This window comes from Dasypus novemcinctus, chromosome 25 (assembly GCF_030445035.2).
Source record: "Dasypus novemcinctus isolate mDasNov1 chromosome 25, mDasNov1.1.hap2, whole genome shotgun sequence".
NCBI classification, from domain to species: domain Eukaryota; kingdom Metazoa; phylum Chordata; class Mammalia; order Cingulata; family Dasypodidae; genus Dasypus; species Dasypus novemcinctus.
In genome coordinates, this window is record NC_080697.1 from 2,163,190 (window position 1) to 2,276,571 (window position 113,382).

Consider the following 113,382-nt stretch of genomic DNA (forward strand, 5'->3'; position numbering starts at 1 on the left):
CAGGGAGCGAGCGGGCGTCGGTCTCCACACGCGGGCGCTTTGGGAGGCACCGTTCTCTCCGGCACGCGGCGAGGTCGGCGCTTACCAGGGAAGGTGGGTCGACAGCAGCCTCTTAGAACAGGATCGGTCGACATTCAAGGGGAAGGAGTCTCTGCAGCACGTGAGCCCCCACGTCTGAGAGGTGGGCGACAGCAGGGACTCCGGGCAGACACCGGCCTCTGCACGTGGGTCTTGATGTGAGAAACTCCCTTGCCCTCGACACGGACATGCACTGGCGGGCCTCATGGCCCTGGGCTGCAGTGAGGCTTCTTTTTCAAATACGGAGGGCAAAAAACGGTATCAGCTACAAAAGCCTCTGCGTTCCTTGTCACCAGAGGACGCGTTCAAGAAAAGCTACTTGAAAATCGTACAAAATGCAAATAAAAGATACTGCTTCCTGTTTCCTAACTCGTGCCATGTTTACCAGTTTTCCGTGCAGGTTGCACCACGTGTGGTTACTGCTGCAGGAGAAGCGGGTGTGCGCGGTGCGCCCTGCTCCCCGCTCCCCGGGGGCCTGCAGGCGAGCTTTGCTGGGGTGGAATATTCTGAGCTCGGCGATTTCTGTTAGCTCTCATCTCGCCCCTCAGTTGAAAGAGCAGGAGATCCAGGCGGCAAAGCTCTGCTCCCGCTGGGGAGAGGGGCACAGCTCACCCCTTGGACGTGCGCCGGGCGCTCTCGGCGTCCCACGCGGAGCAGGTCAGCATTGCGGGGAGCCGGGCGGCGGCAGGGCCCTGTCCCGAGTCTCAGTGGCCGCCGGCTGTGCGCTGCTCCTGGGATGTCGGCCCTCAAGGGGCAGCCCCTGGACACGTCCTCACGTCAGGACAGATCGAGTCCAGCCGCAGCCCGAGCCTGGTGAGAGCATGGCGCAGCGGCGTGGAGGAGTGGGCGGGCCTGGCGGGCCCTGCCCTGGAGCCTGTCCGCTGTGTGGGCTTGAGCAGATAAAGGGGTGTCTTCTTCCTTGGGCCGTGCTCTGCGATCGGAGGGGCTGAGCGTAGAGCCCGTGTCCCGCGCCTGTGTCCCGCGTCACAGCAGCACAGCTCATGCCCCTACCTCCTGCCTGCAGGCATGAGACAGAACCCTTCCCATTTGGAGCGCATCTCACCAGGTGTCCTGCACACCTGCCTGATACCTTCTAGTCAGGAAGAAAAAGTAGGCCCAGCAGAGTGCATGTTTTGAGGCACCTTTGTTTAGAAGGCAGATCGCGCTTTGGTGTCGCAGCGGTCGGCTGGCGGGAGCCTCCTCACTGGCGTGGTGACAGCGCCACCCTCGGCCCGGAGCTCTGCAGGTGCTTCCCAGCCATTAGCTCCAGCGTGCGGGTTCAGGCTCACACCGGGAGGACAAAGGCCCCGAGTCACACCTGGTGCTCTGGCCTCCTGGTCATCGCCTCCCTGCGGCCTGAGCTGAGCCGCCCACGCCGGCGGTACCCGCAGGTGGGCACGGGCGCCCTAACGCCCCTCCTCTGACTGACAGTTTGCTTGGACAAACCTTTTTTTTCTGGAGCACAGCAGGCTCAGCCCAAGAACGCTTCATTCTCAGTAAAGGGATAACAATTTTGTATATCTGAGGAAATACACACACAAACCGATAAAGTTGTGTTTGAATTTACCTGGGGAAATTTGTAATTCTAACAAATGCCCAGACTTGGAAGCGCACCATTTCCCCCCTCTCGGCAGAGGGGCCTGCTGCAGAGGGCGGCTTGGGCTCATCTGGGCTTGGTGGGGGCCCCGGCGAGGGGACAGCTTGTGGCAGCTCTGCGGGGGGTCGCCCCGGGCAAGGCCAGGACTGGAGGCAGGTGGGGGAGCTGGGCACCCTGTGTATTGTCCACTGCAGATCTTGGCCATGAGGCTGGTCAGCATACTGGGGCGGGGAAGGGGTCCCGGACCCCCGAGGGCAGGGCCCAGCCCGTCCTGCTGGGAGCGAGCCTCTGATCTGGAGCGCCGGCCTGCGTCTGCCCCTGGAGTGTGTGCCATGTCCTCGGGCCGCGTGCAGCATCGCAGGGTGGGTTTGCTTTCCCATCCCGCCCCTGCTGCTCGCTAGCCGCATGGCCTTGGGCACGGTGCCCGCCCCTCTGGGCTCCCTGCGCCCCGTTGCCCTCCCACCACTGTGCGAGGATTAAATGCAGTGACGCGTCCCGTGCCTAGCAGGACACCGGGGACCCTCCTCGGGGCCGTCCTGAGCCCCGCCTGCCGGCGACGTCAACACCCGAGAGCTGTCGTGGCCATGGGCAGCAGCACTTGGGGTCTTCGCATGTGCCTCGCGGCTCCGGTAGTGACTGCACAGCCTCTTCCCCCGAGAAGGTCAGCATGACCTTGGCGTCTGGCCGACCTGGCCTTGGGCTGCTCTGATCTCAGTGTTACTTTTCATTCTGTTTCCAAAACACGTCGCCCTCTCCTCGTCACAGGCTGTGCTGACCACTGCCGGTTGTCTGTCCACCCCGCCTCCTGCCAGGCGAGCCCTGATCTTGGAGTGGCAATGCGCCCAGCTGAAAACTCAATTTCCCAGCCCCTTTGGAGTGTCGCTGGCCATAGAGTCCTGGCCAGGGTTTTGTAGGCAGAAGTCTGCCTTCCTGTGAGGAGGCTGTCCCTTTTCCGGCCAGGGATGTGGGATGCCGTAGCCGCCGTCGCGAAGGTGGAAGGCGTGTTGGCGCGATGCCGTGGGGCCTGGCAGTCTGCCTGAGACTTGGCACGCGCAGGTGGGGCCCTCTGGGCCGCCGTCGCGTTGCTCTGCCGATCCTGGCTGGTCCCTGCCTCCGCCAACCTGGACGAGCGCGTCGCGGCGTTTTCCGGGCGGGTCTGGCCTGTCCTGCCCTCGGCCCTGTTCCTTCCAGAGTGGCCTCCTCTGCACATCAGCCTGGCCTGCTTCCTAGGTATTCGTCACACGCAGGAGTGTTCACGCCGAGGACGAGGGGAGACCCTGCCCGGGGCCACTCCCAGCCCCCGGCCCCCGCCGCAGATGGCCTCGGGTTCCTCATGCCTGCTCCCACCTTGCCCATGCCCTGCCTCTCCCTTGTCTCGACCCGGGCGTTGTTTCTTTCTGACGCCTGCTCTGAGGGCCTCTTGGCGGTGAAGGCTGCGCAGCCTGGGAAATGCGAGAGTTGGCCCCGCCCGGCCCTGCCAGCAGGTGCTTCCCAAGGCAGAGCCCAGCTCCCTAGCGGGGACCCCACGGCTCGGCAGGGCTTATCCAAGGCTTGCTTGCATAAACGTCAACTTATCTGTTCTCAGGACGAAAGCTCGCCTGAGGTCTTGAGACAGCGGAGTGGTTCCCAGGTGGGCTCCAGCTCGTGGGTGATCTTAAACGTTGGCCTTAGGCTCTTGCGTCATCTTCACCACTTTTCTTTCTTACATCATGTGACGTGGCTGTGAGTTTTCTTCTTTATGCCACTAGTTTCCTTAATATAAGAAAATAAGAAAGGAACATAGTGTATTGACGCAATCAGGAGCTTTGGGTTTAAGTGCACCTGGAGTAAAACCTTAGCCTAACCACTTACTGGTTAGTGATCTTTGTTGCTTAATGTTTATGACTCTGTTTTCTCTTTAGTAAAATAAGGATTTTGGTGAAGATTAAATAAGATAATACATATTAATCCTAACTGCAATATTATTCTCTGATATTCTCTATATTATGCTCATCACTCTCTCCCTTTTTCGTGTTCTCCAGAGGCAATTGTTTCCAGTCTTTAAAGTCATTCTTTTGGTAATTATTTCCGTATTTCTAAATCGCATGTTTAGCTACTTCTCGACTTTGAGTTTGTCACGAGGAGTCTGATTCCATTTTATTGATGTTTGTGCCCTGATAGCTTTCAGGTGTTGCCCGTTCCTTCCCTGTGGGCCGGGCGAGCTCTCCTTAGGTGCCATGGGAGGCTTGGCCTCGCCGGTGCCTGCCTGCGTGCCCTGCTCCCCACCCACAGTAGAGCCATCCTCTTCCCTGGCCCTCTCGGGTTGATGACCGCTGGGGCACCTGCCCGGCTCTCCTGCCTCTCACGCCTTTGTGGTGTGGGCACCGTCAGGCTCCACATCGGAGCAGACTTTGGGGGTCTGTTTGCCTCTGCAGGTGACTGCACCAAGATTTCAGGTAATGTTGATTGACCTGCTGAGATGGAAGAGACGGTTTTGCTTTCTTTCTCATGTGCGCCGTTCTTCCCGTGAAGATGCGTGCGTCCCGCCCGCCGCCCTCCCGATGCTGCTGTTTGTGGGTTTTGCTGGCTCAATCCACGTGCACAGCAGTACGGCTGTGTAAACGCTTGGGGGAGCTGAGCTGGCGGAGAGTCGGGCACTTTTCTTCTGTGTAGCTTTTTGTTTTTCCTGAAATTAGTAATTGCTTATTTTTAAGTTATCACTATCTCGTGACCAGAAAAAGTGGAGAAGTGGTAAATTCTCATCTTGTTAGGAGGGGGTGGGGCAGGTGGAGGGGGTGGGGCAGGTGGAGGGGGTGGGGCAGGTGGAGGGGGTGGGGCAGGTGGAGGGGGAGGGCAGGTGGAGGGGGCAGGGCCCCCAGCTGCCTCCCCGCTACTTCCCAGCTTCAGGGCCGCCCTCAGGCCTGGGGGAGCCGAGCCACACCTGTGGATCGCTGCAGCTGTCTTCAGAGCTCTCACTTGCACTCTGCCTGCTGGAAAGCGCAGGCAGGTGAGCCCAACTGCAGCCCGCAGGGCTTGTCACCTGTTCTGCTGCAGGGACTTGGGCTCCTCTGCTGGCAACCTACTTTCAGAAATCAAGGTTGGTAGAATTTCATGGTTATAATTTTCCCTGAAAAAAGTTTATAAAAATTGCTTCTCATCATTGGTAAAAACTTAGAAAATATGAAAATTAGGAAGAAAAGTTTGTCCATAATCCTGTTTCCCCAGATACTGCCTGTTTCAGTGTATTTCCTTCCAGTCATTTTTCTATGCACCTTTAAAAAATTAATTATGTTAGGTGCTGAGTGATTTAATTTTCTATCTTTGCATATACTTTCTGTGCTTTCTGTTATTGTGTTGTAGTTTTGGCTATTTTAATGCCATTGGATATGTAGAAACTCTTTGCTAATATATCAACATTAGTGTGAATAAAGTGGGAAATGTTAATTTATTCTTGGAGAATAAATTCTTGGAGAACAAAGATTGGGTATTTTAGGTCATTAATTCTTTTTTTCCTACTCTTTGAAAATTAATTTGCCAATAGGAATATTGATTAATAAACTCTCCTGGCACTTATTTTGTGCAAGGTGCTGGGGAAACAAAGGGAGGGGTAAGGCAGGTTCCAGGGGTCCGTGAAATTTAACTCGTGTCAGTCAAATGGAAGACCAAGTGTGAACAGCCTCCTTGGTCATGCAGAGCTGATAACGTCCTCGCTTTAGAAGTCTCAACTTGCTATCTTGTTTTAGGTCACCGCCAGCTCTAGCAGAGGGAAAAAGTGCAGTAACAGGTCATTCTGACCTAGAACCAGCAAATCGCTTCCCGTTACAGCAGCAGACAAGGATGAATCACACCTGGGTGTGCCGTCCAGCCACGCGCTCTCACTCAGCTCTCGGGAGCCGGGGCGCTGGCTCGGCTTGTCGGGTCTGTGGGAGGAGGCAGGTGGGCAGGCGTCCCAGCCTCCGCCCTGGTGCGGGAAGGGGCTCCGCAGCGTGGGGCTGTGCCGCCTGCCGATGGCGGTGCCCGCCACTGGCCGAGCCCTCGTGCAGGCGTGGCCCTTGCACCTGCCCACTGCAGCCCCAGGTGCCAGGCTCGGTCTCGTTCTGCTCGTTCTGCCAACACTCCCAGGCTGGGAAGTTGTCCTGTGAGCACCACAGTACCAGGAACCCAGCAGAGGTTTGTTGAATGAATAACAGCCCCAGACGGGGAGACAGGAGGAGACACGAGCCAAGACGAGCCAAGAGCTGACCCCAGAAGGCAGGGGGGCTTTTCCCTGTCTGCTCATTTGGGAATTTTTAAGCAGATGGAGAAGAGGAGGGAATCTCAATCTAGGGAAATACCACAAGGCATGGCCGAGGGGATGTTTGACCAGCTCCTCCTGACGGCTTTGTGAGATGTGGGAGCACGGGCGTGCCGGCCACTGGTCTGAGTTCCTTTCCTGCACAATCGTCTCGAATCCTCACAAGGCCCCGCTGAAGCCAGCATCGCCATCTCCATTTGTGCAAGGAAATGGGAGCTGGAGTTTGGTGGCTGGGGGGGCCACGCGGCTGCAGGCTCGAAAGGCGTGGGGGCACCCAGGGTGTCTAGCGCCACGGTTCCCACTTTGCAGGAAACAACAGCCAGGAACAGGTATTGTGATATTTACGCTGGAATTTTATTTTATATTTGATGGAGGGGAGAAAAGGACGATGAATAGATGTATTTTATAACAACAAAACCCAACAGTCGCCCCTCCACAGGAAGTGTGTCCAGCTGAGTCAGAGCAGTGAGGAGCTCAGCAGGAGAGGAAGGCTTGGGAGTAGGAGAAACAACGGACCTGGGGTGCTTGGTGTGAAATTTAGTCGTGGTGACCAGTTATCAGAGGAACTCCTGAAAATGTGGTGTGTGTGCAGGAAAACAGATCTACAGGCAGTTCTGCTGTAATGCAACATCTGCGTTCTAAAAATCACCATGGAAAGCTGCACAATTAAGAACCACAGGATTTACAGGAAAAGTGGGATTAGGGGCATAACACTCAAAAACTTCATCAATCACACATTAAAAAAAAGATAAGACCCTAATAAAATAATAAACAAATAATAATAAATAATAAAAAGGGCAGCACTGTTGTGCACATGTAAAATGGCTAAGAAATCGGCAACGGACGTTCCCTCCAATTCCTCTCTGGCTTCCCAGTGCCTAGGGCATAAGTGACCCGTGATATGCTTGTTAAAGGAAAAAGGGAGCAGAACCAATTATTAACCCCCTTGCTGTCATCGTCAGGGGTTCCGAGACTGACACGGACCTCGAGCAGGCTGGACTGTGGGGGCCGCTGTGCTTTCACAGGCACGTGAAGAGCTGCATCGAGGAGCTCGGTGCCGTGATCTGTTCTCTTGTCCAGCTTCTTGGCTGTGTCCACTAAATCGGAGGTGTCGTGTTGCTCCTTTTGCCTAGGGCTCTTTGCATTTCATTTTCACTGTAAAATGAGAATGCTCCCTGCAAAGTGCTCCTGTGGAATATCGTGTATGGCCGCCCCGTGCCTGGCGTTGGGTCTACACTAGCAGTTCCTGCCCCATGCCGTTCTGCTGCCGTAGGGGAGGTGGGCACATGCACAGGGCACGAGCGTGCTGGGAGAGGAATGCAAGTGGAGTCGAGCAGGTGCCGCCGGAACGGCAGGAACGCAGAGGTTCCAGGCCAGGACCCGCACATGCTGGAGGAGATGCTCGAACCGGGTCTTGAAGGACGAGTAGGAGTTTGTGCTGTCACTGAGGTAGAAGGGCTTGCAGCACACAGAGCCGGTGGCACGGCAGGCTGTGGACAGAGCAGAAAGCCTGAGCATCCAGGCAGCTGGTGGCTGTGCCTGCCCTCGGAGCCTGTGCAGGGAGAGCTGCGTCTCCCAGGGTGACCTGAAAAAACCTCAGAGATGTTTTGTAAGAGCCGAGGCGGATTATTTGTTAACGGTGTCCGTCATGGTCTCCAAGACATTTTGTTGGCTGTAGAGACTTATGTGCTTTTGAAGTCACCACTTCTAGCCGCTGTAGTCAGAAAGGAAAAAGATTCCACGCCTCCCAGTCTCAGGTTCCAGGGCCTGGCTGCCCCGAGGTGGACGGGCGTGGCCACACGCAGCCGAGCAGGTGTCCAGGGTGTCGCCGGCAGACTGCAGTTTAGGAGGGCGCCCTCCACACACCCGCAGAGAACACGGGGCGCGCTTTCTCTGTCGGCACCCCCCTTTTTAGGAGGTACAGGAATTGAACCGGGACCTCCTCCGTGCAAAGCGAGCGCTCAACCCTGGGCTACGCCCGCTTCCCGCAAAAGCCTGTTTTGACGGTAAAGAGAACATTCCCAGGCGTGTGGCTCAGACCTGAGGATGGCGAGGCGCTCCTTGCTGTTTTCCCACCTTAAAATGGCACGTATCTCAGTGCATTTCCATAACGGTTTTGGATCTTTTCCTGTTGAACGTCATGCCAGTGCCATGAGGACGCCTGCCCAGCCCCCTTTACTCGTTTCAGTAATGAACCCACTGTGCGTGCGGCTTGCAGGCTGTGCCCGCCCCGCGCTGTGCTCTGGTGGGCACGGCCCTGGGAGGGTCTCCCGATGCCGCCCGCCCTGGCTCTGCTCCTGGGCAGGGAGGTGGTGGGAAGGTGCGACCGGCCTCCTGCGCCCTCGCCGTGCCCCGCGGTGTGGGCCCCGGGCCCCTGCGACGCATTTGAGGGGACGCTGCCTGAGGGCATCAGTCTTCCCGAGCGCTCCCCGCGGCCCCGAAGCAGCGGGCGGGGAGTTCGGAAGGACCCACGGTGAGCGCCGTCACGAGGCTGCCAGCCGGGGGTCTTGTCACAGGAGGGGTGGCCGTCCGAGCCCCCGGCACAGCCGCGCCATCTTCGGAGGCCAGGGGGAGGCCTGCCGGGGCAAGGGTGGGCGCGCGGGGGATGGGCTCCCGGAATTCCTTCTCGTCTCTCTCCTCAGTCAGCAAGGGCCGGGTCGGGTCCCGGGAGGACGCATCCCTAAGCTCCAGTCGCAGCAGGAACGTGCAGAAGCCCTGGCGGGAGGTGGTGTTGCGGGCAGCGCCGCGGTGGGGCAGTGCTTCCAAGGAGTGGAGGTCAGGAGGGGCGTGTGCGGCTTACGGGGCTGTTTCCTGCCGCGTGGTGGGTTGGGGTCAGCGCTGCGGGTTCTTCTTCACCCTTGTCGCCTCGTGGTCGTCGGGGCAGAACAGGCCGCCCTGCTGACCGCTTCCTCTCGCAAAGCCGGCTCTTCTCAGGACCCTTTTTCTCTGCGTGAGTGCATGTGGTTCCCAAGTACAAGAGCCTTCTACCGCGTGGACTGTGCACAGCGGGGCGGCCATGCTCCGGGGTGTTTGCCAGGTGCAGTGAGTGTGCAGCGTGGTGGGGGGGTTGATGTGGGAGGAGTGGGGTGAGGGGGGTGGGGGGCATAGGGGAACCTCATATATATATATTTTTTAAGATTTATTTATTTTATTTATTTCTCTCCTTTTCTCCCCCCCACCCCGGTTGTCTGTTCTCTGTGTCTATTTGCTGCGTGTTCTTTGTCCACTTCTATTGTTGTCAGTGGCCCGGGAATCTGTGTTTCTTTTTGCTGCATCATCTTGCTGTGTCAGCTCTCTCTGTGTGCAGCGCCATTCCTGGGCAGGCTGCACTTACTTTCGCACTAGGCGGCTCTCCTTATGGGGCGCACTCCTTGCGCGTGGGGCTCCCCTACGCGGGGGACACCCCTGTGTGGCAGGGCACTCCTTGCTCACATCAGCACTGTGCATGGCCCAGCTCCACACGGGTCAAGGAGGCCCGGGGTTTGAACCGCGGATCTCCCATGTGGTAGACAGACGCCCTAACCACTGGGCCAAGTCTGCTTCCCCCTCTTATATTTTTTGAATGCAACGTTTAAAAAATAAAGAGACGGTGGGGGAGAAAAAAAAAGAGATCCATTTTAACCGCGGTGTGGGACTGACGGACTGGTCCGAACCTGCGTGGAGAGCGTTCTGACATGGCAGCACACGGCACTGAGAAGGTAACACGAGCTCAGCCGTGTGGCGCATGCCAGCTGGTGCCAGGAGCCCACGATGGCGCCCGGCCTGAGAGGCGGCATGGCTGGGCCACCGGCCGTGTGGTGGCTGAGCCCCGGGCCCCTCCGGCGAGCTGGGCTGCCCGAGAGCAGCCTTTGTAAGGTCCGGCGCAGGGCGCGTGTGCCGGAGAGGCTGGTGCTGCCCTTTGCGCGCTGGGCACGGCACAGGCAGGCGTTGTGACGTGCGGGCAGCGGGTCTGCTCCACGCAGCTGCCCTGTCTTCCCGCCCGCAGTGGCATCGGAAGGGGCTGTGGGTCATTTGTGCAGGAGCGGATCGCTATGGCAACCCAGATGCCAGCGAGGCTTGGCGGTTTCTGGCTGCCGGGTGGGTGCTGGAGCGTATTCTAGTGGTTTCTTTGCCCCTGAAGATGGGCGGTGGCTTTTTCTGAGCGCTCGGCCCCCTCGGTTCTCGCCACGTGGGAGGTGCTCTGTTTACTGCTTTGTAGTTCCTGGGCAGCGAAGCGACTTCTCGGAAGGGGCTTCCTTGGCTTCCGTGAGCCGACGTTGGGGCCCCAGGGCAGGGCGCCTCATGGGCGATGAGTGGAGACGGCCCAGGGAGCTCGTCTTTCAGCAGCACCTGGGAAGTTTATGAGTTCCTGGGAGGGAACCGCGGAGAAATCTACATTAGAAGGCCCTGCTTCCTGCCAGGAGGCCTGCCAGAGCATTTATGGTGCCATTCTGTGGTGGCGCTGCGTTTATTGGCGTGTCGTATACGGGTTGAGGCTCCTGGCTTACTGAGTGCAGCGTCCATCCGTCCGTTCACCCTGTAGGATCTTCTCAGCAGGCTGCTGGAGCCTGAAGGTGGAAATGAGTCTGGAGAGAGCACCGCTGCCTTTCCTTAACCTGGGCTCGCCTGTAACGTCACCTGTGGGCTGAAGAATTCCTGCGGGAGGCTGGGAGAGGAAGGAGCGGGGTCTCTGCCGGCTCGGCTCTGGGCGGCGTTTGGGCATGCTCCGGTAAGACCTCGGGGTGTGGCTGGGTCTCTCTCCCGATTACGATCACAGTCCCGGGAGGGCAGGTCGGCAGGCCAGGCGTAGGGGAGCCCAGGAGGGACCAAACTGGAGGGAGAAGGGGGGCTGTCTGCTGGGAAGCGCCGAAAGGTTGTCTCTGGTGGGCTTGCCCCCGGCCCTCGCTCCAAGCCCGTCTCTTTTCTGCCGTGGTCACTTCTGGAGCACAGGGAGGTGGGCAGCAGGCCCGATCAGGCGTGGTAGGAAGGGCGGATAGGTGCTTGTTGGCCGACAGCGTGGCGGGCAGGGCTGCCTCTGCACGTCGGCTCAGCAGCTCCTCACACGACTGCTGCTCTCGTTTCGTGCTCTGCGAACCACCCCCAGCTTCCTGCTCTTTCCCAAGCTGGAGGTCAGCGAGACTTCTCCTTCCTCCCCATCCTCACACATCACCGGTCTTTGTGTCCATTTTTATTCTAAATATGTTGCAGTATTCTCGGGTAGGCCGTCCTTAGGAAGCCTAAGCAAGCTCCCAAATGCAGACCTGCTTAAAATCCCCTCGCGCTCTGCAGGGTGAATTCTAAACAGCTTAACGAGGCTTAGGGGGCTCCAGTCCGAACGGCCCCTGCTGCTGTCGTAGCCTCTGTCCCCCACATCGCCCCACGCTCTGGCACACGGAGCGACCTGGTCACACAGGGGTGTCACCACTGCCCTTCGGCCCAATGAGCCCATCTTCTTTCTAGTTAGCAAACCTGCCCTCGTCCGTCAAGTGTCACCTACTCCTTGACGCCTTTTGAGGTTGACCTGAGGTGGAATTTTCAGCTCCTGTTACTGGATTTTGTCTAGGTTCTTGACTATGCAGACATGAATTTAAAGAGCATGTCGGGTGAATTAGGCCAGTAATGTATTAAGGTAGAGAGGGACGAGAAATGGGAGAAAATAACAGATCATGGGTCCCAGGTAGAGAGAAAGGGGCTAAAAAGTGATAAAATGGACTGATTTACAGATTACAACTCCCCATTATAGATTATAAATGCCCAGCTTTTACTTGCGTGGCCTTCATGTCAGGGGAGAAGTGGTGAGAGCAGGGCACAGAAGGCAGGAACAGGTCCAAAGGCGAGAGTGCGAGTTCAGGCCTTGCACTTGCTTTCTGAACCATTAATTATTCCATCCCTTTGCTAATAGCAGGGGAGGAGTCCCAGCTGTTTGCTGTTTTGATTGATTACCCACCCATCAATCGCTCAGGGAATGCCCAATGATAAAGTCCTTGGGGAATGTCCAGGCTTCTCCTGGTTTCCTAGGAAGTCTTGTTCTGAATGACAGAACCTTGGGGAGGGTCCCCCAGCAGCCATCTTGGGGGTTTCTGATATCCATGTGGACTCTGCCAGGTTCCAGATCCATCTGTTGATTCCCTGTCTTACTAGCCGGCTTCATTCCCCTCAGTCTACACCTTTGGTCTTAAAGGGTGCTGAAGGGAGATGATCTTTCTTCTGTAGCTACTTCCTGCCGGTTAGGGGCAGTAGACTCTGTCCGACAAGGTGTAGAGCCCTCCTGCTCTTCTCTCTCGGTTGGAGGAAGATGGATCTGGCATCCTGGGGGAAGCTGGATGAAGTGTGTCTGTGGCTAACAAGATGTTGATTCTGGAAGAAATAGGCTTGATGAGAATGTTAAAAATATATGGTCCATAAGAGGACACTGGACCACAGAAGTAGAAAAAGCCAGATGCTTGCAAAGGCTGCATTTTCCCAAAGTTGGTGGGAAACACTATTTTCCCTTGAGTTATCTTATGCTGTTGGTTAATTCTAGGGAGAAATTGCAATAGGCAACAGGGTTAGGTATGAATTGCCAATCCCAGTTCCTATGGTAGAGGAGAGGAATGGGAAGAGGCATTGCCCTTTTCAGTTAAGCTACAGGAGATGAAAACAGACAAGATTTCTTAAAGGAAGTCTGGTTTGCCCTCCCCCTGTCAATAGGCATTTGGGCTCGAGTTGGAGGGAACAGCTGGCTTTGACATAGACACTACTTAGCTTTGTCTCTTGAAGAGGGATTTCAGGCCGTCCAGTGACTGGCACTCGAGCATCCTGCCAGGTGCTTCTGGTGAGCTGGCACTTTCCTGGGCCGCTGGCTTCACTCGGGATTAGTGCGCCAAGCTGGGAATTCCTTTAGCTTTTTTTCTTTTTTTAATCCTTTAACTTTAATAGCTGTGGGAGTGATCAGAATTACAGAGTAAAGTTCCTTCCATTTTGGCTCTAATTGAGAACGAGGCTTCTTTTCTTGCCAAGTTCTGATCGGAACCTGGTTTCCAGGGCCAGGCGAGGAAAGGTGGTCCATGGACCATCTCAAAGGGGCTAAGCTAAGTGGGTCCCAGCTCTGTTGCTGTTTCCCTTTGGTGGGAAGCGCCTAGCCCTGGCAGGACGGCGTGGGTCTGCCATCCTCCCTGGGGGTGAGTGGGGCAGGTTCTGGAAGAGGGGCAGGAGGGGGACCCGGGCTACACGCGTCTTCCACCTGGTGTGGGGTGAAGACTGCGAGGTCACCCCCAGGTTAATCTGGTGGCTTTTGTAAATTAAAGGGGCTGTTGGCCCCACTGCTCTCAGGCCATGTGGCTATTCCTTTATCTTGTAGACACGTTCGTTAACTAGTTAGAAAATGAAGTTTGCCAGGACTTTTAACATATTCAGTGTTTCTCTGCATATGGTCTAGAATAGAAAATATATCACCATAATCATCAGGCATGTATCTAGAGTAGGAGATACAGGTACAGCATTTAATAGTAATTAATGTACTACCCAATGCATAAGTTTCTCTTTGAGCTGCAATTAATAGATTTACGTTCTAGGGCAAACCCTGAGCTGGGGTGGTCTGGGTGGTGAGAGGGCAGGATCCTGGCAGCCTGGGATGAACATGAGAGCCAACAGCCACTTCCTGTGAGTGAGCGTGGCCTCCGACTCTCTGCGACCTTGGGAATGAACCCAGAGCCAGGGAAGCGGGGGGAAGCTCTGTTGTCACTGAGGAGACAGAAGAGGGAGCCAAGTGGAAGCTGAAGGCAGAATGAGGGCCGTGGGGCCTGTGTGAGCAGCACGTGCTCTGCAGAGGAGGAGCGGCTGCGCCTGGTCCGGGGATACTTATAGGTATGGCTTCCCTCTCTCTTTGGAGCAGAACAAATCAGGGAGTTCCGGTGCCCGCAGCAGGGACATCAGTTAATCAGCTTTCCAAGCAGGGCTGGGCAGTGGCCTCAGGCCCAACGTGATTTTACAGGCCTGGTGGTTTCTTCTGTACCTGAACGCTCTCACCACCTTCGACAGGTGTTGCTCCCTGGGGCCCCACAGTGTACCAGACGCCCTGGAGAATAAAGAGGCGGCAAGGAGAGTCCCAGCGGGCAAGGAGCTTCAAGTTCAGGGGGAGTGAGAGGAAGGGGGGCGAGATATTCAGAAATAACCTGGATTATTTCCACTAGAGCTGTGGTCAGCACCTGGAAATTAGCATTATAAGCAGCTAATTGCAGTTTAGAGAGGAAACTAGAGTTTATTACCATCTACTAATGCCGGCCACCTGCGCGTGCCGGCATTCGTCCTGCTCCGGCCTGGCAGGTGGGTTTTGTCACCCCCCTTTCACAGGGCCAGGGAGGGGGGCCGCCCGCCCGTCGGACCCCGGGGCGATTCCCAAGCATGTGCTTTTACCCCAAGAGGCAGATCATGAAGACTTCCCATGGCCCAATATGAAAAAAGTCGAAGTTGGTAAAGTGGCGGTCCTGGGACCTGGAGCCTGCGCGGTGCAGGCTTCGCGCTAAGCCTGGGGGTGGGGTTGGGGCGCTGCCGTGGGCGGCGGAGGCTGAGAGCGCCAAGCCTGCCAGCCGCGCCGCCCCGCTGACCCATCAGAGGCAGCGCAGGGGCGAGGCAGGAAGAGGAGGGTGGTCCAGCACCCAGACGTTAGTGGGCGCCCACGAAACTTTTAAGATAAATGCGTTTTCTGCCTTTGGGCCAACCTTTTGATATTCTATTTAAAAAAAAAAGGGATAGGGGAGAAAAAGCCACTTCAAGGGAAGGCCAAAGCCAGACATTCTTCTTTGAATGGACGGAGTCGACTCACCTCCGGGTGGGGTGGGCCTGGCCTGGCGGGCGCTCGGCCGGGTGCGGGGTCTTCAGCAGCGTTCTGGGAGTGCTCTCCTTTTTCTCCTTGTCCCTTTAAACGGGCCTCTTCGTTTACCGAGTGTTTACTTCCCCGTTTCGGCAGCTCCCTTCGGTTCAACGCCCTGTTTCTAAATCCACGTGCTCTGACCGTGGCTGGGCAGGTGAACCTCACTTTAAAAAGACAACTTCAAGAGTTTTTTTGATGTCCCTGCTATACAGAAAGCAAAGATTTTTGTGTTGTGGGCCGTGATGGGAAATTCTAAAATTGTTCAAAGTGTGTAATCTTGGACAGGCACCCGACCCTGCCCAGCCTGTGTCCTAAAGGGAGAGCTGGGCCATTCCCGCCTCCCGTCTCTGGGCTGAAGTGAGGGTGGAGTGAAATGGCGAGCACCAACCACCAGGAAGAGAGCAGTGGCCCCAGCAGGTGGGTAAGCCGCGTTTGCTGCTTAGCAGGCGCTTGAGGTTTGTGTTGCTTGAAGAAAATAATAATGACATGAAAACAGTGAAAGGTTCTAAATCCCAGACTCAGTACCTCCACGTGCAAACAAGGGTGATCACACTTCTGCCACAGGGCTGTTAGAAAATTTCTTGAGACAAAGTAGATGCTAAGCAAATACTGATTTTCTTTTTCTTCCATGGAACTCAAACAGGTTTTCTTTCTCTCGGTACACACATATACACCTGTGTCTATGTTTATTGATTTATCAGTTATACATATGGACCATGGTATGTACTATGTTTACTTTGCAGAACATGTGCTGAAAAATAATGGAAACGATTAGCTGAAACAGACATGAACAGAAGGTTTGGCACCTTCCTTTTGTGCTCGTGCTGGAGACGGTGCTGTACAGTTTAGGGAGTCTCCAGCACTGTTGGTGGGTCTGTGGGTGTAGGAGAGATCTTCTGGGAGCAGTTAAGGATTTCCTCGGCCTGCAGTCAGCAGACACGCTCTGCTGGGGAGGATGGCCTCGGTTTGGTATCTACATGCCCCACCTCTCAGGTGGCCTTCAGCTCTGCCCGGACGGCTGGAGCAACGCCTTAGCCCTGCTCAACCGGGCAGTGTCACGTCACTGCTGGAAAGGCCCTAGAAGGCAGTGCCAGTACAGATTTATAACCTTGAGTGTGCTGGAGAGGTTCGTATTTTGCTAGTTTTGATTTCCTAACTCCACTTTTCTTGGCACCACTTTGGAGAATGGCTTTCAATTCCAGAGCAGCCACCAGCTGTGTGCCTTCAGACAGCTTCCCCAAACTTTCTGAGCCTTAGTGTCTTCGTTTGTAAAGTAGGGATGAAAGTAGAATGAAAATTACCAGGTAGAGTCGCTGCTGCCACTGTTGAATTAGATAATGTGTGTGAAGGTGCTTACCTGGTGTGCTTCCTCGACATTAGTCTCTAGCCCACCATGATTTTCCAATTACTAGTCTACTGAGATTCTGTAAAATGGTGGTTCTCTTTTCATGTCTGCATTTCAGTTATTTTTAAATGCATGTTCAGTTTTCAGTAAATAGGAATATGCATGTAGTCTAAACAATTAAATAATATTGCAGGCTTTGAAATGAAGCCAGCAGTCTCTTCCCACCCAATCCCCCACCAGTTTTTAACACTTTAGTTTCCCACCCCCAAATTTAGCTCGGTATTTACAAATAATACCTTTGCGCTGGAGTTTCTTGTTGCTGTTGTTTTTTTTAAGACATTCTCTTCGTTCTTACAGTGGAATATGAGAGTTTAGCTTTCTTACGCCTCTTTTCTCGTACCCGGCACAGCCTCACGTGTGTGCACACACACGCATCCCCAGCCTTTCAGTCGATGGGCACGCCAGCTCTGCTGAAGCAGAACTCACGTGGACTTACAGCATCCTATAATTCTGTATTCTTGTACAACTCTTTATTTTTCCTGGAGATATTAATTGTCTCATTTTTTTGTTGACTTAACATTTTTATGAACTTATCACTTGTTCACCCAATATTCTTACAGAACTTGTTAAAACTGCTCTTACTGTAGTTGGACACTAAGGTGACCGGCCTGGTGCGTTGTTGTCTTGGAGCCATCCTGCTTGGCTGTGGGTCCCCTCGCTCTTGCCACCATCGCTCCAAGATGCCATTCTCATCTCCCCTGTCCCGGGACCCATCCCTAGAGCATGAGGGGAAAGTACAGGAGAATGTCAGCTAACGCGTGTGACAGGACAAGAGAATTAAATCCTCCATATTTCTCCTCCTCATAAAAATGACGAAGGCAAGAATCATCGTGGCTAAACCGCTGAGGTAAACCACTGAGGCAGCGGCTCTGGGGAAGCTTGGCCCTGGGCCAGAGCAGCGCCGCAGGCTGGTCATTGTCGCCTAGAATTACGGGTAGGAAGTAGTTTCCTTCAGAATTGTGAAGGCATTATTTCATCATCTTCCAGTTTCCGGTATGGCTGTTGAGAAATCCAGAGTCATAGCCTGATTATTTTTCTCTCCAGATTGTAAATGGTTTGTTTGTTTTATTTTCTTTCTGGAAGTTCTTGAGATTCTCTCTTTATCCCTGGTGTTTTAAAATTTCATGGTTGATGTCGTTTTTCCTTTATTGTGCTGGGCACATGGTCTGTCATTTTAATCTGGAAATTTATGTCCTTCAGTACTGGAAAATTTTGTACATTGCTTCTTTGGAAACGTCATCACCTTCTTTTAAAAATTGTACCCTTTTCCTGGAACTTCTGTTGGACTTCATGGATTGATGCTTTAATTTTCTTAACTTTTTAAATCCTTTGTGTTTTCTTAACGGTCATTACCCCTTTTGTACTATGACCTCAACTTTGTTTTCCAGCCCTCTTTGTGAAATTTAAATTTGTTATTTAAACACTTTATAAGTTCATTCTTGTTTTCTGAATGTTTATTTTTTATACCACCCTGTTCTTGGTTTTTGGGTACACTATCCATCCTCCAAAACTCTAATGGGAATTTTTCTCTTCCAGTTTTTGTTTGCTCTCCTTTATCTGTTTGATTCCTTTTGACTCTAGCCTTTTGCTGGTGAGGCACAAAAGTTGCTCGAAAGTAATGTAGATGCCGTTTGACAACCATCGCGACCCACAGAGCTGATTCCATGTGGAGCTGTTAGGGTGGGGTAACCCCGATTTTTAATATCTGTCCATTCTTAAGCCTGTCATCATTGGGGGACACAAATAGGGAAGGGGTCTGGGGGGTGTTTCATCATCCAGTGTGGGCAGCTTCCAGTTAGTGTCCTTGTTTTCGTCCTGCACCTTCACCTGCTGTCAGCTGGGTCTCAGAGTCCTTATCCTCTCTGATTTATTTTCCCAGAGTAAACTTCTCGACTTCGGCAGAGGCAGGGAAGGGGGCAATGGTCGCCCACCTCCTGGTTCAGCGCCTCGGCCCAGCCTCCCGTGCTCCACCCGCTCTTCACCCTGGCCCCAGCGGTCCCTGCCGCCTCCTGTCCCTAAGCTTTTTGTGCGTTTGTCTGGCTCTGCTCCTTAGATGCCTTACCCCAAGGAGGGCTGGGCTTTCCATCTTGCTCTTGTAGAGTCTTTGCCACTTCTGCTTTGCATCTCATAAATTTTTGTTGGCATGGCTTGCTTGCTGTTATTTTCTCTCCTGTGTTTGTGTGTTTATATCTGTTTATTACTTTGCTGTCGTGTAGGTAGGGTTTTGGAGGCAGGAGAGATAATGCATGTATTTTCCTCTGCTGCATTTCACCAGATGCCTCCTCTCCTTTTGTCCTTTTCACCCTCACTGCAGCCCCTTCCCTGTACTTACTCTAACTGGGTGTCAGCTCACCTCAGAATCCTGCTCACTCCAATCCCGTCCTCTAAATGACAGCTGCATTTACAGGGGCTGTGGGAGGAGAAGGGGTTGACGGCTCAGCCCCCCCGGCGCTTGTCTGGAATAGTCCACCGGCAGCTCCACACTCAGCCAGGTGGTCCTCCTTGACCTGGCCGAGTCCTTAGGCACTTCTGGGCCAGACGCGGCAGAAGGTCAGTACTGGTTCTGGGTTTGAGCTGACCTGGAGCAGCGTGAGTCGACTTGGTGAAGGAGACCCCCAGGTCGGCTCCTGTGAGGCCTGCGCAGCCTCCGCCGCCTGGTCAGGGCCTTCAGCGCCCGCGTCTCACTCCTTGGGCAAGCGGACCTCTGGGGGCCGGGCTGAAGCGCCGTGCGGCCGTGCTCCCTGCTGCTCTGGGTCGTCACCCCAGCTCTACCCGACACCCCTCCTCGAGTAACTTGCCTGAAACGTCAGCTCGGTCATCGCAGGCTCCCAGCCTCTGTTGCTTAGTGAAGAAGCCGTGCCTGATTTCCACGCTCCCTTTGTGTTCACGGCTCCGTCACTGCGTCGTCTTGGGAGCTGTTTCCCACTAGTCAGGTGAACGCGTTGTCTTCCCCTCAGGTGTGTCTGTGTCCTCAGCTTCCATCCCTTTGAGCCTCCCTGAGCACCTCTCGGGTGCTGTCCCAGGAGATTAGCCGGAAGGATCCTGCCCTCCTATTCAGACCCCTGAGGGTCCAGCCCCTCTGACCACCCAGTCCCACCTCCACCCAGTGGTGTAGCACCGTGGTTTTCAGTACTTCTCGCTGTCATTTATTACAGGAAATGATTATCTTTTCATGTGAAAGTCTGGATTAAGCTAAAAGTTAAAGACCGTGTACCAAAGGCAGGTGCGCTGTGAGGCGCGTTCATGCTCTGGCTCGTTCACTCTCGTAACCACCACTCACGCTCTGCAGAGCTGCGCTGCCGGTTTTGTGGCTGAGAACAGTGGACCGGGTGAGGAGCTCTGCGTCTGGGACGCACCTGCTCCTTCCGTCCTGCCGCAGCCAGGCCACCTGCGCGTTAAGACGGAGGCCACCGGTGGCGTCCCTCTGCTCCAGGCCCTGCGGGGAGGAGCCTCGTGCGCCCGCGCGGGCAGAGCCAGGCCGGGCTCCGGGCCGCAGCATGGGCTGAGGTCGGCCGCGGGGGTCCCGGAGCCCGGGCCTGCCTCGCGGCGGCAGGAGCACGGCGGACGGCTGGGGCGTGGGGCAGAGCCGGGTCGGGGACGGCAGGCGCAGCCAAGGCGGCTGTCGAGGCCTCGGCCACGGGCACTGGGCGGCGTTGGCTCCTGACCCCCAGGCCCCCTTCGTCTGTGTCCCCTGTCGACTCGTGAGCCGCGGGCCGCGCTCTGAGACACACCGTGCTGTGGGGATTCCACGCTGTTTGGGGCTCTAGGAAGCGCAGCAGGGCGCAGCATTTAAAGACCGCCCTCGAGGGTCCCCCGGTTCTTATTTCTAGGCCTTCACTTGCAGTCACGACGTCAAGTGCGTCAGTGAAGAGCTGTGCGCTTTCTCTTGTTCTTCGCTTATAGACATTAAAACTCCAGTGCTGGAAAATAGAACTTCCGTTTTTTGAACGGGAAGCTTTCTAATGCCACCGCCGCCTCTTCCCGCTCTCTTGCTTGCCGTCCTCACCCTCAGCTTCCCTCTTCCTTCAGGCTCCTCACCGGCTCCAGGGCTCCGTCGCTTTCTTGAAGACGCTGCTGTGCCCACCTCCTCGACCCCGACCCCTGAGGCCTGACCTGCCGCCTGGTGAGTCTCGGGGAGGGCAGGGCTGTGGGGCGAGGATCTAGGCGCCCCGTCGTTGTCGTTGCTCATCGAGCCCGATTCAGCTCCCGTAAAATGGGCCCGGCCTAAAGGTCCTTTCTGCACGCGTCAGCCCTTCAGACCAAGCTGCCCAGAAAGGGCGTTGGCGCTGTTGCTTGGCGACGGCTCTAAACGGGCCACCCTCGGCGAGGCTGACGCAGGCCCCGCGCTGAGGCAGGTCCAGGGGTGGCGGCTGGACCGTGGCGCCTGCCCGGCAGCCGGCGCCTTGGAGCCCGTCCTTTCCTGGAGCAGTCGTCCCTCTGGCCGCTCCCAGCTGTGACAGGCTGGTCAGGGCCAGGCGGGGGCCTTCAAGGGTGTCCCCCACTTTTAGGTGGAGGAGGACGGCCGAGCCTCACAACAGCGGCAGAAAACCAAGTGCGACTGCGTCGCTCGTGAGTTCCCTCCTGCGGGCGGGGCACGGCCTGGGGCTCAGCCCCGCAGCCCCAGAGCCCGGCGCCTTCAGCGCATCTCGGCACCGGTGCGCGGGCCGCCATTCCATGGTGGTTTCTGTGCCGGCATCTTGGCACGATTTAAAAAACCAAATACTGCTTTAAAGACCAGCAGGAGGGCAGACGAGAACTAGACAAAGAGGTAGACACACTGAATAATCCGATCTCTCTTGTCCTTCATGCCTTGATCAGAGTTTGGACATTTCTTTTTTTATATGTATCTGTAGAAATCCATCAGGTGTCCATCACAAAGAGACCTTTAACCAACTTAAGAAGAGCTTTTATAGGACACCGTCTCAACTATGATCCAGTAAAAACAGAAATAAATACGATAATGCTCACCACCACCCTCAGCTGTGACTGTTTAGAAATTAAACATACACTCCTAGATGATTACTGGATCAAAGAAGGATTTAAAACGGAGGTTAGAAACTGCCTGGAAAGAAATGAAAAGGAAAATACTTTATCCTAAACCTATGGGCCTTGGCAAAAGAGGGCGCAGAGGAAAATGTGTGACCCGCAACGGTGGTGACATTAAGGAGGGGAGAGGAAAAATAAAGGCGATGAAGGAATCATTTAAAAAAGTTTGGAGAAATACAACACATTAAACCAAAAGAAAGCAGAAAGAGGAAAATATGCCTAAATTTAATGAAGTAGGAAACAAACCAAAATGTCAGGAAGGTATATAAATTTAATTTAGTCTTGGGGGAAGACTAAAATAGAAATTTAAAATATGTATCATCAGAGAGAAATGTTTGAGCAAATCTCGGCACTTCCATTTGGTGGAATATTATGCAGCCGTTAGCATTGTCCTAAAGTATTTGTAAGGTTGGGGTGATGGAAAAGTCTTGGGAATGGACAGTGGCGATGGTAGCACGACATTGTGAGTGTCGTTGGCAGCGCTGAAGTGTATCCTTAAAAGTAGATAAAGTGGGAAATTATGTGTTGTATATTGTTACCACAATGAAGAAAGGATCTGTAAGAGAGTTGAGTGAAATGCTTATGTCAAGTGGAAAAACAGAATAAAAACCTGTATTATAATACGATCTCAACCGCGGACGTGAATGCAATCTCCCGCCCTCTCCTCTTCCCAAGTCCTGAAGAGACTTGAGCCTGGAAAGAGTGTCACAATACCACGGCGGGAGTGACGTAACGGTACACGCGCCAACACGGGTGAGCTTGAAAACATCACGCTAAGGGGAAGAAGCCAGTCACTTAGGCCACACCTTGTACGAGTCCATTTATAAGAAACGCCCAGAACGGGCAAATCTGTGGGGACAGAAGCAGATCAGCGACTGCCTGGTGCTGCGCTGATGAAAACACCCGAAAATGGTGGCGGCCGCAGAGCTCTGTGGGCCCCCTGAGGCCCCCTGCCTGTGAACGTGTCTAAATGAAGCTGCTTCAGACTAAGTCTGTGGTTCTCCTCTTGCTTGCCACCTCTTCTGTAATTTCCAGATTTTCTACTTGTAAATTATGCATTGCCTTTATATGGAAACCTAAAGTAAAAAACACCTCAAAGGAAAGATGTTAACTGGCCTTTGAAGGAAAAGGCAATGATAATAAACAATTGTTAGCCTACCTTCCGGGGTGACAGGAGGCTGACGCCAGCGACCATGAGCTGGAGGGCGGCTGAGCCTTCAGGGACGTCCAGGAAGAGCTCGGGGCTTCCTCTGCCGCTGTGGAACTCGCCCGGCATTTGGCCGGGGCTCTCCTGGACAGGCGCACGTCCCCGCTAAGCACTCGGTCCCTGAAAACCGAGTCTAATAAATATTCCTAAAGGCGCCGGGCTCCTGTCCACGTGCTGGAGCTGGAAGCCCTGGCCCGCCCACTTCCCGGCGGTGCCCACCTCCCGGCCTGTCCACCCCCCAGTGGTGCCCCTCCCTGGTGGTGCCCGCCTCCTGGTCCGCCCACCCCCCACGGTGCCCACCTCCCAGCGGTGTTCCCCTCCCGGCCTGCCCCCCTCCTGGCCTGCCAACCCCCCACAGTGCCCACCTCCCAGCAGTGTCCCCCTCCCGGCCCGCCCACCTCCTGGTCCGCCCACCCCCTACAGTGTCCACCTCCTGGCGGTGCCCACGCCCTGGCGGTGCCCGCTGGACCTGCCCTCTGGGCAGTGTCTGGCTTTCTGCCCTCAGCCCCGTGTGTGCAGCGAGTTCTTTTAACTGAAACTGAAGTGCCCTTCTGAACAGAGGCATCCGCCCGCAGGTTTGAAGATGGGAAACTCCTACGCTGGACAGCTGAAGAGCACCCGGTTCGAGGAGGTGCTGCACAGCTCCATCGAGGCGTCGCTGCGCTCCAGCAGCCTGGCGCCCAGGCCCGTCTTCTCCCAGCTGTACCTGGAGGCCGAGCAGCAGCTCTCCGCCCTGGAAGGTAGGGCACGCGCCTTTCTCTTACTGTGCCGCAGAGCTTGGGGTGGTTTCCTCTTCTGCACCGTGCGGAAGAGAATTATTAGAGAAAGGAAATTGCACGTGCATTCTTACTAGGCTAAAATTAAAATAAGTTTCAGGAGTGCAAAGAGCCTTAAAGTTGCAAGGAAGGGAATTATTCATTGAGCAAATAGGGAGGAAGGAGGAGGCTGCGCTAGGCTGTTCTGATTGCTGGTGAGCCTCCTTGTTGCTTAGACTTTTGCCACAGATTTGCCATTTTCACTGGGCGAGCACTGTCGGCTGGCCTGAGCACACCACAGCTCTTGTGACCCACGTCCATGGCCAGATCTTGGCGATGCCGTCTTGGTAGTTTCTCCTCGTGAGATTGGCAGTATTGAGGAGCACATTTTAAAATGTGCCAAGAATAAAAAAATGAATTATTCTCAAGCATGGGGGCGACTTTAGGGCTTAATTATCTAAGAAATAAAGTAATTATTTTTAAACCATTAGTTTGTATTTTTTATATTTGTGTATTTTTAGGTCAAAAGTAATTCCATGACCAACCGTAGAATTAGTTACTGTTATTGAGGTTTTCTAAGTTTGTCTTTCACTTGCAGTTTACCTGTGGTGTTCACTTAGTTATTGCAGTGAAAGAGGGTTTAAAATGAATTGATTAATTAAATAAGAAAGTGTGCAGTGTGCCATGGTCACAATGTGTGTGTGACTGTGTGTGACTGTACACGTGTGTGTGACATGTTTGTGTGTATATGACCATGGACATGTGTTTGTGTAGGCCTACTTACACATGTGTATGATGATCATGTGTGTATGACCATGCAGGAACACGCACACATGTGTATACCACTGTGTGAATGTGTGTGACTGTATGTGTATGCATGTTTGTGTATATGACCATGTGTGAATGTATGTATGTGCCGATGACTGTATGTTACTTGTGTGTATGTGTATGACTGAATGTGTGCGTGTGTGTATGACTGTGCACACATGTGTGCATGACTGCATGCGCGTAAGACTATATGGCTGAGTTTGTATGTGTTTGTGTGTATATGACTTACGTGTGTGTATGACTGCACACGTGTGTATGACTGTTACTTGTATGTCTGTCTATATGAACGTGCATGTGTGTATATGGCTGTACTTGTGCATGTGTGTGCATATATGATGGTGTGAGTGTGCACATGTGTTTGTACATGGCGTACATGTGTGAATGCGTGTTTGTACACAGCTGTACGTGTGTGCGCATGCATGTTTGTACACGGCCGTACGTGTGTGTGTGCCAGGGGCTCTGGGCCTGGGGTGGCCACACACGAGGAGGAGGAGGCTTGGGCGCTGCCGGGCTGCCTGGTTGGCGTGGTCGGTGCCCTGAAGGCCTGGCCAGGCCAGGGCTGAGGGCTGCTCTGGCCGTGCGCAGTGGGCCTGGGACCAGCCTCCCCCGGGGGCCCGGGTTCTCTGGCAGCCGCACTGGCCGTCGTGTGCTGGGCGTGGGGGGAGACGGTCGCAGGCTGGTGTGGGCTCACTGCAGGCGGGAGGCCGAACGAAAGGCGTCCTTAAGCCCCGCAGACGCAGAGCGTCGGTGCCGGTGACAGCTCAGTGACAGCCGCTGCAGAGTAATCCTGGAGGACTTTTGAGGGGCACTCGGAGCCCGCCGAGAGCTTCGCCTCCATGAGCTAAAGCCGTGGAATCCCTGGATTTGGGAAGGTCGAGAGGGGTTTGGGTGGCGTAGGTGCTGCAACGCGGAGGGCTGTGTGCTGGGCGCTGGGGCCCAGAGCGGGAAGGGACAGGCGTGAGGGTGCTTCCGCGGAGGCCCTGGGGCCTGGGCGGCTGGCCGGCCGCTGCCCGCAGCTTGTGCGGCCTTCGCAGGGCGTGAACACAGTGCCGCTCGCTCAAGGCTCTCACCTGTCCAGCAGGTGCGGCAGAGGTGCACGGAGACTGCTTTTTAGTGGGGACGCAGGTAGGCTGGGCTGGGGGCTGTCCCGTGCGCCCTGTGTCAGCCGGAGCCGCTTCCTGGTCTGAGAAGCTGTCTGTGTGTCTGTCAGGCCTCCTGCCTCAGGCAGTCTTTCCTCGGTGGTGGCACTCAGGCTGGTTTCGGGCAGCTGCTGCTGCTCGGGCCTTACATGCTGTGGGTCGTGAGGCTGCGTCGTGGGCTTCGCACTTCACGCTTTGAATTTGGGGTTGTACAGCCTCCTTCTAGGGTAAAAGAAAACCTTTCGTTTTTAATTTATTTTGTTTTTTTAATTAAAAACGACCCAAAGAGCAAAACAAATGCCAGCCAGAATTTCGGGATAGATGTTTATTCCACAGCATGTGGGTAGATCCTCCTGCGTGTTAGATGCTGGTCAAGAGGGGCCCGGAGGGGCTAGAGCCAGAAGCCCCCGAGTCCACTGGTTTTTACGGGGAGCCCTGGGGACGCGCGCCTGCCTCTGCCCTCGCCTGGTGCGTCCAGCGCGACCTTTGGCCTTGAGCCCCATGGGCTGTCTGGGCTCTGAGCGCTTCCTCTTTTACTCCGTCTGGGACCCGGGATGCTGGGAGCTGCTCGCTCTAGTTTCCCAGGGGTTTTCTTCCCCTCTCACTCGCGTCTCTACCACCCCCTTCTGATCCCGGGGGTGCTGGCTGAGGGACCCCAAGGCCTGCCCCCCCTGGCTGGCCCCTGGGTTCGTGCTACTGAACGCGCCACGCTGTGGTTCGCGGCAGGAAGCAGCGCCTGCCGCGTCCCCGTGCTCCCTGGTCGTCTTCCTGTGCCTGTGTGTGCCCACTCAGGAGGACGGGACACCGAGGCCCTGCCTTGGGCCATGCCGCCGTGTGTGTGCCCACGCCAGCTTGAGCTTGTCAGCTCCTCTTTTCTCCCGTGGTGCCTTTAAAATGGCCATAGCAGCCAAGAAAAGCCACCGGGCAAGTCGTGTTCCCAGCACTGGTTAAATCCTGTCTGGAATATTCTGTGTAATTCTGAGGGCCGTGTTTTCCCATTACGTCACAACTCGAAGTGACCTTGGAGTTCAACTGGACTAACCGTCCCATTTTAGGGATGCAGGATGTGAGGCGGGAGACGCGTGGTAACTGGCTGCACAGGCGCCCCAGGTCTGACCTCGTCCCACTGCCCACGCGTCCACCACCAGGCCTAAAACCCCACTGCCCACTGGGGGGAGGGGAGAGAAGGGCGGCTGCGAAATGAGCGTGGAAAGAGGAGACGGAGGATCAGAACGCCCCCCGCCCGGCTGCTGGACGTGAGCGCGGTCATAACTGGAGAGATGGGGTTGGGGGCTGTGTGTTAAATGGCATCTAAAGTTAGGTAAGTTGAGAACGGCCACTGCACGCCGTTAACAGAGGCTGGCGGCTTTGAAACGTCGCTCCAGGAACCCCCTTTCCCACCCGTGCTGGGGAGCGAGTGCCCCTTGCGCGCTCCGTGTGGCAAGCCTCGCCTGGCTCTGCGCTGTCAGCGTCGCGGGGAGCACAGGGACGGGCAGACGCTCGAAGCTGGCTTTAAGCCGTGGCGGCGGCTGCGCGCAGGGCGGCAGGGTTTCCTCGTGCCATGCGCCCGCAGCACCGTTTCGCCTTTGAGGAGCTCCCTGAGGTGCCCCTGGTCTGGCCGGCTCAGAAGGCCTGGCCGCGGCTCTTGGGGACAGGCTCGGGTTTGTTTCTAGCGGGGCCGGCAGGCGTTTCCCCTGGCGGGGTCGACGCTCTCTTCGGGGCTCTGAGCGGCGCAGTGCTGTCTTCCGGACGGGGCAGTGCGGCACAGTGGTGGCGTCCATGGGCACGAGCGGTGTGGGCTGTCGCCGGACCTCGGGCCCCGCTTTCCTTACCTGTGAATGGTCTATTTATCATGCACGGCACGTCGCACACGGGGTCTCCCGGTGCTTTGCTCTCGGTGCTCGTCCACGCGGCTCGTGCCCGGGCGTGTGCGCAGATACGCGGCTGCTGCATAGGGAGGGCCCGGGAGGGAGCCTGTCTGCACGTGGCCTCGGGCGACACTCGAGCCGGCGTGCCTCAGTTTCCCTCCAGTAGAGGAAGTGTGCAGGGCCCGCCTGCGGTGTTTTCGTGGGGTCGAGACACCATTAAATCGCTGATGCGCCGTGTCCTGTGGAAACGGAAGTGGAACTGCCCTGCTCATCGCTCGCCTTCCTACGTCTAGCTGGTCGCCGAGGAGACAACGAGGAAGAAGAGGAAGAGGGGGATGGGGGCTTGGAGCCCAGCAGCCCCCCTACCCCCTTCCAGACGCAGCCCGCGCCCCCCGGATGCTGCACCGCTGACGGTAAGCCCCGGGTCTCGGCTCAGCGTGGGCGGGCCTGGGAGCCGCGCTCTGGTCCGCTGGGTGCTTGAGCCCAGAACTCCCCTCTCCAGCGCCGACCCGCGGGCGCAGCGGGTGTACCCTGCCTGCTGCTGGCCCTGCGCCGCCGCCGAACCGGCCAATTTGCTTGCAGGCACCGAGGCTCGGAGGCCCGGCATGGTGGCCACTGGGCTCGTGCGGGTGTGGGTGCTGCCCGCAGACGCGCAGCTCCAACAGCCGCCCTGCCTGTCCGCGCTCCCGGCAGCGGGCGGGTGTGGCTTAGTGACCTGAAAGAACCACTGCGCCTGTTCTGGAAATAGGAAAGGCCCAAGAGCCCAGCTCCAGGGGGCTGTGCTGGGGGGTTGGCGGGCGAGGCACGTGGGCACCGAGGAGAAGCTCCAGTCAGGCGGTCAGGGAAGGCTTCCTGGAGGAGGTGGTCCCTTAGCTGGGTTTTGAGGATTAGTAGGAGTTAGCCAGGAGGGTGTGCGAGGTTTGGGGGAAGCTGAGGAGCTCCAGGGAGAGGAAGTAGCTCCTTGAAGTTAGTGAAGGCAGGGGCTGCGGGCAGCAGGGCAGGGCCGAGACGGGCTGACTGGCCTGAGCGTGATGGCCAGCGGGGGTGGGTGCTGAGTAGGGGTGGGGGTGCTGGCCGGGAGGTGGTGCTGGGCAGGGGTGGGGGTGCTGGCCGGGGCGGGGGGTGCTGGGCGGGGGTGCCGGCCGGGGCGGGGGTTTTGCTGGCCAGCAGGGCAGACAGGATGCTGGGTGGGTAGGGGTACTGGGTGTGAAGGTGCTGGCTGGTGGGGTTGCTGGCTGATGGAGGGTGCTGGCCGGGGGGGGAGTGTTGGGCAGGGGTGCCGGCCAGGGTTGGGGGGGTGTTTGCTGGCCAGCAGGGCAGGGAGGGTGCTGGGTGGGTAGGGGTGCTGGGCGTGGAGGTGCTGGCTGATGGGGGGTGCTGGACGGGGCGGGGGTGAATTCGGGTGCTGCCCGGGGATGCCCTGGGCAGCGGCGAGCGCTGTGAGGCACGCCTGCCCTCCTGGCTGGGTCGAGGCCTTGGGAGACCCCCGGCTCCCGTGACTGCCCACGCCAAGGGGCGGGGCCAGGCTGGGCGTCGGGGCTCACCTGCCCGGGCTCTCGTCCTCGGCTCCGCTGAGCCTCCTGGGGCGGCGCCGCGTTCCCCAGCCCCGCAGGCTGCCCAGCTCGGCCTCTGTCCTCGCTGCTCTCCCCGCCGCGTCCCTCCCGAGGGCGAGTCCGCCGAGGGGCCGAGGGGCCTTCAGGTGGGCACGCCCGCCGGGGTAGCTGGGATGGAGGCGCTGCGCCCCCCCAGGCCCTCAGCTGTCACCGCTCCCCTCCCCAGGACAGCCACCGAGGCCTCTTCAGATCCTCAACCTTTGCCCGTTTCCCATTCGTGTAAAACACTCGATGCGAAAATAGCAAATTGCTTGTAGCTCCTTAAGGATTTATGGGATGTGCGTTTTAAATTTCCCATTATTTATACTTTTTTCCTGTTGCACGGAGTTTGTACATTAATAAATACTGTGTGGCGACACCTGTAGCCATGAAATAATTAAGATTCTTAAATATCAGGATTAATTTTAAGGTAAAGCCACATCTAGAGGCGACGCTTGTCCCTGACGGCACCTGCTTGCTTCCGCCCTGTCCTGTGAACATCACTTACCTGTGTGTGCGTGACCCCTCACCTGTGTCCTGTCACCCGTGCATGTTCCATCACTCACCTGTACGTGTCCCGTCCTCTTACCTGTGCGTGTTCTGTCCCTTTACCTGCGTGTGTCCCATCACTCATCTGTGCATTTCCTGTCACTTGTGCTTGTCCTGTCACTCACCTGTGCATGTCCTGTCACCTGTGTGTGTCCTGTCACCTGTGCGTGTCCTGTCACTCACCTGTGCATATCCCATCACTCACCTGTGTGTGTCCTGTCACCAATGCATGGCCTGTCACCTGTGCATGTCCCGTCACTCACTTGTGCATGCCCTGTCGCCTTTGTGTGTCCTGTCACTCACCTGTGTCCCATCACCTGTGCGTGCCCCATTACTCACCTGTGCATGTCCCATCACCTGTGCGTGTCCCATCACTCACCTGTGCATGTCCTGTCACCTGTGCATGTCCTGTCACTCACCTGTGCATGATCCATTACCTGTGCATGTCCTGTCACCTGTGCTTTACGCTGTCACTCACCTGTGTGTGTCCTGTCACCTGTGCGTGTCCTGTTACTTGTGTGTGTCCTGTCACCTGTGTCTCTCACCTGTGTGTGTCCGGTCACCTGTGCTTACCTGTCACTCAACCTGTGTGTGTCCTGTCACCTGTGCATGTCCTGTTACTTGTGTGTATCCTGTCACCTGTGTCTCTCACCTGTGTGTGTCCTGTGACTTGTGTGTCTCGTCACCTGTGTGTGTCCTGTGACCTATGTGTCTCGTCACCTGTGTGTGTCCTGTGACCTGTGTGTGTCCCATCACTCACCTGTGTGTCCTGTCACCTGAGCATGTCCTGTCACTCACCTGTGTGTGTCTTGTCATCTGTGCGTGTCCCATCACTAACCTGTGCATGTCCCGTCACCTGTGCACGTCCCATCACCTGTAGGTGTCCCGTCACTCACCTGTGCATGTCCTGTCTGCTCCCCTAGGGTTCTGCCAGGCGGGGAAGGACCTGCGTCTCGCCTCCATCTCCAGCGAGCACCTCGACGTCCCCGCGGGCTTCGTCCTCGTGGGGGCCAAGGCGCCCAGCCTGCCAGACCACCTGCTGGTGTGCGCTGTCGACAGAAGGTTCCTGCCGGACGACTCTGGCCACAGCGCCCTCCTTGGTGAGTCCCACGTCGTGCCCGTCCGGTGGCAGCGGCCTCTGCGCAGGTGCCACACAGCCTGTCGGTCTTTCTCAGAAGAGCCATCTGTGGATGGGACGCAAACGAGACGACTTTGAAATGCACCTGCCTTCCTGCAGCGCCCTCCTTCAGTGCCATTTTTCACACGTTTACTCACTTAGCCTTCCCAAGCGCCGCCCTGCATCCAGAAGGGAGCGCCAGGCCGTGTTGATGGGGCTCCCACCTTCTCCTTGCTCCTGGGCAGTGGGGACCCCTGCAGGTGGGGGCGTGACAGTGCAGTGGGCCTTGGCTCTTTCAAGGCCTCTGCTCCTGGGCACTGTCCGTTCCCCCAGCCCGGGCCGCGTTGCTCCGACACTTCCAGAACTCCTGCTGCGTGCTCAGCTCGCTCCTCCGTGGTGGGCAGAGCCCAGGCTGCGGTTGTGCGTCCACAGCCTCCGTGTGGCCCTGACTTTGAGCGCGGCGCCACCTGAGCTCTGCTCCCAGCGCGTCCTGCCCTGCGGTGCAGACCCTGCGTCAGGAGGAGTCTGCACCGCAGAGTGCGTTCGCGGGCGTTTGTGGAAGAATGTTAGTTAGGAAAAGCCGCAGGTTCTTCTGCAGCTGCCGTGCGTACACGCTTAAACTTCCAGCGCAATTGCCCCCGCAGCTGAGGAGGCACGTTCGTTCCAGTGGTGTTTGTTCTGCGTTTTATGGTCTGAGGGGAGAAGAGGGAGCAGGTGGGGTGACCCACAGGTGAAAAACAAATGATCCTGCCAGGGGCAGTGGGCAGATGCCCCGGGGGACCCCGAAGCCAGGCAGGTGCCGACCCGAGGTGCGAGCACCCCGGTTATGAGGGCGACAGAGAAACAGCATCTGCCAACCTCTCTTGAGGGCTTCTCGGGGCTTGGACTTAGTGCCACAGGCTTCAAGGCGAGCACAGCCCAGGCCGTTCCCTCCACAGGTGCCCGATGCAGCCCAGCCTGGCCGGCCCCTCGAGGCCGCGCACTGTCAACCGTGCTGAGAAGCCGGCGCCCCGCGGGTGTCGGGTTGAACGGGGCCGGGACTTGTCTGAACTCTAAGACTTTTCACTGTCAAGGAATTGCAAGGGCCATGAGTCCCGGAGGTTTTGTATTCTGCAGCGTGGAGACAAGAATCTTTGTGCTCTGTCCTGTAGCCTGGTAACGGCTGTAGCTGCTCAGGCGCAGAGGAAGTGGCACGTTGGTTAATTGCTCTCCCAGAGCGTCTGAAATGGGTAACAGGAGCTGGCTCCGCTTTCTTCTTTTAAAATAACCTCATGCCTCAGCGTGCACACAACACTGTTTACTGTGTAGGTTTCCTGCAATTAACCCTGATAGCCGCACCAGGCAGGCGTCCCGCCCTCCCACCCCAGCCCTTCCGTGGCCCCAGCCCCTTTTAATGGCCTATAAAATGATAAAACGGAGGCTGTGGAATATCTTGGGGAAACAGGGGTTTTAAACCACTCCTACAACTTACAATCAAAGGAGTCTTGCTTTAGTGCTTGAATCAATGGAAAGATTTTGTCTGCAAAAGCTTAGGTTAAAATTTAGGCATGTTTCCAGTTTTTGACAGCAATTTATCTAATAAGCAGATACACAGAGAAAAAACTGTATCTATTTTTTAAACTGAACTGAATGTTCAGTTTTCTTGGGAGTCCATAGCTCTTTTTATTCAGCAGGCAAACAGTTGCCTGTAGTCCTGGGTTGAGAGCCAGCCTTGAGCTCAGCCTTGGGGCCTAAAACCAAGTAGGGGAGCGGCTGTGGCTCAAGTGGGTGAGACGTCCCGGGTTTGGTCTCCTAAAAAATCAAATAACGAGCAAAACACACAAGAAAACCAACTCAGAGGAGCCAAGATGGCTCAGTGGTTGAGCGCCAGCTTCCCACATACGAGGTCCTGGGTTCAATCCCCGACGCCAGTAACTGAAAAATCAAAACAAGACAAAAACCAAGTAGGAGGAGCCCTGCTCTCGGGGAGCTCCCTGGCGGGCCGTGGCAAGCACGGCCGAGACCTGCAAGACCACTGTGCAGCCAGAAGCCTCGTGGGGACACGCGGGCAGCAGCTCTCAGCGGTGGGGGAGGGGTTGGGGTTGGGCCCCAAGTAGTGAGTGGGCTTTTGCCACTTGAAGGAAAACAACTGCAGCCGTAAAAACACTAAAAGCAGCTAACGTTTGCTGAACACAACCACGTGCCAGAAACGGCTCTTAGTAACCCAGCAAGATGGGCATGTTACCATCCAGGGTTTAGGGTTTGAAGAAGCAGAGGCAGAGAAGGCCTTGTTCAAGGTCGCCCGGCCCTGTTCAAGGTCGCCCGGCCCTGGATCGCCTGGCCCTGTTCAAGGTCGCCCGGCCCTGTCGCCCAGTCCTGGATTTCCCGGCACTGCTGAAGGTTGCTCAGCCCTGTTCAGGGTCACCTGGCCCTGTTCAAGGTCACCCAGCCCTGGATTGCCTGGCCCTGTTCAAGGTCGCCTGGCCCTGTTCAAGGTCGCTCGGCCTGCAGGTGGCAGGACTTGAGGCAAGAGGTTGGCGTGCACCCCAGGTCCCGCCGTCCAGGAGCCCGGGCTGAGCTGAGCCGAGCTCCGGGTAAGGCTGGCATGGCCTTGGCTGCTTGGCAAGCCCCGTGAAGGGCTGCAGTGCCCAGGACAGGAGAGGCTGGCGCAGAGCTGGCCTTCTGTCTGTCCCTGCCTTGGCAGTCAACACATGGCCAGTCTTGAGGACACCCTGCCGCTCCCCCTCTGGGATTACTTTGAAGCAAATCCCGACGTGGTGCCGTTTCCTCTGTGTATGTCAGTGTGCATCTTTACAAGATGAGGACTTCTTGTTGGAAACTGTAAACCATTATCTGCCTTCTCCCTTACGCTACCAAGTGCCAGGAAGGTCCTGACTTCCCTGGACCCCCAGTTGCCTCCAGGGACACAGGGGCGGCCCGCCGGCTCTCCAGGGGCGGGTGGGAGGGACACGGCGGTCAGAGCTGCAGGGCTGCCTTCTGGCTGGGTCAAGTCCACGCCCCTGCCCAGGAGGTCTCCCTGAGCACACCGGTCGAAACGCAGGCCCACGCCAGCGACGCCGGCAGCCACGATGCGGGGAGGCCGGAGCGAGTCTGCAGGCGATGTGCGTGTGGGGGTGAGCTGGGTGCTCGTCCGCCTCACTGGCCTGTTCGGGGGCCCCGAGTGCGGGCCGTGGAGGAGGTGTCCTTGTCCAGCCCTCAGGGCCTGGCTTAGTTCCCAGCAGATACTCGTCGAGAGCCGAGCGTGCTTTTGCTCAAAACGTGCTGGTCCAACTCGAGTTTCTTCCTGGAGGATGGACGGCTCAGCTGCCTGTGTGGCGCGGCCCGGGGCCTGGTCCTCGGGGCGCTGGACCCCAGGAGGGCCCTGGACGGAGGCCGCTGGCCGAGCCCCCTAGGGCTCCGGGTCAGGAGGGGAGGGCCGGGCCTGGTGGGCTTCCAGAGCCATCCCGGAGGATGCCTGCATGGGGACCCCTTCCCAACGGAAGGGGCCGGAATAGAAGCCGCGCCTCAGGGACCCCCCACGAGCCCAAAGGAAGCCACTTGCGGTGCTTCAAAGAAGGGTCATTTCCTGTTGGCCTGGGAAGGGTCCCTTTTAGGGTCTGGGCCACTTCCCCCATGCACGGCACGGGAGCCGCCTTCTCGGCCAGCCCCGTCCCCCGCCCCACTGCGCGCCTCTCTGACACGGCTCACGCTGCTTGGAGGCGGGAACGCGGGATGGCACCGCCCAGCGGGGAGGACGCGCTGCCCGCGCCTGCGCCTCCAGGCTGCCTTTCGTGAGCGGCTGGTGTCCAGCCCTGGCACCTCGTCTGCTGTGCCCGGGGCCAGGCTCCCTCCGTGCCCCCTGTGACGTCCACGGGCATCGCGGGGTTTAAACAAGTACTGGCTTGTGGCACGCGTGCGGGATAGCGGTCGACGAGTCGACAGCTGAGAGAAGCAAAGCTGAGAAGGAACCTGCTGGAGGCACGTGCCCCATGAGCCGGGGACAGGCCCGGTCTGCCTGGCTGCGGTGAGGGGAAGGGGCTGCTGCAGCGAGGGGAAGGGGCTGCCGTGGCAGGACCCTCTTCCAACGGGCGGGGCCGCCTTGCTCAGGCTAGCGCGAGCGCGCGCGTTCGCCCGCTCAGCCCTGCTGCCTGCCTGCCGGGCGGCCGTGGGTTTCTGTGAGGGACGGATTCTTGTGGAATGTTCTCCGGGGCGGCACTGGAGGAGCCCTGGCTCTTCATGCCTGACAGGAACCTGAGGCCTGAGAGTGCAGCCGTCTTCTAGAGAAAGCCTCCTTTATCCTCTCTCCTGAAAACGTTAACTTTCCAGTAACTTCTTGGGAAGTTGGGATTACCTCACACATTTAGCTGAGGTGGTTGCGGCCACTGTCCTCTGTCTCCCGTGGCCATTCTCCCCACAGTCACATGGTTTCCTCAGTGGCCCCTGGCCATTCTCTCCAGGGCCACCTCTCAGAAGAGCAGCCAATTTTCTACCAAAAATTCTTGCTGAAGCAGGAGAACCGTTCACTGGCTCCCTCCGTCTCCCTGTACGCTTCCTCGCTGGTTCCAGACTCCACAGGGCAGCTTCTTCACTGTCTGTAGCTCTGACTCTGCTGAGGGAAGCTTCTGGAACACAACGCGGGCCCACAGCCCACGCTTCTCTGTGGAGAAAGGCCTGCCGCTGTTCAGCTCTTTCTGGAAATGACAGAAACCAGTCTTTGCGTCCTGGGCCTTGCGCTTCTCCTCTTTCATCCATCTCGCCCGCAGTCCCGTCCAGCGGTGCTCGTTTCAAGGCTCAGGTCGGGGCGAGTGAAGAGACGCGAGTGCTGGGTTATTACGTCGCAGCGATGCCGAGACCTCGCCTTGCGCGGCGTCTCCTCTTGGTGCTGAGTGTGTGCGGTGCAGTTCGTGGTCGTCTGATCGTGGTCTTTGAAGCGCGGGGCTCGCTCTGGGGTACAGCTGGACTCCCGGTGCCCGGCTCGAGGCGGACGACGCAGGGCTGCCCTGAGGGGCCTAAGCAGCCCGGGAGCTGGTGAGGAGCGTCCAGCCTGGGCGGGGAGGACTGCGGGAGCCGGCATTTGTGAGGGGCGCTGAGGCGGCACGGCCCGTTAGGAGCGGGCAGGAGCCGGGGGCTCGGAGGCCAGCGGGGCAGGGGCAGGGGTGGCGGGAGGGCCTTGGCCGAGCCTGGGCGCCCTCCTGCCCTCGGCCTGTCCCACGGCCTGGACGGCTCGGTCTCTGGCTTCAAAGCTCCCGGGGAGGTTTGCGGGCGATGTGAAGCCCCCGTGCCCACACGAAGCTCCGTGTGTCCTTCCAAACGCCGGTGAAGAGGTGCGCTTTCCGTTCCTTGGAACCGCAGGCTGGCCCTGGCCCGAGGAAGGGGGATTCTGGAAGGCTGATAGTCCTGTGCCGTTTGGTGGCCGGGCCGAGCGGTGTTTGCTTATTTCTAAGGCCTTGTGAGGAATAGTAACTTGGAGAATCTGGTAGGTGTCTGTGTGTAAATGTTTTGTTTCTCTGTGGGGATTTTCTGTCCTTTGTTAACAAAGTTACTTTTTAAAGTTTTTTCTATTTTTTAGTTTTTCCTCCTCTTTCTCCACCCTCCCCCACTGTTTTTGCTGTGTCCATTCACTGTGTGATCTTCTATGTCTGTTTCTTTTTTATCTTCTCATCATTCTCCTCTAGGATTCACCGGGATTCGATCCTGGGAACCTCTGATGTGGAGAGAGGTTCCCTGTCGCTTGTGCCGCCTCCGTTTCTGGTTCTGTTGTGTCGCGCCTTGACTCTCTGCTGTGTCTCTCTCTTGTTGTGCCACCATCTTGCTGCGTCGCTCACCGCGTGGGCACCCCTTTACCAGCAGGCCCCGGGGATCGAACCCACATCCTCCCGTACGGTAGACGGAAGTCCAGTGGCTCGAGCCACATCTGCTTCCGCCAAGTGACCTTACATAGCGGCCTGGACCGCGGGGATGCTCTCCTAAAAGTAGCGCCCACGCGGTCACGTGAGCCTCGGGTCCCAGTCGAGTGACCTCTGCAGCCCTGTCGGCCAGAGCCTGGTGGACTGGACCAGCGTCCACGTCCTTTAGCTCCCGTCCCCAGCGGGGTTTTAAACACGCCCCTAGGAAAGCTGAATTCCTCAAGCTCGCTTGGGCCCGCGGGTTTTGTGACATCTGGGCCCTTCTGTGGACGCCGTGGCCCACTGAATCCCTCAACCAGCGTACGAGGCGGGCACTCCCGCTGCGTGGTCCCGGCTGCCGCGCAGGACGTGCAGGGCGAGCCCGGCGACTCGTCCCCGCGAAGGGCGCTGCAGGTAGTCGGCCCCGCCTGGTCTGTTTCAGCCGGGTACAGCTGGAACGTTCTGCTCTGTTCCTCCGCCAGGTTTCTCTGGGAATTGTGTTGGCTGTGGAAAGAGAGGCTTCTCGTACTTCACAGAGTTTTCCAGTCACATCAATCTTAAGCTGAGCACCCAGCCCAAGAAGCAGAAGCACCTCAAGTATTACCTGGTCCGCAGTGCACAAGGGACTCTGGCTAAAGGACCTTCGATTTGCTGGAGAGGCTCAGGTGAGCTGCTCGGCGCTGGAGGAGGGCGTGGGTGTGCGGCTCTTTGCCGTGGCTCTGGGGGAGAAACCTCTAGAGCGGGCGGACGAGATTACGAGCGCCGTCTTCCACGGAGGGTGTTTAGTGTAGAGGGACAGGCTAATCGGATGGGGTGTTTCAGAGTACAGAGGCCACGCTGTATGATCTAGAAAAGAAAGCTGAACAAGAGTCTCCTGATACGACGGAGACCCTGTGCTGTGCCTCCTTGAGCACGTGTTCCGACCCTGCTCTCCGGGGGGCGATTTCGTCCCGGGGCCCTGGAGTGTGTGGCGCTGTGGGTGGTTTCCACAGGGGTGGTGTGGGCACAGGGCCACCTCCAGTGGGCAGGTGGTTTCCACAGGGGCGGTGTGGGCACAGGGCCACCTCCAGTGGGCAGAAGCCAGGGATGCTGACCCCCAGGCCCAGGCCAGCTGCACAACAGAGCACGGACGGTGCAGAAGGGCCAGCTCCACACTGGTCCAGCAGGGTCCACTGCTGCCTGCTCTTCTCTCTCGTTCTCTCCTGGCTGCGGGCAGCTTGGAGGGGAGGATGGCAGCGGTCAGCAAAGCCAAACCCGGAAGCCCCCAGGCCGCCCGGGGCCGTGTCCTTGTGAATCCGCCCTGCCCGCCCTCGTCTCCTTTGGTTGATTCCTGGGCCTTGGAGCTCTGCTCTGTCCCGCCCGGAGCAGGAGGCGGCGGCCCGTGTGCAGTGGCGCTGGCTTCCTCAGCCCTGCTCGGCCCGGCGCCTCCTCCTCCTTCCTCCAGCATCGGCTGCCCGTGAAGCGCCTACTGTGTGCTGGCCACTCGCGGGGCCCCGGCTGTGATGAGCCTTGCTGGCTGGTGGGGCCTGAGCGGGGCTGTCGGCCGAGGATGACGCGCACAGCAGGGGCGGCTGTTGGCTATTCCTTTGCTTGGGTGCTGGCCTCTAGTCTCTCCTGGGATGGAGTGACTCCCTGTCAGAGGCTCCTGTTTGCTCCCGCTGCTGGCCAATGGGGGACGCGGGCTCGGACCGTGGGCACAGCGCAGGCGCGCTCCTTCCCCGGCTCTCCTGAAGAGCGCGCTCCAGCCCTGGTGGTCTTCCTCGCCGCCGCTGCGCAGCGCTCAGGATGCTTCTTGCCCCCTAGAGCTCAGGAGCCGGCTGACCTCTGCCGCCACTTGCTCCGGCCCCCTCTTGCAGCCCCTCGACAGCTCCGGGCCTCCAGCCACCTCCGCCAGCGAGCCGGGGCCTGGGGCGAACGCGAGCGCGCCGACGGGCCCACAGGCAGGTGAGGAGGCGGGAAGCGCCAGGAGTGCCGCTGCGTGACCGCGCGGCACGCGCCCTTTCCGTGAACGGAGGGCGGGCTTTATGGGCTCCTTGACGCCACGCTCCACCTGGCGTGTGTAGCAGTTTCCAGCACACTGTGTTGTGTAATTAATCTGGAAGTTTCTTCCAATTCCTCTTCGACTCTCAGGGCTAGCCCCTGTGCGCCCCCAGTTCTGAGCACAGAGCTCGCTCTGTACGGAGGCCACGTCGGTGTCTGCTCGGACTTGCAGAGCCCTGCCCCATGCCTGCCTCCCCTGCTCTCTTCCCACAACCTGCGAGCAGGTTGTTTCCTCCCTTTACCGACTGGGAACCTCACTGATAAGTGGCATCAGGCGCCTCTGATTCCCAGGACGATGCACTGGGCACTTGGCCGCTGGGCCTGGCACGGTGGTAGCGGCGGCTGCCACTCTCGTCTGCCAAGGCACTTGGCCCGGTGTGTTGACAGCTCCTGTGCTGGGAGCAGGTGCCTGGCCATCGCGCCTCCTTCCCGTGGTTTTCCGTGGTCCTCGCTGCTGAACCTGGGACTCTGCCAGCCTGGTGACCAGGAGACCCCTGCTTTCCTGGGGGGAACAACGGGGTGCAAGTTCCTTTGCTGGCACCTTCTGGAGAGTGATTTGGGACAACTCTTTAAACTATTGAAACCTCTGCTTCCTCATCTGTAATGTCGGGGGAAAAACATTTTCTGTCTATTGCAGGATGGTGGTGAGAATTAAATAAGATGCATTCTACTGCCTTCTACTGCCAGGCACGCGCTACACACTTTATTTCCATTTACTTGTATAAGATGACGATGATAGCAAATGCTCAGAGTGCCTTCTACTGCCAGGCACGCGCTATGCACTTACTTCCATTTACTCGCATACTTTTCAAGGTGTTGCCCTGAGTTGGTGCTGTCATGAAATCCTTTTGGTGGATGAGAAAATCACGGCCCGGGGGTCTTGGTAGGACCACAAGGGGCAGGCAGCCGGCCTCAGAGCCACGCTCAGCCCTCACCCCCATGCTACCTCGCCTCTGGGGAAACGAGCTGATCTCGATGCCAGAGCGGCTTCCAGATGAACCCCCGAGCAGAACCTGTGGTCGCCCCCAAAGTGTCCCCAGGCCGGGCACGCTCAGCGCCTGGGGCCCTCTGACCTCGGTGGCTGGAGACGAGGCAGCGTCTTGGCACGATGTGGAACGGTCTGCTCTGGCAGTCGAGGCAACATAGGGCGGCAGAGCCTTGGGCGGTCCTGCCCTCTGGCCGTCCACCCGGGCTGGTCAGCGCAGGCCTGTGCACACCCGTACGTGCTTTCTCCATGGGCAGAACTCGGCCAAAATCACCGTGCCCACTGCAGGAATCAGGAGACCCAGTGGGACCGTCAGTGAAGACTCCTCTGTAAAAATGGGAGAAAACTGATTTCCTGCTTGCTCGGTTGCGGAGCCTTGCCGTGAATGAACCCTGCTCTCTCCCTTCCCTGCTCGCAGGACTGGCCTCAGATCACCCCTCGCTAACAGCGGCGAGCACGGCTGTTTCCAATGCCAGAGAGTCCCCGAAGCATGTCCAGTTGCTGAATAACAGTCTGTCGGCTCCCCCGGGGCCCTCAGCACTTGGCAGTAAGTACAGGGAGACCAGCCGGGCCTGCACCTCTCGGCCCTCGTGCTAGAGGAGACGCGGGGCCTCCTGGAGCCCGCTGCTGTGCCGGCGCATCAGCCGGGCCGCTGGGCCTCCCAAGCGGGGCCTCGGGCTGGCGGGTGCCACGGGGGAGCCGTGGCTTCTTCAGGAGGCAGGTGGGCCCATAAGCACCTCATCGTGGCCATGCGCTGGGGGCTGCAGTGCTTTGGGAAGAGCACCGGCTCTCATGTCCTGGGGCTCTCGGGCAGTACATCTGGCCAAGGGCCTCGTCTGCAGATGAGGACTCTGCTCCAGGGCTAAGGGCTCAGATGGCACCGAGCATCTGATGGACATGGAGGTGGCAGCTGCCCGAAAGGAACTCGTCTCAGCTCGTCACTGGGGGCTGCCCCGTGGGGGAGGGCTCTTCGGGGGAGCCGGGGATGAGCTGCAGCTTACAAGGCGCAGCGGCAGGGGGGCGGGGAGGACACCGGCGGGAAGCGTGGGTGAGAGCGCCAGGCGCCTTCTGTCGAGAGCAGAGGGCGCAGCTGGAGAAACTCATCAGGAAAGCGCAGTGTTGGCGAGGCCGAGGGGCCCCTGCCCAGCCCCGCCTGCCCCCGCAGGCTCCCACCACCGCCCTTGTGTCCACAGTGCAGTGGAGTGTTAGGACTAAGCCAGCGGGTCATCTAGGCCAGGCGGTTTTCAGGGAGGAAGCCGCTGTCCGAGCAGGCCTGGGGGCTTCTCCTCCATCCACCGCGCCATTAGGACCTCCCTCCGAATGCTCCCTTAGTTGAAGCTCAGGCTGCACCCCTCAGCCTGGGGCCCAACCTTGGTGGCCAGAGCACAGTGGCTGCTCGCGGGCGCCCTCTGGCCCCGTGTCGGGTTTCTCCCTCCGGGTCTTGTCCTGCGGGGATGGTGGTGGGAGCCGGCGCCCTCGTTTGCTCCAGCAGCGGGGATTGGAGGGGGGGCTCGTGCCCTGGGCTGGGCCCTCAGCAGGCCGGGGTCCTCCGGGAGCTTCCTCGCCGTGCTCCCTGGGGGCCGTGGGGGTGTGCTCTCCCCCAGGCCCGGCTGGTGGGCTCACTCTGCTGATTCTGCAGAGACTTCTGTCCCCGCTGCACAGCGGCCCCAGGCGCGCGGTGCCAGGAGGATAGTGGTGGGGACGTGAAATGCCCGCTGTATTAGTCAGCCAAAGGGTGCTGATGCAAAATACCAGGAATTGGCTGGTTTTTATGAAGGGCATTTATTTGGGGTAGGAGCCTACAGATATCAGGCCATAAAGCATAAGTTACTTCTCTCACCAAAGTCTACTTTCATATGTTGGAGCAAGATGGCTGCTGACATGTGTGAGGGTTCAGGCTTCCTGGGTTCCTCCCTTCCAGAATCTTGCTTCTCTCTGGGTTCAGGGGTCCTCTCTTCCCAGCACTTTCTTCTTTCCGGGCTCAGGGTTCCCCTCTTCCTGGGGCTGGCTTCTCTTTCCTCTGCATGCTGACTTCCTGGGGCTCCAGCTTAAGGCTTCAGCATCAAACTCCAACATCAGAAACCTTCAACTCTGTCCTTATTTTTTGAGTTTTAATTTAAAAGTTTTATTACTCGTAATGAATTATAAAACTTTGATAGTTAAATTGTACTATCATTTGAGGCATTCTTAATATTTATGTAAACTTGAAACTTTGCAAACTTGTGTTTTCTGTTCTTCAATTATGAGCAAAATTATGAAGAGGTCTAAAATATTTATAAATTAAAACCCAACTGGGTTAGAAATGAAATATAAAGAGAGCTGGGCTGTAAGAGCATGGGTGGTTTTTAGTTCATGTTTGGGGTATGAAAGCAATTTAGCTTATCTCACAAGAAACAAAAGCAGGTGCTGTAGTAAAGCTGAACCATGAAAAGCCCCGTCAATTATTTTTAGCATGCCTCTTATTTTTCTATCTTCTGGTTTCTTGTCTTCTGTTCCTGAGTCTTGAACAGGTAACCACTTGAGGGGATGTCGGCAATAGATGGGCCATGGAGGAAGTGTCAGCAAACATGAAAAAGCAAATCCAGCCATAACTGTATAGACAGTCCATCCGAACTGTTTGGCCACGTACCCATAGATAAATCCAACTATTGCGGAAAAAAAGAATAATTCCCTGAAACATCTGTTCAGCTAGCTTCTGGCCCTTGTAATCCATTTGCTTGGGCAGAGAGCCCAGCTGCTCCAGCATGACTGGCCACAGGGACGGGTGGCACAGGTCAAGAAGCGGGCTGGGGGCGAGGGCGGTTGCGTTTCAGAGAGAGTCGGGGCCGCAGTCTGGGCGTGCAGGCTGTCCGACTGGCCTGCCGTGCCGGGGAGTTCGATGGCTGTGGCCCTGGAAGCGGATGTCCCTGACGGGCTCAGCCAGTCTGTGGCCCCGCCCCGTGCCATCTTTAGCTGACGTGCGCCTTGGGAGTTGGATACAGTCCGGCGGGCTGCCGCCAGGGACTGATGGCGGCACAGCTGCGGCTGGGTTGAGGCATTGCGCGCCCGTGACGACCTCGTAGCTAGTGCCATTGGATGTCGGAAGCTGTGACCCGCAGCTTCCCAACTCCAACTCTGTCCTTTTCCGTGCCTTTTATCTGTGAGTCCTCTCCCATTATGGGGTGAGGACTCAACACCCTAATGACGTGGCCCAATCAAAGCCCTAATCATAACTTAGTCGCGCCCAGGTACAGAGCAGATTACAAACATAATCCAATACCTATTTTCGGAATTCATAACCATATCAAACTGCTACACGCCACCCTCTGAATTCCAAAAAGACATTACAATATTCAAAAAAACCTTAAATCAGCAACAATACAAGTACTAAATCATATCACAATCAATTTAAAGAAATACAGTTGGTCTTGAGGCAAAGTCTTGTCTGCTATAGACTTCTTTTTTAAAAAATTTTTTAAAGATTTGTTTTTATTTATCTCCCCTTCCCAGCGCCCACTCCAATTGTCTGCTCTCTGTGTCCATTTGCTGTGTGTTCTTCTGTGTCCGCTTGTATTCTTGTCAGTGGCACCCAGAATCTGTGTCACGTTTTATTGCGTCATCTTGCTGCATCAGCTCTCCATGTATGCAGTGCCACTCCTGGGCAGGCTGCACTTTTTCACGCTGGGTGGCTCTCCTTATGGGGCACACTCCTTGCACGTGGGGTTCCCCTATACGGGGGACACCCCTGTGTGGCAGAGCACTCTTTGTGCGCATCAGCGCTGTGCTTGGGCCAGTTTATCACACCGGTCAGGAGGCCCTGGGTTTGAACCTTGAACCTCGCATGTGGTAGGTGCACGCCCTATCCATTGGGCCAGGTCCTCTTCCCTGCTATAGACTTCTGAAACTTACAAAACAATTTATCTGTTTCTAATACACAAATGGACAAAGGATAAATATTTTCATTATAATAAGGAAAAATTGGGAGGGAAACATGGGTCACAGGTACTGTACAGTTCAGCAAAGCAGAGCATCCTCCATTCCATTTCAGTCTGAGAGTCATTCTTAACATGATGGTTTCTTCTCCTGGTGCCTTATGGGAACCCACCCTTTCCACTGCTTGCCCATTGGTCATTTTCTTGGTTCCACCATCATCAAGCATTGGGGTGTCCACCAAGCTCCAGACCCCACCCTCCAAAGTGTTGGGTGATTGCTACACTTTACTCAATCTTTGGGTTAGAGTCTTAACCCCCCTCGTACAGTGACGTGAAGACAACATTCCCCCTAACCTTTGGCATACAGGATCAACCCTCTCAGAGCAATGAGTTGACCGCCTGGCCTTCCCTAATCCATGGGGGATAAGTCCACCCATCTCAGATTTGTAGGGTGTTGACCTTCACCGCCCTAATCTTTGGGGAATGTGCTCCACCCTCTCTGTACCCTGGAGCAGCAAAACTCTCCCAGAACATCAGACAGGAACATCCACCCTCTTCACTGCTGGGGCAAACTCACCCCCTCTGTACACATGGGTGGGGTTCCTCTCTCGGCCCACGGTGATGTCCTAATTCCAGATCTCAGCTTCCATGGTTTTCCTCTTAAAGCTGTTTCTCCTTCAATCTCTCCTTTTCATGTCCCTTTTATTCCAGTCTGATAGTAGTTTTGTTTATACAGCTCTCTCAAAAACCTTGTTGGTTTGGCACACTGGAAGCAGGGGTCCAAGCCATCAGACAGTAAGACTTTCCACAAGTCCTTCCTAGATAACTGCATCTTCCATCCTGATTTACAAGTTCCAAGTTTAGTTAAGTCCTCCAGTGGGGCACTCTCATCTGGGAGCTTGATTTCCAGAGGCTTAGAATTTCTAGAATCAGTTTCTGTTTTCTTTGTGCCGGACAATTCAGTCCTCAGTAGATCTCTCTCATCTAGCAGTTTGCTATAAGCTGCAAGCAGAAGCCAAGCCGCGTTCTCCAGTTTCCTTTGGAAATTTCTTCAGCGAAATGCCCAAGCTTGCCATTTTCAAATTCTGCCTTCCATAAAACCCCAGAAGTTAATCTAGCTAAGTTCTCTGCAACTTTAAAACATGGATTGCCTTTTCTCCAGTTTCCAGTCATAGTTTCATCATTTACTTCTAAAGCATCATAAAAAGGCTCTTTAGCACCCATATTGCTTTCAATAGTCTCTTCAAAGCACTGTAGGTCTTTTCCATCAAGCATCTCACAGATCCTCCAAAAAATACCCCTTACCTATTTATAAAACCATTCCAGCATTTTGGTAATTGCAACAGTACTTTCCCACTCATCAGTACCAAATTCTGTGTTAGTCAGCCAAAGGGGTGCTAATGCAAAATACCAGAAATTGGTTGGTTTTTATAAAGGGTATTTATTTGGGGTAGGAGCCTACAGATACCAGGCCATAAAGCATAAGTTACTTCCCTCATCAAAGTCTATATTTTCACGTGTTGGGGCAAGATGGCTGCCGACGTCTGCGAGGGTTCAGGCTTCCTGGGCTCCTCTTTACCCAGGGTCTTGCTTCTTCCTGGGCTCAGCATTCTTCTTTTCCTGGGGCTTGCTTCTCTTTCCTCTGTGAGCTTACTTTCTGGGGCTCCAGCTTAAGGCTTCAGCATCAAATACCAACATCAAAAACCCTCAACTCTGTCCTTTGCCATGACTTTTCCCTCGCCCTAATGATATGGCCCAATCAAAGCCCTAATCATCACTCAGTCATGCTCAGGTACAGACCAGATTACAAACATAATCCAGTATCTATTTTTGGGATTCATAACCATATCAAACTGTTAAACCCACGGTGAGTGGCTACAAGAGAAAGAATCTCTGTGCCCAATGCCCAGGAGTACCCAGCACCAAGAGCTTCTACCAGAAGCGTTGGGCACAGGCGCCAGCAACAGCTCCAGGGACATGGCTTTGGGGTGGCATCATGGACTGAGAGTCCCCTTAGGAGCACTTCGGGTTGGTGCCCCAGAGTGAGGGAACCTCTGCTCCTTCTGGTTCTCGTGGTGAGACCCCACTCCCCCATTCTCTTTGGCATTGGACGTCATCTTTGAGAGGAGCTGGCAATTTGGGGAGCTCTTTTGGCCCTGGAGGTGGGTGTTTTGGAGAGCTGCAGGCCTGCCCTAAAGGGAGATCGTGCCAGCAGTGGCTCCACTTGCGGCTGCTCACCTGCCTAGTGTGTGTAGGAGGTGAAATGCTTTTGCGTTGCCTTTGAGAGGCTCGAAAGCAGTAATCCTGACTGCACCGCGCTGAAGCGCCCCTGGGGAGCTTGTCGGTAATGGGGTTTTCTGTCGGGCTGGAGAGGATGGTTCTCTGAGCCTCTGGCAGGCCTGCTCGGGTCAATCCTGGCCGTGCGAGCTTTGCTGGAACCTTCGAGACGAGCAGCGTGCCTGGGCACATACGTGCTGAATGCTGGGCAGGCAAACGCGTGTTCACGCTACCTGGTTGAGATGCAGAGCTCTAAACGGGGGGAACTGTCAGACCGGCCAAAACTAGATGTGGCAACTACTGCTGTTTAGAATAACCCAAACATGTGGTCCGTTGTGAGCAGCCTGTTGTCGGCACGGGCGGTGGTGCCAGCCTCTGTCCTGGAGCTTGGCATCTGCAAAGCTCCCTCGCGGTCCGGGTGGTGCTCAGCGCTGCCCTCAGCTGTGAAGCTGGGGTGGTGCCTTCGCGTGTCACTGCTGCCTGCAGAAACCTGTCTCCCTTCCAACTCCTAGAAAATATCTTGGAACTTTTCGATCCCGATGGTAATGGTGATGTGGGGAACGGTGGCTGCCATTTATTGGGCCCAGACTTGGGCTTGGTGCTCGCTCAGTGTTCTCTTCAGTCCTGATTTCAGGATCGGTTTTATTATCCCCTGTTAAAGGTGAAGGCACTAAGGCCCAGGGATGTAAAGACAGAAGCTCTTACAGCTGGACAGCTGTTTCTATGCCTAGACGTGTGTATTAGTCAGCCAAAGGGGTGCTGATGCAAAACACCAGAAATTGGTTGGTTTTTATAGAGGGTATTTATATTTGGGGTAGGAGCTCACAGATACCAGGCCAGAAAGCATAAGTTACTTCCCTCACCAGAGTCTATTTTCATGTGTTGGAGCAAGACGGCTGCCAACATCTGTGAGGGTTCAGGCTTCCTGGGTTCCTCCCTTCCAGGGTCTTGCTTCTCTCTGGATTCAGGGTTCCTCTCTTCCCAGCACTTGCTTCTTTCCGAGCTCAGGGTTCCTCTCTTCCTGGGACGTGCTTCTCTTTCCTCTGTGGGCTGACTTCCCAGGGCTCCAGCTTAAGTCTGTAGCATCTAACTCCAACATCAAGAGCCCCCAACCCCGTCCTTTGCCATGCCTTTTATCTGTGAGTCCCCACCCACCTAGGGGACTAATCATAACTGAATCATGCCCAGATCAGATTACAAGCATAATCCAATATTTCTTTTTGGAATTCATCAATTATGTCAAACTGCTACAATGTGTCTGGATACCTAGAGCACACTGCAAAGCTGTGGTTTAACGCAGGGAAGCGTTCTCTGTTTTAGGAAGTTTCACTGATGTTCGCTCTGGTGGCAGCCTAATGCACTCTGGTGTTGTCTAGGTATCTTACCAAACTCCGGGCCCCCCAAGAAGCGCCACAAAGGCTGGTCTCCCGAATCGCCGTCAGCCACAGATGGCGGCCACGCCCAGGGTGGTGGGAGCAGAGCCACGTGCGGTGAGTGAGTCAGGGCCCACGGCGCAGTGCTGGCGGGCTGGGCGGGCTGGGCGGGCTGCGCTGGCGCAGAGGGCGGTGGGCGGTGGGCCGTGGGCCTGTGTTAGACGACAGGCTCCTTCTCTGCGCGGCTCCGTGGCAAGGCAGCCGGCCTGAGCTCCTGCTCCTTGGGGATCCAACGAGGGGCGCTGCTGGGGGGCTGGGCCGGCCTGCCGGGGTGGCCCATTCGTGGCATCACACTAACGCTCTCGGCGTGCTCCTAGAAGGGGCATGCGTGTCGTCCTGTGTGCCCCAGGCCAGCCTAGCAGGACCCGCCTCGGCCACCTTCCCTGCTGCGGCCCCCGGAGAGCCAGTGTCGGTTCCCGACAACCTCCTGAGGATCTGCCGGGCGAAGCCCGTGATCTTTAAAGGCAAGTGCTGCCACGGGCGGGGGGGCGGGAGGCAGCATGCCCTGAGAGGGCCTCTGACCCCCGGGGCAGCGGTCAGCGGAGCAGAGTGGTCAGCCGGGCCCGAGCAAGCGCCCGGGCCGGCAGGCCGCAGCCTCCCCGGGAGGTTCTGAGGCTCTGTGCGCGGCCCCTCCAGCACTGTCCCGTGGCCTCAGGGCGAGCCCCCAGCCCCGGGCGAGGGGCAGCAGCACAGCCTGGCGGCCTGGGCACGGCTCCCGCTGCAGCCTCCACTCGGCCTCTGGCTGCCCTTAGCGCTGGATCCACAGCGGGCAGGGCTGGAGGCGCAGGGGCGCAGTGCGCAGGGACGCACTCTGAGGGCCGGGCACCACGGAGGGGACCCGCCTGAGGGCCGGGGGCTGGGGGCGGGGGAGGCGGAGAGGCAGCTGCTGGCCAGACGGGAGGAGCTGGGTGCTGGGCTCTCCAAGAGGCCAGTCCCCAAGCGGGCGGGACCCGGCACAGGGGCAGGGCTGGTGTGAGGGGCGGCGGGCTGGGCGGGCCGTGCACACCCGCTCCCACACACCCACACTTTACCACCCCCCACCCCCCAGCACACCCACTCACCCTCACAGTCACACCCACCTTTGCACCCTCCCACCCATACTCACACCCGCGTTCACACGGCCATCGCTGGCCTGGGTGGGCCCCGAGAACCTGGTTCTAGGAAGGCAGTGAGAGGACAGGACGCTGGGTGGGGGCACGGGGGGGCAGGGTGCCGGCGGCAGGTGGGCGCAGGCGCGGGCAGGAGCGGACAGGAGGCGCTGGGTCCCCACACCTGCTCGGAGCGGGGCAGTGGGCAGCCGAGGCTTCGCTGAAGATCTGGGCTCAGAGCCGCTCCTCTCTGCAGCCCGGCGCCCTCTGCTCCCACCCCCCCATTTAGCCCGGTCCCTGGAGGGTGCTCACGACCCCTGGCTGGAGCCAACCCCTGAGCGCCCGGCTCAGCCAGGGCTCCTCCCCGGAAGCCCTTGGCTGCCTTTCGCTGGCCGGCACGGCCGCCTGGCAGTACAGTGACGGCCACGCCCTTCTCCCCTGCCCCCCAGCGGTGCCTCGTGTGAGCCGGGGCGGCGCTCCCCGTTCTGGTCCCCACACCTGCAGAGCCACGGTGACCCCCGAGCTGCTTAGGGGTGTGGGTTCCCGGGCCGCCCAGAGCGGGAGCCGGCCACACGCCCACACCAGGGGCCGCAGACCAGCAGGGGAGCCTTCAGCCGCCGTGGGCCGCTGCGCGCACGTTTGGAAGTATGTCCTTGACCGCAGCTGGCCTGGCCTCCTGACTTAGTGCAGGGCCTGGGGGGGCCTGCGGGTGTGTTTAGGGGCACGCGGGCCGCCTCGTGTCCCAGGTGCTACATGTGCATTAGACACGTTCGGTGCTCTCAGCAGCCCCGTGCGGCTTTGAGACTGCGGCTGAGAGGAGCTCGGCCTCCTGCTTGGTGCTGCGTGGCTGGAGAACGGGAGCGGCCCGGCCCTGTGCCCCAGGAGCGCGTCTTCTCACTCTGAGTTTGCTAAAGCTTTGCCGAGAGCTTGCAGTTTTCTGGCGTCTACACGGCGATTTATTTTCCTAACTCAGCTCGTTAGAGGTCTGTTGGGTTCAGGACAGGACAAAACATGGACCCCGCTGCTGGGAGAGGGGCGGCCAGTGCTGGCAAGGACCTGGAAGGTGCCACGGCGCTCCCCGTCAGCGCCGGGATTGTAATGCCCACAGCGGCGTTGTCCTTCAGCAGGTCACTCCCCGGAGGGTGTTGGCTTCCTGCCTGCGGAGGTGGCGCCAAGTGAGCCAGCGAGGGCTCCGCTGCGTCCCTGCTGCTCCGGGGTGGCGGGAGGCCGCGCGGCGGGGGGGCTGGGAAGCAGGACTGGCCGTCGCGGCTGAAAGGGCCCTGCCTCGGCCTGGCCTCGCGCAAGGCCTGCGCCAGCGGCCGCCGACCTCCTTCCCAGGCCACGGGAACTTCCCCTACCTCTGCGGGAACCTGAGCGACGTGGTCGTGAGCCCCCTCCTGCACGCCTGCTACCAGAACTCGCAGCCCGTCTCCAGGGCGCACGAGCAGAGCGGGCTGCCCTCCGCCCTGCCCCTCTCCGAGGAGACGCAGCTGCTCCTGACCGTCTACTACCTCGTCCAGCTGGGTGAGTCCAGGGGCCGGGAGGAGCGCGGCAGGTGGTGCGGGCCGCGCGCGCTGGGCAGAGCCGTGGACCCATGCTGGCTGCTCGTGGGCCCGCTTTGAGGTCACCAGGAAGCTACCGTGGTGGTCACCTGAGGGCTGACAAGGCTCAAAGCAGGTCGGATGTCCAGAGGATACTTCTAGAACATTCTACCTACTAGTCTAAGCACCAAAACGGGTCAGGCAATAAAACAAGGGCCCTGCCCTCAGGGAGATCATAAGCCAGTGGAGGTGGACACAGTAAACAGACAGGAAAGCAGGGGAAAGTGGGCTGTGTGGGGTGGTTCAGGGTCGTCAGGGAAGGTCTCTAGGAGGTGACACCTGCGTGGGGAGGGGGAGCCTGTGAGGACCCAGGAAGGGCAGTGGGTAAGGGCCACGAAGGAGGAGGACAAGGAGGGGCTGGGGGGGGGCAGGGAGGGGCTGGGGTTGGGGGACGGGGAGGGGCTGGGGTGGGGGAGGACCCTTGGAATATCCCAGCAGGGCCGTTTTGAGGCCCTGGCTGCTGGGTGACTGAGCTTGCAGGGCTGCAGGGCTGCTGCCAGCAGGGCCGTGGGTGGCTCCTGGCCCCGTGGAGGGCTCGGGATGTGGCCCGAGGGTGCTACTGCAGGGGTGCCTGTGGGGCGGTGAGGAAGAGGAGCCGAGGCTCTGGCCTGAGCAGCCAGCTGGACGGCAGAGCCCGGGGCGAGCCAGCGTTCTGCCTTGGTTCCCAGCTGGGGCCACGTGGGGTCATCCGTGCACCTGGAGCCCCGGGGAGAGGCCGAGGCGCTCCCGTGAGCCCGGAGCACGGGTGTGGGGGGAGGTGGCACGGCGGTGAGGCCAGGTGCGGTCACCTGGCTCGGAGCCCTGGGGACACGTCCACACTCGGAGATCAGGAGCGCCGAGCGGGGCAGCGGGCATGCAGGGTGCGGGAGCCGGGGCCCCTCCGAGCCCCTCGTGCTGCCCGGCTCGCCCTGGCGTCCACCCCCAGTCCGTTAGCGAGTCCCCGGATCCCCCTCCATACTCTCTCCCCCCTGTTGCCCGTTCTCCACGTCTGTTAAAACGTGGGCCTGGCCACGTGAGAACTGCGGCTCCTGCCCCTGCCCCCTCCTTCCAGCGTGGCCGCGCCCGCTCGGCGCTCCTGATCTCCGAGCTCCTGATTCTGTGCTTGCTGCTCCTCCGTTTGCCGGACACTCGTCCCTGGCCACCTGTCACCTACCCAGGCCTCCTCCTGGGACTGTTCCTGCCTGGAAACCAATTTCATCCCGTGTTTGTTGTTCTCGTCGGATGTAAGCGCCACGGGACCAGGGGATGGGGCCAGCCTTGCTCCCTCCACGCGTGTCTGACGGCGTCTGAGCAGGGTAGACAGTCGTGTTGAACTCACGGGTAAATGCTGGCCCAGAAGCCGGCGAGAAAACTGCGGGAGAGGGAGTGGTCAGCGGTCAGCGTGGCTGAGAGGCTGAGTGGGGGGGACTACTGAGCCTCAGAAGTGATGGCGGCGTTGGTGAGCGGCGCGGCATGCCGCCGAGAGCGACGTGCGGGCCTTGCCGGCCGTGGTTCTGGGAGGAGCCGTGGGCCCTGCCACCACCCGGCAGGCAGGACGCTGCACCCTTCCTCTACAGACAGGGCCCTGGACGGTCCAGCACCTCAGGCCGCACTGCCAGGCAGGGGAGGGGGTGAGCCTGTGTGTGAGTCTGAGCCTGATGCGCGCCCACTTACGAACCGTGGACGTGTGGACACTCAGTCTCAGGTACTGGCAGATAGATCCGTCGCGTTGTGCTTTTATCAGTTGAAATGAACCATCACGGCCCAGGTGGTAGTAATCGGAAAGCTGGCATGGCCCCGCACCCTTCACATGCCAAAACCGGCATGCTGTACCCTCAGGGAGCCATCCTGGTCCTCCGTAAGCCGGCTCTGCGCCCTGGGCTAAGGGCAGAGCGCTGCTCAGGAAGGCGGCGCCGTACCAGTGTTTGTAAAGCTTCCGGAGGCTGCAGGAAGGGCCCGTGGAGACAGCACCCAGGAAGTGGAGGTGCCTCCCAGGACGGGACCAAAGCTGAGGTCGCAGGTGCTCGCGGCGGCGCAGGACTTAGTGCAGCCGTGCTTCTGCCAGGAGAGAGCAGGGCTGGTCTCGCGCTGACCTGCCGTCGCGCTGCGGGCGTCGGGGGTGTAGGACGCGCCTTCGGGTACGCTGCCGCCCTCCTCCGGCGCGAGCCGCTGCTGAGCCCCTGCCACGTGTCGTTCCAGCGGCCCGACCAGGTGCCCCAGATGGAGGACCTGGAGCGGATCTTCGTGCGCTCCTGGCACGAGTCGCACCTGACCGAGACACGGCAGTATCAGCCCGCGCTGCCGCCCTTGGTGCCCGTGCCGCCCGTGACCTCTGCGCAGCTCCCGTGGCTGGCCGGCCTGGCTGCCAGCTCCTGCGACGACAGCGTGCGCATCATTGAGTGCGCCCACTCGCTGGCCGAGGGCCTGTCCCAGATGTTCCGGCTGCTCGTCGAGGGCCAGCTGGCCCAGACCAACTACGTGGTCATCATCTGCGCCTGCAGGAGCGCGGCCCTCGACTCGTGCATCGCGGTCACAGGTGAGTGTCGCGCCTCTCGCCGCCGCGGCTGCGCGCGCTTCTGCGTGCGCCGGCCTGAGTCTGAGGGCAGCCCACTTCAGCGTGGAGCCTGGGGTCTGGTGCCAGCCGTCCAGCCCGTGCTCAGTACTCGAGAGGCCGTTCCTCCTGCAAGTGCGAAGCCAGCGCTCCCGTTTCTCCCATGGGGAGACCGGGGTCCCATTTGGAGCCTAACGAGACCTGGTTGGAGACCCGGCTCACCGTGCGCCCGGTGCTCTGCAAGCCGGAGTTCGGCAGTGACCCCATCGGGACGGGAGGTGCCGAGGGGACTGGCTCGTTACTTACGAGGCCTGTAACGGGGAGGAAGGACCGTCACACGTCACCAGGTCCCGCTCTCCCAGCTCTCACGTTCTCCTGGGGGGCAGAGTAGCATATCTGGTGGCAAGCGCCTCGAGGAAGCGGAGCTCAGGGTGGGGGGACGGGAATTTCAGCAAGGGGTGCTGCTCTCTCAGGGCCAGGGGGCACCCCCAACGAGGCGGGGGCCCGAGGCACGGGCACGCGGGGCTCCTGGGCCACGCAGGCGCGAGCCCTCGCGTGTCGGAGGCTGCAGCGGAGGCGGGGCTGTGCGGGCCCTCGAGGGACGGGCGAGGGACGCCCTCGGAGGCACACGCAGAGCCTTGCTGGAGGATCGCCCTGTTCGTGTGCGGCACGCGGAGAGGACCCGAGCTCGGAGGCCGCGGACGAGCCCGGCGTGGTGCTGGTGGGGACTGGGGCGGGTGCGGAGCCACGGAGGCGGCCGGTCCTGGGTATGCTGGGAAGTCACGGCCGCCAGCCGTGGACCGTGGAGTGTGAGGGAGAAGAGGAGAGGGCTGGGGTGTCTGTAGTGTGAAGAGCACCGGGGGACGCGGTGTTTAATTCTTATTTTTAGTTACTTGTGTGGGATGGCGGTGGACGTCCTGGTGGAAGCAAGAGCTCCATTCGAGGGCTTGGCCTAACTTCTAGACATCCCTGTGACAATAGGAGGAGGCAACTGGGTATAAAATCTGAAGTTTAGGGCAGAGGTTGGGTCTAAAGAACTTGGGAGCAATCAGCATTTGTGGGTTTTTAGAGCAGCAGTGGTGCCGTCTCCCAGCCTCTAAGTTTAGAGAGAGGAGACCGAGGACAAATCTGACATATTCTGACTTTGCTTTAGGAAGAGGCGGGAAAGCAGTGAGGAGAAGTAGATGGTACTCGGGCGGCTGAAGGGAGGATGCGGTTGGAGACGGGGTGACCCGCGGGCTGGACGCTCTGTCAGATTAACTGAGCTGAGCACGGAAAACTGGCTCCGTGGCCGTCAGGACTGTCGTGAGCTGATGCAGTCCGGGGTGGGGTGGGGATGCAGCTTGAGGGACTCGAGAGAACGAGCGAGGGCAGTGGTTTTTAGGAGGCTGGAGAAACGAGATAATAATTGGAGGGGGAAAGGGATCAGGGATTTTTGGTTTGTTTTTTTAAGTTTGGGGGGTACAAAGTTGGCAATGATGCAATAGAGAGCAATAGCCGCTACAGGAGGGGAGGGCTAGGCTGGGTGGCAGCCCACAGGTGGAGGCTGGCTTAGCCTGGCACACAGGTGTTCATCCGTGTGACAGCCCACATGGGGCTGGCTTAGCCTGGCACGCAGGCGTCCTCCGTGTCAATCGCAGAGTGGCAGTGTCTGAGCCCAGACCCAGCTGGGCGCGTCGTCTGCTGGGGCGGGAGATGGAACTTCTGTCCTGGCTGTGCCTTTGCCGCTGGTGAATGAAGCAGCAACGTCATTCAGGGGTGAGCAAGGCAGGCAAGGTGCTGGAGGCTTGAGGAGCAGAGAGGAGTGTGGAGTGATTACCTGCAAGAGTGGGAGTCAGTTGGCCGTCGTTAGTCGGCCTCAGAGTTGATGAGCTCGGGGGTGTGGGTTTGTGGGAGATGAGTCGGCGTTGTTGGGGTGTTTCCAGCCACCTCTGGAGCTGGGGTCAGGCGCTGAGTGCAGAGCAGGGTTGGAGCTTGGCAGTGAGAGCAGTTGCCAGCAGGATGCTGGGTTGACAATCGATGGGCCTAGAATCTTAGTCGAGAGGTGGGCAGTGCAGACAGGGAAAGAGTGAAGGCAAGGAAAGGTCCAGAAGCTTCTGCAGATTGAGAGGGGCAGAGTCCTTCGTAGAGCGGGGTCAGAGGTGGCTGGAGAGGGTTTCCATCGTGGCAAAGGGGCGGTGGTTGGCAGAGGGAGCGGACACGCTTCCTGGAAGAGGCTGTGTGCGTTGAGCGGCTTTTACGTGCCAGGATCCTCGGTCACACTGGCTCGTCATCCTGCACATCGGCCTCACCAATCTGTCCTTTCAGAGCAATGTGATGCCTAATTCCCAGCTTTCCCTGAGTTAGAGAGAAACGACATGCAGTGTTGCTCCATCTTGAAGAGGAGTGGGGTTGTGCTGTGTGCTCCAGCAGGGAGCAGCCTGCAGCCTTGGAGACTGCTGCGTGCAGTGAGCAGGGCACGCATGTGCAGAGAGGAGCACCCAGGTCCCCGGGGGCCAGTGGGGGCAGGAGTGGGTGCAGAGCTTGTTTGGGGGGTGGAGGCACCTGTAATTAGCACCGTTGAATTATACATTCCGAAAGGGATAAAAAGGGCAGTTCAGGCTGTGTTTAAGGTACCACACTTATCCATAGAGCTTACAACCCAAAGGGTGAACCCTGACGTAAACAGTGGGCTAAAACTTGTAGCCTAATTGTAATAGTATTGCTTCATGAATTATAACAGAGTAACCACACCTAATAAATGCTAGCAGGGAAAACAGGGGGGGCACACAGGACCCTACTTTCTGCAGGATGTTTCCTTAAACCTACCTATCATCTAATAACAAAGAAAAGAAAATGAGGAAGTGCTTAAGTCCAGCGTTTTCTTGATTATATAGTCATGGATAAAAGCAAATTTCTCAACTGGTACAGGACTGTTAGCCAAGATTTTAAAACATTTATCCTAACATTTAAGTTTAGTGTAGGGCCTGTATAAATTTCAGAGATGTTTTGGTTAGCCCGTAAACTCATGTTTTTTTACATGTTTTAAAAAAAGACACCACAGGTGCTGCATATCTTAAACCTGAAATTTCTGAATCTGTTTGGTTACTTGAAAAGTGCACATTGTTACCAGGCAGCATCCAGTTGCCTCTTAGTGTCCTCGATTCTGATCTGCTCCGCTCTTTAATAATCCGTTGCCTTGATCTGAGTCGCACATTGGGTGACAGGAGCATCTTGCTAAGCATTCGACAAGCATGACCTGATTTCATCCCGTGCAGGTCTGTGCTCCAGCGAGGACCTGGGCTCGGGTTAAGAGGCCCGTCCAGAGCTCCTGGCCAGTGGGGACAGGCCCCCAGGGCCAGCGCTGGCTGCCCTCGAGGGCCTTCTGGTCCCAGCTGTACAGTCAGAGTGGGCGCCGCACTTCCTCCTTCAGCAAGACCCCGTTTCTCGCCCTGCGTGTCCAGGCTTGAAGGCAGACCCTGCTGTCCAGGAGCCCACGGTGACCTGAGCGGCTTCCCGCGCAGTGAAGCCACCGTGTGTTTTCCAGGGAAATACCAAGCCCGGATTCTGTCTGAGAGCCTCCTCAGCCCAGCGGAGTACCAGCAGGAGGTGGACCACGAACTGGCCGCCGGGAAGGTGGGCGCCCTGGGGGCCTTCTTCAGCACCCTCTGTCCAGGTGGGTTTGAGGCGAGGCAGGCGCCTGTGCGGTCACGAGGCCATGGCGGCTGGATGCTCGTCTCCAAGCCACCCTCCCCGCGGAGGCCGAGCCTGAGCCCAGGGCTCCTAGTCCAGGGAGGTCGAGTCCAGGGGGGCTGAGTCCAGGGGGGCTGAGCCCAGCGGGGCCAAGTCCAGGGGGCTGAGTTCAGGAACCCTGAGTCGGGGGGGCCAAGTCCAGGGGGGCTGAGTCCAGGGGGCTGAGCCTAGGGCCCTGAGTCCAGGGGGCCGAGTCTAGGGGGGCTGAGCCCGGGGGAGCTGAGTCCAGGGGGCCGAGTCCAGGGGGGCCCAGTCCAGGGACCCTGAGTCCAGGGGGGCTGAGCCTGGGGGGTCGAGTCCAGGGGGCTGAGTCCAGGGGGCCGAGTCCAGGGGGACTGAGTCCAGGGGGCTGAGTCCAGGGGGCTGAGTTCAGGGACCCTGAGTCCGGGGGGACTGAGTCCAGGGAGCCGAGTCCAGGGGGCTGAGCCCAGGGCCCCGAGTCCAGGGGGCTGAGTCCAGGGACCCTGAGTCCAGGGGGGCTGAGCCCGGGGGGGCCGAGTCCGGGGGGCCGAGCCCGGGGGGGCCGAGTCCGGGGGGCCGAGTCCAGGGGGGCTGAATCCAGGGGTCTGAGCCCAGGGCCCCGAGTCCAGGGGGGCGAGTCCAGGGCCCCGAGTCCAGGGGGCTGAGTCCAGGGGGCCGAGTCCAGGGGGACCAAGTCCAGGGGGCCGAGTCCAGGAGGGCTGAGTCCAGGGGGCCGAGTCCAAGGGGGCCGAGTCCAGGGGGCCGAGTCCAGGAGGGCTGAGTCTGGAGGCCCCGCTCTGTATGGCACTCACGGGCCACAGGCTGCTACTGCTGTCCCTTCCTGCTCTGGCTGCAGTGTCCTCATGATGGCCCTGGGGCCCAGGAGCACCCCCCGCGCCCTGCTCCTTGCCACCACTGGACGCGGCGTCCTGGAGAGCGTCTTCCCCTCCGTGCTGGCTGCTCGCCCTGGCACGCTCCTCCCTCAGGAGCCCTCGGCCCTTCCCTCGGCCCCTTCCTCAGCCCCTCCCCTGTCCCCTCCCTTGGCCTCCCCTCGGATCCCCCTCGGGCCCTCCCCTCCACCCGCAGCAGCCCGCCTCTCCTTCAGTTCTACGTCCGGGACGGCGCCCACCCTCGCCCCTGGAGGGGTCTCTCCACTCCCAGCCCCAGTTCCCGACCGCCTGCCTTAACGGGCGCCTGCGGACCCACGTTTCCGCTTCTCTGTTTTGGGTAGAGGGCGACATTGACGTCCTGCTGGACCGATTTTATCAGGAGCACCAAGACCGTGCTTCTTCCTCACCTGCTGCCTCCTCCGGCCCTGTCCCGGCCTCCGCAGATGTCCACCAGCCGCCAGCGTGCACGGGTGAGTAGGGGGCGTGGGCAGCGCCAGGGACACCCGTGCCCAGGGCGGCGATGCCAGAAACACCACAGGGAAGGCCTGTCCTCGGCCACCTGCTTGGTCTCCAGTGCGGACCAGCTCTGTCCGCCTGGACGTGCGTCTGCTCTGCCCGGTGGGTGCTCCTAGGCCGGTGTCCGGCCCGGAAGTGCTCGGTCGAAGGTGCTGTCCCTGCCAGGTCCCTGGAGAGGCGTGGAGCCCCCTGCCCCGAGCAGCTGCTCTCCCCCAGCCTCAGCGCCGCCTCCGTGGGACCCCGACCTCGTGCCGCCAGGCAGAGGGTCCCTGCCGCCCCCGCACCCGGAGGGCTTCGTCTGTACTCTTAGCAGTAAATGAGACGCTGGCCACCGGCACGGCTTAGTGGACGCTGGGCTGCTGTCCATTCCTGGCCCCTCCGGGCTATGCTCCCGGGCCGTGGCACTGGGGCTCGAGCAAGGCTGCTGGGCAGGGCCGCCGGGTAGGCTTGGCGTCCCCACCGTGCTCTGCCTGGCTCATCGCCTCGCGCTCTGCTTCCAGCGCGCAGCCCATGGCCGCAGCCCGCCCGGCCCTTCCAGCTCGCCGTGGCCCAGAAGCTCCTCTCCCACGTGTGCTCCATCGCGGACTCCAGCACCCAGAATCTGGACCTGGGGTCCTTCGAGAAGGTCGACTTTCTGATCTGCACGCCCCCCTCGGAAGTGGCCTTCCAGCAGACCCTGTGGCACGTCCGGCATTCTGGTACGAGGCCTGTGATCTGTCTAAATTCGTGTTTTGAGCTTAACGCCGCTCTCTGCTTCTGCAGTGGACAGGCCAGCCTGTTACCCTGTTTCACAGCTCGTGAGATGGACACTTGGTGGTGACTTGCCCAAACTCTTCTAAGAACTGTGACCTGAAACTGGACGTGTCACTGTCTGGCTTCACCTTACATTTTTCCTGTCCGTCCCAGGGATTGCTGCTTAAACGTGAAACCCACAGAGCCAGCGTGCTAGGAGAAACCAGGGGAGCGGCCTGAGGCCGGGGGCGTTTTCCTTTCTCTCAGTTGTGTCCCACCCGGACGCGGGGTCTGCGCAAGCCAGCGTTGCCAGTGCCCACGGGCGGGCCGGCGTGTGTGCGGCCGAGTGCCTGCCTCTGAGCGGCACGTGGAGGGAGAATGAAGAGCTGGCGGCGGGCTCGAGGGCCGCTGTGCCTTTCTCTTTGCAGGCGTGTTGCTGGAGCTTGGCCTGGCGCAGGAGCAGGTATCGAGGCGGAGAGCGGAACGGTACGTCCTGAAGCTGGACGCGGCGGCGCAGGCCAAGGCCCAGGCCTTCCTGCAGAGCGCCTTCGAGAACCCGCAGACGCTGTTCGTGCTGATCCACGACCACGCGCACTGGGACCTCGTGAGGTCAGATGCCCTGGCCGGGCCCGGGTCGCCCTCTCCGACGGCTGGGGTTCGTGGAGGCGCGTCCAGCGGGAAGGGCCGGCCCGGCATTTGTGGGCGGGATGCGGGTCAGAGTCGGAGCTGGAGTCCGTCTCAGGCATCGTCAAGGGCGTCCTCAGAACTTCAGCAACGGGTGGTGGCAGTGGGGGCCCGGGGGCGGCGGGTGGCAGGGCGTGGGCGAGCGCAAGTCCGCGTCCTGGCTACGCAGAGCTCGGGGTCCGCAACGTGTCCTCGCCGTGGCCACTAAGGAGCTGTCCTTCCTTGGGGGGATTTGACTTGACCCGTGACGATGATTGTAAACCTAGAGGATTTCGGGCAGGCTGGGCCGCGGGCCGCTGGCGGAGGAGGCGGCGGCTTTGGCTTCTCACAGATTGGAGGTCTTAGGGTGCCCAGGCCCTCAGGGGTGCCTGGCGGAGTCCACGGACGGCTCGGGCCTTCGAGCACCCTGAAATGACACAGAAAGCCATGCCATGGCCATTCAGTTTGGGTGGGTTTCTGGGGGGGCCAAGCCTACTTTTTCAACACTACAGGAGAGAGCGGGGCTGTGCGGGCTGGCGGGACCCCTGCCTGGGGGCCGCCCCTGCCTTCAGCACTGCCCGTTAATGTGGCGCAGGCTTCACGGGGCGCCCCATCCCCCCAGCAGGGATCCAGGACAAGAACCCGAGGGGAGTAGTGGGCGCCTGGGAAGGGCCCTGCCCGCGCCCCGCACGGCCCTCTGGGAGTCCTGCCCGCCGGCCACATCTGGGCAGACACGAGCCTCAGCACGTCCCTGGTGGTGCCCGAAGTGCGGTCGTTCCGGGAGGGGCGTGGATGCGTGGCCGCCCGGGTGCTGCGCTCACTGCGCCGCCATTGTCCTCTTCCTCGCAGTGCTGCTCACGACCTCTGCCCCGCGAGCGCGGCCCCCAGGGGGCTGGTGCACAGCCTGCTCACCTGCAGGGAGCTGCGGGAGGCGCCCAACGTGCTGGTGCTCCACGTGACCGCCTTCCCCTACGCGCTGCAGACGCAGCGCAGCCTCATAAGCCCGTACAACGAGGTCCACTGGCCTGCCTCCTACCACGGCGTGAGTGCCCCTCGCCAGCCCGGGGACGTGGCGTCGCGGGGTCTGGACCGGCCGCCGGCGGGAGCCGGGCCTCCAGCGCCGTGCGTCTGCTCCAGCGCGGGTAGAGCCGACCTTCCCGCCTTCCCCAGCCCTCCCAGCAGCTTTGTTCTCCACACACGTCCTGCCACTGGCAGGTTTTATCTTAGTCGATCACCTGCCGTTTCCTGGTCATAATAGAAGGCCAGAACGAATCTGGTGTTTGGAGAATTCTGGGTGGTTGAATTCTAGCTAGTTGCCTAAGTAATAGTCAAATGTGAAGTATCTTGCTGAACGCGGGGACTTTGGAGTTCCTCGGGGTCGTTAACCACCCGGCCCTGGCCCCCAGGCTGTGGGTTCAGATCCTGCGCGCCGCGCTTAGCACAAGCCAGGCTGTGCTCCAGGTGCTCCATCCTGTTCACAAATGGAGAAAATGAGGGGAGGGATGGTCAGGGCACTGGGCGGAGACCGCCGGAGAGTCTTGGGCCAGCGCCAGTCCTCACGCCTGGCCACGCCTGGCCGCTGCGCTCTGGGCACGCCGGGGCCTCTGTGGGTGCACAGCCTGCCCCAGCTGTGCTGTGCTCTGAGGTCCGAGACGCTCTGATTTTATGTCGGTAGAGTAAAAGTGATTAGACAAATTTTAATGGCAACTGAAAGCAGGAGTGTGGATTTCTATATTTCTAAAACCAGCTCAAAATTATGGAAAGAAGCAATTTTCACAATGAAAGTTGCAATATGAAAATAGAATAAGGCTGATTTTCTCCTTGGTGAGAACATTGGGCCCAATCGAATGGAAAACTCTAGACTAAGGGGGTGTGTCGGCCTTCAAGTGTGTAAAAAGCGGTTCAAGGTGCTGCATGTTGGTGAGATTCAGGCCAGCAGACGCCCAGCAGGCCTGGCACGTGCACCTGCTGGCCGCGGGACGGTGTGTCACGGCTGCTCTCTGTTGCAGGAAGTGGACCTGTACCACGACGAGAAGTACTTTGGGCTGGCAGAGTTCATCGACTCCACCCTCGCAGGACACAGCCTCCCGTTGCTCAGATACGACAGCACCTTCGAGGCCATGGTCACTGCCTTAGGGAAAAGGTACACGTCTCTCTCTGCAGCACTAAAAATGCTCGGGAGCGTCGAGTCCGGCTGCAGGCGTGCATCCAGCCAGCCAATTCCGGGAGCAGAGCTCCCCGCTCTCCCGCCTCAGCAGGGGCTCAGGGTTTGTTTCTTGTCCTGTGCCTGTTTCACTTTGGGTCAGTGATACCTTTTCACACTGATGCTCCAGAAGCGTAGAGATTCGAGTGGCCGCTGGGCCGGGATGTGGGATGATGAGCTAAGGATCAAGGGCAGTAAGAGCTCAAAGTGTATAAAGGCGTGATGATCAGAGTTGGCCTCTTTTTCAAACTTCTTCCAAATATCCTGAGTGCTTATTTGTGCCACACACTGTTGCAAGACCCCACATTCCTTATCTAATTTGGTCCTCGCAACCACCCTGAATTGGTTGCTGTTATTATCCCCGTTTGCATATGAGGAAACCGAGGCATGGACAAGCCCCGTGACCTTCAGGCCACGTCCAGCAAGCAGCAGGCCTGGGTGGCCCCAGAAGCGGTCTCCCTCCTGTGCGCTGGATCCTGGCGCTGCCACGGGCAGATGAGGAGACCGAGGCTCGGGCTAACAGAGCGTGTCCACAGTTCAGACGTTGTGAAGACCGGCCAAGTCTCAGAGACGAAGGCAACGGGTGGCTGCCACTGCCCCTCATGGCCCTTTGTTTTCCTCCCTTGCAAAGAGATTAGTTAGATGTGATTCTCAAGCTTTGTTCCAAAGAAACTGCTTGGGCTGGACGCTCATGTTGTTCTGTGGTCAAATATGGTTGAGAAATGCCAAATTTATTTTATTATTATTATTTTTTAAAGATTTATTTATTTATTTCTCTCCCCTTCTTCCCAGCCCCCCACCCTGATTGTCTGTTCTCTGTGTCTATTTGTTGCATCTTCTTTGTCCGCTTCTGTTGTTGTCAGCGGCACGGGAATCTGTATTTCTCTTTGTTGCATCACCTTGTTGTCAGATCTCCATGTCTGCAGCGCCATTCTTGGGCAGGCTGCACTTTCTTTCGCACTGGGCGGCTCTCCTTACGGGGCGCAATCCTTGTGTGTGGGGCTCCCCTACGCGGGGACACCCCTGCGTGGCAGGGCACTCCTTGTGCGCATCAGCATTGCATGTGGGCCAGTTCCACACGGGTCAAGGAGGCCCGGGGTTTGAACCGCGGACCTCCCATGTTGTAGATGGACGCCCTAACCACTGGGCCAAGTCTGCCGCCAGAAATGGCACATTTAAAGAAAGGATTTACTGTGGGGGCTCTCACAGTGGACCTGGGGCTGCTGAGCCACCAGGAGAAGGCCCTGCCGCCCCATGGACCACGCGCGCCGTCCTCGGTCAGGGTGTCGTGGAGCGTCTCATGGGACCAATGTCCTCCAAAGCGCCTTGGAGGAGCCCACTCGGGACCCCGGGGTTCGCTGGTGCTGGAGGGTGGGGGCTCCTGAGCCGTTCTCCTCCTCGACCCGGCAGCTGGGCCCCCAGTCCTGCCGAGTGAGGACCTCTGGACCGAGGGGGCCGCATCGGCTTCCTCTGCTTCTGCACCCGGCTCCCAGCCTCACCGTGAGCAGCTGCAGCTCCCCGTGTCGATGCGGGCTGAGTGCACTGCGTTTGCTGCCTTATGGGTTGGTCACAGCTGCTGCGCGCCCTCCGTGTAGACGGGGGCTGGGCTGAGCCACTGCGTTTGTGCCTTATGGGTCGGTCACAGCTGCTGCGCGTCCTCCATGTGGACGGGGGCTGAGCACGCTGCGTTTGCTGCCTTTTGGGACAGTCACAGCTGCTGTGCGCCCTCCGTGTAGACAGGGGCTGAGCCACTGCGTTTGCTGCCTTGTGGGGTCCTCACGAGAACACAGAAGGGAGGTGATGTTGCTCCTCTTTCGCAGATGAAGAGGCTGAGACTGAAGAGGTCAGGCCTCTTGCCGGAGGCCCTGAGTTTATAGTGACGTGGACCCAGCCTGGGCAACAACCCCAAGACTGAATGACGCTAAGCTGTGCAGCCCGCGGTGTGCAGCTGGGGAGCCCAGTCCCCGCCCCGGGCCTGGGACAGCCTGGCCCTGGCCCTTGCTGGTTCTGACCTTGGACAAGTCAGGTGACCTCTCTGAGCCCTTCTGCGCTCACTTAGGAGGGTCGTGAGGTGATGGGTGTGGCTGCAGCAAGACCCTCCCCCGGCCTGGAGCCCGGGCAGTTCCTGTGGGGATAAGAACCCCTGCTGTGTGGGACTAACTGGGGTGCCCCACGTAAAGCCTACGAGCAGCCCGGGCACCCCGTGCTGAGCGGTAGCGGCTCCCGTCGTCCTCACCGGCACCCGTCGTCCTCACCGGCTCCCGCCCTCCTCACCAGCACCCATCCTCATCTGCTGCTAAACTTACACGTGCTGGGAAGTGACCTTTTATATTTCTTTGACCTACAAGAGACTGTCCAGTCGTGGACGCTGAGGCTGGAGAGTCCTGGGCACTCCAGGGGTCGCTCCGTGAGACGCCCCGACTTAGGACAGCAGGGTCTGGGGTGCAGCGTCACTGCGGCAGCCTGGACCCCCAGGGGTGAGCGTGTTTCACTGGACCACGCAGCCCTTTAGGAACCTCTGTCTGGACAGTAATTTGGAACAGGAGGAAATAAAGGGACAATCACATGAGGGTCCCGCTTCTCGCCACCACGGGCACGGCCGGATTGCAGATTCACTTGTGCTGCAGGTGCTCAGTGGGTGCGCGTCCGTGACTTAAAAATGAGAGTTAGTGTTGGATGACTCCCATTTTTTTTCTGGGATGTTCGCTCTCTGCTTTTCCTTTAGAGCCTTGGAGGAGGGCCCAGCTCTCTGCTGCGCCAAGCCTGGTGCCGTCCTGGGCCTGACGTACAGTTTGGGGCACCCCATGCTTGTCTTTCCTTTGGGTAGCACCCAAATGCTCGGTTGTAATGAGGCTCGACTGGCACACGGGACACTGCACGTGAAGCTTTCAGTTTGATGAGTTTTGATATACACCCCTGAAATGTTTACCACCATCAAGATAATGAGCAAAGGTTTCCTCCTGTCGTTCCTCTCACTAGAGATTAATTTGCATTTTGTAGAGCTTTAGATAAGTGGAATTATACAGTACATATTCTTTCATGTCTGGCTTCTTGCACTCAGAATAGTTATTTTGAGATTCATCCGCTTTGTGTCCTGTATCATTACTTTTCCTGCTTTACCTTTTTTTTAATTGATTGGCCAGTGGGCATTTAAGTTGTTTTGCAGCTTTGGGAGATTGCAGATAACATGTTTGTTCAGACTTTGTGAAAATACATGCCTTCATTTCTCTTGAGTATCGTGTAGTGGAAGGGCTTATGTGGTGGTATATGTTTAACTTTTTAATAAACTGCCAAGCAGCTTTCCAGAGTATTTGTATCTTTTTACGTTCCCACCAGCAGTGTATGAAAATTCCCTTACTCCACATCCTCACCAGCACTTGGCACGGTCAGTGTTCACGACTTCCTTTCTTCTTACGGCTGCGGGACATTCCATCATGTGTGTGCATCACAGTTTGTTTATCCATTCGTCAGTTGATGGAGACCTGGGTTGTTTCCATCTTTGGCAATTGTGAAGAATGCCGCTGGGAACATTGGTATGCAGGTGTCAGTTCGTGTCACTGCTCTCAGTTCTTCTGGGTATAGACCCAGTAGTGGTATTGCAGGGTCACGCGGCAAGTCTGTATTCAACTTCCTTAGGAACTGCCAACAGTCCTCCACAGTGGCTAGACGATTCTGCATTCCCACCAGCAGTGGATAAGTGTTCCTCTCTCTCCACAGCCTCTCCAACATTTGTAGTTCTCTGTCTTTTTAATAGTGGCCATTCTGATAGGTGTGAAATGATATCTCATTGTAGTTTTGATTTGCATTTCCCTAATCATTAGTGAGGTTGAGCATTTTTTCATGTTTTATTGCCATTTGTATTGCTTCTTTGGACAATTGTCTATTCAAGTCTTTTGTGCATTTTCTAATCTGGTAGTTTCCCTTTTTATTGTTGAATTGTAGTATCTCTTTATATATCATGGATTTGTGATTTCCAAATATTTTCTGCCATTGAGTTGGCTGCCTTTTCACCCTTTTGACAAAGTTCTTTGAGGTGCAAAAGTGTTTAATTTTGAGGAGGTCCCATTTTATCTTTTTTTTTTTCTTTTTTTGCTTATGCCTTGGGTGTAAGGTACAAGAAACTACTGCAGAGACTTCCGGGAAGAGGTGGGCTTAGAAAGACACAACACTCTCTTCTCCCAGAGAAACAGCTGAGGACACGCAGAAATGCCTGGAAAAAAATCTTCCAGGGTTTAGGACACCAGGCGAAGGCTGGACACTGCCCAGAGGAGAGGGACAAAGGAGGGGACTCAGAAGGACAGAACTGTGGGCTGAGACCAGCGGCTGCTCTGCCGGCACCCACCCCACACTAGACACTTCCGAACTGTCAGCCTCTGGACCTGTGGCTACAGACAAAGGGGGCTCCAGGGACCCACCACCCCAGGAAAGGGGAGAGAGGGACACAGCCTGAGGCTGACTCAGCTTCTGGCCCACAGATCAGGTCTGCTCTGTCCCAGGAGCCCTTCCGGGCCAGGTTGGGCCGGGCCATGTTTGCCTTGGAGCCAGCGAGGGGCTGCGGGTACAGGACCCTCCAAGCTCCTCCTCTACTAATGGGGACTGATTGTTGAGAACGCAGAAGGGAGGGAAATCACTGCCTACCCTGGAAAAGGGAGGGGTGGCCAGCAAAGGTTCAGAACAGCCTGAGAAGGTGAGAATTTCGAGGCTCTTGGCCTCCAGGCAGGGAGCTCTGGCACATTATCTGTCCGTGTTGCTGCGAACGCAGTAGGACTAGGCTTTCAGCTGAGAACCGCCGAAGTCCGCCGTCTGCTGGCAGACCAAGGAAGTGCACCTTAGGAAATTAAAAGTAAGTGAGAGGCTTTTTCCAGCCTTCGCAGCCCCCCTCCCCTAGGCCCTTAGAAGTGGGTCTGCACCCACGACTGGGCCCAAGGCCCAGATCTGAGCAGCTAACAGGGGCAATCCTAAAGACCCAGGACAGGTGGAACCAAGAATCCAAGGACAGCAGAGGAACACAGCCTCCTGCCACTAAAACCCTCCGAGAGAGAGACTGAGCAGCAGAGTAAACGCACGATCCTAATCAGATGCCTAGGCATCAGCAAAAAATTACAAGCCATACTAAGAAAATGGAAGAAATGGCCCAAGCAAAGGAATATATCAAAGCCCCAGAGAATACACAGGATTTGAGAAAACTAAGCAATGAGATGATAAAAAATTTCCAAAATCAAGTTGAGTTAAACACAGTATGAGTGATGAGATAAAGGACATCAAGAAGACACTGAGAAAACTCGAAGAAGAATTTGAAAACCTGAATAAAAAAGTAACTGGGCTCGTGGTAATGAAAAGACATGATAGGTGAGATTAAAAACATTAGAGGGAAGCAGACATGGCTCAAGCAGTTGGGTGCCCGCCTACCACCTGAGAGGTCCTGGGCTTGGTTCCCAGTGCCTCTTAAAGGCGATGAGCAAGACAGTGAGCTGATGAGTCGGGTTGGCGTGGTGAACTGGCATAGCAAGCTGACCCAACAAGATGACTCAGCAAGATGGTGCAATCAAGAGACACAGCGATGAAACACAATGAGAGACACAACAAGCAGGGAGGGAGATGGCTCAAATGATTTGGTGTCTTCCTCACACATGGCAGGTCTCGGGTGTGGTTCCTGGTGCCTTTTGAAAAGAAGACAAACAGCGAGCAGACAGCGGTCACAAAATAATGAGTGGTTGGGAGAAATAAATAAAGTCTTAAAAAAAAAACACCCCAAACCCAAAAACAAAACAAAAAAACACATTAGAGGCATACAACAGCAGACTTGAAATGATAGAAGAATTAAGTGATACAGAAGACAGAACAGCTGAAATTGAAGAGAGAAAAGATCAAAGAGAGAAGGGAATGGAAAAAGTAGAGCAGGGGCTCAGGGAGTTGAACGACAGCACGAACACAGCGACATGCGTGTTGTGGGAGTCCCAGAAGGAGGAGAGAAGGGGAAGGGGCAGGAAGGGTATCTGAGGAAATAATGACTGAAAATTTCGAACTTACGTGTCCAAGAATCGCATTGTATCCCAATCAGAATAAAAGTGTATAGAACTGCTCCAGGGAAACGGACTTTGGCCCAGTGGTTAGGGCGTCCGTCTACCACATGGGAGGTCCATGGTTCAAGCCCCGGCCTCCTTGACCCCTGTGGAGCTGGCCATGCGCAGTGCTGATGCGCGCAAGGAGTGCCGTGCCACGCAGGGGTGTCCCCCGCGTAGGGGAGCCCCACACGCAAGGAGTGCGCCCATAAGGAGAGCCGCCCAGCGCGAAGGAGGGAGCAGCCTGCCGAGGAATGGCACCGCCCACACTTCCCGTGCCGCTGACGACAACAGAGGCGGACAAAAGAAAACAAGACGCAGCAAAAAGACACAGAAAACAGACAACCAGGGGAGGGGAGGGGAATTAAATAAATAAATAAATAAATCTTTAAAAAAAAAAAAAAAAAAGAACTGCTCCAAGAGTTATACTATTCAGAAAGTCAAACATCAAAGATAAAGAGAAAATTCTCAGAGCAGCAAGGGAGAAGCAAACCATCACATTTAAGGGACGTCCAGTAAGACTGCATGGATTTCTCATCAGAAACCATGGAGGCAAGAAGACAGTGTACGATACAGTTAGGAAACTGAGCAAGAAAAACTCTCAGCCGGGAACTCTTTATCCAAAAAATGGTCCTTCAATTATGAAAAAAATTTTTTTAAAGATGTATTTTGTTTATCTTCCCCGCTTGTTGTTTGCACTCGCTGTCTGCTCTCTGTGCTCGTTCCTCGTGTGCTCTCTGTATCTGCTCTTCTTTATTTTAGGAGTCACCAGGAACTGCACCAGGACTGCCCATGTGGCAGGTGGGTACAACTGCTTGAGCCACATCTGCTTCCCTGAAGGTGAGTTTTAAATATTCACAAACAGATGTGGCTCAAGTGATTGAGCACTTGCTTTCCATGTGTGAGGTCCTGGGTTCTATTCCTGGTATCTCCTAAAAACAAAACAAATGAAAAAACAAATTCTCACTGGGGAGCGGATGTGCCTCAGTGGTTGAGTACCTGCTTCCCATGTACAAGGTTCCAAGTTTAATCCCCAGACCTCCTAAAAAAAAAAAAATATATATATATATATATATATATATATATATATGCTTTTTTCACAAACTGAAACTAAAGAGAGTTTTAAAAAGTAATCCACCTTTGCAAGAAATATTAAAGGAAGCCTTAAAAAGCCCAAAAGAAAAAGACAGGAGAGTGTGGCTTGGAGGAGCGTATAGAAGACAGAATAGAGAAAGGATAACTAAAAGAGTAAAAAGGCAGACAAGAATAAGATATGACATGTGAAAACCAAAGAGTAAAATGGTGGAAGTAAGTAATGCATTTACCGTAATATTATTGAATATGAATAGATTAAACTTACCAGTCAAAAGATACAGGCTGACTGATAACATGGATGAATCTTGAAGACATTATGCTAGTGAAATAAGCCAGACACAAAAGGACAAATATTGCATGGTCTCACTAATATAAACTAAATACGAAGAATAAATGCGTGCAGTTAAAACCTCGAGTATAGGTTTTTGTTATTTTTTTTAAAGATTTATTTATTTATTTAATTCCCCCCCTCCCCCGGTTGTCTGTTCTCTGTGTCTTTTTGCTGCATCTTGTTTCTTTGTCCGCTTCTGTTGTTGTCAGTGGCACGGAAAGTGTGGTCGGTGCCATTCCTGGGCAGGCTGCACTTTTCTTTCGCGCTGGGCGGCTCTTCTTTACGGGTGCACTCCTTGCGCGTGGGGCTCCCCTACGCGGGGGACACCCCTGTGTGGCACGCACTCCTTGTGCACATCAGCACTGCGCATGGGCCAGCTCCACACGGGTCAAGGAGGCCTGGGGTTTGAACCACGGACCTCCCATGTGGTAGACGGACGCCCTAACCACTGGGCCAAGTCCATTTCCCTAGGTTTTTTGGAGATAAGAGAAAGTCTGTGAAGGAGTACTGATGCTTAATATATGTAAAAGTTTTAATTAACTTGACTGTAAAAGTGTGGAAATGGATAGCGTTGATAGTAACACATTATAGTGAGTAGCAGGTAGTTTATAAATGAGGTTGAGGATGAAAAGAGTAGTCTAGGGATGTAAATGTCAATTGAAAGAAAGCTAGAGAATTATCTAGGGACTGGATAACACAGTGAACCCAGAGGTGGGTAAGAATTGTGGTTAATAGTACAAATGCAAGAAAGTCCTGTAAACTAGAACGGATGTACATCACTATTGCAAGTGGTGGGAATGTGGAGAAGCATGGGAAAAAGACAATTAATGTAACCTATGGACTGTAGTTAACTTCAATACAATGATATTCTTGCATCAATGCCAAAGATTTACTGTGTTAATAATAGGGCAGTATAGAGAAAATATGCCAAATGTATGCTATGGAGCATAGTTGTCTGATGATATTATCTCATAGTTTATAACAAATGTTCCTCAATGGTGGCATGTGTTGGTGAAGGGATGTTGTATGGGAAGTATACACATGTACACACGATTGTTCTGTAATGAAAATATATTCAGAAAAAGATACGGGCTGACAGAATGGATAAAAAACATGAGCCATCCATATGCTACTTGCAAGAGACTCACCTTAGACCCAGGAATACAAACTGGGAGAAAGTGAAATGTTGGGAAAAAAATACTTTATGTAAATAGTAACCAAAAAAAGAGTAAGGGTTGCTATACTTATATTGGACAAAACAGGCTTTAAATGAAAAAACGTTATGAGATACAGAAGGCCATTATATATTAATAAAAGGGACAATCTACCAGGAAGAAATAATAGTCAATAAATATCTATGTACCTAACCAGGGTGCCCCAAAATATGTGAGGCAAACTCTGGCAAAACTGAAGGGAAAAACAGGCCTCTTTACAATAATAGTTGGAGAATTCAACACCCCACTCACATCATTAGGTAGCAACTAGACACAAGATCAACAAGGAAACAGAACTTGAACAATATGATAAATGAGCTAGACCTAACATATATATGTAGAATGTATCCCCCAGACTCAGTGGGTTATACATTCTTCTCAAGTGCCTGTGGATCTTTCTCCAGGATAGACCATATGTTAGTCACAGTGCAGCTCTCAGTAAATATAAAAAGATGGAAATTATGCAAATTATACAAAGCACCTTCTCAGATCATAATGGAATGAAACTGGAAATAAGTAATAGACAGGAAAGAGGTAAATTTGCAAATAAACAACACACTCCTAAATAATCAGTGGGTCAAAGAAGAAATTGCAAGTGAAATCAGTAGATATATTGAGACAAATGAAAACGAGAGCACAACTTATCAAGACTTATGGGATACAACAAAGGCAGTCTTGAGGGGAAAATATATAGTTCTAAATGCCTATATTATAAAAGAAGAAAGAGCTAAAATCAAAGATCTAACTCAGCAACTGGAGAAATTAGAAAAAGAACAGCAAACCGTTCCCAAAGCAAGCAGAAGGAAAGGAATAAAAGAGAAGAAGTAAAAGAGATTGAGAATAACAACAACAACAAAACATAGAGAAAATCAACAAAACTGAAACCTGCTTCTTTGAGAAGATCAATTAAATTGAAAACCCCTGGTTAGACTAACAAAGAAAAAAAGAGAAAAAACTGACCCCACAAAAATAAACAGGATCATAAGAGGATATTATGAGAGACTGTAGGCAAACAAACTAGACAACCTAGATGAAATGGACAAATTCTTAAAAATGCACAGCCTACACTTACACTACAAGATATGCAAGTACTTAACAAACCAATCACATTTAAAGATCTTGAATCAGTCATCAAAAGTCTCAACAAAGAGAAGTCCAGGACCAGATGACTTCACAGGTGAATTCTACCAAGCATTTCAAGAAGAATCAATACCAATCCTATTTTAGCTCTTCCCAAAAAATTGAAGAGGAAGGAAAATTACCCATTTTATGAAGCCAAATTTACTCTAATACCAAAGCCAGTAAGGACATTGCAAGAAAAGTTAATTACAAGTCTCTCTAATGAACATAGATGCAAAAATTCTCAACAGAATACTAGCAGATAGAATCCAACAGCATATTAAAAGACATCAAGACCAAGTGGGATTTATTTCTAGTGTACAAGGGTCATTCAACACAAGAAAAATCAATTTAATATACCACATTAACAAATTGAAGGAAAAAAAACCCATGATTATCTTGATCAATGCAGAGAAAGCATTTAACAAAATCCAGCATTCTTTCTTGAAAAAACACTTCAAAAGACAGGAACTGAAAGAAAATTCCTCACTATGATAAAAGGCATATATGAAAAACCCACAGCCAACATTGTACTCAATGGGAAAGTGTTGAAAGCTTTCCTTCTAAGATCAGGAACAAGACAAGGATACCCGCTGTCACCATTGTTAGTCAAGACATCTGTAGCAGTTTGGTATTCTATATGAATTCCCAAACTAGATTTTGGATTATGGATTATGTTTAAATTGGTCTGTTCCTCTGGGTACATTAGATTTTATTGGATTCAGAGTTTTCACTCTTACTTGACTAAATTATAATTAAGGCTTTGATTGGGTCACATCAGTAGGCATTGTGTCCCTGCCCCCTTGTGGGCAGGACTCACAGAGGAAACAACAAGCCAGAGGAGTTTTGATGCTGGAGCCCCAGGAAGTAAATACACAGAGACGCAGGTATATGAGGAAAGAGAGAAGGCTCCATTAGACACAGCAGAGGCCTGGGAGAGAGATGAACCATTCTCCCGATAGTTTACAGCTGGCCTTGTGGAGACGGTAGAGGAGCTGAGCCCAGAGAGGAACGAGCCTTCTCCCAGCCTACAGCTGATACTGGAAGAAGCTGGGACCATGGAGACTTAAGAGGAAGCCTGAACTATTGCAGATGTTAGCAACTTGCTCCAACACATGGCAACAGACTTTGGTGAGGGAAGTAACTTACTCTTCTTTATGACCTGGTAACTATACGCTTCTACCCCAAATAAATGCCCTTTATAAAAGCCAACAGATTTCTGGTATTTTGCATCAGCACCCTTTTGACTAAATAATACCGCATCCAAAAAGGAAAAGGGGAAGTAAAACTCTCACTATTTGCAGATGACATGATCCTATATTTAGAAAATGCCAAAATGTCTATGACAAAACTACTTGAGCTAATGAGTTAATCAAAATGGCAGTATACAAGATCAACATGCAAAAACAAGTAATGTTTCTGTATACTAATAATTCAAAATATATAGTAATCAAAGTTACAACAGCCTACTTTACACAAATAGAAAAGGCAATTTCCAAATTCATTCGGAAGGAAAAGTGTACCTAAATAGCCAAAAGCATTCTAAGAAAGAAGAGCGACATGGGAGGAATTTCACTGCCTGACCTTGAAACACATTATAAAGCTATAGCGGTCAAAACAGCATCATATTGGCATAAAGATAGACACAGCGATGAGTGGAAGAGAATTAATAGTACAGAAATAAATCCTCATCTCTATGGCCAATTGGTTTTGACACACCTACCAAGTTCATGTTGATGGGAAAAACAGTTTCTTCAACAAATGATGCTGGGAGAACTGGATATCCATAACCAAAGGACTGAAAGAGGACCCTTATCTCACTCCCTATACAAGAATCAACTCAAAATGAATCAAAGACCTAAATATAAAAGTCAGGACCATAAAACTACTAGAAGAAAATTTAGGGATACATCTTAAAGACCTTGTGACAGGTTGTGGTTTCTTGTACCTTATACCCTAAGCACATGCAAAAAAAGAAAAATTAGATAAATGGGACTTCCTCAAATTTAAACACTTTTGCACCTCCAAGGACTTTGTCAAAAGGGTGAAAAGGCAGCTGCTTCAATGGGAGAAAATATTTGGCAGTCACATATCTGATAAGGGTTGAATATCTATGATATATAAAGAGATCATACAACTCAACACTGAAAAGACAAACGACCTGGTCAAAAAATGGGCAAAGGACTTGAATAGACAGTTGTCCATGGAAGAAATACAAATGGCAAAGAAACACATGAAAAAACTTTCAGCACCACTAGTGATTAAGGAAATGCAAAAGAGCTACAATGAGGTATCATTTCACATGTATCAGAATGGTCACTATTTAAAAAGGCAGAGAGCTACAAGTGCTGGAGAGGCTGTGGGGAGATAGGAACACTATCCACTGTTGGTGGGAATGTAGAATGGTACAGCCACTGTGGAGGACTGTTGGCAGTTCCTAAGGAAGTTGAATATAGACTTGCCACGTGAGCCTGCAATACCACTACTGGGAATATACTCAGAAGAACTGAGAGCAGTGACTGGACAGATATCTGCACACCGATGTTCAGAGCGGTGTTATTCATAATTGCCAAAAGTTAGAAACAACCCAGGTGTCCATCAACCAATGAATGGATAAACAAACTGTGGTGTATTCATACAATGGAATGTTATGCAGCTGTAAGAAGAAAGGGAGTTGTGAAGCATATGACAACAGAGATGAACCTGGAGGATATTATGTTGAGTGAAGCAAGCCAGACACAAAAGGACAAAAGCTGTAGGATTGTGTTTATGAAATAAATATATTGTGTAATCTCATGGACTTAGTAACTTGAACATGAGTCACCAGAAAATAGAATGCATGTAGAAAATGGAAAGTTGAGGGTTAACTTGTACAGAATTGGCAAAAAAGATGTGTGTTAAGTTTTGGAAATGAGTGTAAAAGGTGAAAAAGCACACCATAATGTCTGTAAGGAGCAGTACTATTATGTGTGTATGGCAGTGGGTTAAAGGGGAAGGCTAAGGTCATATCTGTTATTAAAAGGAAAGCTAAAAAGTGTAACATCGAACATATAGCATATTGAAACCACATATGGAATATAATTGTGGGTAAAATTGCGTATATAAGACTGTTTTTCTTTGAATAAGTGTATGTTAATACTACAAAGTGTTAATACCAGACCAAAAACACATTATGCTCAGTGAAAGAAAGCAAACACAATATAGAATATATTGTATGATTCCATTTATATAAAATGTAAATATAAATCATTTATAAAGATGAAATTAGATGAGTGATTACATAGGGCTGGGGAAGGACTGCTAAGGAGTGTAGAGATTTTTGTTTTGGAAATGAAATTGTTCTAAAATTCTTTGTGGTATTGAATGCACAACATTGTGACTATACTAAAAGCTAGTGATTATACACTTTGGATAGGTCATATGATATGTGATTATATTTCGGTAAAACTGCTTAATAAATAATTGTGCAAGAATAGCGAGAAATAGTAGCTATGTATAGCACAGGAAACAGATTGAGAGGTAAAGAATTTTCTTGTTTCTTATTATTGAAATAATGATAATGCTAATAATTATTGAAGTAATGAATGCATATCTACGTGATCATACCAAATGCCATTGAGTATGTACTTTGGATGAATTGTGTGTTTTATTAATGTGTATCAATAAAATTGATTTGTGGAAAAAACCAAAACTACCTACCTTACCACATGATCTTGAAGATGTTTTCCTACATTTTCTTCAGGAGTTTTATGGTTGTTTATATTTAAGTCCTTGATACATTTTGAGTTAATTTTTGCATAAGGTATGAGTTAGGGTCCTCTTTCTTTCTTTTGAATATGGCTAACCAGTTCTCCCAGCACCATTTGTTGAATAGACTGTTCTGGCCCAGCTGGGTAGGCTGACAGCCTTGTCAAAATTCACTTAACAGTAGATGTAGGGTCAATTTATGAGTTCTCAATTTGGTTCTATTGGTCATTGTGTCAGGAAGTGAGAGTTCTCCAACTTTGTTCTTCTTTTAAAGACATTTTTGGCTATTCTGGGTCCCTTCCACTTCCAAATAAATTTGATAATTGGCTTATTGATTTCTGCAAAAAAACTGTTGGGATTTTTTTTTAAGTTCATGAAGTTTTATTTATTTTTTCATAAATGTAATTTTATTTTCAAATATTTATTTGTAAAAGATACATAGATCACACAAAATGTTACATTAAAAATATAGGCGGTTCCCATATACCCCACTCCCTATACCCCCCACTTTTCCCACATCAACAACTTCTTTCATTACTATGACACGTTCATTGCATTTGATGAATAAATTTTGGAGCACTGCTGCACAGCATGGATTATAGTTTGTGTTGTAGTTTACACTCTCTGCCATGGAAGGATATATAATGTCCTGCATCTGTCCCTGCAACATCATTTGGGACAACTCCAAGTCCTGAAAATGCCCCCGTATCACACCTCTTCTTCCTTCTCCCTGCCCTCAGCAACTCCTGGGGCCACTGTGTCCACATCAAAGATATAATTTCTTCCATTGCTAGAGTCACAATAATTCTGTAGTAGAATACCAGTAAGTCCACTCTAATCCATATTTTATTCCTCCATTCTGAGGACCTTGGGGTGGTGATGCCCACTCCACCTCCCAGTTGAGAGGGGCCTTCAGTCCCACACGGCTGGTGGATGGGGCTCTCGTGCCCACAGCTAGACTCTCGGTTCCTTGGTGTGGTTGTCCACCCTCACCTCCCTGTCCGCAACCTGGATACGTCCACTGTGGAGAGCAGGTGCTGCAACACCACTGAGGCTCAGGCCCAGCTGGCACAGGGACGGCCCAGAGAGTCAAGTCTCCTGGGCGTGCACCAACCCCAGCACCAGACTGCTGGGATTGTGTTGGATCTGTAAATCGTTTGTGTAGAATTGACATCTTAATGATACTTAACTTCAATCTATGAATGTGGAATGTCTTTCCATTTATTTAAGTCTTTGTCAGTTTCTTTTTGCAATGTTTTGTAGTTTTCTGAATATAGGTCCTTTATGTCCTCAGTTTATTCCTAAATATCGACTCTTTTAGTTGCTATTATAAATGGAAATTTTTCTGATTTCCTCCTCAATTGCACATCAGTAGTATATAGACAGGATATTGATTTTTGCGTATTAATCTTGTGTTCTGCCGCTGCTGAACTCATCTATAGCTTCTCGTAGCTTTCTTGTAGGGTTTTCAGGATTTTCTAGATATAGGATCATATCATCAGTGAATAGTGAAGGTTTTACTTCTTCCTTTCCTATTTGGGTGCCTTTTATTTCTTTATGTAGCCTAATTGCTCTAGCTGGAACTTCTAGCACAATATTGAATGTTAATTGACGTGCTAATTTTTGATTGGCTGCCCATGCTGGACTTTCACTTTGCGTGTCTGCAGATGTCCTTGAGCCTTGTCCTGGGATATGCCAAGGTTGCTTGGAAACAGCTGATCTTCCAGGTCTTGTTTTGTGGCCTGCTAGGCTTGCTGGCGCAGATTCAGCGGAGGCAGTCCTTGTGCTCATCTGCGATGCTCGGTGGACTCTGGTTTCCAGGGCTGTGCCCAGCCCGGGGGTCTCGGCCTCACCGACTCGGGCTCTCCATGGGCTCTTTCCCTGGCCCGCGCTTGTTTCCTCGCATGGGAGGCCGCCCCCGCCCAGCTCTCGGGTTCCCAGGCTCAGCAGCGCCCGCCTCCTGCACGCCGCCCTGCAAATGCGAGCTGTCTGTCGCGACTCCCAGCGTCTCCCCTTGACTTTGGGTGGCTCCGGCCCCACGTGGGTTCCCGCTTCCTGAGCACAGACCAGGAGCTTGTGTGCAGCAGTCAGGAGCACGCCTGGTTTCTTCTGTCCCTCAGGGTCACCGAGCCGGTGCCTGGGGTCCTGAAATGCTGCTGCTCCTTATTTGGCCCGTTTTTCAGTTGTTTCAGACACAGGGTGTAGCAGTTTGATATAATTGATTATTTCCAAAAAGAAATATTGGCTTATGCTTGTAATCTGATCTGTACTGGGCATGACTGAGTTATGATTAGGGCGTTGAGTCCCCGCCCCTTGGTGGGTGAGGACGCACAGATAAAAGGCATGGCAGAGGACAGAGTTGAGGGCTTCTGATGTTGGAGTTTTGTTGTTGGAGTTTGATGCTAAGGACTTAAGCTGGAGACCTGGGAAGTCAGCATGCAGAGGAAAGAGAAGCCAGCCCCAGGAAAAGAGGAACCCTGAATGCAGAGAAAAGCAAGCCCCAGGAACCCAGGAAGCCTGAGCCCTCGCAGACGTCAGCAGCCGTCTTGCTCCAACACATGAAAATAGACTTTGATGAGGGAAGTAACTTATGCTTTCTGGCCTGGTATCTGTAAGCTTCTACCCCAAACAAATACCCTTCATAAAAACCAACCAATTTCTGGTATTTTGCATCAGCACCTTTGGCTGACTAACGGGGTAGAAGTTAGTCAGATTTACCGCACACAGGGTAAATCTGGTATTTGATGTACCAGTTCTATTGCCTTGACCTGAAGGGGAAACCCCTGCCTGTTGTCCGAGCAGGGCTCGGTGTGGCATTGCCCACCGTAAGGAGATGCTGAGTGGACACAGCTGGCTCGAGACGTGTGCACCTGGCGGGAAGGGGCGCTCGCTTCAGCCGGGCAGGGTCCTGCCCTCTTTACCTTGCCCAGCGTGTCAGGAGGCTCAGCCGGGCAGTGCTTCGAGGAAGGGAGCCCCACCCCTCCCCGGCATTGTTTGGCCAGTGCCCCGGCCGGGCAGGCCATCCTGAGGGTGGCAGATGGTTTTGGAACCAGCTTCGCCGTTGTCTGTGTGGGTTAAGACCTGCCTTCTCTCTGCTCCAAAAAGCCACTGAGTTGGGGGCTCATTCCTCTAAGTAAAGTACAAGAGCATCACGTACAAACTGCACCTCAATTTTTTATCCCTGGGGCAGTGCACAGTGGCCTGAGCTTTCCAGTGTGCTTGGGGTCTGCTTCTGGCTCGCGGGTCGGAGGCGGTCAGCAGGGCACGTGGCTGTGGGCGCTGGGCCGTGTCGGCGCCGAGGCACGGGCCTCCTCCAGCGGCAGGCTCGGCTTCTGGAGCAAATCCTCGGGTTTGTGGTTTGTCCAGATGTAATCTACCTGTCAGATTCAATCTTGTTGGTTCATTCCAATGGCGCGCTATACCTGATGGAGCGCAGTGCTGTGCCCCGGCCGACCCCACGTCGTGGCCGCGGGGGCTCCTGTCCTGATTTGACTGTTGACAGTCCTGTTTTACTTGGAACTTTGGGCAAACACCCAAGGAAATACGAAGTACCCTGCCCAGGGACTAAACAGGCCTTTAATTTTATTCAGTCCCTGACAAACAGCTGTTGAGCAGCTGCTCCTGCCCAGCCTGCGTTTGCTTCCTCCCTGGGAAGGACCAGCGGTTTATGCCCTGACTTCCCTGGAGGAAAGGACCCAGGCTGCGGGCAGCTGACCCCGAGGTGCAGGACAGCTGCCCGCTGCGTCCCGGGTGCGCCCCGCCACGCCCACGCCCTCTCTGTTGCAGGTTCCCCCGCCTGCACAGCGCGGTGCTGCGGACCTGCGCCCTCGTGCAGCACTACGCGGCCGCCCTGATGGCGGCGCGCGGCCTGGCGCACATGAAGAGCCACACGTCCGTGGAGACGCTGGAGATCGCCCAGAGCCTCCTCAGCTCCGCGCAGCGGGGCCGCTGCGGCCACGGGCTCATGGTGCTGCTGCGTGTGCCCTGCCCGCCGCTGGCGGCCGTGGCCTTCGAGCGCCTGTGCCACGTGCGGGAGCGGCTGGCGCTGGAGCGGCACTTCGAGATCGTCCTGGGCGACCCCGGCTCCGGCATCGCCGTCGGGCAGCACTTCGCCAGGCGGCTCCAGGTGGGCCCACGGGCCTCAGGCTGCGCACCCGCCCGCAGGCCGCCGCTGGCTGCTCACGAAGGGGCACGCCCCGGCCCGTGCCCCCGAGGTCCCCCTCACGCTGTCCCACGCCTGCGGTGGGCGCGCTCCTCGGGCGCCTTCCCCCTCGTTGGCCTCTGGCTTCCTGCCTCCCTGGGGAGCCCCCCGCCTTCCGCGGCTGGTCGGGGCCCCTGGGCTGCCTGTCCCCGGGTGGGAGGGCGGGGACCGCTGCGTGCTCAGCGCCCCAGCCTGGCAAGGGCCCGTTCTCACCGGGCACAGGCGCAGCAAAGCGCAGAAAGGGGAGGGGGGGCGCTGGGGAGACGCGATGCAGGACGGCGCGGCCGACCCGGGACGCGAGGGCGCCGCCGCCTAGGGTGCTGGGGTGACGGTGTTCGCTGGCGTCCGAGGTGGCCGGCAGGCCCGGGGCTGGGGCCGCAGGCGCAGGGGCAGGGGAGGTGACGCTCTCCTGTGGGCACAGGGCCCTGACCTGGCAGGCCCCCCAGGCGGGCCGGCGGGCAGCGGGCGTCTGACGGTTTCCCTTTTTGTCGCTCTGCAGACGTGGCAGAAGATTGACGACGCGGAGTGGAGACCCCAGACCTACCTGGAGCTGGAGGGGCTGCCCTGCATCCTCATCGCCAGCGGGATGGGCCTGTGCGGGGCGTCCCTGCCCAGGTGGGGGGTCTGCATGGGAGCGGGGTGCTGGGGGTCGGAGCGGGTGGGGGTGGGGTACCAGGGGTCAGGGCTGGTGTGGGGGTCAGGACACCTGGGGGTTAGTACGGGTTGGGGTGGGGTGCCGGGGATTGGGGCACTGGGGTTTGGGGTGGGTGGGGGTCGGGGAACCCAGGAGTCAGGGCAGGTGGGGGTCGGGTGTTCAGGGGTCGGGGGGTCCGGGGATTGGGGCAAATGGGGCTCAGGGCCCCTGGGGGTCAGGGTGCCTGGGGGTCGGGGTGGGTGGAGGTGGGGTGCTGGGAGTCAGGACGGTTGGGGGTCAGGGTGCCCAGGGGTCGGGGTGGGGGTGGGGGTCAGTGTGCTTGGGGGCCTGGGGCGCTGGGGGTCAGGGTGGGTGGGGGTTGTGGCACTCGGGGTTGCACCGGGTGCCCTGGGAGCCGCTTCCCCTGTAGCTGCTGTGGACCGTGATTTCCAGCAGGTGGTGGTGAAACGGGGGGACAGGGCCCTGCCTCCTTCAGGAAGACACCTCTGGGGTGGGGGCTGCTGCAGGCCCTGGGCGGCGCCCCGTGGGTGCCCCCTGCCCCGGAGCTGCGGCTCTCCCCGTGGCTGCGCCGTGCCCTGCGGCAGTGGGAGCGTTGTGTCTGACGGCCGGGTGCGCTGCTCCTTCCCCAGGTCCCTGCGGTACTGTGACCTGCGCCTCATCAGCGCCTCCTGCTGGGAGAGGACGGCCCTGGAGCAGGAGCTCGGGCTGGCGGCGCACTTCGTGAGTAACCAGGTAGCCCCGGAGAAGGGGGCCGCGGGCGAGACCCCGGAAAGTGACCCCGGAAAGCTGAGCAGCACCGACAACGAAGACGAGGAGGTGGGGGCGGAAGGTGAGCCTGGCCCAGTGCCCTGCCTGGTGCAGGCTGACTGCGCGCAGGAGCTTGGGCAGCTGCCCGCAGGGAGGGGCACCGCCCTGAAGTCAGGCACGGGGTCTGTGGCGGGAGGAGGTGGCACGCCCGGGCCTTCCCAGCCGTGGGTCCTTGGGGCTCGTTGGGTCGTTGAGTCTCTGGGAGTGAGACCCGTGCGCGCGCCTGCTCTACGTGCGTCCTCTCAACCTGCGCCGTCCCTTACGGGGATTCACAAAAACAGGCCGAAGTCGGCAGAGTGCTGATGTTGGACACCGAATCGTCCAGGGCTCGTGGGTCAGGGCAGGGCGGGCGCTCGGCTGTGGCCACAGGGCGGCTGGCACCACAGAAGCCGGCCACGCAGGCAGGAAGTGCTCACGAAGGCGCGTGGGCCGGCGCCCGTAGGGCAGGCCCCTCCCGGCCCCGCCACCCCGTGAAGCTCGACTAGGCTTGGGGTTAGGTTGGGGTTGGGGTGGGGGCCAGGCTCGCCCCAGGGATGCCCCCTTGCTCCAGCGAAGTGACCGCAGAGGCTCCAGGCCCCGGCACTGCGGGACGGGCCCCCCCTCAGTGTTTCTGGCTTCCTCTCGTGCTCCGCTCTGCTGCCTGGTCCCTCCCGACCCCGCCTGTGCTCCCAGGACCCTCCTCTGCTGCCCGTCCCGGCCCTCCCCCCCCCTCTAGATGCGGAGTCCCCTGGAGTCTCTTTCACCTCTGGGCTGCGCAGGTGCTGCGCCATGTTGGGGTGCTCTTTCCTCTGCCCTCTACAAGGGCCCCCCAGCCTCGTTGCCCCCTTGGGCCTCAGTCTCCCCCCCCTGGCCTCGGTCTCCCTCCCCCCTCCGGCCTCGGTCTCCCTCCCCCTGGCCTCGGTCTCCCCCGCTGGCCTCGGTCCCCCCCCTTGGCCTCGGTCTCCCCCCCTGGCCTCAGTCCTCCCCCCTGGCCTCGGTCCCCCTCCCCCTCAGCCTCGGTCCCCCTCCCCCTCGGCCTCGGTCTCCCTCCCCCGGCCTCGGTCTCCCTCCCCCTTCCAGCCTCGGTCCCCCCCTCCAGCCTCGGTCCCCATCCCCCCGGCCTCGGTCCGCCCCCCCGGCCTCAGTCTCCCCCTGCCCCGGCCTCGGTCTTCCTCCCCCCGGCCTCAGTCTTCCCCCCCACCCCCGGCCTTGGTCCCCCCAGCCTCCATCTCCCCGGCCTTGGCCCCCCCAGGTCTCGAGGGTCCGGGCCCCTGCTCGCCCTGTCGGCTGGAGCTCTGCCTGGGGCTCGCGGCACCTGCTCGTCTGCACGGGGTGAAGCTGCACCGCGGCACCCGCCGGCTCGCGCCGCGCTCGCTCGCTTCTGAGGCCCGAGGTGGCGGCGAGCCGAGAGAGGCCATCAAAGGCGCCGCGGTGCCCGCTGGTGCTTGGAAACAGGCTGTGCCTCGAGGAGAGGTGCGCCGCGGAGAGGGAGGGTCCCGCTGCGCGGCTCGGCGCCTCGTCTCTCCTGAAGCGCCCAGCAGGTCCCCAGGCGCAGGATGGCGCAGCCGGGAGCTTCTAGGCGCCCGAGGGCAGGAGGAACGCAGAGAGGGCTTGATTCGCACCCGAGCTGGAAAGAGAAGGAACTGTGGAATGACCGGACTTGCAGGGAGTTGAGGTTTTTTGCCACCAGGAGCCGAGAGCCTGAAGGCTCGTTGCCCGCGCGCCGCCCCGTCCCCTGGGCAGGAGCTGCCGACGGCGCTGCTCTCGGCTCCCCCCGGCGGGCGCTGAGGCCCCCAAACCCGAGCTGCGCCGTGGCCGGGGCAGGAGCCGTGGCTGAAATGCCCCACGCAGCCCCGAGGGCGCCTGGCCCCTGCCCTCGTCCACCGGGAGCCCCTTTATTCTCGGGGGCCACTGCAAAAGGGTGGGACGCGGGCCTGGCCCAGGAGCCCCTGCCCTCAGGCGGGAGGCACTGCAGTTGCCGACGCGTCCCGGGCTGCAGGGCCTGCCTCGGCCGCCCAGTGCCTGCCTCGAGGGGCGGAGGAGGCGCCACGGCGAGGGCCGTGCTGGCCCGGGGGCCGTGTGCTCCGGGGACCCTGCCGCGGAGGAGGGGGCGTCCGTGGCTGCTGCTGTCCCCGTGAGCCGAGCGAGGCGCTGCAGCCTCGGGGCCGCTGTCGGCCAGAAGAGCTGCTGCGGCGTGGACCTGGGCAGGGCCTGGAGGAAGCTCGGCTCGGGGCGCAGGGCCCGGCAGGAAAGCGCCGCTGCCACCAGGTGCTCGGGCCCCAGACAGCCCAGAGAGCCTGGACGCGAAGAAGCCGGCCAGCGGGCGCGTGTGTCTGCGCCGCCCGTGTGCCGCGAGCCTCGGGCCTCTAAGGCAGCCGGTGGAGATACCGCGTCCTGGTCGCTCTTGGCCTCGTGCGGTCTCTGCCCTGCTGCGCACTCGAGCACTGGCCCTGGAGTCCTCCTCCTGCACCCGCCTGCTTGCCCCGAGGCAGCCCCCCAGTGGGGTGGCTGGACAAGGGCGGCCGCGGTGGCAGGACAGCCTGTGCCGCGAGGCCTGCTGGGAAGGAGCGCGGGGACCCGGGGTTGAGGTGAAGGTGCAGCCCCGCCTGCGCTGTCCATGATGCCGCGTGGGCGCAGCCCTGTGAGCGGCACGCAGGCGATGGGTGGGGGGCCAGCTGCTCCGTGGGGCGGCCCTGCCCCCACTCCCTGCAAGGCCACCCCGACCTCGAGGGCTGCGCGTCCACCTTGGCACAGGCGGGGGCTTTGCCGAGGAACCGGCGCAGCCGCCCGTCCCACGGGAAGCCCACGCTGGAAGAGGGTGCGTCGCGGGGCCTCCGTGCTCGGGGAGGGGTGAAGCCTTGCGCGGGGCGTAGTTCACGCGTGCTGGAGGGGAGCCTTGCGGGAGGGCTCCAGGAGCCGGCTGCTCACCGGGCGCGTCTCTCCCCAGGCGCGGCGCTCCGCGGCGAGTCCACGGCCGGGCCCACGGCCGCTGCCCACGCACCCCCACCCGGCAGCCCCGCCCCTCCAGAGAAGACGCGACGCCGTGCGGGTCGGGGCCTGCAGCCGGCCCCCCGGCCCGACTCCCGCCTCGGGACGAGCCAGGCCAGCGTCTCGGCCTCGGCCACCTCGTCCTCGGGCCCCTCCTCCACGGTGCCCACTGCCGGCGCGTCCGCCCTGCAGGCGCCCCCGTGCCCCGTGGCCGAGGCCTGCAGGCAGCCCCCAGTCGTCTTCCTGCCCAAGCTGGTGTACGACCTGGTCACGTCCACGGACAGTAGCGGCCTGCCCAAGGCCGCCTCGCTCCTGCCCGCCCACTCGGTCACGTGGACCAGCTCCTTCCGCCCCCTGCCCAGCAAGACAATGACGTCCACGGAGCAGTCCCTCTACTACCGGCAGTGGACGGTGCCACGGCCCAGCCACGTGGACTACGGCAACCGCTCCGAGGGCCACATGGGCAGCTTCCACCCCCGGAGGCTCCTGCTCAGTGGACCCCCCCAGGTGTGTGCTGCTGCCGGGCGGCTGCCCCACAAGCCCACTCTTCCTTGGCCGCTCCTGATCACGCCCAGAGGGCAGCCTGTGGACTGAAAACAGCCCCTGACCCGCTTTCTTTTCTTTTTTTTTTAAAGATTTATTTATTTATTTAATTCTCCCCCTTCCCCCGGTTTTCTGTTCTCTGTGTCTATTTTGCTGCGTCTTGTTTCTTTGTCGGCTTCTGTTGTCGTCAGTGGCACGGGAAGTGTGTGTGGCGCCATTCCTGGGCAGGCTGCACTTTCTTTCGCGCTGGGCGGCTCTCCTTACGGGGCGCACTCCTTGCACGTGGGGCTACCCTACGCGGGGGACACCCCTGCGTGGCAGGGCACTCCTTGAGCGCATCAGCACTGCGCATGGGCCAGTTCCACACGCCTGACCCGCTTTCTACATTTCCACAGTATGATCTGCTGTAGCAGCGGTGGCTTCTGTGGTCTGACCCGATCTTCTATAATGGTTGGGTGGCTTCTGTGGTCTGACCCAATCTTCCGTAGTGGCTGGTGGCTTCCGTGGCCTGACCTCAGACTCCCCCCTGGTGTAATGTGGGGCATGGACTGGAAGCTCCTGCATGGGGCACCTGCCCCTCCAGGCTGTGGTTCTGTTTCCCACGTTATTTCCTTGGGTCTTCGCAGAACCCGTGAGGTTTGCACATGACTACCCAGTTGAAACAGGATGCCCAGTTCTGGGTTGGAAGATTCTGTTGACTCAAAGGGAGGCAGGAGGCCTGTTTCCTCATCCCAGCCCTTCCCCAACTCATTGGGCTTCCCTGACAAAGAAAGACCACCTTTACCTGTCAAAACAGCAAAACTCTAAAAGGCTGCACGGGTCAAGGGTCTGAGAATGAGGGGAGAGGTGTGGCCAGCTCGCCTCGGCCTCATGGGGGGTGCTGTGAGGAGGTGGCCCCAGGGCCAGGTTGTGACTCCAGCCTCACCTGATACCGTGGCGAGCTACCAGCCTTCTTTGCGCAGAGTCCTCCTCTTAGAATGGAGGAGACGACAGTGCCGCTGTCAAGGAAGTGTCGTGAGCGTTACACGAGGGACAGTGGCAGAGCAGGGGAGGACTGACCTGCTGGCATCCCATCACGGACGCGACCAGCTCATGTCCAGGGCAACCGTCCACATGCACAAAGACGTGTGTGGACAAGATGGCTCATTTTGGTACTATTGACTTAAATTTCGTTGATAAAGCTTTGATTGACCAAATTTGAGCACAGCCGTGTCATGGAATTCAGCTGTAGAAAGTTTTAGGCAGTGACCTTTCTAAGATACCAAATGAAAAAAAATCAATGTATGTAGTGTAATGTCAGGTAAAAAACACATCATTGGGGATGCATCTGTGTGAAAATGCCTTGACGGTCTCTGACGTGGCAGCCACTGAATCGTGTCCTATGTAGGGAGTGGGATTTGGGGGACAAGGGGGGAGGAAGGTGATAACTTCCCACCTCGTTGTCCATCTGTATTGCTTTGGCTTCATAAATAAGCATATCTTAGTTTTTATAATTAAAAAAGTAGGAAAAAGGAAAATGTTTTTCCAAAGGCACTCTATCCCTTATATTATTGCGTTATCAATCTTGAAAATGTTTGCTGGTGCAGTAAGTGAGGGAGTCTGTCTGTGTCGTATTGGTAAAGCTGAACCTATTTTTCCACATTTACTGGTCATTGGCACTTCTTTTTCACTTTTGTCGTCGTTGTTGTTTGTTTTCCATCTCTAGATGTTATACATGTTAAGCCTTTGTCTGTTAACACGTGTTGCAAATATTTCCTGGCACTCCCCCACCTCTGCCCTTGTCTAGCTTATTTTTCTTTTTAAAGTGAGTTATTTTCGTCCAGCCACATTTGCTGAATTCTGACTACGAACCAGGCATTTGGGCCAAGGACTTGGAAAGTGCATTCCTGGAGCCATCGGGTGGGGGTGGCAGGTCCGGGTGAGCCCTGGTGCCTTTTTAACCCCACGTGGCCAAGACCAAACGGAGGTCAAGTCCCGGCCTGATATGGCTGGGGGAGCCGGGGACACCAAGAAACCAGAACGAGGAGCGGGGGGAGAACAGGGGCGTTTTTGTTTCTACTGCAGCCGTCAGTGGGGAGCACTGACATGCTGATTTTTCTGTCTTGTACAGTGAATTCTGAACTCTTACTATAGACGTGTCAATACAAGAACAGAGGTTATGCAACTATGCAAGACGTTTAAGGCGTTATTACATTTACAGTGCCTGGTCCTTTTTCAGTCAGCAAGCTTTCTTGAACTCGTGATCAGGTCCTCTTTCTAACGGCTTAAAGAGTGTGGCCGGTTAAGATCTGAAGACCGCCTGCAGGCTCGCGAGCCGTCCCGCAGTGCGTCCGCTCGCCTGCGCGTTTCCAGCGCCGCTTCCCTCCGGTGCCCGTGTCCTCTGGGCCCTCGTTTGAGTGGAACGAGGGCTCCAGGGCGCTGGAGGGCGAAGCCTGGCCAGCCTTCCGGTGCCCAGCGCGTGGGCGAGGCTCGCTGACGCCGTTCCTGCCTCCGCGTCCTTCCAGGTCGGGAAGACGGGCGCGTACCTGCAGTTCCTCAGCATCTTGTCCAGGATGCTGGTCCGGCTGACGGAAGTGGACGTTTACGATGAAGAGGAGATCAACACCCGTGAGTGCCCTCGTGGGGTCGTCCTTACTCCCAAGCGGCTCACCTTGCACCCCTCACGTCCCGGGTGGGTGTCTCAGATTAACAATTGGTAATGCCTCTTTATGTGCACATTTTGCTCTGTATCAGGCCCGTACCTGGGATAAAACTGCTAATGCTGAGAACAACTGCAGTTTACTGAGGACTGTCTGTGTGTTAAGCATTGAGCTAGATACTTTACATAAATTACCAAATTTTATTTTCTATGTAACACCGTGAGCTAGATAATGAATTTCTATTTTCCTGATATGTGATATGCTCAAGGGTCCAGCTGGGAGGTGATGGAGCTGGGATTATACCAGCTTTGATGATGCCCCTAGAGTTCATCAGCAGAGATTTCTCCCCCTTTGGAATTTATTTCCCATCCAAGCAGCTGAGCTCATAGCTCAGTATCTCGGGGCAAAGCAGAAATAAATGCTCTGTGGAGAAAAGCCTTTTCCCCTTGTTCACTGAGCAGCACCAATCTCTTTAAGGAATGACGTGGGTAGGGGATTCTCTCTGAACTGCTGTTTCATGCTGATGGTAGACCACACTCCATCTCCTCTCCATACGCCCCTCCCAGTGGCTCATAAACGTCGTCTGGCAAACAAGGCTGCTGCTTTGGGAATGAAAATTTGTTTATGCAGTTCTGTCTTTGTTGTTGGAGAAAGGGTGCCAAGGAGCTTAGAGGCCCTGAGCTTGTGGCTGAGTTTGGAGGAAAGTTGGAACCACGGAAGCCAATCCAACTTTTTTTTTTTTTTTAAAGATTTATTTTTATTTTATTTAATTCCCCTCCCCTCCCCCGGTTGTCTGTTTTCTGTGTCTATTTGCTGCGTCTTGTTTCTTTGTCCGCTTCTGTTGTCGTCAGCGGCACGGGAAGTGTGGGCGGCGCCATTCCTCGGCAGGCTGCTCCCTCCTTCGCACTGGGCGGCTCTCCTTATGGGTGCACTCCTTGCGCGTGGGGCTCCCCTACGCTGGGGACACCCCTGTGTAGCACGGCACTCCCTGCGCGCATCAGCACTGCACATGGGGCAGCTCCACACGGGTCAAGGAGGCCCGGGGCTTGAACCGCGGACCTCCCATGTGGTAGACGGACGCCCTAACCACTGGGCCAAAGTCCGTTTCCCCAACTTTTTTTTTTAAGTCAGAAAATTGAGAGTTCTCAAATACCTCCTCTGTTATTAACACATTAGTTGCAATTGACGGAAGGACGTCATTATAGTAGCACTATTAACTGTAGTCTGTGGTTTGCATTAGGGTCCACTGTGTCGTACAGGTTTTTGTAAACTTTTAGTCAGATAACACACATCTAACCTAGTTTCCTCCTGCATTTACCGAGCACCAAGACTAGACCAAGCGTAACGTAACGGATGCAGAGCCGATGGAATATTGGGGGCTGCGGACGCTGCATTCGAAGTCCGAGCCGTCCGAAGGCTCTTGAGGCGGTGGTGGGAGGGGGCGTGGAGACATCAGAGGCAGGACGGAGGGCCCGGAGGCGCGGGCACGGCTGAGGGCGCGGGTGCGGGAGGGCTGTGGGCCCGGGGGGTCCTGGGAGCAGGTGAAGTGGGTGGGCGCAGCGAGGAGCAGCCGTCCTGCAGGAGGTGGAGGGCAAGGTCCGCCAACGGCCGCGAGCTCCCCTCGCCTCCGCAGAGGAACGCTGAAGGTGGGGTGTGAGCCAGGAGCCTCGGGGGGCCCTGGGGCTTCCGGGAAGCCACGGGCTTGCTGGCGATCCCAAGCCTGAGCACTCTCACGCGCTCTGGGGTCCACCCCTGTGTCCCTGTCAACCTCGTAGACCTCCGAGAGGAGTCGGACTGGCAGTATGTCCAGCTCGGCGACCCCTGGCCGGACCTGGAGCTGTTCAAGAAGATGCCTTTCGATTACATCATCCACGACCCCAAGTACGAGGACGCCAGCATCATCTGCTCCCACCTGCGCAGCGTGAAGAGCGAAGGTCAGGCGTTCCGGCTCGCAGAGCAGGCAGGAGCAGCCCCCTAGAGGGATGGGCTGAACTCTGTTGTCCTCACGTGTGATTATTCAGGGACGTCCAGTATAGAGCTGGGAGTGCCGACTCGGTACAAGGGAGGACGCCCCGGCACTGCCGAGGGGCTGGGCTCGGTGAGGGGGCCTCCTCGGTTAAGGCGCATCGGAGGTGCCCAGGGGCTTTTATGAGTCTGGAGTCCACACAGTTCAGTCTTCTTTCCCCGGGGATCGCTGGTTCTCAGTGCGGGTGATGCTTTAGGGCCACCCTCAGCAAACTTTGGTTATTATCAGCCAGGGCGATTATAAACGGAGCAGCAAAGCTCGGTAAATACCACATGAGAGAAACATGTCAGGGGTCTCCATTTGAACCAATCATCTCACCTTTATTGCCTGGAAAAGAGCACGTTCATCCGAGTGTCCTTTTGTAGTCCGGACTAGGCTTTAGTGTTGAAGTCTTAATCCTGCTGAGTCGTTTGGAAAACGGGGGCGCTTTGTCCGCACGACCGTGTTGGTGGTGAGGTTGGCCCTCCGGTTACGCTGCCTGTAGCGGCTGGTGCCGTGTTTGACGACCCGCTCTCAGCAGTGGCCAGACGCACCGTGTCCTGCCCTGTGCACTGTCTCCTCCTCAGCGATGGCACGTGACCTTGGGAGGACTGGCCGCATTGCCGGGGCCTGGTGGTGGACAGGCGCTGAGCCCACCACGGAACCTTCCGGCATTTCGGCAGGCGGTGCCCAGGCAGGGCGTGGTGCCTGCTCTAACAGTTAACAGGCTGGGGCTTCTGTGCAGACAGGGAGGCGGCCCGCAAGGCAGAGGACCCTCGCGTGCGGCGGCAGACTGCGCGGATGAGGCTGTCCAAGTACGCGGCGTACGACACCTACCACCACTGCGGGCAGTGCCGCCAGTACATGGGCTTCCACCCCCGCTACCAGGTAGGCAGCCCCCTGCCCTGCCGCGGGCGCGTCTGCTCACACCCCGGCCCCCAGCCCTGCCGCGGGCGCGTCTGCTCACACCCCGGCCCCCCGCGCCTGCCGAGGGCGCGTCTGCTCACGCCCCGGCCCCCCGCCCCTGCCGAGGGCGCGTCTGCTCACGCCCCGGCCCCAGCCCCTGCCGAGGGCGCGTCTGCTCACACCCCGGCCCCCCGCCCCTGCCGAGGGCGCGTCTGCTCACGCCCCAGCCCCCAGCCCCCAGCCCCTGCCGAGGGCGCGTCTGCTCACGCCCCGGCCCCAGCCCCTGCCGAGGGCGCGTCTGCTCACACCCCGGCCCCAGCCCCTGCCGAGGGCACGTCTGCTCACACCCCGGCCCCAGCCCCTGCCGAGGGCGCGTCTGCTCACACCCCGGCCCCCCGCCCCTGCCGAGGGCACGTCTGCTCACACCCCGGCCCCAGCCCCTGCCGAGGGCGCGTCTGCTCACACCCCGGCCCCCCGCCCCTGCCGAGGGCACGTCTGCTCACACCCCGGCCCCCAGCCCCTGCCGAGGGCGCGTCTGCTCACGCCCCGGCCCCAGCCCCTGCCGAGGGCGCGTCTGCTCACGCCCCGGCCCCCAGCCCCTGCCGAGGGCGCGTCTGCTCACGCCCCGGCCCCAGCCCCTGCCGAGGGCGCGTCTGCTCACACCCCGGCCCCCAGCCCCTGCCGAGGGCGCGTCTGCTCACGCCCCGGCCCCAGCCCCTGCCGAGGGCGCGTCTGCTCACACCCCGGCCCCCCGCCCCTGCCGAGGGCGCGTCTGCTCACGCCCCAGCCCCCAGCCCCCAGCCCCTGCCGAGGGCGCGTCTGCTCACGCCCCAGCCCCCAGCCCCCAGCCCCTGCCGAGGGCGCGTCTGCTCACACCCCGGCCCCCAGCCCCTGCCGAGGGCGCGTCTGCTCACGCCCCGGCCCCAGCCCCTGCCGAGGGCGCGTCTGCTCACACCCCGGCCCCCCGCCCCTGCCGAGGGCGCGTCTGCTCACGCCCCAGCCCCCAGCCCCCAGCCCCCAGCCCCTGCCGAGGGCGCGTCTGCTCACGCCCCGGCCCCCCGCCCCTGCCGAGGGCGCGTCTGCTCACGCCCCAGCCCCCAGCCCCCAGCCCCTGCCGAGGGCGCGTCTGCTCACGCCCCGGCCCCAGCCCCTGCCGAGGGCGCGTCTGCTCACACCCCGGCCCCCAGCCCCTGCCGAGGGCGCGTCTGCTCACGCCCCGGCCCCAGCCCCTGCCGAGGGCGCGTCTGCTCACACCCCGGCCCCCCGCCCCTGCCGAGGGCGCGTCTGCTCACGCCCCGGCCCCAGCCCCTGCCGAGGGCGCGTCTGCTCACACCCCGGCCCCCCGCCCCTGCCGAGGGCGCGTCTGCTCACGCCCCAGCCCCCAGCCCCCAGCCCCCAGCCCCTGCCGAGGGCGCGTCTGCTCACGCCCCGGCCCCCCGCCCCTGCCGAGGGCGCGTCTGCTCACGCCCCAGCCCCCAGCCCCCAGCCCCTGCCGAGGGCGCGTCTGCTCACGCCCCGGCCCCAGCCCCTGCCGAGGGCGCGTCTGCTCACACCCCGGCCCCCAGCCCCTGCCGAGGGCGCGTCTGCTCACGCCCCAGCTCCCCCCCCAGCCCCTGCTGAGGGCGCGGCTGCTCATACCCAGGCCCCCCGTGTCTCAGTGCGTCTGTCCAGGAGGCGGGAAGCCCTGGCTCCTGGCGCGCTCGGTTCCTTCCGCTGTTGTGGAAATTACTGCCCTCGGTAGACAGCGGCGGTTCTCCTGGAGTTACACGCGTCGACGGCCAAGCCAACCACTGCGTGTTCTCTCCTTCTTCATGTCCTGGTGCTTCCATGTCTGGGTTCAGCAGGCCCTTACCCAGTGCTCGTGCCTCAGGCAGGGGGAGGCAGAGATGAGTCAGCTGCGCCCCTTTGTCTTAGCGCAACAGGAAGCAGGCGAGAAGAGAAACGCGGCTGAGGCCCAGAGATCTGTAGACGAGGGGGCGTCTGCACCCCGGGCGCTGGCGCCAGCAGCCCTGCACTGTGCTTTCTGCCGGTGCTCCCACTCTGGGGTGACGAGAAGCTGCTCGTGGCCGGAGGCTGACAGCCGGAGCTCGGGCTGTCCTCTGCTGCGGCCGCCACGCTGTGGTGTGGCCTGTGGCCATTTGGGGTGCAGGGTGGCCTGTGTTCATTTGGGGTGTGGCGTGGCCTGTGTCCATTTGGGGTGTGGCTGGGCCCTGGCCTGGCCACAGCACGGGGAAGCTGCTGTTCTGGCCGCCTTCCAGATGGTTCTGGCAGCAGCCTTCATTTTCTCAAATCTGCCCAAGCCCTGTGCTTAGCCCCAAAGAAGTAATACCCACTTTCTTCTGGTTCTGATCATTTTTTAGGTATGCAATGTCATTGCAGGAGAAATCAGAACATTCACATGAGCAGTTTTTTAAAGCTTAAAAATAATCCATGGGGGGCAGCTGTCGCCCATTGGTTGAGCGCCCGCCTCCCACGTATGAGGTCCCAGGTGCAATCCCCGGTACCTCTTAAAAAATAATAATAATCCATAATCCCATCTTCCACAGAAAATCTCTTCAAACATTTTTGTATTCTTTTTCTTTGAAGATAAAGGTGTCTTTTGAAGGAGAAGAAAAATATAGGTGAAGACATTTTCTTGGTTTTGTAATTTAAAGCAAGGAGCTCAGGGGTTTTGGTCACTCGTTGCCCGGTGTCAGCCGTGAGCTGTTGGGCCTGGCGGCCAGCTGCGCTTGTAGGAGGGCAGGGAAGGAGGGCGCGCTGCGTCCGGCCCCGCTGCGCCTGGCCTCGGTCCCGGGCTGAGGGGGGCAGGCCTGTGTGGTAGGCAGAGGTGCCCGGGCTCCCTCACGGGCGTGCCATGCGCTTTCCGTTCCCCTCCTCAGCTCCCACGACTCCCGCGCCGCCTTCTCCCAGAGCTTCCTCAGCAGCCCCCTCCTTCCCCCCCCCCGAGTCAGTCAGTTTCTCCCTCGGACCTGGGGTCCAGGGGGCCCCGGCACGGTTTCCAGCGGGTGCTCGCAGGCACCGTTCCTGAGCCATGTGCCCTGTGGAGGGCCCCTCCGGGTGGAGGGCGCGGTGAAGGGGCCCCCCGAGGGCCTGGCGCGGCGGCCGGGGCAGGCACCGCTGTCCTGGGGCAGCCTGGGTGCCCAGCGGGATCGGGTGGGCTCGAGCACGTCCTAAAATGGACCTGCTTCAGGGGACTGCCCGCGGCACTGGTGCTTGTAGCAGGGTGGCAGTGCCTGGCCCTGCAGGTGCTCTGGAAGTTTCCGTGAGGATGCGGGTGCTGTGGATGTGCTGTGCCCTGTGACCCCTGTGATGGCACGGCTGGGGTCACACTGTGTCTGGGAGGGCGTCGCTGGGGGAGCTGAGGGCTCGGGGTGCAGGCCCGGCCGGGACGTTTGCCCCCGCGCCCTGGGCTGCGCCGACGCGTGGGGCGGAGGCGGCCGTGGCCTCGCCTGGCCTCCCCGGGCTGTCCTGGGAAGCACGGCTGGGCTGACGCAGGTCCGCTCCCTGCTCCCGCCTCAGCTCTACGAGTCCAGCCTGCACGCCTTCGCCTTCTCCTACTCGGCGCTGGGGGAGGAAGTCCGGCTGCATTTCATCATCCCCAAGTCCAAGGAGCACCACTTCGTCTTCAGCCAGCCTGGGGGCCAGCTGGAGAGCATGCGGCTGCCCCTCGTCTCCGACAAGGTACTAGCCTCGGGCGCCAGGGCTCGGACGCTGCGTCCTGTGGTCGCTGGGGGCCCGGAGGCCGCGGTCTTGCTGAGGAAACACGCCTGCTCGAGGCTCACAGGGCGGGGCAGAGAGCCTGCGTGGCGGCCGAGCTGGGAGGAGGCCGTGGGCAGGGGGCTTCGGGGTCCCTGGGTGGAGTGTGGCCCCTCCTCAGCTCCCCCTTGTCACTCGAGGCCTGCGAGCCTCCTTCCTCCTGCGGAGCTGGGCAGGGCCCGCGCAAGCCCGGCGTGGGTGGCGGGGAGCGGAGCGGCCCGGTGTGAGCGGAGGCTCGCTCCGTCCCGTTGTGCTTTCGTGCTTTCTGTGGCGGCGGAATTTGAGCTCCCTCAGGCAGGGCGGGCCCCAGGCCCATCTTCAGCAGCTCCTCCCTCCTGGCTGTGTCTGTCCATCCAAAGCCTGTCGCGCTTTGCAGGACATTCCAGACGTCACGTTGCGTCCACGGGCGTTTAACGTCCGTCTCTAGCAGATGAACTTCCTTGACCTGCAGGGAGGTTTTCTCGCAGTCTGTGCGTTTGGGGTGGTTCTCGTCACAGGCCTCGGCCTCCAGGGCGCAGGGCCCCCTCGTGCCGACCGCGTCCACACGGGCCGCCCCCTGCGGGCACCAGGCTCCTGCTGAGCAGAGCCGCTGTGAGCAGGGACAGTGCCGCGAAGCCCCGAGGCCTCGACCCGTGGCTGGAGGAGGGGCTGCGGGGAAACCCAGAGGTGGGCGCAGGGGCCGCGGTCGTCAGCTTCTCCAGCCTCACGGTCTGCATGTTGTGAGCACCGACTGTGTACGGTTTTGTAGCAGGGGCCTGGGGGGATCCAGGGAGAACGGACCTGGCCAGAGGCACTGGCTGTGGAGGAGAAGATGACGTAGTTCCTTAGTCGAAGGCGCAGGCCTGGGTGCCGGGCGCTGGCAGGCAGCTAGCGGGGCGTCGCAGGTTCATGCGCCGTGCAGGGTTCACGCACCGCGCAGCCAGAGTCTGGCTGGATAACTTGAGCGCTCTAGACCCTGGCGTGAGAGTGTCGCTGATGGGTTTGGCAAGTTGCGTAACAACCGTCTCCCGGCTCTGCGCCGGCGCGCGGCTCCACGGGGCAGGGGCTGGACTTGGCTGGGCCCGCCTGGCGAGCTCCACGGGGATCGCGTCTCGGCCTCGAGCGTGCTGCTCACGTGCCAGCCGAGCAGGGTTCTGGGAGGGGGCGTCTGGGCTGGGGATGGGCGCGGCGTCATGGCCGCTGCCTCGGGCCGGTGGCCCAACCTCAGTGGGAAGAGCTGCAGGGCGCGCTCGGGGTGCGGGGCCGTGTTCACCCTCTCACATGCCCGCCCTCACAGAGCCACGCGCACATCAAGAGCCCGACCTTCACGCCGTCCACCGGCCGCCACGAGCACGGCCTCTTCAACCTGTACCACGCGATGGACGGCGCCAGCCACCTGCACGTGCTGGTGGTCAAGGAGCACGAGATGGCCGTGTACCAGAAGTGCTGGCCCAACCACATCGTGCTGGTGCTGCCGCGCAGCTTCAACAGCACCGGCGTCGGTAGGTGGCGCGGCCCCGCGCGGGGCGCCGGCCCCGGGCTCTCGGCCCGCGAAGCCGTCTGAGTGAGGGCCTGACGTTTGGTTATTGGTTTAACTCAAGTTCTCGATGGTCAGGGAAGGAAGAGTAAGAAAGCAGGTGTGTGTGGGATCCCCTGCCTCGGGTTTCCGTCCACGTCAGGAGCTGACAGCGCGTGGCCAGGTGCCCGCGGCAGGCGCGGCGCCCTGGCCGCCGTCCCCCGGTGGCCCCGCCCGAGCCCGCGCTCCTCCGCCCCCCCAGGCGCAGCGCACTTCCTCATCAAGGAGCTGTCCTACCACAACCTGGAGCTCGAGCGCAGCCGGCAGGAGGAGCTGGGCGTCCAGCCGCAGGACATCTGGCCGTTTGTCGTGATTTCCGACGACTCCTGCGTGATGTGGAACGTGGTGGACGTGGACGGTGCTGGGGAGAGAAGCAGGTGAGACGGGCGTCGTCCTCCCCAGCCCAGGGCACTCACCTCGTTTACAAACAAAGTTACCGTTATCTGATTTTGTATTAGAGCAGTGGAAGGTTTACAGAAGACCAGGCAGGAAGTACCGCCTCTCGCCATGCGCCGTTACTACCATTGCGCACGTTATGATTGAGGAGTCTTCATGTTGTTACCTTGAGCCACTGCCAACGTTGGCTTCGCTCGTTGTGTTGTCCAGGTGTACGTGTGGGGCGTTAGCTTATATACACTAAAATTCCCGTTTGTTCCTTTTTGAACCTGCAGTTCAGTGGTGGTCATTACACGTGCAGACTTGTGCCTCTGTCCTCACCATTCGGTGCCAAAACTTTTCCGTCTCTCCAAGCGGACACGGTCCAGTGAAGCCTTGACTCTCCGTTCCCCCTCCGCCCGGCCCTGGTAGCCTCATTCCACTCCCTGTTTCTCTGCCTGTTCTCGTAGCCCACGTCAGGGAACGCACGCGTTTGTCCTGCGTCTGGCGTAGTTCACTCGGCGTGACGTGTGCAGGGCCGTCCGTGTCGTCGCCTGGATCAGACTTCGCTCCTTTCCGGGGGTGAATAGCTCTCCACGGTTGGTCGCCCGCTCTCCGGCCGATGGACACCGGGGCTGCTCCTGGCCTTCGGGAACTGTGTGAAGCACCGCTGTGAACGTCGGGGTGCAGCTGTCTGCTCGTGTCCCTGCTCTCAGTTCTTGGGGTAACACCTGGAGTGGGGTTGCCAGGTCATTTGAATTCTGTGCTTACCTTTCTAAGGAGCCACCAAAACGCCTTCCACTGTTTACGCCCGTTGACAGCGTGTGCGGTTTCCTTAGCCGCACATCCTTGCAGCGCTTGTTCTTCTCCGCTTTTTCGTCGCTCTCTTTAATGGGGCGTCTGTTTAGCCCCGGAGGGCTCCAAAGTGTGTCTCGTGTCATTTGGCGTCATAGGGTGGACTCATGTTCCAAGTCCCGCTTTATTTTTTAACTCTATAAAACTTTATTAAAATATAATATAGACAGCAAATCACGGTATATATTCAGTATAATATATGCACAAAAAACCAGAATCGTGTGTGCACAGAAGGTTTCGAATGTCCACTGAACCAGCTCCTGGTCAAGAAGCAGCCAGACTAGCACCCGGGAGCTGCCCTCCTCGTCTAGATCCCTCCCCACCCACCTAACTGCTGACAATAGCGCTATTTTTATTTGATATTGGACTTAATCTTTACCTATGATGATACGTGATGTAGAAGTTCATGGTTAGGATTAATTGTCACGAGTAGATGATGCATTTAACACATGGGGTGTGTTGTGAGGATTAATTGTGGTATGTAGATGCATTTAGCATGTGGCAGGTGTTGTGAGAATTGATTGTATGTAGATGTGTTTAGCACAGGGGGTGTGCTATGGGGATTGGTGTATGTAGATGCATTTAGCATGTGGGGTGCATCTGAGGACTAATTGTGATATGTAGATGCGTTTAGCATGTGGCAGGTATTGTGAGGCTTGTATGCAGATGCATTTATCACGTGAGGTGTGTTGTGAGGACTAATTGTGGTATGTAGATGCATTTAGCATGTGGCAGGTGTTGTGAGGATTGTGGTATGTAGGTGTGTTGAGCACGTGGGATGTGAGGTTATTGCACATCTCTGAACGGTGCCCCTGGAATTGTGCAGCAAAGCTTCAGGAGATAAACTTGAATCTGAACATTGCTGGTACAATGTTCACTTTTTTTGCCACAAGTGCTTCACTTAGGACTGCCTGATGATTTCTGATTATTTTTGGCTAGTTTTTTGAGAGACAGCGTTGGGTCTGTTTACCTCTTTGGGGTTAGTTTTCCCCTAATGGAATGATTATCATTCATCACTGTTCTTCTAGAAGATAAAAACGTTCCCCGACTGCAGCGCTGCCCTGGCCCTCGGGAGCAGTGGCTTGGCTTTGCCGTCAGCATCTCGAGATTTGGCCAGGGCCGTCCCTGAGGAGACGTGGCCCTCCCTCGGCCTCGGGCAGCACGCAGCGTCCCGGAGCCGGAGCTGGGTCCCTGTGGGGGGCGTGGCAGCTCCTCGTCGGGGCCCGCAGCACCAGGCTGCCCGCTCAGCGTGGACGTGCCCTGGCCCCTCCTGCCCCTCCAGCGTCCGTCCTCACGGACCTCAGACCCCACGGTGCCGGGCTGCCTGCTCAGTGTGCACGCTCCGCTGACTCCCGGCCGGAGACCCGCCCCGGCCCCTCCTGCCCCTGCCAGCGTCCATCCTCACGGACCTCAGACGCCAGGCGTGGGCTGGCGCCTCGCTCTCCACTCTCTCCCCTGGGGTTCCCAGTAGACAGTCGGTTCCTTCCCGCTTCACCTTCAGATCTGGAAAACGGGAGTGCGAGGGGGCTCGGCCTGCTGGGAGGCGCAGGCTTGGCGCAGGGAAGCTGCTTGGCACAGCCCGAGGGGCTGGGGGCTGGCTGTGCACCCCTTCCCTCTCCCGTGGGGATGAGGCCCGTGTCGTGGGGCCGCTGCGAGGATGGGCTAGTACGACACGGGGATGGGCTAGTATGATGCGCCCGCCGAGCGCAGAGCCCTGTTAGGGCCACGGGCCACGCCCTCGCTGAGCCACGAGGCCGGCTCGGCCACCGGCGCCTGGAGCTGACCCCCCGCCCCCCGAGCAGGGAGAGGAGCGTCTCCTTGAAGCACGTGCTGCAGCACATCGAGGCGGCCCCCGATGTCACCCAGTACGCCCTCATCGGTGTGCGGAAGTGGTCAAGCAAGACCCAGCCTGGCGCGGCGCGCGAGCCTTTCTCCCGCTGCCACGTCCACGACTTCGTCGTCCTCAACGTGGACCTGACCCAGAACGTGCAGTACAACCAGAACCGGTGAGCTCCCACCCCAGGCGCCCGTCGACTCAGCTCACGGCCCGAGGCCCCCGGCCCTGCAGAGCCCCCGCGAGCCGGGCCCCTGCCTGAGAGCGCAGCCTGCCTGGGCGTCTGCCCTGCGCGCCACTGGATTGGTGGAGGCACGCTTTGCCGGAGGCGCCCCGCGCCGTCTAGGGCGCGCACTGCAGCTGAGCTGCTCCAGCCCGCCTCCCTCGTAGGGCGGGGGGTTTCGAAGGCGCTGAAGGACGTGATGAGGTCACGCTCACAGCTGCTCCACGTACGAGCCACAGCGGCCCCCCTGCCGCGGGGAATTCGGCCACGCAGGGGTTTTGTGCTCCACCTCTGCTGGCAGTAGGCCCCGGCCTGAGACGGCCACCGAGTGTGGACCTGGCTCGGGGTCCTGGCCGCGCGCTGACCGCCCCAGCTCTACGAGGAGGCAGGCCTCGGTTCCTCCGCTCGGCTGTGCTCTGTGGCTGATACTTTCAGCTGGAGAGTTTCTGTGGTTTTCTTTCTTTTTTAAAGATTTATTTATTTATTTCTCTCCCCTCCCCCTACCCCAGTTGTCTGTTCTCTGTGTCTATAATTTGCTGCGTGTTCTTTGTCCGCTTCTGTTGGTGTCAGCAGCATGGGAATCTGTGTTTCTTTTTGTTGCGTCATCTTGTTGTGTCAACTCTCCGTGTGTGTGGCGCCATTCCTGGGCAGGCTGCACTTTCTCTCACGCAGGGCGGCTCTCCTTGCGGGGCTCACTCCTTGCGCGTGGGGCTGCCCTACGCGGGGGACACCCCTGCGTGGCAGGGCACTCCTTATGCGCATCAGCACTGCACATGGGCCAGCTCCACACGGGTCGAGGCAGCCCGGGGTTTGAACTGCAGACCTCCCATGTGGTAGGCGGACGCCCTAACCCCTGGGCCAAGTCCACCGCCTGTGGTTTTCTTTTTAATAAATATCCAAGGCTGGGTGTCGGGTCCTCCCCGGTGCGGAGTGTGGTGTGCACTCATGCAGGTGGCCCCGCGGTGCGCCCCCCGGCCCCAGCGTCTGCTGTCTGCCCCCACTTTGCTCTCCACGGAGGAGCCTTCAAGGCCCACCTGGGGTGGCCACCCCGCGTCCACCATGCGGCCACCCTGTGACCACCCCATGTCCACCATGTGTCCACCATGCATCCACCCCATGTCCACCCCATGTCCACCATGCGTCCACCCCACAACCACCCTGTGAACACCCCGCGACCACCTTGCGTCCATCATGTGTCCACCCCGCACCCACTCAGCATCCATCATGCATCCACCCCACGACCACCCCACGTCCACCCAGCGTCCATCATGCTTCCACCCCATGTCCACTCCACGACCACCCCGTGTCCATCATGTGTCCACCCCGCGTCTGCCCCCATCCACATCGCGTCCACCCCCGTCCACCCCCGTCCACCCCGCGACCGGCCGCTCTGGTTCTGAGCAGGTTCACGTGCGACGACGTGGACTTCAACCTGCGCGTGCACAGCTCAGGCCTCCTGCTCTGCCGGTTCAACCGCTTCAGCGTGATGAAGAAGCAGATCGCGGTGGGCGGGCACCGCGCCTTCCCCATCACGTCCACGGTGAGCGCCCGCGCGTGGGGGCTCGGCAGTGCTGGGGACCGTGGGGCGGCTCGAGGCTGGGGCAGTCAGAATCCTCGCTCGGCCTCAGCTGCCGGGATGCCGCGGTCGCCCCTCCCTGCACGGAGAAGCCCCTCCGTGCCCTGCCGCCTGCCCGGGCCCTCCCTGCGCTCGGGGGCTTTGCGGTGTGAACGTTTGCTCCCCGAGGGCAGGTAAGAGGCCAGGTCCTTCTGTGGGCCCGTGGCACGGGGCTGGAGTACGGTCAGCGGCCCTGCCCTGGCTTGGCCGTGCCGTGTGTCCACCAGCCAGCCTCAGGGGCGGTGAGAGACGCTGTGGATGTCTGTTCTTGCTGACCGGGCCTGGGGACGCTGGGTGGCCCTCAGCGAGCTCAGCGAGCTGTGCAGCCTGCTCAACTCTGCGGGGGGCTACCCCGAGCCCATCGCCAAAGCCCCTCTCGGTTCCTGACCCTCTCCCCCCTCAGAGCTTGCCTTGACCCAGCAGCTGCCTTCTCCAGCCCTCGTCCTGCCCTGAGCGGGACCACGACTGAGCTCAGGCACCGGCCGCGCCCTGCGCCCACCGCTCCCCACAGGCAGAGATGAACACCCCTGCCGGGAGCAAAAGCCCACCCTCGTTTCCCTTTCAAAGCAGCAGGACTTTCAAGAAGTCTGTATTTCCAGGAGGTCTTAGGAATCATTTAGTGAAGTTCCAAAAGAAAAAAATGTTATTTGAATTTGTATTCGATTTGTAGTTTAATTTAGAGATGGAGACCTTTACCATCTTAAGTCTTTGTCAAAGAGTCTGATGTGCCTTTCAAACTCATTTAATTTTTATGCCCTTCACCTTTTTTTTTTTTTTTTTAAGATACTGGGGTGTATTAGTCAGCCAAAGGGGTGCTGATGCCAGCTTACAGACACCAGACCATAAAGCACAAGTTACTTCCCTCACCAAAGTCTATTTGGAGCAGGATGGCTGCCGACGTCTGCCAGGGTTCAGGCTTCCTGGGCTCCTCCCTTCCGGGGTCTTGCTTCTCTCTGGGTTCAAGGTTCCTCTCTCCCCAGTGCTTGCTTCTTCTTGGGCTCAGGGTTCCCCTCTTCCTGGGACTTGCTTCTGTTTCCTCTGTGAGCTTATGTCCCAGGGCTCCAGCTTAAGTCTTCAGCATCAAACTCCAACATCAAAACTCCAACAGTAAAATCCTCCACTCTGTCCTTTGCTGCTTTTCACCGTGAGTCCCCACCCCATGGTGCCCTAATGACGTGGCCCAATCAAAGCCCTAGTCATAATTTAATCACGTCCAGGTGCAGACCAGATTACAAACCTAATCCAATATCCATTTTTGGAATTCATAACTATGTCACACTGATACACGGGGCCAGGGATTGATCCTGGGACCTCCCATGGGGGAAGCTGGCACGCAACCACTGAGTGTTGCTTTTGTTTGTCTGTCTGTCTTTAGGAGGCACTGGGAACCAAACCGGGGGCCTCCCGTGTGGAAAGCAGGTGCTCAACTGCTAGAGCCACATTTGCTTCCCTTTCAGTATCATTTTTTAAAAAATATTTATTTTCCCCCTTCTCCTCCCCTCCCCCTCCATGCTGCTTTTGCTGTCTGTGTCCATTCTCTGTGTGATCTTCTGGATCTCTTTCTCTGTGTCTTCTCTTCCCGTCTTTCTCTTCTAGGAGTCACCAGGATTCGATCCTGGGGACCTCTGATGTGGAGAAACGTTCCCTGTCACCTGCACCACTTCAGGTCCCGGTCTCTGCTGTGCTTCACCTTGACTCCCCCCTTTGTCTCTCTGTTGTTGTGTCGTCATCTTACTACATGTGGGCGCTGGCTCACTGCGCGGGCACCCGTGCGGCCGCTCGGCTCACCGTGCGGGCACTGGCTCGCCGTGCAGGCACACGTTCTTTCCTTCTTCACCAGGAGGCCCCAGGGATCAAACCCAGGTCTGCCCATAGGTAGGCGGAGGCCCTGTCATTTTTAAAGAACATTTTATGTATCTTCTTAGATTAACTCTTTGGTATTTTATCTTTATCCCTATGTTAAACATGATCTTATTTTCCATTACGCTTAATTGATAGTACATGACACATGGATATACATATGAAATCCAGGAAGCCTTCATGATATTTCACTGAGTGGAATAACTCATTGGTCCTCCTTTGCTCATTAAACACTGACACCCACTCTGAGGCAGGGATAGGAAGTGGTAAAGGGTGGACTGGACTCCCCTATGGAGGCGCACACAGCCCGGCAGCCGAGGCAGGCGCTAAATACCGCGTTAACCGTCGGGACCGTGCTGGAAGGGTGAGGGGCGGCAGCAGGGAGACCTGCCCTAGCTGGGGGTGTCGTGGTCCCCGAGGACGCACAGCGCAGGAGCGAGGAAGCAGCGTCCTGGCAAGGAGCCACCGTCCAGGCCTGGTGAAGGCGTGGGGGGGCCTGGGCAAGGTGGGGCTGGACCCTGGAGCGAGGCCAGCGTGGCGAGATGCTGGCGGCGTGAGGGCGACGGCCGAGAGGCGGTGGGCGCAGCTGGGCGCGGCGAGGGGGTGGCTCCCTGGGCGGAGACGGGCAGGCTCGCCAGCTGCGGGCTCAGGTCAGGGAGACCAGCTGGGGGCCAGGCCCAGAGCTGGGGAGAAGGGCACGAGAGCCCTCGCGTCTCTTGGGCTTTCCTAGACCAGAGCGCCAATTTTCTGCACATAACAGTGGGTGTCTGCAACTTACTCATCACTCTGGTTCACACGTTCTGCCTTGGTAAAACCTAAGTTTTCTGAACAGAGATCCTCTTCTTAGAGTACACGTGCTCAGTCCACGTCACTGCCCTGTGCTACAGGCTCTGCTTCCAGCCTCCATAACTGGGCCATCCCTGTCCCCTTGGGTCCCTGCCTAGAGGCCTGTGGAGGGCCGTCTCCTCAGGGCAAGCCCGTCGCCTCCTCAGGACAGCAGAGGCCTGAGGCCCATGGTCTCCCACACAGGCGAGCCCGGACGGCAGAGGCCTGAGGCCCGTGGTCTCCCACACAGGCGAGCCCGGACGGCAGAGGCCTGAGGCCCGTGGTCTCCCACACAGGCGAGCCCGGACGGCAGAGGCCTGAGGCCCGTGGTCTCCCACACAGGCGAGCCCGGATGGCAGAGGCCTGAGGCCTGTGGTCTCCCACACAGGCGAGCCCGTCGCCTCCTCAGGACGGCAGAGGCCTGAGGCCCGTGGTCTCCCACACAGGTCACTGATAACCCCGTGGCCGTGGTCCCGGCCCAGTACATCTGTGCCCCGGACAGCAAGCACACGTTTCTCGCAGCCCCGGCCCAGCTCCTGCTCGAGAAGTTCCTCCGGTACCACAGCCACCGCTTCTTCCCCCTCTCACTGAAGAAGTACAACCACCCGGTGCTGTCCGTCGACTGTTACCTCAACCTGGGGCCTCAGGTAACTCTCAGAGGGCCGCTGGCCAATCCGTGAACCAGAGAAATTTTTACAACAGAACCCAGGGCTCTGAGCTGTAATTCCTCAGCTACTTCGTCTCAGGTCCTTATCCCCAATTTACAGATGATAAAATTAAGACTCAGAATTTAAATGGCTTTCGCAGAACAATAAATTGTAAGTCAAATCCAATTCTGATGCCAAAACATTTTTGGTTCTCAAATGATTAATGAGCAGATAATCTGGATAAGTCTTTCTGAATTGATTTTTAACATAGAGATGTAGAAATTACGTTAAAATATTGCTCCTGCCCCCACCCCCACCCCTGATTTTGACCAAGTGGTTAGTAGCTATGATTCAAATCTCTGGCGTAACGTTTGTGTGTATTTCGTGGAAGACAACGCGCTCTTGTGACTCCCTTCCTTTCCAGATTTCGGTGTGTTATGTGAGCTCCCGGCCCCACTCCTCCAACGTCAGCTGCCCCGACGTGGAGTTCAGTGGGCTCCTGCTGTACCTCTGTGACGCCTTCGTGGGGGCCAGCTTCTTGAAAAAGTTCCACTTTCTGAAAGGTGACTGCCCACTCCCGGGCTGGGCCCTGCCTCGGTTGCCTCCAGGCTCCTGGCACCCTTGAGGAGGTGCCCTGGGTCTTGTCCTTGCCCTTGGGGAAACTGAGGCCCAGGGAGGGAAGTGACTGCCCCCAGCCTCGGGGGAGGTGCGGTAAGGGGGCTCGGGGCTCCCCACTCCTCTGTCCCCGTCGGGGCTGAACCCAGTGCTCTTTCCGGAGGTGACAGCAGGCGTCCTCCCCTTCCCAGCTCCGTCACGGTCCTCGTGCTCGAAACCAGAGCCTGTCTCCTCTCCTCGGGCCGCGAGCACCTCTGCGCCCGCTCTCACCTTTCTCCTTCTGTTGCTTGTTTACATTAGAGGGACAGACTGCTCGTCCTGGTGCCTTTGAAAAGCTGTGTCCAGTCTGTTGGGCTCCCTTGCTTGTCCTTCACCAGACCTTCCTCTTCAGCGGCTCTCCACGGAGCCGGCGTCTCCGGGGCCTTGGGCAGTGCTCAGAGGCTCCCTCGAGCCACGGGGCGGGCGCAGGGGGAAGGTGGGCTGCACCGGCCAGAGGTGGAGGGGCTGCCGGGGGGCAGGGGCGGGAGTCGGGGCGGCCAGCAGGCGCCTTGCTGGTCTCTCGTCCGCTCCTGTTCGGCCTCCACGCTCCCGCTGGCCGCGCCACTGAATTCCACTCGCGCGTTCCGTCTTGCTAAGAGCACGAAGCTCTCCAAGAGAACGGGCAGCGCCAGGCCAGCTCTCCTCATGTCTGCCGTCGTCCCTGCAGGTGCGACCCTGTGCGTCATCTGCCAGGACCGGAGCTCCCTCCGCCAGACCGTGGTCCGCCTGGAGCTGGAGGACGAGTGGCAGTTCCGCCTGCGCGACGAGTTCCAGACCGCCAACGCCCAGGAGGACAGGCCTCTCTTCTTCCTGACGGGTCGGCACATCTGAGGCGGGCGCGGATTTCCGGAGGAGCGGTGCGCAGGCGCTCGTGGCCCTGAGGCTGAGGGGAGTCGCGGCGCCGGGGGGCGTTAGGACTGGAGTGGACCCCCAGCCTGTCCCCCGCCAGCCCCGGGCAGAACTCCCAGGGAGCCGAGGCCCAGAGCGGACAGCGAGGGGCTGGCAGGAGCGCAGCACGTGGCTTCGGGCCGCGCCACGGCTCGTTTCATGAAGAACCAGCTCCCGATCACGCGCTTCCACCAACCAGCTTGAATTTTCCCTCAGCCCAGAAGATTCCGCCTGCGGAGGCGCCCTGCGTCCCCAGATCTGGCTTCAGCTAAGCGGAGTCCTGTAACTGACGAAAAGCGGAATTCCAAACGAACATTTTAAATGTCCAAGGCTGGAACGAGGAAAAGCTAAGAATTCGGTCATTTAATAGGAATTATTTAACTCTCTACGAGTTCTATTTTTAGAAGTTGCCCAACATCATCAAATTTAATAAAGAAAAACAAGCTGTTTTACATCAGAGCAAATAGGACTCGATTAAAATAGTGTAGGGTGAATACCTTACCTCTTAGAAAGGGCAAAAATGGAAAGCAGCTCCCTTTGAACCAAAGCAGTCTAGGAAGGAAACGAGGGTTGCAGAGGTTGATCTTAAGAGCTAGAATTTGCCTGACAAAGAGGCACAAACCAACCAACCGTGCACACGATGGTGAAGTCCTTGTAAGAGGCGGCTCCCGCCTCCTTCCTCCAGGCCCGTCCTGCAGTCCTCCAAGAGCTAATCAACGTGGTTCCTTCCGGGAGATTCTCACCTGACCAGGGCAAGAGGGAGAAGGCAGGGCCACCCGCACACCCGCCGGGGCCTGCCAGAGGCTTCCGCGCCACGCGTCTTGCCACCCCTGGCCAGGTGCTCTACTGTGACCATCTCAGTTATTCCTTCCAGCACCTGCCTGTGTTTAGAATCATCCTCCCCGTCTGCAAGATGAGACTGAGATGCCGACAGTGCACCTGAGCAAGACCACGTGCCCCGAGAGCAGCAGGGCGCAGCTCAGCTGGCTTCTGAACCCAGAGCCCACGTCCCCACCAGCTGCTGTGGCTGGCCGTCACTGAAGGGAAGTTGAAAGGTGCAACACTGCTCAGCCTACGCTTGCTCATTCAGAGGCGCATCATCAGACTGCTTTCTTAGGCACCCATTTGGTCATTTGTAAGCTCTCTAATGGACAACAAACCAAGAAGAGTTTATTTTAAAAGATGATGCCAAAGAGTCAGTATCAATCTTTTCCCTCAGATAAAAAGTCCATGAGGATAAAAGATTTCGATCAATGTTTATAAAATGATCACTTTATAAATGTCATTATTCCTATTTTGGAATAAAAACTTTCTTTCATCATATTTGTCTTTTGTAAAGAGCAGTTTCTGTGCAGTTCTCCCCATATTAATAGTTAATTTAAACTTGAAAAAAAAAGAGTCTTATCTGTTCCAGGCTAACAAATAAAAGTTACAGTGCACTTCCTCTTTCCTTGGTGTGTCTCTCTGGCTTGTCTGAGGGCACAGGGTGCGGCCGGTGGCCCTGGGCTGGCATCCGAGATGGGCGGCGGGATGGTGAGGAGGTGTGGGCAGGGAGCGCCAGGCCCTCCACCGGGACAGCCGCTGCGCTAGCAGGAACTGCCGTAACTGTTTTGAAACTTTGGAATCTGGTGGAACCTTTCTGTACCCAGAGAGTTGGGAGGAAGAGGCTGGCAAATCCCACAAACATGGCGACCATCTGGCCCCCTGCAGCTGCGGCCCACCCCCCAGCCACGTGGTGGGCGGCAGAGGGTCCGCAGCGGGTGCCAGCCCTGCCCTCTGGGCTCGGGGCCTCTGGGACCGTTTCCGAGGGTGGCCCTCAGGGCCGAAAGTCGTGGAAGGAGCTCCTGGGCCCCTGCTGGCCTCCCAGGCCTGTCCCCCCGCCCCCCCTAGAGGGGACCCAGAAGCCCCGGGGTGCGCTGGCGTGCCCGAGTGTCCGCGCCCCGCTCTCGGAGGAAGTCCTCACTCGACTGCCCTCCTGGAGCTTGTCCCGGAGGCCGAGAAGCAGCTGGCAGACGACGCGTCACCCAACTCCCGTACTCTAACTGGAATTCCTAAGGCCGCCGCGAGCACCGCCCGGGAAAGACGCGGGCTCCAGGGGGCCGTCTGCATCCCGAGACACGCTGCACGGCGAGAGAATGGAGGCGCCGAGCCTTGTCCAGCAGCAGATTCCTGTAAAACAAGCATAATTAAACTATCAGAAGCGAGATCGTGTTGTTTTCAGGGCATTAAAACCAGATGCCTGAGACGGCAGGGGACGAGCCACACAGACAAGCTCCCGAGGAAGCTGGAGAGCTGAAGTTCCGGTGAGAGGGCCCCAGGGGCAGGGGGAAAGCCCCTTCTCCCCAGCCCTCGGCCGCCACGGGCCTGCTGTCTGCCCGTTGTGCCACCTGGACTGCTCCCTGCTCCTCTGGGCCCTTCCTGCAGAGCTGTCTCCCTAACAAGGAACCTGCCAACATGTAACCCGTTGACGTGCTGCTTCCTCTCCCCCCACGGTGGTGGGAATTTGGTAGACGTGGAGTGCTGCATCCTCAGAGCCCTGGACATACTGGCCTGTGGTGGGCACTGATTAAAAGCCCATGGATGAACTGGCGAAGGAACGAATGGGACATAAGTCTTAGAGGATCTCGGCATGGGTGGTGGGGTGGGTGGGTGACGGAGGAGCTGAAAAATAGGGAAATTGAGCTAAAATTCTTGGCTTGCTGGGGCAGGAGTGATTAATATGTTAGTGGAAAAGACAATTATGTATAATAAACCAGAAGAAAAGAAACAGGGTATCTAACATCGAAAACATTCAGGGGAAAACAGTAAATATGAAATGGATTAATTCATTGTATGGCAAGAACAGGTTGTGGGGCAGAGAAATAAGGCTGGAGAATAGAAACAAAATGAGATGACAGGAATACATCCAAACAATAATAAAAATAAACATCAATGGGCTAAATTGACCTAATAACAGACTGAAGCTCTGGGTTAACAAACCTAATCAGAATAAGGTATAATATTTTTAAAAAATTGGCAAAGAGAAATATGTCTACCCTTATGCCAGTTCCATGCTGTTTTGACCATTTTAGCTTTGTTATATGCTTTAAAGTCAGTCTGAGTCCTCCAACTTCATGCCTCTTTTTCAAGATGTTTTTTGCTATTCGAGGCCCCTTACCCTTCCACATATATTTGATAACTGGCCTTTCCCTTTCTGTAAATTATTGGAATCATTTGTATCGCATTGAATCTGTAAATCAATTTGGGTAGAATTAACACCTTGACAATATTTAGTCTTCCAATCCATGAACACAGAATGTCCTGTATTTAGGTCTTCTTGACCTTTATGTCTTTTAGCAATGTTTTGTCGTTTTCCATGTATAAGTTCTTTACATTCTTGGTTAAATTTATTCCTAGATAATTTGTTTCTTTTAGTTGCTATTGTAAATGGAATTTTTTCTTGATTTCCTCCTCAGATTGCTCACTGCTACTGTATAGAAACACTACTGATTTTTGTGTGTTGATCTTCTATCCTGCCTGTTTGCTAAATTCATTTATTAGCTCTAGTGCTTTGTTGTAGACATTTCAGGACTTTCTATGTATAGGAACATGCCATCTGTGAAGAGTGAGAGTTCACCTCTTCCTTTCCAATTCAGATGCCTTTTTGTTTGTTTGTTTGCTTTTGTTGCCTATTTGCCTAACTGCTGTGGCTAGAAATTCTAGCACAGTGTTGAGTATCAGTGGTGACAGTGGGCATCCTTGTCTTATTCCAGATCTTAGAAAGTTTCCAATCCTTCAATACTGAGCTCGATGTTAGCTGTGGGTTTTTCATATATGCCTTTTTTCATATTGAGGAAGTTTCCTTCTAACCTATCTTTCAGAGAATTTTTATCAAGAGAGGATGCTGGATTTTGTTAAATGCCTTTTCTGTGTCAATCAAGATGATCGTGTGATTTCCCCCCTTCAATTTGTTAATGCGGTATATTAAATACATTGATTTTCTTGTGTTGAACCACCCTTGCATACCTGGGATAAAATCTATTTGATCATGGTGCATAATTCTTTTAATGTGCTGTTGAATTCAATTTGCAAGTATTTTGTTGAGGATTTTTGCATATATATATATTCATTAGAGAGATTGGTCTATGATTTTCTTATAGTATCTTTATCTGGCTTTGGTATTTGGGTGATGTTGACCTCATAGAATGAGTTTGGTAGTGTTTTTTCCTATTTAATTTTTTGGAAGAGTTTGCACAAGATTGGAAACAGATCATCTTTGAATGAAAGGTAGAATTCACCAGTGAAACTATCTGTTCCTTAGCTTCTCTTTTTTTTTTTTTTTAAATGACTGGTTCAATGTTTTTACTTTTGGTTTGCTGAGGTCTTTTATTTCTTCTGGGGTCAGTGTAGATTGTTCGTGTGTTTCTAGGAATTTGTCCATTTTGCCTACATTGTCTAGTTTGTTAGCTTACTGTTGTTCAAAACATCCTCTTATGATCACTTTTATTTTCTGTGGGATCAGTAGTAATGTCTCTGTCATTTCTGATTTTCTTTATTTGCATCTTCTCTCTTTTTTTTGTCAGTTTAGCTAAAGGTTTGTCACTTTTATTGATCTTCTCAAAGAACCAACTTTTCATTTTGTTGATTCTCTCTGTTATTTTTTCATTCTCAATTGCACTTATTCCTTCTCAATCTTTGTTATTTCTTTCCTTCTACTGTTCTTTTTGTAGTTCTTCCAGCTCTGCAGTTAGGTCTTTGATTTTAACTCTTTCTTCCTTTTTTATGTGAGCATTTAGGGCTATAAACTTCCATCTCTGCACTACCTTCACTGTATCCCATAAGTTTTGATATGTTGTGTTCTCATTTTCATTCAAGGTATTTACTGATTTCTCATGTGATTTCTTCTTTGACCCACTGGTTGTTTAAATGCATGTTGTTTAAACTCCATGTATTTGTGCATTTTCCAGTTCTCCACCTGTTATTGATTTCCAACCTCATTCCATAGTCGAAGAAGTACTTTTCAATCTTTTTAAATTTATTGAGACTTGTTTTGTGACCAACATGTGGTCTATCCTGGAGAATGATCCGTGGACATTTGAGAAGAATGTATGTCCTGCTGTTTTGGGGTCCAATGTTCTGTATATGTCTGTTATGTCTAGTTCATTTATCTTATTCAAGTTCTTTATTTCCTTATTTAGTCTCTGTAGATATTGTATCTATTGATGAGACTGGTATACTGAAGTCTCCCAACTATTATGATAGAGACATCTATTTCTCCCCTCAGTTTTGCCAGTGTTGGCCTCGTGTATTTGGGGGCACCATGGTTAAGTGTGTAAATATTTATGATTTGTATTTTCTTGGTCGATTGCCCCTTTTATTAATATATAGTGTCCTTCTTTGTCTCTAAACAGTTTGTTAGAGGAACTCAACCTAATAGACCTACACAGAACATAAACAGTTTTGCATTCCAAGTCTGTTTTGTCTGACTGTGTGACTACCTCAGCTCTTTCTGGGATACTGTTTGTGTGGAATATCTTTTTCCAGCCCTTCGCTTTCAACCCATATGGGTCTAAGGTGAGTTTCTTGTAGAAAGCCTATAGTCAGGTCATACATTTTTATCCATTCTGCCATGCCAATCTGTGTCTTTGATTGGGAAGTTTAATCCATTAACATTCAGTGTTATTACTCTAAAGGCAGGACTTCAGCCATTTGGTCCTTTGGTTTTTATATGTCATATATACACACACATACACATACATACATTCATTTTTGGCCTCTCTTTTTCCCGTTTAGTTACCCTTACTGATAAACTTCATTTCCACACTTTATTCCATGCATGTCCCTCTGGTTTTTTCCTTCCAGCCTGCAGAACTCCTTTATGTATCTCTGGAACAGCATGTCTCTGTCAATGAATTCTCTCAGTTTTTGTTTGTGAATATTTAAACTTTCCCTCATTTCTCAAGGACAGTTTTGCTGGATAAAGAATTTTTGGCTGTAAGTTATTCTCTTTCAGTGCCTTAAATTTATCCCAGCACTCCTCTTGCCTCCACAGCTTTTGAGGAGAAATCAGCACTTAGTCTTATTGTGGTTTGCTTGTATGTGACAAATCACCATGACTCAAATACATCTAGACCCTCTAAGGTAACCTGACAGAAAATTAATCCAGCAGGAAATTCACCGCTTAGCAGTAGAGAAGAAAGTACCCAAAAGAGAGGAGAGGCCATCGGCTACACCCAGCAGAAGCCTGGAGAAGGAACTGGAAAGAAAAACTTGCTGCTATCAAAACCACATTCTGTCCTATGGGAAAAAACACATGAAAGTTGGATGGTAGCTCCACCAGTGGAAGAAAGCTCAAGAAGCTCAGAATGGAAAAAACGCAGACCAATGTTTGGAAGCAGAATTGAGGCCCAGCCTCCCCAGCGCCGTTTTTTCCCACCCTGGCACAGAATGGGAGGACCCGCACCCCCCAGGAGAGTGAGTGGCCAGCATGTGGAGACGGCCTGAGGGCCCGAGCGGCCACTCCCAGCCTGTCTCTTAAGCAGTTAGGACTGTTATGCATGTCATCTACCTGCTGGTACTGAGCTTTATAGAACAGTATTTCCTAAGATATTATCCTTTTTAAAAGATGATTTTAATATATTTCTTACGGATACATGACATCAACTTCATTAACCCTTCTACAATTAGTTAAGTACCATATTTGGGCTGAAACAAAAGTGGAACAAAAAGTTCCATTCTTACTTTTGCCAACATTGAACTGGAGCATGTCCAGGTGAAGCCCATTTCTCCACATGTGGAGCTGCTGGTCGGAATGTGCAAAAATAGCAATATTTATCTCAGTACATTCTGTAGGGTTTTTTTTTTTCATTATTTTTAAAATTTTATTTTTAATATATTTTTATTTTAAAAAGATACATAGATGACACAAAATGTTACATTAAAAAATATAGGAGGTTCCTATTTGCCCCACTCCCCCCACCCCCACTTTTCCCACATCAACAACTTCTTTCATTAGTCTGGCACATTCATTGCATTTGGTGAACACATTTTGGAGCACTGCTATACAGCATGGATTATAGTTTGCATGTAGTTTACCCTCTATCCCAGTCCATTCAGTGGGTTATGGCAGGATATATAATGTCCTGCATCTGTCCCTGCAGTATCGTTCAAGACAACTCCAAGTCCCGAAAATGCCCCCATATCACACCTCCTTTTCCTTCTCCCTGCCCTCAGCAACTCCTGTGGCCACTGTCCCCAAATCAGTGAGTCAGCCATTATGGAGGACAGTTTGGTGGTTCCTCAAAAACTAGCCATAGATCTGCTATACAGCTCAGCCATTCCACTGCTGGGTTTATACCCAGAAGAACTGAAAACAAGGACATGAACCAGTATCTGCCCACCAATGTTCACAGCAGCATTAGCATTTCCAAAAGTTGGAATCAACCCATATGCCCATCAACAGAGGAATGGATAAACAAAATGCGGTATATACAATCCTCAGCTGTAAGAAGGAATAGATTATTAACACATGGGAAAACATGGATGAATCTTGAGGACCTTATGTTGAGTGAAGCAAGCCAGGCATTGAAGGACAAATACATGACCTCTCTGATATGAAATAAGCAAATTGAGCCATTTCAGAGAGCTGAAGACTGGAAGATAGGCTTACAGGAAATGGGGAGAGGAAGGTTGTGAGCCAATGCCCACATGGGCGAAATCTATGATAAGTGGAGTAAGTAGTTGTTCAGGGAACGGAGGAGACGGGGGCATAAGGGTACTATCGGGAGGGCTTTGCGGCTTGAGGGCGACCTGGGTTGGGAGGATGGGTTAGATGGTGCATGGGACTGGGAGGGTTTGAGGTGAGCAGGTGAACATGGGAGATGGTTGGGTATGTGGCTGAAACTATAATTTGAGTAAACTCTTTAGAAATATAATAAGGAAGGGTTGCAGGTTTAAGGTGTTTGACGGGAGCATCGGCACAGGGGCACCTGGGCAGGCGTCTAGGCAGTGTGAGGCTCCTCTTGTCACAGTGTGTTACATCAGTGGGTGGAGACCCACACAATGAGCGGGAAGGTGTACCCCATCCTGGGGAGGCCCCTCCCCACAGAGGAGACGTGTCTCTAGAGCATGGGTGTCCCCCGGTGGGGAGGACGGACCAGTGCGCCAGGCCCTCCGCCGTGTTGCAGGTGTCTGTGCGTCTGGTGCTTCAGGCAGTGAAGCTTGGCTGTCCCTGTGGGGGGCAGAGAACAGATGGAAGGGGGGTGGCTGGAGGCAATGGGGGTGCTCTGCAGAATCGTGCAGTGATGCGTCCAGGCCTGATAGGTTTTTAAAACAAGGCCCCCAAACCTCTAAAACCAACAAAAAATACACTGCCTGCTAAACTGCGTGATATTTTATTTTAGCCTGAATTCATAGGTCAGCTTAGGGAGAGCCGGCGAGTACTTGTTTCTCTTGCTTACTATGGAAAGGTTTTCCTCTAAGGAAAAGCCCAAGACCTCTCTACAGTTCTCGCCTCACCCCAGTGGAGACCAGGGCCCGGAGCGTGGTTCAGGCGCCCACCACCGCTGAGCCCGCAGACCAGGCGCGTCGGACGCCGGCGCTCGGCGAGGGCAGGGCCGCGGGGCCAGCTCCGAAGGAGGGCGGGTGCGCTGCGGCGCGGGAGGCGGGGAGGGGGCGGTGCCCTCGGGGGGAGCAGGGGAGGGGGGGCGGTGCCCTCGGGGGGAGCAGGGGAGGCGGGGGGGGGGCGCGGTGCCCTCGGGGGGAGCAGGGGAGGGGGGGCGCGGTGCCCTCGGGGGGAGCAGGGGAGGCGGGGGGGGGGGGGGGCGCGGTGCCCTCGGGGGGGGAGCAGGGGAGGGGGGGCGCGGTGCCCTCGGGGGGAGCAGGGGAGGACGGCGGGGGGCGGCCGGTGCCCTCGGGGAGAGCAGGGGAGGGGGGGCGGTGCCCTCGGGGGGAGCAGGGGAGGCGGGGGGCGCGGTGCCCTCGGGGGGGAGCAGGGGAGGGGGGGCGCGGTGCCCTCGGGGGGAGCAGGGGGGGGCGCGGTGCCCTCGGGGGGAGCAGGGGAGGGGGGGCGCGGTGCCCTCGGGGGGAGCAGGGGAGGCGGGGGGGGGGGCGCGATGCCCTCGGGGGGGAGCAGGGGAGGGGGGGCGCGGTGCCCTCGGGGGGAGCAGGGGAGGGGGGGCGCGGTGCCCTCGGGGGGAGCAGGGGAGGGGGGGGGCGCGGTGCCCTCGGGGGGAGCAGGGGAGGCGGGGGGCGGTGTCTTCGGGGTGGGCAGGGGAGGCGGGGGGGGGGGGCGGTGTCCTGGGGGGCGCAGGGAGC

At 56.8% G+C, this 113,382-nt stretch overlaps 1 protein-coding gene across 1 annotated transcript; it reads left to right on the top strand.

Annotated features, from left to right (window-relative positions):
- Positions 1-20,214: 20,214 nt before the first annotated feature.
- Positions 20,215-105,411, top strand: GREB1 (growth regulating estrogen receptor binding 1). Its single transcript, XM_058287633.1, has 32 exons — positions 20,215-20,306; positions 23,012-23,176; positions 27,320-27,439; positions 30,091-30,267; positions 36,631-36,813; positions 37,952-38,092; positions 39,592-39,720; positions 46,738-46,851; positions 47,112-47,258; positions 49,221-49,409; positions 51,666-51,998; positions 55,540-55,668; positions 56,938-57,066; positions 57,613-57,810; positions 58,273-58,453; positions 59,357-59,549; positions 60,517-60,650; positions 78,065-78,404; positions 78,979-79,094; positions 79,764-79,963; positions 82,868-83,415; positions 85,956-86,058; positions 87,866-88,024; positions 88,841-88,983; positions 92,521-92,682; positions 94,034-94,238; positions 94,515-94,689; positions 97,345-97,548; positions 99,004-99,139; positions 102,346-102,546; positions 102,971-103,109; positions 103,868-105,411. Exons 2-32 carry the CDS (start codon positions 23,020-23,022, stop codon positions 104,029-104,031), a joined length of 5,649 nt encoding a protein of 1,882 aa, XP_058143616.1. The 5' UTR covers positions 20,215-20,306; positions 23,012-23,019; the 3' UTR covers positions 104,032-105,411.
- The last annotated feature ends 7,971 nt before the right edge of the window (positions 105,412-113,382 follow it).

Excerpts from the sequence above, each read along its gene's own strand:
- GREB1 (XM_058287633.1), top strand. The coding sequence starts at position 23,020 with ATGGGAAACTCCTACGCTGGACAGCTGAAGAGCACCCGGTTCGAGGAG. Across the intron at positions 86,059-87,865 it reads TGAAGAGGAGATCAACACCC|ACCTCCGAGAGGAGTCGGAC; the intron begins GTGAGTGCCCTC and ends TCAACCTCGTAG. Across the intron at positions 99,140-102,345 it reads CCTTCCCCATCACGTCCACG|GTCACTGATAACCCCGTGGC; the intron begins GTGAGCGCCCGC and ends TCTCCCACACAG.